Source organism: Lepidochelys olivacea (genome assembly GCF_965140295.1).
Source record: "Lepidochelys olivacea isolate rLepOli2 genome assembly, chromosome: 3".
Taxonomy (NCBI): Eukaryota; Metazoa; Chordata; order Testudines; family Cheloniidae; genus Lepidochelys; species Lepidochelys olivacea.
In genome coordinates this window covers 143,682,961-143,827,139 of record NC_140413.1, presented here as the reverse complement: position 1 = coordinate 143,827,139, position 144,179 = coordinate 143,682,961, and the positions used below count along the sequence as shown (strand labels likewise).

The 144,179-nt window shown below is 40.7% G+C and overlaps 3 protein-coding genes across 8 annotated transcripts; 1 reads left to right on the top strand and 2 right to left on the bottom strand.

The window, feature by feature from the left end:
- The first annotated feature begins 1,553 nt into the window (after window positions 1–1,553).
- On the top strand, window positions 1,554–20,730 carry QPCT (glutaminyl-peptide cyclotransferase). The gene is made up of 7 exons (XM_084624971.1): window positions 1,554–1,928; window positions 5,449–5,595; window positions 9,865–10,146; window positions 13,989–14,165; window positions 14,719–14,818; window positions 15,526–15,642; window positions 19,209–20,730. The coding sequence occupies exons 1-7, from the start codon at window positions 1,758–1,760 to the stop codon at window positions 19,352–19,354; spliced, it is 1,140 nt and encodes a 379-aa protein (XP_084481097.1). The 5' UTR covers window positions 1,554–1,757; the 3' UTR covers window positions 19,355–20,730.
- Window positions 20,731–27,757: 7,027 nt separating this feature from the next.
- On the bottom strand, window positions 27,758–69,680 carry SLC30A6 (solute carrier family 30 member 6). Of its 3 annotated transcripts, XM_084622908.1 has the most exons (14): window positions 69,581–69,680; window positions 56,436–56,522; window positions 54,653–54,737; window positions 53,575–53,617; window positions 46,291–46,356; window positions 42,941–43,021; window positions 39,538–39,573; window positions 37,209–37,303; window positions 34,409–34,457; window positions 32,484–32,603; window positions 32,043–32,145; window positions 31,591–31,638; window positions 30,842–30,910; window positions 27,758–28,819 (listed from the first exon to the last, which is right to left on the bottom strand). In XM_084622908.1, exons 1-14 carry the CDS (start codon window positions 69,581–69,583, stop codon window positions 28,322–28,324), a joined length of 1,383 nt encoding a protein of 460 aa, XP_084479034.1. In that variant the 5' UTR covers window positions 69,584–69,680; the 3' UTR covers window positions 27,758–28,321. The 3 variants fall into 3 exon arrangements, with proteins under 3 accessions (XP_084479034.1, XP_084479035.1, XP_084479036.1); XM_084622909.1 differs by lacking the exon at window positions 54,653–54,737 and having other exon boundaries at window positions 69,581–69,597; XM_084622910.1 differs by lacking the exons at window positions 53,575–53,617; window positions 54,653–54,737; window positions 56,436–56,522; window positions 69,581–69,680 and adding an exon at window positions 46,695–46,717.
- A 6,978-nt stretch (window positions 69,681–76,658) lies between these two features.
- SPAST (spastin) lies at window positions 76,659–138,830 on the bottom strand. 4 transcript variants are annotated; one of them, XM_084625215.1, is made up of 17 exons: window positions 138,152–138,829; window positions 133,255–133,341; window positions 131,309–131,392; window positions 124,973–125,068; window positions 116,704–116,891; window positions 115,523–115,656; window positions 115,072–115,165; window positions 104,664–104,738; window positions 101,705–101,776; window positions 101,036–101,111; window positions 100,284–100,375; window positions 98,321–98,400; window positions 95,956–95,998; window positions 95,129–95,208; window positions 89,740–89,810; window positions 87,606–87,646; window positions 76,659–80,335 (listed from the first exon to the last, which is right to left on the bottom strand). In XM_084625215.1, exons 1-17 carry the CDS (start codon window positions 138,567–138,569, stop codon window positions 80,213–80,215), a joined length of 1,854 nt encoding a protein of 617 aa, XP_084481341.1. In that variant the 5' UTR covers window positions 138,570–138,829; the 3' UTR covers window positions 76,659–80,212. The 4 variants fall into 4 exon arrangements, with proteins under 4 accessions (XP_084481341.1, XP_084481342.1, XP_084481343.1 ...); XM_084625216.1 differs by having other exon boundaries at window positions 133,255–133,338; XM_084625217.1 differs by lacking the exon at window positions 124,973–125,068 and having other exon boundaries at window positions 138,152–138,830.
- Window positions 138,831–144,179: the final 5,349 nt, after the last annotated feature.

The following is a 144,179-nucleotide window of genomic DNA, read 5'->3' as shown; positions in this document are numbered from 1 at the left end:
GGTGGGATAAATTTAAAGGTTTTGATTTCTGGGCTGGAATGTCTCCATATTTGATGCTGGCGGGCAGCAGGACAGCTTCCTATTTTTATCCTCTTCTGCTGTTTTCAGGGATCTTTCTTAGTTTGTATTGAATAGCCTTTGAGTACTGAATGAGCGAAAATGTGATGGGAGAGGCTTCAAACCAAGCCTCAGTGATGCAAGCAAAGTCAGGGGTTTAATTCAAAATTGGATCCAGGATGGTGATAGTTCAATTGTCAGTTGATCCTGCATTCATAATATTGGGAAAAATCCTAGAAAAATGTATAGCAGATACCAGTGCAATCCCCAAACTTAAACATTTTGAAAATAGAATTTGACTCATTAATCATAAAATCAGTGTCTCTGGCCACTTTTGACATAACAATTGATGTAGAACAGCATATATAATAATAAGTAACTTATTTGCACGTATATAGATATTTACATTTTCAAGACATTGTACAAACTGTGATACAGCATGGCCAGAGGGTAGCAGAAGAGTGGTTTTTTTGGAGCCTTCTTCCCTGTAGAGGGAAGAAAGTTTGCTATAAATTAATTAAAGCACCTGAAGCCAGTAACCTGATTAAAAAAAACCCCTGCTTCAATCAGACAAGAGGAGGAGTTGAAGCAAAGTGGATTGATGTTGGAGTAGAGAGCAGTTTGGAGGAGTTGAAGCAGAGTGAATTGGTGCTGGAGCAGAGAGCAGTTTGGAAGGAAGCAGAGGAGAGTTTGGAGAAGTGCTGTGGTGGGCTAAAACCACCAAGACCCAAGGTAAGGGGACACCTCGTTTGTGCAGAGGGAGGGCAGGAAGCCCCACAAGCTGAAGGGCAGGAGAGGGAAGTAGCCCAGGAGATGGAATCGCTAGTTCAAGTGGTTTACTGCTATCCCTACGGCCCCTGGGCTAGGACCCAGAGTAGAGGGGGGGCGTAGGTCCCTCTCTCTTTCTACTCTCCTCCTCTAGGACATGAGTGGGGCAGTTAATACCCCAGTTTGGGGTAAGAAATAGTGCCCTGAAACCCCCTGCCCCCCAACAAGAGAGAGTGTGAGACCCATCATAGTAGTGCCAGTGATTTGCCACAAAACAATCACTGAACATTGATCATCATTAACTATTTACACAATAAGGCCAAGACTTCCAGTAATAGGGGCCTGAAGCTAGGCTGCTAAGTCCTTATTAATGTACCTGAAGTACGTGGCCTGATTTTCAAAAGTGCTGATGCCAACAGGAGCTGTTTGGAACTTGGCACCTTTGAATGACACCCTGTCTGTAAAAACAAACAGCTTTTTAATCTCCACTCAGAAAGAACTTCACAAATCAGTTCACAACTCTCCTCACTTTTCCCAGTGAGAAACACAAGCCCTCAGAGCCTCATTGTAACCCTGGAGGAAAACATCAGGGAGGGAACACATGGGAGAGAATGGAGAGACCATCCTGTTGTGATCACTGCCTGAGGGTTTGGGGATTAGTCACTCTCCTGATGCTGCTGACGTGGTGCTAGGGACAGGGCTCATTTCAGAAGGGAAATGAACTGGGAAAAGCTGGGTAAAAGGGTAGATGCTGCTGAATGAATCATAGATAGTCAGGCGTCTGCTCCTGCAGCAGATCATTGGGAAGCTCCCTCCTCCCCACCCCTTCTCCAGGACTGCCCCCTTTCCCCCTCCTACCTCCAGATCCTTAGTCAGGCAGAGGGAGAAGGGGAGGGGTGGACTGCAGAAGAAGCTGCTCCAGCTACTGACTCATGCACAGGAAGAAGAGCAGTAGCAGCTGCAGAAGAGGGATGACGGGGGGAAGCAGGGGTAATAAGGCAGCAGCATCTTTCTGCCTGGCTGGGGTACTTTACCTGGCAACAGTCACCTTCTCTCAGCTGACAGATGGGAGGGAAGCCAGAGCAAACTGGACACAGGAGAAGGTGGGTCACAGTTGTATTTCTCAAACTGGTTCTTGTCTTCTCACCCCCACTTAAATGCAGTGTGGCTTTGGCGTATGTGTGTGTGGGGAGGGAGGGGAGATCAGCAGCTGAGCTGTTTAAACCAGGCCTGCCTCTCAGTCAGGAGGCTTCTGGAAGAGGAGTTCAGACAGACACTTTCATTTGATCCCTACTCCTTCCCTGTAAGAGAAGACATCGGCATGAATTGCATCTTTGTTGTGCAGCCTGTGGCTGTGATCAGGGTTCTGTCTTCAGTGTAAGAGCTGCTGTTGTGATAATACAGTGTGGGTGGATGGGCTAAGTTCTCTGAGCCACCCACAACATAGAGATCAGAGTGAATCTTAGCTTATTGTTATTTAGAGAGCACTGTCAGTGTACATAATACAGACTCAGACAGGTAAAGAGATAACATGCCCTTCATCATAATTTAATGGCTGCAGATAATTCTTTTTCTCAATGTGTTATTGTGATATGAGATTCACACTAACCTAGCATTGGCAACTCAACAAGAGAAACATTTTGCAGAGAATTGTTGAACTTGGTGGGGAAAAAAAAAAGAAAATGAGAGATTAAAATGATTCAGAGAGTATTATATGTTGGTCTGAGGAAAAGAAGGGCTCTGTTAAAATAGTAAATTCTGTCTAGCATGGAACATATAAGTAGGGGCTATAGCAGATAATGACAACAGAACTGCTGCATCATTATTTGGAAAGAAGATATTAGCATGTTTTGTTTCATCCAGTGTTTTCATCCATTTGTGTTTCTTAAAAAAAAAAAAAAATGTAAACCAATTACAATAAGAAGATTAGAATCATAGACTTTAAGGTCAGAAGGGACCATTATGATAGTCTTGTCTGACCTCCTGCACCACGCAGGCCACAGAATCTCACCCACCCACTCCTGCAACAAACTCCTAACCCATGTCTGAGCTACTGAAATCCTCAAATCGTGGTTTAAAGACTTTGAGGTGCAGAGACTCCTCCAGCAAGTGACCCATACCCCATGCTGCAGAGGAAGACAAAACCCCCCCCCAGGGCCTCTGCCAGTCTGCCCTGGAGGACAATTCCTTCCAGACCCCAAATATGGTGATCAGCTAAACCCTGAGCATGTGGGCAAGACTCACCTTTCCTGGGTGGCTGGCTGAACTCTCTGTAGTAACTCAGATCCCACCCCATCCATCACAGACCATTGGGCATATTTACCACTAATAGTCAAAGATCAATTAATTGCCACAATTAGGCTATCCCATTATACCATCCCCTCCATAAACTTATCAAGCTTAGTCTTGAAGCCAGATAGGTCTTTTGCCCCCACTGCTTCCCTTGGAAGGCTGTTCCAGAACTTCACTCCTCCGATGGTTAGAAAGCTTAGTCTAATTTCAAGTCTAAACTTCCTAACGGCCAGTTTATATTCTTTTGGTTTTTATATCCACATTGGTACTGAGCTTAAATAATTCCTCTCGCTCCCTGGTATTTATCCCTCTGATATATTTATAGAGAACAATCATATCTCCCCTCAGCCTTCTTTTAGTTAGATCTCAGGATTAATACTTACTGAGAGAGAATAATACAGCAGTAAAAATACAGGCAGACACTCAAAATATAACCGTTATTTGGCCTGATTATGAAACACAAACATGGTTTCTTCATGCAGAAGTTATTTGAGTCACATGAAATATAATAGATTGTAGAGCTTCAAGTTTAATTTAATCAAGTGTTCCAAGACTTTCAAATGGAAAAAATGTTCAAGACCCATTTTGAGTTGATTGTAAAGAATCTGAGCCCGAAGTTCATCTAGAATTGACTGTCTTCCAGTAATCTGATGTAACATCCAATGATGTACAGGGCTGCAGTCAGAATTTACCAGGGCCAGGACAAGATGGCAAGAGAGGTTCCCTTCTGTTCTATTTTTCATTAACTTCCCCTTTGTCATCTTCTCACATCCTCATTTTACCATTTGTTTTAATTATTTTACTTTAAAAAAAAAAAGTCTGTGCCCAGTAGAATTCTGTTTGGCTCATTGTTATGTATTCATATTTATCTTTCCAGATGTAACCCATAGGGGCAACACTGTAGACCACTGAGCAAATATCTAATTGAGGCTGAGTCCATGGTTACACTGGTCATTACAGAAAATGCTAAGCAGCATCAGTGCCTCTCTCCAGCTCTCTTTCTCACCACACATACTCTCCCTCTCTTTACCCCACCCACCCACTCTACTCACTCTGTCCTATCTACCAAGCGAATCCAGTTGCCATTGATTTCAGCAAAAACATCAGGCCTTCAACCCCACCCCTCATCACTGTAACCCTTCTACCAGGTGGAGTTGGCAGCAACGATAGCTGGGTTCGCTGTCTAGGGCAGTGGTTTTCAAACTGAAGTATGTGTACTCCTAGGGGTACGCAAGCTCTCATCAAAGGGTAATGGCGGACAATGCATTTTATTACACACTGTAATGGCGGACAATGCCTAGTCCTACTAAATAAAATGCAGTCTAATCATAGGTATATTATGATCCTATCTCAGATGGGGGTATGTGGTAGACTACATTATTTGGAAAGGGGTACATAGTCTAAGAAGTTTGAAAACCACTGCTCTAGGAGTTTCTCTTAGCAACAGAAAATAGAACCAGCTCAACCCCCATCCAGTCGTCTGGAAAAATGAAACACCGTGGCTGGGCACTTCTAAGAGGTAATACTTTCCCTCTCGCAAGCTCTGAATCTGTGGATAACAAAAGAAAACTTTTATTAAAAGGGGATCCAATGTTTGTTTGGGAAAACACCACAACCATAATTCAAAAGCATGTGACCACAGGCAAACACCCACCCCACAGTGTTTTGGGCAGTGTCCTTTGCCTCAGTTTCACACCATAAGGTGTGAAACTCCAACAAGCTGCTACACTCCTGTTGCTCTCTCTCTCCCTCCTCTCTCGGTCACCAGTGGCTGCCGTCCCCTGCTACGGCTGTCTCTCTGCTGCCGCCATTGCTGCTGTCTTCCATTGGTATTACGTCACATTCTGAGGTTCCATTCCAGCTCTCAGGGATACCTGCAGGTAGTGGGGAACCTCACTGCTGGTGTAGTTGCTAAGTTGCCTTTAACTGTTCCCACATAAGTGCTAAGGCTCCGCCCCTAGGCTTCCTCAGCAGTGAGGACAGCTCAAGGAATCACCAACTGGAAACAAGGACTCTTAATGGAGCTTAATCAGGTCTATCATTAAATGCTGGAGAGGGATAGATCAAATAGTGTCTAGGATGTTTCTCAAATGTGGCAAAATGATCTGCACCCTATACTGCCATTTTTAGAGTCAACTTTGAGAGAAGACCCACGCTCCTAAGGGGTTGTTGTCCTTATTACTGGCGGATGCCACAGGAAATAGGATTAGCACTCAATATATTGTTAATATAGTACAATATGTTGTTTGCATTCTATAGCATCACGTTTGTCATATTAAAGAAAACACAAACTACCTAACAGATAATAGATGCCTCTTTTTCCTTCTGCAGTACTCCCACCAACCAAGTATTTTAACTTTTGCTGGTATCCGGCAAGTTGCAGCACACACAGATGTTTCTCGAATGTGGCAAAATGATCTGCACCCTATACTGATAGAGAGATACCCAGGATCACCAGGAAATTATGCTGTGCGTCAGGTGAGACTACATCCTCTGGACACACTAAGGATATCATCTGTTGTTTGTATTCTGGTAGTGCCCTCAGTGTATGAGGCTCTGGCCACCCATGTGTAGAGACACATTTGCTGCATTCAGTAAGACCACTACCATCAGAAGACTGAGAAATGTCATCCATAAAGACACAATATCAAGGCTGACAGGCCCAAAACTTAATCTACTTTAAATTCTATTCCCTAATTTTACACAGCTCCAACAAGTATTATGTATGAAAGAAAATCAATGTTAAATATATATGTAAGTGAGAGTACTCCATGTAACCTAAAATCAGCTTAGCTGGATGTCTTTGTGCTCACACAAACATGCCATTTTTGCACAGTTGCCTTTGGAACTTCACATGAGGGGCAAGTTAAATGTCTTCCCTGAAGAGGTCTTACTGATTTTGAGGAGGAAGGGCTTACAGAGTTGCTCCAAAGATTATCTAGTGGTGGGTAGGACCATGATGCAATTTGACATTTTGCCTGCTCTGGATTACTATAGTTTATCAAGAAGCTACAGTGTTTTTAAAAGGTACATAGGACCAGGACTCAGGGCTTCCTTTGCTTGTCTTTCCACCTATTCACTGTGCCACCCAGGGCAAGTTACTTTACTTTTCCAGTTTCAATGACCACATCTGTAATGTGGGGATATCAGTTCTTTATCTCAGAGGAGTAACATGAGGCTTAATTCATTAATGCTTTTAAAGCACTTTGGGAGCCCTGGAAGAAAGGTGCTGTAGAACTTTGAAATAGAACTGTTGGCAAAATGCAGCCCTGGTATAACTCCAGTAACTTCAGGGGAGTTGCATGTATGTGCTAGAACCAGGCCTAGTCTTGGTCACTCTTCTATAACAGTCCTGGGGAACTTTAGGAAAGGAATGAAACTATAATAAAGTTATATAGAAATCGCCCTAAAAACCTATGGCATTTAAAGGGACACTGCCATCAGAAATCTAATCAGTTTCCAAAAAGTGAGTTACATGCTGCTGGTGAGAGCTGCTTTCTGCATCAGCTGGGCCATGATCTGAAGATACCATTGAAGATGACAGGAGGCTCAAAGAGAGGGACTCAGCCTTCACACACCCAGTGCCATGACTGGACAGATATTTTAATACATTAACTAGAGAGATTCAGTCTTAGCTAGGTGACATTTTGATTACAATGGCCTTACTGATAGTGAAACTACTTCTATATAAAAAGAAAAGTAGGACTTGTGGCACCTTAGAGACTAACCAATTTATTTGAGCATAAGCTTTCATGAGCTACAGCTCACTTCATCCGATGCATGCAGTGGAAAATACAGTGGGGATATTTATATACACAGAGAACATGAAACAATGGGTCTTACCATACACAGTGTAAAGAAAGTGATCAGGTAAGGTGAGCTATTACCAGCAGGAGAGAAAAAAAAAACACCTTTTGTAGTCATAATCAAGGTGGGCCATTTCCAGCAGTTGACAAGAACGTCTGAGGTACAGTGGGGGGTGGTAGTAAACATGGGGAAATAGTTTTACTTTGTGTAATGACACATCCACTCCCAGTCTCTATTCAAGCCTAGGTTAATTGTATCCAGCTTGCAAATTAATTCCAATTCAGCAGTCTCTCGTTGGAGTCTGTTTTTGAAGGATTGCCACCTTTAGGTCTGTAATCGAGTGACCAGAGAGATTGAAGTGTTCTCCGACTGGTTTTTGAATGTTATAATTCTTGATGTCTGATGTGTCCATTTAGTCTTTTACGTAGAGACTGTCCAGTTTGCCCCTCTGCCATGTACATTGGCCATTGCTGGCACATGATGGCGTATATCACATTGGTAGATGCGCAGGTGACACTTCAGAAACAAACTCCAACAAGAGACTGCTGAATTGGAATTAATTTGCAAACTGGATACCATTAACTTAGGCTTGAATAAAGACTGGGAGGGGCTGTGTCATTACACAAAGTAAAACTATTTCCCCATGTTTCTCCCCCTCCCCGCTGTTCCTCAGACGTTCTTGTCAACTGCTGGAAATGGCCCACCTTGATTATCACTACAAAAGGTTCCCCCACCCCCGCTCTCCTGCTGGTAATAGCTCACCTTACCTGATTACTCTCGTTACAGTGTGTATGGTAACACCCATTGTTTCACGTTCTGTGTATATAAATCTCCCCACTATATTTTCCACTGAATGCATCCGATGAAGTGAGCTGTAGCTCACGAAAGCTTATGCTCAAATAAATTTGTTAGTCTCTAAGATGCTACAAATCCTCCTTTTTCTTTTTGCGGATACAGACTAACACGGCTACTACTCTGAAACCTACTTTTATATAGTCCATCTTTTTAAAATCAACAAGTAGTAGTTAAACAGCACCAGGCCTAGCATGGAACCTTGACTCCCGCACCTCCTGTTAACATTTTGCCATGTTGAAAACTGACCATTTACTCCCACTCTATTTTTTGTTGCTACATTTATGTAAACAGAGTAATCTAAGCGCTAATTTGTAGCTAGTTCTGCATCGATGCAGACATAAGGGGAAAGAGCACAAGGGGTCTTTTCCCCAGCCCACCTTGTACCCCTTTCAAGGACCAGCACAACCCTTGTCCTTGCTCAACACAATTGCAAGGATCAGGAGTCTTCTACTGCTGGAGCTACTGGAGACTCTACAGTGGGTGAAGAGGGTTCAAAGGTGGCATACTGACTAGCAGAGTTGAATCTGCACATGAGGGGTATCCAAATGGCACCTGTAAATAGTCTCTGCTCTCGGGTGACCGAGTCAACCAGAACACCTCTTGGGATTCTCACCAGTGTGGAACCACTCTGTGCCCCCAACCAGCCATGCAGGCTGTGGCTTAACAGCACCACCATAGCCCATTGTGTCCAATTAATGAACTTGCCAATCTGTAGTTGGCGTGGAAAAATGAAGCTTGTTTCAATGGCAGTGAGTGTCCATAGTATCTAGTTCTGAGGTACCTAGGTGATTTACTGGCTGTCAGCCAAACTAAAGGAAAAAATAGCAGAGCAGAGTCTGAGGCATGGTAACCACATGGCATGTTCAAGTGGGGGATCTTTGCTGCTATGGGTAACAACAATGTACGAAAATATCCTTATGACAACATAGAAACACTCTCCATTGTCAGCACGGAGAGGAGAGTTTTGTTAAAACATAATAGAGCTGCAGGGAAGCTCCATTCCATTCTGTGGAAAGGTACAAATTCCACTTTAAATTCAGTCCAGGGGTCGAGATGTACAGCTAGAACTACATACTCCTATCAATCCACTGCAGAACACCCACTGATGCCAAAGGCAGGTTTGCAAACAGGACAAGGGTAAAATACTTGTTGCTGCATGAACTTTCAGAACGCTACCCAGAACAAAATGGAAACCATTCAAGGTGACACTTTTGTTATTGATTTCAGTGGGAGCAAAAATCCCATTGATCTTAATAGGAGCTGGCTCGGGCTCTTCACTGTCTGCTAGTTCCCCAGTTAGAAGCTTTTTTCCACTATTTATCTAAATAGAGAGAAATATGTCCTTGAGAGAATACTTAAGAGACCAATAAAAATAAGTTGCTTAACACAGATGGTCTTCTCAAATAAAGATGATGCAGAACCCTCTGTACTGGATCCATTTGGGGGGGATATTTTAGAGGCAATCTTTCAAGGCAGGACATTGCCTAATAGGAGTGGTCTATTATACAGATTCCATTGTTTTCATTTTTGCCCTCACATTGAATTATATTTTAGTTGTTCTCCAGTGTTCCATTCTTTGCTCAGTTTATAGAGAAGAGACTATTTAGTTGTTTCCTGTTGAACTCTTAAGCCTCGTTCAAGTCACTTGCTATTTGTAAGGCACATTTCTTGTAGAAAGCAAACAGTGTTATTGGTACTGCAGTAGCACCTAGAGGCTGCCATCACTGATCATTATGCTAGGCACTTTACAAACATATACTAAAAGATAATCCCTGCCCCAAAGAGTTTACAATCTTAGCATATAACAAGACACAACAGGAGAGAGGCCAAGCAAATGGGGTGATAGTGGAGGAAGAGAATGTAGCAGTGAAACAAAGATGGTGATTACCACAAGCAGAACTCAGTCCCATTAGCTGCCTGGTGATAGAAAATGCTTATTATAATTACAGTGGCCCTTACAGAAAAATTAAAAAGCTAATACTGTAAACTAGCTACTGATATAGTTTGTTTGCAAACGTCTGTTAGATGCTTACCAATATTAATGTGATTTTTTTTTTTTTTTTTTTTTTTTTTTTACAATTCCAGCATATCAAGCGCCGTATTCAAAGTTTGCAGGCTGGCTGGGTAGTCAAAGAAGATACGTTTCAGGGATACACGCCCTATGGATACCGAACGTTCTCCAATATCATCAGCACCCTCAATCCTTCTGCCAAGCGCCATCTGGTGCTTGCTTGCCACCATGACTCAAAATACTTCGGTCCACAGTGGGATGGCAGAGTGTTTGTGGGAGCCACTGACTCAGCTGTGCCCTGCGCTATGTTATTGGAGCTAGCACGTGCCCTAGACAGCCGGCTTCAGTCAATTAAGGTACTTGTTTCTTTTTCTCTTTTGCATGCTTCCGTGATAGCTGAGCCTTATGTGGCTTCTGTATTGTTGTTCTCAATGATCATGGACCTGATCCTCCTCCTACTGATGTTAATGGCACAACTCCCATTGATTTTAAAGGGGAGCAGAACTGGGACCCAGGTCTATTACTGCACAAGAGTTTAACTTCACATCATAAAAAAAAATGAGGAAGCATCGATAGATGCACAATGGTATCAGAGAGGTTTGAGCAGTTCCATAGCATGCTATGGAAATAATACATTTTTACTTAGTTGAAGACTGGAGACTTTTAAAAAGAATTCTAACCACAGGTATACAGAACCATGCTTTTAAAAAAGTAACCTACTAGTGTCAGCTTTCAGGATGTAGGATACACGAATAATCTCGGTTTCTAAGTCTGATACCATTAAATGAATGATTAAACAACACAAACACAATAACGCTTCATAATTACACGTGAAGGGTGAATAATTCAATATATCAAAGCTATCATCATAAATGCATGGATTTTAAGGCCCAAAGAGATTATGAACATCTAGTCCGATCTCTTCTGTAACACAGGCCATAGAATGCCATGTAGTAATTCCTGCACCAAGCCCAGTCACTCAAGAAGACATTGAGAAGGGTATGGTGTATTTCTCTCTGTAACTGCTAGGCCTTTGCTTTGTGTATACCGCACTTTTAAATCTCTAGGAAGTCTACTGTTTTCTGAGATAGGCAGCCATTTGGAGGGAGAGTGAGAGTTACAGCAGCCTGTTACAGAGGAAATACATACACCATCTTCTAATGGCAACTTCACTTCTGGCTTTTTTTTCTTGTTTTGTTTTAATCTAAGTCAATTATTCAGAATTAAGTATGGGGTGGTCTTGGATTATGGGAAGACATAATACAGGGAGTATAATATATATCAAGTTGTCTGGTGCATGTTAAGAGCGGATGTATGTTGGTACTAGGGCCAGCTGCAGTGCACAAGAAGTTTGTGGCCCTAAAAATCCAGGAGCTATACTACATATTTTTGAGTGCCTTATCTACTATTTCACACATGCAGATATAAAACACTCCTGTAATAGATATGCTTGGGTTTCATATGTAAAGTTGATCAGCTGATCCAATCTCAAAGTACAGATGATAGAGTTTGATTTTGTTGTGTTCTGATGTGAAGTATTTAAGTAATCTAAACATTGTTTTTATGGCTGCAATTGTTCCAAAAGGCTGATATTGTACCTTTTAGTGTTAGTAGCGTATTTGGGGATTTGAACATTAGGAAGTGTTCCAATATTTTTTATCACAAAACTAAGTATGTTATATTACATTATTTCCCCATGGCATATATTAATGAACTGTCATTTAAAAAAATCTTGATTTTTTTTGCATGAACTAGCACAGTTGTTTATATAAACAAATCCTGGTACCAATTTAGAGGTCTGAATCTTTAGCAAGTACTAAGTCAGTATTTAATTTCAATTTTCCATCTCAAGAAGAGGGAGTATTTTAAAGGTGGGTGAAATAATTACTTTCTACAAATGATGGCCTGTGAAATCTGTTAGCAAAGTATTTTGGGATTCATCTGATGAATACATTATCTATGACCTTTTGACTCTACTTGTGGTAGCATAATAGCCTATTATGTTCTAGGCCAAATCTATTAATATACAGTGACTTTGAGTTGTGATTTCTATCTCCATGTTCTTCCAATTTATTTATATTTACATAAAGCTTAAAATACTCTTGTTCATAGATATCTTTTTACATTATTCAGACACAGAACATTTTAAGCAGAAAAAAATCATAGCCATGGATACTAATTTTCTTAAATTAGAGTTACTTTAATTCATATTCTCCTGGTATACATATGGCGGTGATTGAGCTCTGGGTCGACTAAGAGGTCTGTCTCGCAGTGGAAAGAACAAAGAGGAGTAACTGAAATCTCTACAAAATAGCAGGTGTTTCACAGCAGAGCGGATATCAATATTGCCCTGTCTACACAAGGGAAATTTTCTAAGTTTCCCACTATTGTTTACCCTGGTTCAGCTCCAGTGGTAGCAAGGTTGGGAGCCTTAGTGCATAAAGGGCACCGCCAGCTTGTTAACTCTGTTTGGAGTAGGATTAGTGGGTACAATGGTAAAACCACCAATGGCAACTCTCTAGACTAGGGGTCCCAAAGTTACTAATATGGGTGGAACAGACCTGATATTAGTGATGGTGGAAAATTTTAGGATGTGGCCCCAGGTAGACAGCACCTGTGCTGGGAACATGTGGTGGAAGAGAAGACATTCCACATGGATAGCTCCTTTGCAGCCCTAAATACAAATGTCATCCTCTCTGCAGATGGCAGTGCCTTGATTTTTGTTGGTGGCTGAAGAGGAAGGGTCTTTGAGACACTTTTCGGAGTACCTGAGGTGTCAGGGTAATCCTCAAGCCTTCACCTGGTCTAGACCGTAAATACTGGGCTGGTTCCATGGACGTCCATGGTTCTCAGTGTTGACTGAGTTAGCCCGGAGACTCGCCTTGCCTCAAGTAGCAAGTTTCACTTCATCAGTTTTGAAACTCAATATCCTACATAACTAAAATTATTTCCTGTACAAACATCACAAAATAACCATGACAATCAGCTAGTTCAAGTTTCAGCAGAGCCCACACACAGCCCTCTTCAGTGAAATATTGAGAATTTGGTTAGACACAAGTCAATATACCTGCTTGGGTATGTTGATGCCACAGTGTTCCCTTTCCATAATGTGGCAACCAGGGTCCAGACACTCCAAAGGGAGAACAGGGGGTCAAAATCCCAAAGAGTAAGCAACGGAATCAATTGGTTGTGTACAGTGTTATTGTGTATAAAAATATGCCAAGTAAGGTATTTTATGAAAGCTTGTAACATTCTGAACTTGATGGTCTTTATGTATATAGACCGCGGCTCTGAGTCAGTGTATTTGTGTACGTGTAGAGCTGTGCTCATGATTTGTGCTGCAACATTTAGCTCCACCTCACAGCAGAGTGGTGAAGCAATCAGGCATGAGGGGGACTGCATTCCCACCCAACCCTACGAGATTAGCTCCAAGCACCTAGCATTACACAATCCCAGAAAAGACAAACACTGAGCCATTAGGATTACTGGGACAGCATTAAGACATACTGTTTGAAATTTCCCCACCCTAAATAATTAAAACACCATGCCAGGATAGCAACATAGCTTTAAGGCACCCAAAGTTACAAGACAGGCAGTGACAGAACCCTTTACTGGTCTGGGTGAGCCCCAAAATGACACACATCCTGTGCTTTGATTTTAGGGTCAGATTAAGGCTGCACGTCACCCTGCAGAAAAAGAAATGTCACTATTTTAATGACTAATAGTGCTTTGTTCCTCACTGTTTTCATGAGAACCACTACACACAAACATGACAAAAACTACAGCTCATTTTATGAGTCTGCTTGCTGAGGCAGAACTCATTAAGGATTACCACAAATGCTAATCTCAGATGATATTAAATGTTTCAACCACCTTGTTCTGTAGACCTCTCTCAAGTTATTGAATTCATCCTCATACAAGTCAGAGATGTGAAACTTCTAACCACCGACAAGAGTCCTCATAAAGGAATTGTATCAACACAGGCTGCTTTTAAGGCACATGACAGCCTTTATCGTGATACCACAGTATAGGTATGGGAGATTAAAGATGTGCGAAAGTTTGAGTAAGAGTGGTAGTCCTTTTATGTGAGTTGTTAAAAAGGAGCTACTCATAAGAAAGAGCTGCAGGATCGGACCCTATATCAATGTGTATTTCCACAGAAATTGAATATGACATTGCTTTTGACATTCTTCAACAGACCAGCTCAGCCTCCAGGCCAGATCTTTCACTTCAGTTGATTTTCTTTGATGGCGAAGAAGCCTTTGTGCGGTGGTCTCCTACAGATTCCCTCTATGGATCACGACATTTAGCTCAGAAAATGGCATCTACTCCCCATCCACCTGGTGCAACAAACACAAACCAAATACAGAGCATTGTAAGTGAAAACTCCTTTTAATTTCCAAATGAATTCCTAGTTAAATACCGTACAACTAATAAAGAACAGTGAAATCAGCCAAATTCCACCAAGGGAGAACTCCACCAGATAATAGAAGTGAGCATAGGGGGGGTTTTTGTGTTTGGTTTTTTTTTGAGAGGCCTTACTTGCTTTCTGCTTCTCCTTCCTTTGCCACTTCAGTGGAAAAAGCAGGGACAACTGGAGGCAACTTCTTATTTTTTCTGCAGGAAAAAGTGTGAGTTGCAACTGCTCACACCAAGTCTGAATCTGGCCCATTGCATTTTGCAAATCACGCTGCTTTTTTTCCCCCTGGTTAAAGGTGCTGTTGTATATTAAACCTCACTCCTGCCTCTCATTAGCTCTCTTCTCACATAGTGAGTTGATTACTGGTTCTTTGCTCAGAATTAGTGAAGAGAGAAGTAGTGAAGTCCTACTCTGTCACTTGTACTCATATTTTCAGTATGGCACATTATTTCTTTAGAAGACTTTTTTCATGAAGCTAAAAGTTTTCATTTTTGTTTTACTCCTGTAGGATCTGTTTGTGCTACTGGATTTAATTGGTGCTTCAAACCCAACCTTTCCCAATTATTTTTCAAACACTGCCCGATGGTTTAACAGACTTCAAGCAATCGGTAAGGAGGATTATCCATCAAAGTAAGGGCTCAAGCCTGAAAGCCCTCTTCAGCAGGGTCATTCCTCCCCTGGAATTCAACAGGAATTCTTCATGCAAAAGAGTTGTAGGTTCAGACTCTAAAATTGGGGTCGCCACTTCCAACCAAAGCAAGTTATTAAAATTTTTAAGGTGCTTGTTTTTGGTAAAATTGTCCTTGCTAAACTCTTTGTTTTACTAACACTTATGGCGGTTTTCCAATATTTGGAATTATGTGAACCAGGTAACAAATTGTGTTTTATGATCTGGGAATTAATTTTTTCTCATTCGTGAGACTAAAGAAATAAAAAAAAAATCTAACTTTTAGCAGGATCTTGAAAACTGCTATGAAAACTCTAGTAGATTTGTGACCACTAATGAAATGGCTCAAAGGGTAGCCTAGGAGCATGGGAGCCAAAACACATGGGTTCTAAGACTGTCACTGTGGGACCTTGGGCAGGTCACTTACACCCTTTGTGCTTGTTATCCCCATTTTACATATGGGGAAACAGCCATCTCGGGATCCTCCACTGACTGCTGCCAGGGGAACACACATAATTGTTTCCAATTTTTTTTCCACTGATGTGAAAAATATCCTATACTACATGAGAAAAGTTGTTCAGTTGACTATTATTTGAAGGATATTTTACTGTCAAGTATAACAAACTTTGTTTCAATTGTGAATTGTAGAACGAAAGTTACATGGCTTGGGTTTGCTGAAGAATCACCCTTCTGAAAGGCAGTATTTCCGGGGTAATGCTGCTCAAGGGTTGATTGAGGATGACCATATTCCATTTTTAAGAAGAGGTACTGGAATCCATTTTAAATATTTCCTAACTAGCACATGAGTTTACTGCAGTTTTAGGGGCAGATGCTTATTTTAAGCAAGTGAGTATTGTGTACAGGCCAGCATTTGCTAACTTAGCTCCTTAAATCTGAGGCTCCTAAATACATTTTCAGAGGGGCTAAGCACCACTGACCCCAAAGAAATTTCATAGCAAAAGAACACAAATCTTCCTTTTCCAAAAGCACAGCTTCTCACTATCTGAGATCAAAGGAATTTCAGTACACGCACTAGTCAGTTTGTTACAGCACAATTGAGATTAGTGAAATCTATTCTTCACCTTGGCATTCACAAGTATAAAAGGGGAACTTGGCTTAGAGATTTGATTGAACTGATATTGAGAGCCTTAGACAATCCCAGGAATTTTTTCAATGGCTTCTCCAGTATTTGTCCTCCCTACTTTAATTATGAGGCTTGTCCTGATCCCCAGCCTGCTTCTGTTGCCAATCTCCCATTCTTGTGCGTTTACTCTAACCAGCTCCAGGGCTTTGGCAAATGCAAAACTGGTGTTCAGTCCAGCCCACGCTTCCCTGAAGGTCAGATCATGCACAACTGAGTAGGGCAGTGAGCACAGTATGGCGCAGCTCATAGTTGAGGAAAGCAGGGCAGGTGCCACTGAGACATAGCCTGTTAAACACCTTTTCATGTATGAGCTATGGCAAGGATACCAAAAAGAGGCCTCAGTGAAAAGGTGGAGAAGAGCCACTACAGTCACCAGACACTACAGGTGACAAACTCCTCTAACATCATGGTTAGGAAGCAGAGAGAGGTGCATCTTAACTGTTTGCTTTTGGGAAGCTGTGCAAACAAGGGGCTGGTAGGGAACAGGATGCAGGGAAAAAAAATTAAGTGGAGAAGGAATTTAATTGTCCCTCCCCCAAAACAGTTAAGTACCACAACCACACCCACTCCTCCAATGGCTTGGTGCCTGAGGCTTTCACCTAACCAGCATTACAGAGCCATCATGCTGGGAATGCTGGTAGCTTAGGTCTGGTCTACGTTGGGGGGGGGGGAGAAGGGGGAATTGATCTAAGTTACACAACTTCAACGTAGCTGAAGTTGACGTACTTAAATCTACTCACCGCGGTGTCTTCACTGTGGTGAGCTGAAAGCTGCTGCTCCCCCATCAACACTGCCTGCGCCTCTCGCTCCAGTGGAGTACTGGAGTCGACAGGAGAGTGCTCAGCGGTCAATTTATCATGTCTAGACTAGACACGCTAAATCGACCCCCCCCCCCCCCCGGATCAAGCACTGCCCGTTGATCCTGTAATGTGGATAAGACCTTAGTGGAACAAAGGGTGCTCCATTTTACAAGGCAGTAATGGGGTAAGTAAGTCACCCTAACCAATCCTCATCAGGGAACTGGAAAATTGGTATGTAGAACAGAGCACCACTAACATTACAACAGGTTTCAGAGTAACAGCCGTGTTAGTCTGTCTTCGCAAAAAGAAAAGGAGTACTTGTGGCACCTTAGAGACTAACCAATTTATTTGAGCGTGAGCTACAGCTCACTTCATCAGATGCGTACTGTGGAAACTGTAGAAGACATTATATATACACACAGAGACCATGAAACAATACCTCCTCCCACCCACTGTCCTGCTGGTAATAGCTTATCTAAAGTGATCATCAAGTTGGGCCATTTCCAGCACAAATCCAGGTTTTCTCACCCTCCACCCCCCCCCCCCAAACTCACTCTCCTGCTGGTAATAGCCCATCCAAAGTGACCACTCTCTTCACAATGTGTATGATAATCAAGGTGGGCCATTTCCAGCACAAATCCAGGTTCTCTCACTCCCTCACCCCCCTCCAAAAACCACACACACAAACTCACTCTCCTGCTGGTAATAGATTATCTAAAGTGACAGCCCCGCAACCTGAAGCAAATACTCACCAACAACCACATACCACACAACAGAACCACTAACCTATCCTTGCAACAAAGCCCGTTGCCAACTGTGCCTACATATCTATTCAGGGGACACCATCACAGGGCCTAATAACATCAGCCACACTATCAGAGGCTCGTTCACCTGCACATCTACCACTGTGATATGTGCCAGCAATGCCCCTCTGCCATTTACATTGGTCAAACTGGACAGTCTCTACGTAAAAGAATAAATGGACACATCAGATGTCAAGAATTATAACATTCATAAACCACTCAGAGAACACTTCAATCTCTCTGGTCATGCAATCACAGACATGAAGGTCGCTATCTTACAACAAAAAACTTTCAAATCCAGACTCCAGTGAGAAACTGCTGAATTGGAATTCATTTGCAAATTGGATACTATTAATTTAGGCTTGAATAGAGACTGGGAGTGGCGAAGTCATTATGCAAGGTAGCCTATTTCCCCTTGTTTTTTCCTAAACCACCCCACCCCCCCGACGTTCTGGTTAAACTTGGATTTAAACTTGGAGAGTGGTCAGTTTGGATGAGCTATTGCCAGCAGGAGAGTAAGTTTGTGTGTGTGTGTGTATTTTGGGGGTGTGTGTGTGAGAGAGCCTGGATTTGTGCTGGAAATGGCCCACCTTGATTACCATGCACATTGTAGGGAGAGTGGTCACTTTGGATAAGCTATTACCAGCAGGAGAGTGAGTCTGTGTGTGGGGGGGGCAGAGGGTGAGAAAACCTGGATTTGTGCTGGAAATGGCCCAACTTGATGATCACTTTAGATAAGCTATTACCAGCAGGACAGTGGGGTGGGAGGAGGTATTGTTTCATGGTCTCTGTGTGTATATAATGTCTTCTGCAGTTTCCACGGTATGCATCCGATGAAGTGAGCTGTAGCTCACGAAAGCTCATGCTCAAATAAATTGGTTAGTCTCTAAGGTGCCACAAGTACTCCTTTTCTTTTTACTAACATTACGGTACAATAGGCCCATTCAGGGTTGCCCTGGGGGAAAGCTACAGTGCTACAATGCATCCTTCTCCATAGCTCTCAGGTAAGCACAGTAGGAGCATAACTGCAAGGCTGAGAGTTGCTGTGACAGTCCAACCACAACTATTGTCACAAGTATTTTTAAAAAGAGCACTGGGAAGGAAAGACTATTTTAGAAATCAGAGGGGTAGCCATGTTAGTCTGTATCCACAAAAACAATGAGGAGTTCAGTGACACCTTACAGACTAACAGAAGATTCCCTTCTCCTCGTGTCAGTATATTTATTTATGTCTGCATCTGTAACTTTTACTCCATACATCCGAAGAAGTGGGTTTTTTTTTTTACCCATGAAAGCTTATGCCCAAATAAATCTGTTAGTCTTTAAGGTGTCGCTGGACGCCTTGTTAATTTTAGGAATTGTACAGTGTAAGTGGTGAGCTTCTGTAGTCACAAGCTGGGTAAGAGGAACAGTGGAAGGAAGCTGTGGAGATACCAGTTTGTTATGGAGTCAGTGTATTGAGTAATAGTCTGACTGTAGCCCTGGATTCCAAATTGTTTAGCGGCTCCACTTGTACAGTAATGCATGCTAATTTACTCACCCAAAAGGCTTGTGTACTATCTCCAAATTCCATCCTCTCTTTCAGGAGTTCAAGTTCTTCACTTGATCCCATCTCCTTTCCCTAAGGTTTGGCACACCATGGACGACAATGAACAAAACCTCAACAAACCCACCGTTGACAACCTCAACAAAATTCTACAAGTGTTTGTGCTAGAATATCTCAATCTGTGATAGCACAGGGGCTCTGAAGCACTGCTCTGTTTTAAATACTGCTACCAGCCCCAAGCATCAAGTTCTTAATCATCTCTCACCAGGAGCTAACTGTGATGGAGAGCATTAAAGGCAAAGCATGATGTGGTGACAACTCTGGTTAGTCAGAAGTCAGCTGTCTTTAGCGGCATAGTCCAGTTAAGTCAGATAAAAATGCCTTTAAACAAGAATTGTCAGCCTGGAAAGAACCTGGTCCTCCCCATCTGACCTGAGGAGAGAGAAGGGAAACCTGAATTTTTACATGTCACTATCACTGTTTTTAGTCCAGACATTAAAACTAAACAGAATCCCAATCCTGAATTCAAATACTTCCTAGGTTAGGGTTTAGCTGCAGTTTTTATAGAGTAACTTTTAAAGTCCAAAGATGGAAATTCAGAACTCATTACCAACCATAAGTGTTCAGATTATGCCTGTTTTGAGAATGGTGTAGAGCTACCCCACCCCAGAAAGAGCTTCCAGAATTCCTGTCATGCTGAGTGAAGCACGCTTAAAACAACAGAGCTTGTGCTTAATCTCTGAGAAGCAGAGAAAGGACCATAAATATCGTCTTCTCCTGTCCTATCCTTTGTGAGGTGGTAGGTTTGTGCTCAAGGTGGGGGCACGAACTACAACTATGCCCTGCCCTTGCGCAGGCTTATAAGATAAGAGTGGATATTGGGAGGGAGGGAAGAGCAGAGTTCCTGCACATACTACGTAGAGTCAACCACAGTTTGTCCCAAAATAAATAAGCCCTTGCAGAACCCACCAGGGAGGGAGGTATTGCAGCACAAAGCAAAATCAGAACTGATCACATTTTAATTAGGTGCATTTTTTAAACTACAGGATTTTAAAAATATTTTTAAATACAATGCAAGATGTAGACTAGTGGCGCTAATGAAATAAGCATTACAGGAGGTGTAAGGGTCCAAAGAATGAGAGTCTAAACACCACACAATGAGGAACAAAAACATCCCAAGAGTGATAACAATTGTCAGGGCACTGGCCTGTATTTTAGATTTTATACAAATAAGCTTTTCTAAAGCTAAGACCAATATTTCCATAACTTCAAATTCCAATAGAAACTTTAAAGGCACTGAACATTTCTTTGCAGTGTTTGCAACCCAAAGTTGCAGCATTGTGCTATTATGAGAATCTGAAAATGACATTTTGATCTTTTATTTTCATTGTCCAAGTTGAGAGAAATGCAAAAGGTAAAAACAGCACAAGATGGATTTTAAATTATTTTCAATTTTAATCATTTAAGTCACTGTTTGTAACAGTGGCAAGAATTGGTTTTTTTTTAAATTAGATTTTTAAACTTTATATCCTTCTATAACCTGGATGCATTCTCTAAAACAGAGCACAATCAACTTCAAAGTTAGATAAACATATATTTAAGTAAATATACAATAAACGTTGTCATATTAATAAATTATTTTGAGTCTTTGCTAGTGTGTGTGTTTTACAGGTTTGGAGAGAACAATTTTAAGTTATAATCATTTGAGGTTTTAACATAAATGACGTTACGCTAAGACACCTATACAATGCCACTAGGCAGAGAAAAAGTATTAACAAAAAGGAAAGATACAGAAACTGCCATGAGTTTAAAGGCTTCTAAGTTATTAATTTTTAAAAAGTGGTTTTTCTGTGGTTTCATGCTCTGTGAGGCCTCTGAAAACAAAATGTATTGGCATTTGTAACATGTATGACATATGTGGAGTTAGATGCTATTACTAAGAAACTGCCTGAAATTATAAAATTCCTACAAGTCTATTCATTGTTTTACACAAACTCACCCATAAAAATTTACTCCTGTCTGAAGTGTGACCTACAAAATCAGTATGGAGCATTTTAGGCTCCCCACTGCTCCTGAGGAAAGTGCTACACTTTTTATCCCTTTGTCGCTAGCAGACACCACCAGCTTTATGAAGTGTCTGAGGTTTCCTCTGGAAGATAAATTTGTATTCAGTTTACTAAGGGTGACTGTATGTCCCGTTTTGGACAGGACAGTCCCTTTTTTAAGCCCTCGCCCGGCTGTCCTGACTTTTTTGGCAAAACTGGGCATTTGTCCCATTCGCTCTTGCCAACTCATCATAAGCTTGCAAGAGCAAACGGAACAAATGCCCAGTTTTACCAAAAAAAGTGTGGTATGACCCATAGCAGGGCATAGAGGAACGTGTGGTGGGGAGATGACTTGGGCAAGTGGCTTGGGCCAGGCCAACCCCACATGAGAGGGGTTGGGCAAGCAGCTCAGGCCAGCCCTGTATGGGCTGAGGGGTGAGCAGTGAAGGCCGAGGGGGATTTGTGGCTCGGGGCAGCCCCACGTGGGTCTGGAGGGTAAACGGCTCGAGCCGGCCCCATGAAGGTGGAGAGGAGCAGCTCAGGACAGCAGCGCATTGAGGTGGGGGGGGGGGCGGGGAAGTGGCTCGGGCAAGCGCCTGGTATCAGTGCCGTGCAGCAGGGAGGTACACAGGGCTCGGGCCAGCCTGGGAATAGGAAAGGGAGTCCTCAGGCTAGCCGCAGGCAGTGTCCCTTTTTCCCTTTTGAAATACATGGTCACCTTAACTTTGCTACCAGCTCCCTATTTAGGGCCTGAACTGAAAGGCACTGAGCAGACACAGATATCATTGACTTCAATGGGTTGCGATAGCTCAGCTCTGGGTGTGAGACTATTCTTGGCCATGACAAGAAGGTCCAGTGGTTCAGGAAACACTCCTTCCCTGGGCTCATAAGAGAACCAGGGACCCTCCCTAAAGAGTTTCCAGTCCCTGGGACTCATCAAAAGAGGCTTACCTGGAATGGCACAAGTCTCAGATCCAGGATGGAGGAAGGCCTCAGCAAAGGAAATGGTCCACAGTGCAACTGGAAGAGAGCAGGTGCTGGAAGGTATGAGTGACCCAGAACAATAAGAGCCTAGACGGCAGCTAAAAACCACAGACTTAGCCAGAGGAAACCCTAAATTGACTGACAAATCAAATTGGGGTGGGGTCTCATTGGTCCAATCAGACAGACGCCCAGAGAAAAAAACAACACTTGGTAAAAGAAAGTCAGGGTCACCACTTACCATTGCCTCAGAAGACAAATGGCAGGACATTGGTGGTGTGCCAATTCAGAGCACATTGGAAACAGTAAGTCTTTATAAAAAAGAAATGTCATCGGGACAACATCTCCCCTTCCCTATCTGCATGGCGAATACTGTGCCCAGGTGGGACACAGCAAGGATGAAGAACTCCAGGCCATCTGCTGATCCACAACTTGTAAAATTGCTGCTTGGACTTCCTTCTTGGATAGAGCTACCACCAGTCAGTCTCCTAAATATGACAGTTCTTGAATCTTTGGTTTCTGTAGGATGCAGTGGCTGCTACCAGAGCCTTTGTTATAACCAGCACCACACACACTTTTTCAAAGATGGAAAAGCACTAAGTATTGTTACACAAAGGATCTTTCTCTGATGACAATGTATTACTTTACTTGTATTGCAGTCAGTAATGCATAGGAGCCCCAGTTATGGACCAGAACCCCATCCTTGTAGGAACTCTATCCACAAACAAAAAAAGACTGTCCCCAAGAATTTACAATCTCTCAGATCCAGTCAGGCCATACAATTTGCTTACTTCCATTGCAGCACTCACTGCCCTGTGAGATTGCATTTGGAGCTGATTTACTGGTTAACCCAGAATCCTCTGCTAGGTGGAATTATAGAATATCAGGGTTGGAAGGGACTTCAGGAGATCATCTAGTCCAAACCCCCTGCTCAAAGCAGGATCAAACCCCAATTTTTGCTCTAGATCCCTAAATGGCCCCCTCAAGGATTGAACTCACAACCCTGGGTTTAGCAGGCCAATGCTCAAACCACTAAGCTATCCCTTCCTGCCAGCCTCCTCTGTACAACAAAATACCGTCCACACAAACCCTGGATGATATCCTGCTGGGGCACCAGCCTCATGGCCATGAACGTGAATACAATTAAAATCAGCATTTCCCATTTAATGTACACAGATACTTGCTTTTTTGTGTGATTAGATACCAAACACACTGATTGTGACCAGCTAACAGTGAAATTTAAAATACAATTAGCAAAGGCAAAAGGATGACAAAAATCTTGTATCAGAAGTGTCATATATAAAGTTATTTACAAAATATATACATTCAATTCTGTTAATAATCTACATGACTGTGAAAACTAAAAGACCATCTATTATGCGATTCAAACATCAATCGACATACAAGACAATGACAGAATTCTTTACACAAGTTATGTTTTTCTCTATTTTTAAGAATCACAATTGCCTTTAATTTGTTTCCTCACATCAAGAGATTTTAAAGATGGGAGTCAAATTGTTTTTTCTAATTTTACTCTATCCTGATTCTACACATATTATGAACATATGTACAACAGTCAGTCAGCTGAAGAGCTGTATTTCTATTAGAGCCTGTTACCTGCACGTCTGTGGTATGTGCAGTAAAGTAGCAATTCAAAAATACTTGTTAAGTGTAGTAATATTGCACAGTTCAGTAAAAATACTGAATCTCTCATAAGAAGCTGTGGATTCAATTCTCTTTTGGGGCTTTAAATCTAATGCGTCTTCAATTTAAAGTGTGGCTTCTACTAAAAGCAAGCAAACAGGTGCAATGAATACAATAGATATATTTCACAAAAATGAAAAAAAAATCAATGTAACAAGTAAAGACAATTCTTAAACGTAGCTAAAGTATTATACTGTAAAGAACAGTTTTTATGTTGCTAAAACTGCTATATTGAGGGTGATAGAACGTAGGCTTAAGAAGTACAAAGGGCCTGTTTAATATCCTCTGTACTGGGGTGAATTTTACCCTAAACGTATGCAACTTCTATTAAAAACTGCATAATGAAGGTGAGGTTACTAAACAAAGGCGATTATTGAACCAAGGGTTCTTCTAGATGAAGATATACACTACTTCAAAGTTCACTAGCACTAGCTTATGCTTGGTTTCCAGATACCATTATACTTTCTAACACTTTACTGAACTGAGTGTCTGTCATTCATTCATAGGCTAGGAAGAGTAGGTCAGGTCTACACTACACACTTACTTTGGTACAATTACATCACTCAGGAGTGTGAAAAATCCACACCCAAGTGACAGTTATGCCAACCTTAACCCCCTGTGTAGACAGTGCTATGTTGACAGGAGAGCTTCTCCCACCGACACAGCAACCTCCTCTTGCGGAGGTGGAGTTATTAAGCTGACTGAAGAGCTCTCTCCCGTCCGCTTAGAGCATCTTCACCAGAAGCGCTACAGTCATGCAACTGTGCCGATGCAAGTTTGTAGTATAGGCCTGTCCTAAGAGTTAGATCCCACCTGTAACTCATGTGAAAATGTACTCAATAGCTGTGGTTCTCAGCAGATGGGCCCCAGGCAGTCCCCACCAAAGTACTGTTCTACAGAACACTTTTTTTTTCTCCCCTGGGAAGCCCTCATCCATGTGTCTGAGTGGACTGATGCGAGTAATGGGGAGATAAAGTGAAAATGATTTCTTCGTGTGTGGAATGGCAAAACTCCACAACTAGTGAAGATTTAAGCTCCAGGGAAGTGTTTGTTTCTTAACTTAACCAGCTCTGGAAGACAAAGGCCTTTATCCTTCTGGTCAAACACATTATCTTCAGATAACATCTGATTAGATTTCAACTTGTGGGTCACCTAGATACTGACTATGGTGATTGGTGTTCTATGAATATCTAAGATGGGTGGACTAATTTGGTGAGCATGCAAGCTAGAAAAGGGAGAGCCTCTGTGCCGAGGATAGTGGGAGGGACAAGTCTGTGTATGGTGAGCTGGGTGGCAAGGATGACATGAATGGGCAACCTGTTTGTGTAGAGCTGAGAGATGAAGAAGACAATGTAGAGAACACTTGTGTCTGAGGAGTTGAATGGTGTGGAAGACAATAGGGGCAAGGGAAATAATAAAAAGCAATATTGCCAGAAGGCCCTTCCACAGGATCATCATAGCAAAGGGGAAATGGGAAGGTGAAAAGGGAGGAGCCCTTTTGGGATACACTTTTGGACCCTGGAGGAACATGGCTATATGCATATTTATTAGGGATGTCAAGCAATTAAAAAATAAATTGTGCAATTAAAAAATCAATCGTGATTAATTGCACTGTTAAATAATAAAAAACATTTAAATATTTTTGGATGTTTTCTACATTTTCAAGTACATTGATTTAAATTACGACACAGAATAAAACGTGTATAGTGCTCACTATGTATTTTTTTTATTACAAATATTTGCACTGTAAGAAATAGTATTTTTCAATTCACCTAATACAAGTTCTGTCGTGCAATCTATTTTGAAAGTTAAACTTACAGATGTAGAATTATGTACAAAAATTACATTCAAAAATAAAACAATGTAAAATTTAGAGCCAACAAGTTCACTCAGTCCTATTTCTTGTTCAGCCAATGGCTCAGACAAACAAGTTTGTTTACATTTGCAGGAGATAATGCTGCCCGCTTCTTGTTTACAGTCATCTGAAAATGAGAACAGGCCTTTGCATTGCACTCTTGCAGCCAGTGTCGTAAGATATTTACGTGCCAGATGTGCTAAAGATTCATATTCCCTTGATGTGTCAACCACCATTCCAGAGGATGTGTCCATGCTCATGATGGGTTCTGCCCGATAATAATCCAAAGCAGTGCAGACTGATGCATTTTCATTTTCATCATCTGAATCAGATACCACCAGCAGAAGGCTGATTTTCTTTTTTGGTGGTTTGGGTTCTGTAGTTTCTGCATTGGAGCATTGCTCTTTTAAGACTTCTGAAAGCATGCTTCACTCTTCCTCTCTCTCTCAGATTTTGGAAGGCGTTTCAGATTCTTAAACCTTGGGTCAAGTGTGGTTATTGGAAATCTCACATTGGTACCTTCTTTGCATTTTGTCAAATCTGCAGCAAAAGTGTTCTTAAAATGTAACAACATATGCTGAGTCATCATCTGAGACTGCTATAACACGAAACATATGGCAGAATGCGGGTAAAACAGAACAAGAGATGTACAATTCTCCCCCAAGGAATTCAGTCACAAATTTAATTAACGCTTTTTTTTAAACAAGCATCATCAGCATGGAAGCATGTCCTCTGGAATGGTGGCCAAAGCATGAAAGGGTATACGAATGTTTAGCATATCTGGCACATAAAATACCATGCAATGCCGGCTACAAAAGTGCCATGCGAAAGTCTATTCTCACTTCTGGTGAAATTGTAAATAAGAAGCAGGCAGCATTATCTCCCATAAAGGTAAGCAAACTTGTTTAGCTTAGCAATTGACTGAACAAAAGGTAGGACTGAGTGTGCTTCCAGGCTCTAAAGTTTTACATTGTTTTGTTTGTGAGTGCAGTTATGTAACAACAAAAAATCTACATTTGTAAATTGCACTTTCATGATAAAGAGATTGCATTGCAGTACTTGTATGAGGTGAATTAAAAATACTGTTTATTTTATCATTTTTACAGTGCAAATATTTGTAATAAAAATATAAAGTGAACACTGTACACTTTGTATTCTGTGTTGTAATAGAAATCAATATATTTGAAAATGTAGAAAAACATTCAAAAATATTTAATAAATTTAAATTGGTATTCTATTGTTTAACCATGCAATTAAAACTGCGATTAATCACGATTATTTTTTTAAATCACGATAATTTTTGAGTTAATCGCATGAGTTAACTGCGATTAATTGACAGCCCTAATATTTATTAGAAAAAACAGGTAAGTGTACATGAAAATTAGACACAGCCATGTTGCCAATATGGCCCTCAGTACCTAGGGTGACCAGATGTCCCGATTTTATAGGGACTGTCCCGATTTTTGGGTCTTTTTCTTAAATAGTCTCCTATTACCCCCCACCCCCTGTCCTGATTTTTCATACTTGCTGTCTGGTCACCCTATCAGTACCACAAAAGCAGAGCATCACTGCCATATACTGCGATCTCTTTTTCAGCACCATTGATATATACTATGCTTGTGAACTAGGTGTATACATGGTGAACTGTTTTCTGAAGATCTACAGGAGAAATACAAAGTCACAATGGAATGAAAGGGCACTTTCAACAATCTGAAGGATGTACTAGTGGCTTAACAAGCGTGAGCCATCCACTATGCATGCCAAAGCCATTTACCTTGTTCCTACTGTTACGGGACTGGCCATAAGTAAGAAAGAGGTGCTTCTAAAATACGGAGTTTCTAATATTTTATTTCCCAGTATACTGTCATGTAATTTTGCAATTAAATAAAAAAAATACAAATATGAGTATGGAACAGCTACAAAAAAAACAGTTGATGACCACTTTGTACCTCAATAAAATCAACAAGAAATAAAATTTTGAAATAAACGATTCCTTAATGTCAATAAGAAATTTAAAAGCCTTAGTTTTTCCTCATACTGGACAGTAAAATGTGTATTGAGAAAAAAGACTTTTCCAACAGAGGAAAATCTAACTGTGACTTTGCCAAAGATTGATCAAACAGTGATCATAATTTTTAAGAAAAAAAATAACTGAGGCAGAACAGATGAACCATTGCTGTTGCACAATCATTCAGTAAACAATTCAGAAACAATTCGCAGTTGAAAAGAATGGAGGATGCTCTGCCTTCACAATTTTGCTCTTGCATGAAACTATGTTCACGTTATACTTCAGCACATTATTGGAGGAAAAAGAAAGGTAACATTTGCATGTGAATAAATTCAGTAGCTGTAAAAACTATATGCAAGTTTCACAAGTCTGTCAAGAATTTGTTGCATCATATATATGAACATAAAAAAGTGGAAATGCTATTTAACTGTTTAATGAATATAAACAATTGATCCCAGTAATTTAAAATGGTCTAATGGTTTACAAAGGCTGGGCAATTAAAATAAAAAAAATTAAATCAATACCCTTATGTACAATAAATAACGCAAAATAGAGTTTATTATGGCTGGGGTTGACCTCGAGTGCCAGTTCCGTATCTGCTTGGGACATGTGTAAAACCAGTCCTGAATCCTTGAGTTGCTCCCATCCCCGAAATTCCAAGTCCTTGATTGAATACACTGCTGTAAGGTACAGATCCATAATTAAGGCCCAATCCATAGGGTCTTGTCTGAGTGTTTAAAAGGATAACTGGGTTCATATTTTTGCCCGGTGTGTTAAAAGAAAATTCTGGAGGTGGGCTGCTAGGTTTAGCTGGAGTGGATGTAACAGGGTTCAAATTATCAGTAGCCTTTAAAGGCGGCATTGGAATAACATGATGATCTGAAAGATTCAACATATTGTTTGCAATAGGCCCAGATGTTAAGGTCGGTCTGATCCAATCATCTTTGAAAATCTGAACAGTCAAAGTAGAGACTAGAGTATACAGTCGATTAGTCACATGAGCAAGTACCATTTGTTCATTAGCATCTCTTCGAATTCGTACATGTACTGATCCAGCCTAGAAAGTGAACCAAAACAAAAACCAACCAGGCTGTTATAAAACTTTTAGGTGGAGATCTTGATTTGCATTAAAACATTTTAGATACAAGGAGCGCTAAAGAGTATCTTATTCTGCACAAAAGTGGAGACTACTGTGAAGCGTCAGTGGAGACGACTGATCAGAGCCACACTTAAGTAATTCCATGATGAGAACAAATTTCCATGAGGCCAAAACACTGGGAATGGTGACAAGCTGAGATTCATTTCTGGGAAATTTAGATTATTAAAAGGTTATGCACTTGATGTTAAATATTGTTAACAGTGAAATGAGGCCAGCAGCTGTAACATGACAGGAGCAGGTGGAGAGAAGGAGAAGAAAGAACAGTGAAACAAACTCCAAGTTGAGAAAAGTATGTCCTTATGCTGCTGCTGAATGCAAGAGACAACACCTGTAACAGGTGAGCTTGAAGGTAAAGTAAGAACAGCAGCACTGCCATTAACAGTACATAGACTCAGAGCTCTGTGTCTGAAGTGATTACACTACAGGATATAATCTGTGTGTGGCGTGTGCCTTTCTGACCCTTACTAATATCTCCCTCTTCCATAACTTGAATAGTACTGCAGACAGCATGGGAAACAAAGTTCTGTCCCTCATTTGTCTTTTGCATCCATATCTAACAAAGAATTTGACCTACAGCAAGAGCAGTTAATGGCTGGTTTTCTTTCTGGTAGTACTAACTAGCAAGAGTGTAGGCAGATTTTGGGCAGCACTCCAATTTCCACTGCAGATTGGAAAGTGCTAAGTACAAACAGAAAAGCTGAGGTGCAAAAGTTTTGTAAAAATTTGTGGAGAATCCACTGAGTCCAACGTATTCCCACTGCATGACTTCAGTAGTTCAGTAACATCTTGTATTTCAGATAACAGAATAGGTGACTCCAGAGCCTCCCTTTCCTTATCAGCAAATTTGGGTAAGTTAACTTTGGCCAAGAAGCTCATGTTTTCAGGGTATGACATGCCAGAAGAATAAAAAGGAGAGGAAAGTTTTAAAGGACTCTTAATTCCTGGCTGTCATTGAGTACCTGATCCCCCGCTTTAGTTTCAGTAACAATTTCCTTTGTGTGTCCATTTTATATCACAGAAGAAAAAACAGCTGTTAGAAAGCTTTAATAAACTCCATATTTTCCATTTAGGATCTTATTAGGTGCTCCTCTGTAATACAGCAATTCTAGTTCTGTTTTAGGATTGCTAGAGCACATATGGTTCAGTTGAAGAGACCATATTTTCCTTTTCACTTCTCGTAGCTGAGCTTTTTCTTCCTCAGAGACAATTCATATTAACTTCCCATAAGATAAAGCCATAGGAGAATCCCATATCAATTGATTTGGCACTAATCATTGATGACATTTGGAAGAATTTTTAAAAGATCCAAAATGGCAGCTTTACTCCAAAGCTGTTGTTTAAGTCAATGATTACATCAAGAAGATTCAACTCTAACGTCCTCTGACAAGTCTGAAAACTGGTTATCAATGCATGGTTCAAAGCAAAGATTTCATGGAGGGCGCACTAAAAAAAAAATCCTACAAGGACCAAGCTATAATCTAGCCTACAGTAAGACAAGTGCGTGGCTGAGAAACATTTGAATCTGCTGCTAGTGGTATTGTTCTCTTTCTAGATATAAAGTAGTTCTACATTTATGATACTACTCTGAATTGTAATTGCATTTCTTTAACAAAAGATTGTTATGGTGGATCTGTGCCATGATGCTTCTGTATATAACCAAAAATTGTATCTTATTCAGGGTGGGGGAGAGGATTCCAAGCCTCACTCTAAGTTTTCAGAAAAGTGCTGCAATTAGTGTTTTTTTTAAAAAAAAAATCCCCTCAAGCTTTATTTAACAGGAAGGGGGAAAGCTATATTTTATGGCATCTGAATTTCCAAATCCCATTTAAAATAATAAGAGATCTCATTTAATAATTATTTAGCTAAGAGATTAAAGATGTTTCCTTTTTAAAGAATAAGACAATATGGCATAAAACATACCAAAGTACCAAAGCCCAATGTCCAGAAATGCTCATTTCTAACCTCCAAGACACCATCCAAAGTGGAAACCTAATTTAAAACACAAATATGTGGTAAATTATCATTAAAGAAAACATTTCCAGTCTTTTAGAAATGCAGATTGGTTTAGATAGCTGAGCTGTAGATGATACTGTCAATATTTCATTTTGCATTGTGGACTCTCCCTTCAACTAAATTTTCATAAGGGACTTTATTGAACATGCCACTAAACTCCTATACATATTTATATCCAATGTATTCCAACTATCTACAAATGTGTAATTTCTTCATATAGCAAGACCTGTTTCCTCCCCGACACCCAGGCTCTTTCATGAATGCTTACAATTCCTCACTTTGTTAAAATATAAACGGAAACTCCCTCTTTTATGCCTTCTTAAAACAAATTGTTGCAAACCTTTTCAGTGATAATTTATCAAAGATTGAATATATTTTAAAGAAGATCTGTACCAATTTAGGAATTTGAACCTTTCTATAAGACATATCAACTGTACTGTCTAATTTAGATTGTAAGCTTTATATTTCTTACACACACACACACACACACACACACACACACACAAAGTGAAAGTGTAGAATTTTCATTTGCAGTCAGATTTATCTTCTGTGGGAGGAACACTTGAAAGACCTGTAGGTTCTCACTATGCACGTTCAGCCTTTGTATTGGACTTCTTTGCTGTGAACCTCATATATCATGTTATACGCTAACTTACCTCTCTAATAAGTTTATCTAGCTGACCAATCACATGTGGTGGGGTTGTCTGAAAATAATCAAAAGAATGTTATAATAAAGACAAACAGATGCTAATTTGGTCCTAATCTTAAAGCTATATTAGGCTTTATTATGATCTACAGTCTGCTGCCTTTATAATTTATAGTAGTATAGTCTTTTAAATGTAATTACTTGACTGGGTAGTTTACTAAACTCACAATGCTGATAGTATTTAACAACAGAGCAACAATTCAATCGAAACTATAGGCTGCATCTGTGATTGCTATGATTCTGTGATACAAAGTTGTCTCATGTTACAAATTTCTTCAGAGTTTAATCATGTATCATTTCTTTCTTGTGAACATTTTTCATTTCCATGTTTAATGGTGGATATCATTAAACATGTACATTTTAAAAAAAGTAAAATTAAAACATTTTCTGACACTGTCTCACCTGAAGTAGTACTTTTCCACTGTAGACACTCATAGGATACATGGTACCAAAAGTCATCAAAGCAATAGCGATCGCAGAAGCTGTATCTACAGCAAAATAATTGCTGAAACAAAAAAGGGTAATTTTAAATGACATGCTTGTTTCCTAGGGTATCTGCAAGCCATATGCCTTTTCTTTTAAATGGCCACCATTGGGCGGGGGGGGGGGGGGGGAGAGAGAGAGAACATACAAAAATTCACTAAGCATGTGTTTCTGAAACACACAGCCTTTTAAAAAACAAATGTGTCTCAACAATTTTGGTTCATGTGGTAAGAAGCTGAAATTTCACGTGACATTTCAACTTCTTACCACATGACCAGTGCTTGCAAACCTAAAAGGAGATTTCCCATGAATTATATCCTAAATACTTATTTTATTTATTTCAATAATTATTATACGTACTTAATTTCAATTAACATATACGTAATGCAAAGCGCAAAAGCACCAGCAAGATCAATCAAGACAAAAGGATTCATTCGTGGAAGGAAGATGCTGCTCAACCCTGGAATGATTCCACATAGACTGCAACAAAACAGAAAAAAGCAATTGTCAGCTGGTTGTTGTGGTAAGTGCTGGAAAACTAGAATTAAAAAGCTACACCTACTACTCCAACATACAATAGATCCACTTTGAGGATCATGTAGATAGGATGATGTTGCTGACTGGATTAAAAGCCTTTTTTTCCTGCTGGAAGTTACATGATCCTCTTTGTGAGCTACAAAGATTAATTATTTTCAGGCCTAGAGCCATTTATGTCTCCTCTTCTTACTCAAAATTTGAAATCAAGTGCTTTGTGCATAGAACATTCCTATCTTTTGAATCTGAATTATATTTAAACTCTTTCCCAGTTTTAAATAAAGATTTCCAATCTCACAAGGAAAAACGGAAGACAAAATTACAGTAAAGTATACTAGAGTAATCAGTCTTTCAGAAAATGTTTCCACAAATTTAAACTGCAATCAAGTGTTATGCCCTTTTTGTTAGCAGATCTGACTGTGTGTCCTAGACCCTTGTTCCGGAAGCCCCTTTAAAAAAGATTGGAAAATGTGATTTTCAGATATTTAAAGACTGCTTTCTATGCTGTTCCCCATAATACTGGGTTGACATACAATAAATCAACCTCATTGTCTTCTCTATCTAAATCTTTTAGACATTAACCCCCTCCAATTCTCTACACAGTAGTCCTAGGGTTGCTCTTCCACGGCCCTTGTACAGTGATACCATTATTTTTCTTTACATTTGTAACTTTTTATTTATGCAATTTAGAAACTATTGACTCTTTGCCACATTCACACATTGAGATGTGACCTTCACAGTCCTGCTCCTTGCTACACAGAGTCCCTTTCATCTTGTCTCATCTAACTTGCACCATTAAGGGTTTGGTCCAATAAGGTACTATGCATGCAGGTTCAGGATGCGCTTACGTGTACTGCAGGATCAGGACCAGACTGTTTAGCTCATTGAAGGATCAAGCTCTTTATGATTTCAGTAACTTGTGCTTTTTTTGCTCCTTCTACTACACCTTCTTTCATATTGCCCATCCCACTCCTGAAATGCTTTAGGGAACAGGTAGGGTTTGCAGCATGTCTAAAGTGTTATGTAATATGGTTTAACATACTCCATTACCTTATTTTTAGATATAACTTTTTACTGTATTTGTAGTGCTGACAGCATAAAATACACACAGGGATGTGTAAGGCTCAAAATATAAACATTTTAAATATCTGGCAAAGGCTATTTGCAAATTATCTGTATTATTTGGCATTCAGTGTCCAAACATACATACTAAAAGGGTTAACAGCCAAAAAACATGACAACCAATGTTTCAGTTCTTGGAAGAGAGACCTTGTTGTGGCTCTGCAGCCAATGGGGGGGGGGGGGGGGGGGGAAATCTGTGATGCTTGGGACACAAAGAAAATAAAAGGAAAAAACCAGAGAGAGAAACAATGTGCATCTGTCTCTATGCCTGGTCTTTTTAGAGACCCCCATCTTCCTGCTGGACTAAGAGAGACGTCCCCATAAAATTCTTATGTTTAAATTAAGCATTTTGAGCTGTGAGGCAGCCCTAGCAGCTGCTAGGAAATGCAGTTCAGACTGGCTTTGCTGCAGATAGAATTATCTTCACTCATTTGAGGAATTTTACTCAGATTTGCTGAGCAAGAGAGAGAGAGAGAGCAGAAATGTTTTAATACCAAGCTTATGCCTCAGTGCCTGGTGAGAGTGCCCTATACTATGTCTATATGCAGTAAAAAAATAACTTGGCATGACATAATGACTAATATTGACTTAAGTATTAGCTATTATGAAAAAATATCATGAAGCCTTACCTTCTGCTAAGATCTGCAACATGCTCCTGAAGCCAACTCGTACTAGCAGCTTTACAAAAACACAAAGGTACTAATTATAATCATAACAATTCATCTTAAGGTGTGTTTTTAAAAAATAATGTAAGGAAGTAGTAAAATATGAGTGAATAATCCATCTTAACATTAGATCACAATGATCAGTGAGTTTCAAATATCACTTGAGAAAGGAGAACATTTTCTGGCCTGTGGTTGATTGGACACCTTTTGTCATGCAACATCTGAATTGGATTAATTTCAAGTGCAACTGCAGATTTCACTGTTTATTTTTAAAGAAAATATTTTCTTTGTTAACGTCTAAGTGAATACAAACTTGAGCTCTCTATGGGAGCACACTACTTGTAACCCCCCCCCCCCCACACACACACACACTTGTGATTTTCTGCAGACATGAGTAGTCCTATTGACATCAATGGGACTATTCATGCAAGTAGCTGCTCACCAACATGAGGAAAGGGAGCACAGTCTGGCCCTGTGACTACGTTGAAAGGAAATTTTTGTAAATACAGGCAGCTACAGCATTATCCACTCTCAAACACAACATGTGAACTAGATGTGGAGGGGAAAACCACCACCTTTTAGCCATTTAATTCAGCTCTCCTAAACAAATTGAATAAATAAATAAATAAATAAAATTAATACACCTTCCTAACTGAGGCTCAGACAGTAACATTTGTTGTATGCATACAGGCACATAGGAATTAGTACAGTGGATCAGATCAGTGCCTATATACTGCCTCCAACAGTAGCAAATACCCAATATATGCTGAAGGCCTCACACAGGGCAGCTAATCAATTCAGCAATGCTCAAATTTGGTGGCCAAAATTCCTCTCTGACCCCTACTCAGATGACAGGGTTATAACCTAAAACAATGGTCCACAAACTTTTTACCTCATACCCCCCCTTACTCTAGGGTTGCCAACCCTCCAGGATTGGCCTGGAGTCTCCAAGAATTGAAGATTGATCTTTAATTAAAGATTACATCATGTTATTAAATTTCCAGGAATACATCCAACCAAAATTGGCAACCCTAGTGTAAGGGGGGAAAGGGGGTGAAGAGGTGCAGTTACACAAGAGAAATTTAGAGTTTTTCAGTACCTTGCCTTGATCCCAGTTAATCATCTTCCACCTAGATACCCAACACCATTTGACAAAGTCTCTCGATTTTTTCCACAATCCTCCTTAGTTTTCACTAGCTTAAATGATTATCATCAGCACATTTCACCATCTCCTTGTCTACAGCTTCCTCTATATCCTCACACAGACCCTAGGAATACTCTCTCTTTGTTATAACGAAGAGCCATTTACTATGACTGTGTCTTATCACATAATTTTTTAAATTTTTGTTTAAATTCATCACAGGTTTCTGGTTCTTTGCCACATAAAATTAATTATTTTCCTTTCTAGCTCGTTGTGATGGATCTGGTCAAAAGCAAATCATGAAGGTAATGTAGAACTTTGCTAATTCTCACTTTGAAGCTAGTCTACAAAACTCAATTAATTTTCCTGAAAAATGTAGATCTCATCCCTTCTCTAAGACGACAGCTGTAATGAGTCTCAGATTAAGAAGTTCACTTTCAAAATATACAACACAAATTAAAAACAGTAATAAGCATTGACAACTCTTTACATTTATGAAGGGGACCACTACAATTAATTAATCCTCACAAAGCCCTTATAAAGTAATTATTACCACCCCCACTTTACTGACATAGAAAACGTGGTACAGAATGGTTGCGCTTCAACTTGGAAGTCAGGGTTAGAATTTTGGAGTTCCTGGCTCCCTGCTCAATTCACTCTGCTTTTCTACATTAGTGCATTACATATGAAATACTATAAATAATTTAAACTACAACTAATCAGAACAAATTATTTTGTGATGCAACAGACTTTTTAAAAAGTTATGCATTCATTCAATTTGCAAATTTCCATAATGCTCAATTAGTGAGAATGATTGTGATTTTACTATACAAAGAGTAAAAACTCCAAGGAGTAAGTTGTAAAAAGAAGGTGGTTTTTAATTAACAAAACTTTAAATATTTGTACAAGTCTGTCTGTATCCTTGTAAGATTATCCACATTAAAGTTTTACTGGTTGAATAAAAGAGCTACAACAGAAGAAGAAACTAATCTGTTTCTTAACATAGAAAGGCCACACTTGGACAGATCAATGTTCCATCTAGCCCAGTATCCTGTCTTCTGACAGTGGCCAATGCCAGAAACTTCAGAGGGGAAAAAAACAGAACAGGACAATTATCTAGTGATCCATCCCCTGCTGTCCAGTCCCAGCTTCTGGCAGTCAGAGGTTTAGGGACACCTAGACCATGGGATTGCATCCCTAACCATTTTGGCTAATAGCCTTTGATGGACCTATCCTCCATGAACTTATCTAATTTTTTTTTGAACCCAGTTATACTTTTGGCCTTCACAACATCCCTTGGCAACAAGTTCCACAGGTTGACAGAGTTGTGTGAAAAAGTGCTTCTTACATCTGTTTTAAATACATCAAAGTAGTAGCTACATCTGAAATTATACTCAATTTACCATATTGATGACAGCGTACTACTCTCTGTGCGTCCTATGGACTTTGTACATGACAAATGAGACCGCCTCGAATTCAAAACCTTTTAATTAGATATATGGAACTATTAGAAATGACATACATGGCAATTGTTTTTCTTATCTAACAAAAAATATATTTGAAGAAAACAGTTAACATTCATTGCCTTTCCTTAATTCTTGTCACAGTTCATTCAACACATACCTTCAGACACATAAGCAAAAGGTTTATTCCGAATGGAAAGCATTGTAAACAAGTTGAAAAAGAGAGCCACGAAAGTACCAACCAACAATCGCCCCCTAAAGAGAGGAAAAAAAGATTAATCTTCATTTTTCACAGTATCCACCTGTGATGTTACAAAGTTAAACTGCCATCAATGAAACACTTCTGAACATCCTCCATGATGATAAATTCCAGTTGAATATTTAAAAACCAACAGCATTCATACACAATATTGAAAAATGTTATTTGTGGTAAGATCAGGCTTAATTCAATTCTCAATTAACTATACAAGCTCAAAAGAGAAATTTTAATAAATAAAAATATTAAAATAATTAGGGCTGTCAAGCGATTTAAAAAACTAATCATGCCATTAAAATAATTAATCACAATTAACTGCTCTGTTAAATAACAGAATACCATTTATTTAAATATTTTTGGATGTTTTCTACATTTTCAAATATACTGATTTCAATTACAACACAGAATTCAAAGTGTACAGTGCCCACTTTATATTTGTTTGATTACAAATATTTGCACTGTAAAAGCCAAAAAAAATTGTATTTTTCAATTCACCTAATAATACAAATACTGTAGTGCAATCTCTATAATGACAGTTGAAATTACAAATGTAGAATTATGTACAAAAAATAATTGCATTCAAAAATAAACCAATGTAAAACTTCAGAGCCCACAAATCCACTTAGTCCTATTTCTTGTTCAGCCAATCACTCAGACAAACAAGTTTGTTTACATTTTCAGGAGATAATGCTGCTTGCTTCTTGCTCACATCACCTGAAAGTGAGAACAGGTGTTCACATCGCACTGTTGCAGCCGGTGTCACAAGATATTTACATGCCAGATGCATTAAAGATTCATATGTCCCTTCATGCTTCACCCACCATTCCAGAGGACATGCATCCATGCTGATGTCAGGTTCTGCTTGATAACAATCCAAAGCAGTGCACACTGACACATGTTCATTTTCAGCATCTGAGTCAGATGCCACCAGCAGAAGGTTGATTTTTTTTTTTTGGTGGTTAGGATTCTGTAGTTTCTGCATCGGAGTGTTGCTCTTTTAAGGCTTCTGAAAGCATTCTCCACACCTCATCCCTCTCAGATTTTGGAAGGCACTTCGGATTCTTAAACCTTGGGTCAAGTGCTGTACCTATCTCACATTGGTACCTTCTTTGCATTTTGTCAAATCTTCAGCAAAAGTGTTCTTAAAATGAACAACATGTGCTGAGTCATCATCCGGGACTACTAAAACGTGAAACATATGGCAGAATGCGGGTAAAACAGAGCCAAAGACATTCAATTCTTGCCCAAGGACTTCAGTCACAAATTTAATTAATGCATTTTTTTTTAAACGAGCGTCATCAGCATGAAATCATGTCCTGAGGAATGGTGGCCGAAGCATGAAGGGGCATACGAGTGTTTAGTATATCTGGCATGTAAATACCTTGCAATGTCAGCTACAAAAGTCCCATGCAAAGGCCTGTTCTCACTTTCTGGTGACATTGTAAATAAGAATTGGGCAGCATTATCTCCCGTAAATGTAAACAAACACGTTTGTCTTAGTGATTGGCTGAATAAAAAGTAGGACTGAGTGGACTTGTAGGCTCTAAAGTTTTGCATTGTTTTGTTTGAGTGCAGTTATGTAACAAACAAAAAATCTACTTTTATAAGTGGCACTTTAATGATAAAGAGACTGCACTACAGTAGTTGTATGAGGTGAACTGAAAAATACTATTTCTTTTGTTTATAATTTTTACAGTGCAATTATTTGTAATAAAAAATAATATAAAGTGAGCAGTGTACACTGTGTTCTATGTTGTAATTTAAATCAATATATTTGAAAATGTAGAAAAACATCCAAAAATATTGAATACATTTCAACTGGTATTCTATTGTTTAACAGTGTGATTAAAACTGCGATTAATGGCAGTTAATTTTTTTTAATCGTGATTAATTTTTGAGTTAATCGTGTGAGTTAATCGCGCGAGTTAACTGTGATTGACAGCCCTAAAAATAATTAATAGAAGCACTAAGTTACAAGGAACAAATATGTAACTGCTCTTCAACTATCTGACTATTTATGGGCTCATGTAGACTAATTTGTAATTGCACACCATAGATTGATATTTCTGTGTTCCAAACTGCGTGCGAGCCCTATGGTAATAACTTTTCAATGTACTGAAAACAGTTTAATACTAGATAAGCCAAGTCACTCTTACTTCGTACTAGATAAAGAATTAAAACAGAAGTAAACTGACAAAAAATTATAGTTTCATATATAAAAATCCAATCTTACGTGTGTATCTCAGGTTGTTCCAGAAACCGTTCTGTACTACAAGAAATAAATTGTCAATTTTAGTTGTTTTTATTAAATTATTTCCTTTATATAGTTAGTTTTTAAAATATATTTTCATTTCTGGGCACCTAAACTCACAAATAAACATAACAAGTGGGATACAGGATGCCAAATTAAATGCTTCAACAATGCTGCAAAAATGGCAAATGCTGTATTGAGATGTATGGATAAGTATGCCATTTTTATGACAACACATGAAGTAATTATTCCAATATGCTTGGCACCAAATTGAAACGGTATAATTTACCACTGGAGGAATGACAAACAAGGAAGACAGAGTAACCCTCTAAATAAAAAGGATGTTATAATGAAGACATAGATCAGTCATTCTCCTCAGTCAATGAGTAGTAACAAAGAATTAATCTTCAACTGTAGCAGAGAAAATCTGGGATAAGTATTAGAAAACACTAATATACAAGTAAGGCAAGAGAGCATACTGTCCCAGATGAGGTACAATTGCCATCACAGGAGAAACTCAAGGTTATGCTGGGCATCCGGCTACTAAGGGTAGTCTAAAAATCTAAAAATTTAATCCTGCCAAAAAGACCCAATGCTTTTTTTGCCTCTGTTTTCACTAACAAGGTCAGCTCCCAGACTGCTGCGCTGGGCATCACAAAATGCGGAAGAGATGGCCAGCCCTCTGTGGAGATAGAGGCGGTTAGGGACTATTTAGAAAAGCTGGACGTGCACAAGTCCATGGGGCCGGACGAGTTGCATCCGAGAGTGCTGAAGGAATTGGCGGCTGTGATTGCAGAGCCACTGGCCATTATCTTTGAAAACTCGTGGCGAACCGGGGAAGTCCCGGATGACTGGAAAAAGGCTAATGTAGTGCCAATCTTTAAAAAAGGGAAGAAGGAAGATCCTGGGAACTACAGGCCAGTCAGCCTCACCTCAGTCCCTGGAAAAATCATGGAGCAGGTCCTCAAAGAATCAATCCTGAAGCACTTGCATGAGAGGAAAGTGATCAGGAACAGCCAGCATGGATTCACCAAGGGAAGGTCATGCCTGACTAATCTAATCGCCTTTTATGATGAGATTACTGGTTCTGTGGATGAAGGGAAAGCAGTGGATTTATTGTTTCTTGACTTTAGCAAAGCTTTTGACACGGTCTCCCATAGTATTCTTGTCAGCAAGTTAAGGAAGTATGGGCTGGATGAATGCACTATAAGGTGGGTAGAAAGCTGGCTAAATTGTCGGGCTCAACGGGTAGTGATCAATGGCTCCATGTCTAGTTGGCAGCCGGTATCAAGTGGAGTGCCCCAAGGGTCGGTCCTGGGGCCGGTTTTATTCAATATCTTCATAAATGATCTGGAGGATGGTGTGGATTGCACTCTCAGCAAATTTGCGGATGATACTAAACTGGGAGGAGTGGTAGATACGCTGGAGGGGAGGGATAGGATACAGAAGGACCTAGACCAATTGGAAGATTGGGCCAAAAGGAATCTGATGAGGTTCAATAAGGATAAGTGCAGGGTCCTGCACTTAGGACGGAAGAACCCAATGCACAGCTACAGACTAGGGACCGAATGGCTAGGCAGAAGTTCTGCGGAAAAGGACCTAGGGGTGACAGTGGACGAGAAGCTGGATATGAGTCAGCAGTGTGCCCTTGTTGCCAAGAAGGCCAATGGCATTTTGGGATGTATAAGTAGGGGCATAGCGAGCAGATCGAGGGACGTGATCGTTCCCCTCTATTCGACATTGGTGAGGCCTCATCTGGAGTACTGTGTCCAGTTTTGGGCCCCACACTTCAAGAAGGATGTGGATAAATTGGAGAGAGTCCAGCGAAGGGCAACAAAAATGATTAGGGGACTGGAACACATGAGTTATGAGGAGAGGCTGAGGGAGCTGGGATTGTTTAGCCTGCAGAAGAGAAGAATGAGGGGGGATTTGATAGCTGCTTTCAACTACCTGAAAGGGGGTTCCAAAGAGGATGGCTCTAGACTGTTCTCAATGGTAGCAGATGACAGAACGAGGAGTAATGGTCTCAAGTTGCAGTGGGGGAGGTTTAGATTGGATATTAGGAAAAACTTTTTCACTAAGAGGGTGGTGAAACACTGGAATGCGTTACCTAGGGAGGTGGTAGAATCTCCTTCCTTAGAGGTTTTTAAGGTCAGGCTTGACAAAGCCCTGGCTGGGATGATTTAACTGGGAATTGGTCCTGCTTTGAGCAGGGGGTTGGACTAGATGACCTTCTGGGGTCCCTTCCAACCCTGATATTCTATGATTCTATGACCATTAAAGGGTCCCTCTTCAACATCAAATGAATGTGTGAAAAGGTGACAATAGTTTAAAACAAGTTTTAGTGGAGAGAAACTAAACCTGAATTGGAAATACCATCCCCATATAAAGAGGTGCTCAGCTGCCACCAATTCCACTAAAGCCAACAGGAATGTAACAGTTCTGAAAACACTCTCAACATGTAAACTCATAGGCAAGCAAATTCAGTGTTACATCTGGAGACCTTACATGGCTATGACACTGCCTCTTTATCAAAGATCAATCCATGGCACGGTGCCAATGATTCACAAGATCAGTGGCACTGTTAGGTTGTTAATACAGCTGTAGGCATTTAAAAGAAAAAACACAGTTGGTGTGCAGGCATTATAGGCGATTTACAGATGTAAAAAAATCATAATTTTTAATGGCTTCTAAAAACAGTTTTAAAGCTAAGCACTTGAAACTAAAACTATTATTTCTCTCTGATGTGCTCAACTAACTTATTAATCAAAAAATAGACTAAAATAAATTTTGTACCTGGAACTAACTGTTTGTAGGTCAAGTATCAATATGTAGAAAATTTGGATGGATTGATAAAATAGGAGCTTAAAATAAAAAAAATAAGAAATAGACAAACCCATAAATTAAACTACCACTTCTATGATAAAATTGCTTTAAGATCATAAATATGGTGCTATTTAACAGATGAACACTTGAAAATACTGAAGTTAAATAATTGCACAAAATTATGTATTTTCACCATTGCTTCATTTATCTCAGTGATCAAACTATATGAGAAGACGTACTGTCTTGCTTATTAAATCCTTAACAGAGTATCTGGAATATGCAATTAGTAGGACCATTTAAGTTTTCCTTTAATCACATTTACAGTTTTCCTGTAGTCCATGTATATAGTAATCAGTACAAATCGGCAACATAAGCTAATATAACATTACCTGTTGCTGTCAAATGATTCTGTCTTTAAGAAATCTGGAGCTTTTTCTAATGACTATCCTTCTTTTACAATACTTTAAAAATGTCTGAGTTTTACTCAAGCTGGAGTGGAGTACCTTCTCATGTTAGAACTTCAGATGTAAATCTCAACAGAAACAGTACACATTCCTACCTCTCTTTGAGTATGAAAAGAGCTCCAAGTTGTGCCAGAACTGTGGTCGCAAATACTGCTAGTACTTCAAATCTTTCAAACCTGAAATTTGAGAAATAAGTTAAGAACACTGGACAACCTATTAACAGGGTTTTCATTTTGATCTGTGGGGAGCAAGCAGACAACCTTCCACCTCTAATTCTTTCCAGTAGGGCAGATAGAAGTGAATCAGAATTTTAGGGAGGAGTAATTATTTTCAAGTTTCTTTAGGCCAACAATCCATATCAAATGGATAGTTAACTAATCAGAGGTCCACAGGAAATTCTCACTATAATCCCCACCATAGAATTAAGCAATTTACCTCTCTCTCCATCCCCATCCTAGGACTTTTTACGTTAGATTCTCAATACCTGTGTCTCCTTGATTTATGAGATACTATAGATGTTTATTTGACATTCAGTGTGCCTATGTACCACAACAATGGGCAAACTAGACATTATTGAACAAATACAGTGCAATAAATTAATGGGAATGGAGTCAAAAATTCTCACTAATTATGAAGACATTTTAGCATGCATACACACACAGATTTTTATAAATGGGAACTTTTTAGATACACAGCTAATGTACTTGCATGTATTTTTCATGGCACATGAAATAATTAGTACTGTATTATTAGTAAGGCCCTACTTGAATTGTGGGATTATCAAAAAATTGTAGCTGAATTGTGGACAAGCCATGGAAAATTGCAGAAACGTAATAAGAAAAGGAGTACTTGTGGCACCTTAGAGACTAACCAATTTATTAGAGCATAAGCTTTCGTGAGCTACAGCTCACTTCATCAGATGCATATCGTGGAAACTGCAGCAGACTTTATATATATACAGAGAATATGAACCAATATCTCCTCCCACCCCACTGTCCTGCTGGTAATAGCTTATCTAAAGTGATCATCAGGTGGGCCATTTCCAGCACAAATCCAGGTTTTCTCACCCTCCCTCCCCCCACACAAATTCACTCTCCTGCTGGTGATAGCCCATCCAAAGTGACAACTCTTTACACAATGTGCATGACAATCAAGTTGGGCTATTTCCTGCACAAATCCAGGTTTTCTCACATCCCCCCCACCCCCATACACACACAAACTCACTCTCCTGCTGGTAATAGCTCATCCAAACTGACCACTCTTCAAGTTAAAACCCAAGTTAAACCAGAACATCTGGGGGGGGGGGGGAGTAGGAAAAAACAAGAGGAAACAGGCTACCTTGCATAATGACTTAGCCACTCCAAGTCTCTATTTAAGCCTAAATTAATAGTATCCAATTTGCAAATGAATTCCAATTCAGCAGTTTCTCGCTGGAGTCTGGATTTGAAGTTTTTTTGTTTTAAGATAGCGACCTTCATGTCTGTGATTGCGTGACCAGAGAGATTGAAGTGTTCTCCGACTGGTTTATGAATGTTATAATTCTTGACATCTGATTTGTGTCCATTTATTCTTTTACGTAGAAACTGTCCAGTTTGACCAATGTACATGGCAGAGGGGCATTGCTGGCACATGATGGCATATATCACATTGGTGGATGTGCAGGTGAACGAGCCTCTGATAGTGTGGCTGATGTTATTAGGCCCTGTGATGGTGTCCCCTGAATAGATATGTGGGCACAATTGGCAACGGGCTTTGTTACAAGGATAAGTTCCTGGGTTAGTGGTTCTGTTGTGTGGTATGTGGTTGTTGGTGAGTATTTGCTTCAGGTTGCGGGGCTGTCTGTAGGCAAGGACTGGCCTGTCTCCCAAGATTTGTGAGAGTGTTGGGTCATCCTTTAGGATAGGTTGCAGATCTTAATAATGCGTTGGAGGGGTTTTAGTTGGGGGCTGAAGGTGACGGCTAGTGGCGTTCTGTTATTTTCTTTGTTAGGCCTGTCCTTTAGTAGGTAACTTCTGGGAACTCTTCTGGCTCTATCAATCTGTTTCTTTACTTCTGCAGGTGGGTATTGTAGTTGTAAGAAAGCTTGACAGAGATCTTGTAGGTGTTTGTCTCTGTCTGAGGGGTTGGAGCAAATGCGGTTGTATCGCAGAGCTTGGCTGTAGACGATGGATCGTGTGGTGTGGTCAGGGTGAAAGCTGGAGGCATGCAGGTAGGAATAGCGGTCAGTAGGTTTCCGGTATAGGGTGGTGTTTATGTGACCATTGTTTATTAGCACTGTAGTGTCCAGGAAGTGGATCTCTTGTGTGGATCCACAGGCTGAGGTTGGTGGTGGGATGGACCCATGGAAAAGAAGCCCTTGAGGAATTCCACCATGATTTCAACAATTTCCATCCCACCACCAACCTCAGCCTGGTCCAGTCCACACAAGAGATCCACTTCCTGGACACTACAGTGCTAATAAACAATCTCTCTGGTCACGCAATCACAGACATGAAGGTCGCTATCTTAAAACAAAAAAACTTCAAATCCAGACTCCAGCGAGAAACTGTTGAATTGGAATTCATTTGCAAATTGGATACTATTAATTTAGGCTTAAATAGAGACTTGGAGTGGCTAAGTCATTATGCAAGGTAGCCTGTTTCCTCTTGTTTTTTCCTACTCCCCCCCCCCCCCCAGATGTTCTGGTTTAACTTGGGTTTTAACTTGAAGAGTGGTCAGTTTGGATGAGCTATTACCAGCAGGAGAGTGAGTCTGTGTGTGTATGGGGGTGGGGGGGATGTGAGAAAACCTGGATTTGTGCAGGAAATAGCCCAACTTGATTGTCATGCACATTGTGTAAAGAGTTGTCACTTTGGATGGGCTATCACCAGCAGGAGAGTGAATTTGTGTGGGGGGAGGGAGGGTGAGAAAACCTGGATTTGTGCTGGAAATGGCCCACCTGATGATCACTTTAGATAAGCTATTACCAGCAGGACAGCGGGGTGGGAGGAGGTATTGGTTCATATTCCCTGTATATATATAAAGTCTGCTGCAGTTTCCACGATATGCATCTGATGAAGTGAGCTGTAGCTCACGAAAGCTTATGCTCTAATAAATTGGTTAGTCTCTAAGGTGCCACAAGTATTCCTTTTCTTTTTGCGAATACAGACTAACACGGCTGTTACTCAGAAACGTAATAATGGACTTTATTACTAAAAATAAAGTCCATTATTACTTTTCCACAATCTTCTGCTATCAGCAGCTGCTCAGCGGTCAGAGCAGAGGCCTGGGGTGAGAGCATGGGCTTGAGCTCCTGTTCTCAGCTCTCGGGCAGTTGGGGATCCCACTGTCAGCCCCGCACACGGCAGGGCTCCTGCTGCCAAACTGCGATAGAAACCTAACATTGCAGAATCTGCAATTTCTGCAAGATCACAAGTTAAGTAGGGCCTTAATTATTAGTGCTTACCCAAAAGAATAGGCTGGGCTGGGCTTCTTCATCATTACCCAGTAGCTTATTAGGCATGTTATCAAACTAAAATAAAAAAGGAGGAGACTGATATGAGGATAATCAACTATTACAAATTAAATATTTTATAGATTAAATGTAGCTTAACTTTCAGAATACATCCTTAATTTGAACGTTTCTGTAAGACTTCAGTTACACTTTGAACCCAGTCCGGCAATCTCTAGGCTAGCAAGGATTTCCTAGAATTTAGTGAAAGTTCTGTCTACATTTGGACTGTGGACCAAGCCGCTGATGTATGTTTTATGAGGAAAGCTAACGAGTTATAGTGGAGCTGTAGCCAATACAATCCCTTATATCAGAGGGAACCTCACGACATAAAAGATCAAAGGATGTACTGTACTTACAAGGGGCACCATCAACTTTCCCCAAAACCCAGCATCATTCAGACTACAATAAGGTTATCACAACTCCAAATGCAATATATTTTTCCACTGAAGTTCCTATAAGAAAAAGAAGCTAAAGTTTAGTCTCTTTGTGCCCTCAAAATTCTTTTGAAGGGGAACTAGAGGGCAACAGAGAAACATGCAAATAAGAGTTGATAAGCAAAGGTTTTCCATTGTTCTTTTACTGCACTGAGAACGTTCCCCCTTTAATCCATTTGTTTTACTTATATTCCTTTTTAATAAAGTTGCATGCTTTTAAATAGGGTGAAGTTAAAAAATCTTAACACTTTAGTTTGTTAAATGGAAATCATTTTAGCCTGTAAGGCCAAAGATGGTGGCATAACCTCAATGGCCTGTCTTCCTCAGGACTCAAGCATTGGTATTCCCGATTCTCTTGAGTCTAAGACCAACTGTATGATGGACAGTAGTTACTGCTACTAATGGAAAAACAATCCATTTCAGTTTGATTTACTGGAGCCAACCATGTCCAATGACTCTCATGGCACCCAATGGCTCACTGCTAAAAAGTCTGTAAAGGTGTTCAATATCCAGAAGTGCATAGTTTGACAACTGGACGTTAGATCAACAGTACACTAACTTGAAGAAAAGTTTAATTTTGAATGAGGAAAGTTAGTGCACTATTGTCATTCTATAAAATAGTGAGGAGGCAAAGTCTAACCTGCTCCAGAATCCTGAAGAAGCCAATCCTTTTACTGAGACTAAGACAAGTAAGCTATTCTAGGATTCAGATACTAATATTGCAGACACTTCAGAAATCAGTCTACATATGAGAGCCACATTATATAAAAACCATACTGCTTTGCTCTTCATATATTTTAGAAATGTTCACACACTCGTTATTTGGATTAAATTTATTAATGAAAAAATTCTACGGATTATACTATTATACAGATGTCCATTTGTTCACATATTCTATCACACGTTAGTGGTGGATCCAAGTTGTAAATTTCAGATCTGGATCCAAACTTCTCCAGTGTTCTGAGTTTTTTGATTTGTGTTTTAGTTATGACTCAATCCTCTGTTACAATATAGGAACGACCAGGAGACACCATTAAAAAAAGAAATCAAATATTGTTCCAAAGTATTGGTTTTATCACAGTATTTCCTTCTGCAGTGAGGTACTTGTACTGTATCACAGTAAAGATTTACTTTTTAACATAATGCATGACGTATTACTACCTCCATTCCCTTGCTAATCTTATAGTCTTACTGATCACTGTCTAAAGCACCATGTTAAAAGAATACATGTAATGGTTTCCACCACTTTCCTTTGAAGACTATTGTCAAGGTTCCCTCCTCACTCTGAACTCTAGGGTACAGATGTAGGGACCCGCATGAAAGACCCCCTAAGCTTATTTCTACCAGCTTAGGTTAAAACTTCCCTAAGGCACAAAGGCTTTGCCCTTGGAGGGTATGCTGCCACCACCAAGTGATTTAACAAAGAATCAGGGAAAGGACCACTTGGAGTTCCTATTCCCCCAAAATATCCCCCCAAGCCTTTACACCCCCTTTCCTGGGGAGGCTTGCGAATACTATCCTAACCAATTAGTTACAAAGTGACCACAGTCCCAAACCCCTGGATCTTAGGACAATAGAGAAATTAGTCAGGTTCTTAAAAGACGGATTTTATTTAAAAAAAAAGGTAAAAATCACCTCTGTAAAATCAGGATGGAAAATAACTTTACAGGGTAACAGATTCAAAAACACAGCAGAACTTCCTCTAGCCTTAGTTTCAAAGTTACAAAAAACAGGAATAAACCTCCCTCCAGCAAAGGAAAAATTCACAAGCAGAACAAAAGATAATCTAACATGCCTTGCCTGGCTTTTACTTACAATTTTTGTAATATGAGAGTCTTTTAGGATGGGTTATAGGAGAAGGAGTTTTCTGACCTGATGCTTCTCTGCTTCCCAAGAGAACTCACAAAATAAAGCCTTTCCCCCCTCCCAAGATTTGAAAGTATCTTCTTTCCCCATTGGTCCTTTTGGTCAGGTACCAACCAGGTTATTTGAGCTTCTTAACCCCTTACAGGTAAGGAGGAATTCTAGGCTACCCTTAGCTGTATGGTTATGACAATATTTTAAAGACAAATCTCACCACTGGGAAGGTTCTTCCTCAGTACTGGCCTAAATTTTCCATTACTATTAATTTTAACTCCTTGAACCAACCCAAATAATTTTTCTGCCTCTCTAGTGTTTACACCTTTTAGGTATTTGTAGACAGTGATCATGTCCCCACTATAGTTAGCAAAATAAACTGTTTAAGAAGAAATATTAAACTAGTAACCTCCAGTTATTAAGTTTTATTGTTTTTCCCTGAATTCCTTCCCATTTGTTTACATCTTCCTGTTACTGAAGTACCTAGAACTGAATGTAACATGCTAGGCATGGGTCTCAGAGCAATGCAAGAGGAATTACTACCTTCTTGTCCATACTGTGACGCCTCTGTATACAGCTCCAAATCAAACTGGCTTTTTTGGCTGTAACTGCTCATGCAAAGCTCATACCTAATAGGCTATCCACTACCATCCTTGGGTCTCTCTCAGTATTTTTCTACCTCTTACTGAGTAAGTGTGATTCAGATTATTTTCTCTCTGACACATTAAACTTGAATTTTTCCAAGATGAATGCTCTTTTCTGCCACATTTCTCCTCTGCAGATGCCTTTTAATTATTTTTGTTTGTAATGCTACTTGCAACACACCTCAAATTAGTACCATCTGTGAATTTACACAGCACACTTTGTACCCCTTCTTCCAGATCATTACTGAAAAAGTTAAAGACTGGACAAAGAACCTATCACATAACAGACAGACACATCTACACAATGTAATATATTGATGTTTAGCATTACTCTTTGCTCACAGAATTTCAGCCTGTTTTCATTCCTTGTAACACTGCCCATATCCAGAGCACCTGAATTTACTTCAGAAGTAAAATTTTAATTTGTTATAAGCCATCATGCAGCTCACAAATTGAAAGAGTGAGGGAGTTATTTTTGCAGCAAAAATATTGAGCATTGCTCACACTGAGCAAGAGATCAAACCCATGTAAAGAATTTGCTGAGAGATAGTTAGAAAAGTCTTCATCTCTGATATACCAATCATCTCTGATATACCAATATTCAGGGCATTCCACTTTGGTATATTCCCAAAATTTAGGAAATAATGTTCTGTGCACACTTGGCACACAATTTACAATCAATAATATTTCCAAAGTTAGTTTTCTTACAGATCAGCAGTTTCATTCCGGATGTGTATAGTACACACAGAGTTTGAAGTCTCAAAATAAAGCTGTGTTTAGTAATAACTAAAAGGGGATTTTTCTTAAAATTAACATTCAGATAACTCAAAAGTGGCCCCAACAGCTTTTCCTTAAAAAGCTTTCCATTCGGTGAAATAAATGTCTTCTGAGCTGATCCAAAAAACAAGAAATTTCAACTGAGTTAGTACAGTAATTTTATGAGAAGTAACTGACAGATTTAGATATTCAAGTGTTATCACAATAACTTGGTCAGAGACTAGAACTTATTTTAATATAAAGTCTTGACCAAGACATTTTGCCTTTCAACTGCCATTCTTGCATGCATGTTGTTGTGATTTATAAATGTTTTGCTAGCAATCAGGTAACATCCAGGATATGCATGCACCCCCTACTGATTAAGCCACATTATTTCCCTTGCTAAAACCTAAAATGGCTAACCCACAAGTTTTCTTGTAGATGTTGTGTGTTCCATATATGAAACTTTAACTTGCCAATTACATAATACTCATTGGATCAGCTTCTTATTTCTTCCAACAAGCTGCACATTTTAGATGGCTGCACCAACAAATGTCATGAACATTTGTTCAAATGTTTTCTTCATATTAGCAAAAGGTTTGTGGTTTTCTGTCTGTTCGAAAGTGGAAAAAATATAATTATAGTAAAAATTTCAATACTGTATGCTATCTGATACAAAACAGTATCTACATTAAACTTGTAATTATGCTACTTCACAAAAAGCTAAATAAAAAACAAAACCAGTTTCATAAGAAAACTGTACACAAAAGCTCTTTTTTCTATTTACCTCAGATTATAAGAAAAGTACAACTGAATTATTCTACCTAAGTTAATAGTCTTGCTCACTTCACCAAGATTCTGGGTGATTTATGTACTACTAATTCCCAATTCCTCAAATGAAACTCTCGCAGTTCAGGGTAACTGCATCTGTATTTTCTACTGCAGTGTTCCAGCAAGGGCATCTACCCACAGGGTTCCAGCTCCCCTGGCCATCACCTCCCTTGGGTGTAGGCCAGCATCTCTCTCCCTTCTGACCAGAAAGCAGTTCTTGTGGCACCTTAGAGACTAACCAATTTATTTGAGCATAAGCTTTCGTGAGCTACAGCTCACTTTATCAGATGTAACATGTAGCTCACGAAAGCTTATGCTCAAATAAATTGGTTAGTCTCTAAGGTGCCACAAGTACTCCTTTTCCTTTTGTGAATACAGACTAACATGGCTGCTACTCTGAAACCTTCTGACCAGGGTATTTCCAGGCTGCACAGTTATTCAATGTGTTATTCCCAGAGCAGAAAGATTGCCCAAGGATACCTGCTTGCTTTCTCTTCAGAGAAGTTTAGCAGGTATAATTGCTAAAGTTGTAAGTATCACACAGTTCTATCTATGAAAGCTTATTTTATTCTTAAAGTAAAAAGCATCACAGAGAAAAACATTAAAAACAATAAAAGAACCTACTAATAAGTTTACCAGAATTCTGGCAAGGTAAATCCTTCAAACCCCACCCTAGGAGAATCCTTATGATTACCAGTTCATCACTGGTTTCAGAGTAGCAGCCGTATTAGTCTGTATTCGCAAAAAGAAAAGGAGTACTTGTGGCACCTTAGAGACTAACAAATTTATTTGAGCATAAGCTTTCATGCGCTACAGCTCACTTCATCACTGTGTCAGCTCAGAATCCGCACCCAGTGCCCCAACTCTACCCTAAAGACCAGGGCCCTCTGTGGAACATGGGTCCTGTCTGTTTGCTGGATTAGGAAGAAGACCATGAGCCAATTTAAAACCAGACTATTTATCCACAAAGCCTTTCTTTGTATGTTGGTCTGTGGAGAATCCAATTTGCCTTAGTATATGTATCTCTCTCCAGGGGGTTGATAAAGAAGGAAGTACATTAGCATTCCCCTGTCCTACTAAAGAAGGTACTACATGCTTTCCAGGATGGTAGACTGAGGGAGAAAGGCGGTTCGTGTGTGATTCGAGCTGTTCCAAGGACGGACAAAACTTTAAATTATGCTCCCCATCCCTATCAGCAGGTATGGATAGTCTCTGCCTGGTGGGACAGGAATGAAGCTGCACAGAATGTAGCCTGCAGCTGCGCTCTGGGGGAGGAGATGCAGGTATCTGGGCAGGGGGGAGAAGAGAGAGACACGACCATGCAAATCCCCTCCTCCAGCACCCCCTGAAATACTCCCTTGCACTATACACAGACCCCTCTGACACCCCCAAACTGTACCCCACTCCTAACTCCCCCTCCTCCCGGCAGTGTCCTCTATTTGGGAACTTGAAATATAGTAACCCTAAGAAGCAAATAAACAAGAATTGACTAAAAGATGTGGGACAGAGTTCCCCCCCCAAGGTATGCCCAGCTGGCATGTGTGACACACCCAAATGGAAGCTTCCGACAAAAGCATAACAGAGGAACAGGAACTGGGTTGTTGTAAGGGTTTCTTTAACTCTCTACTCCTGGGAGAATCTTTTTTGTTGTCTATACTGTTCTAGACATACTTGCTGACAGGTATTTTGAAATAAATTACCAAAATAATTGAAACTGGCATGATTATATTGGGTTATTTTGACCAATAAAATATGCAGAATTTTAAAATATTGTGCACAGTATTTTTTTAATTTTTGGCACAGAATTCCCCCAGGAGTAATACAATGCCACACCAACACATACACAATTGTAGTTTTAATACAATGTACCCCAAAAGCATTATTCCTAATTCAATAAAGTTTATCTTATTTCCATAAAGTTCGTTCAGGACAATATAAGATATTGTCAGTCTGTCAGACATTTTCCAGCAGACTTCAATTTTTAGTAATCTTAGGTCATCACCAATATTTCAACATATTCTTTAAGAATGATTCAGTTTTTCTTTTAATGAACTGAATTGGTATATACTATACCCAGTGAGAAAATGAACTACAGATTTACCACCCATTCTTCAAGAATAGAGGTCAGAAATCAGTAAATACAGTCAAAGAGACTACAATGCTTACACATGCTTAATTTTACAAACACTAGCAGTCTTGTTGATGTCAATGTGTTTGTAGGATCTGGCCCTTAAAACAGAAGTAAAACTAAAAATCACTTCCCACACCCTAAAGCTAAAACAAATACATTTTACAAATGATACTTGTGGAACTGGTGGTGGTAAAATTTTCTGAGTCAATCAATTAAAGGGATACTAGTTTGGCACACAGTGTGGATTTTGTTTTCAATTTACTTTGTTATAACAATGTCAGGCAGCTGTGTACAGAAATCTAAATATAGTTGACCTTTTTAAATTGTTCTTATCAGAGCTGTGATATTAGTCACTGTTTTCTTCTAAGTTTGTGTACTATTTAACACACAATCTTATATACACAATCTAAGACATTGTTAAACCAACTACTCAGTTCTTGCCTGTATTTATGAAAAGTCATGAATAACTCTGTAGTTGGTACATAATATTTATTCATCCTACTTTTACCCTATTTCAAATTTAGTAAAAAGAATATTCTTACAAGCATTGATAAATTGTAGGATCAGATTTAAAAAAACGTACCTGAAAAGATTAAAGATTGTCAGGTAAGAATAGGCAGTTAAAGCTGTGAAAACAAAATTTTAAACACTTAACACACTTTACATTATTAGCAACGAAGAACGCTATATGTGATTTTGCCTTCAAAAATTGTGTGTCCCTCAATGTCTCTGAGACAGCTGCCTACCATTTTCTATCTTCACAAATTCTCTTTGCTGAAAATATAACTTATTTCAGAGTATGAAAATGTACATCTTAAAACCATTTTTGTATTTTTCTGTCTGTACTAACTACTCCAATATTTCATTTAATAACAAGTTGATTAACACAACACTAGCTCTGTGAAACCATGTAAAATATTGAAGTATTTAGTCACTAATGCGCATCCAATCATGAAAGTTAAGATTGGGAATTTAGACATGGAAAAGTCAGGAAATTCTCAGTTAAGGTTTCCATCCCAACCATAACAGTGCCTGTGTATGTATTACAATAAAGGGATGGGTGAACTGGTTCAGCTAAGATAGGAACTAGAGCAATGTTTTGATAATAATTTTTTCAGACTGAAATAAGATTAAAACTGCACCACATAGTGAAAATATAGGCACACATGGGAACATCTTGGGTATTGTATGCAAAACCAGGACACACATTGCAGCACAGGCTGGGGAATACAGGGCAGAATAGTCATGGATTTAGGAGAAGCCACTGCCACTACCTCACAATTGGAGGGGAAGGTCTCCACTGAAGTCAATCGGACTACTGACTTGAGAAAAGGTTTGAAGGACTAGTGCTAAGATTCTAAACTCTGCATGAAGGAAGCTCTGAGAGAAGGACTGGCAGGGAAAGCAGCCTCAGAAGCACTTGTGGGAACAGTGAGTACCTTCAAGAATTCACTGGCCACGTGCAGTTCCTAAGCCTTGCAGAAAAGGAGTTCTCCTAAACTGACTATGCAGTAGCTTTAAAATGGATAAATTATGATGTCAGTTGCACAGCCGTCTAATTCCATTATACTCAGGGCCCTGCTTGTTTATTATGCTGGCACTGCTATAAATTAAAAATCAACAACAGACAACAATTATTTAGATGCAAGAACAGAACATACCTATACTGTTAGTAGAGCTGCACCACATAAGCAGGAAACCGGTGCATATTAAATTAATTGCACCAAACAGCAAGATCTTCCAGGACTGTTAATAAGAGTAATTACATGAGTAACCCTTTGGCTTAAAAGACAAAATATGATAAAATATGCCTGGCTTGATTTTAAAAGTCTGCAATACTTCATTACACATGTAGTGTTTTTCCCCAAAAAAGGTTTATTTTGAAATAAACTATTAAATGCCCTCACCTCCCTCTGCTAACTTTATGGGCAACCTGACAACTCACTTTCAACGGCATCATGGTACATGCATCATGGAACATTAGCCTCAAAATACAATTCTACTCTGATAATTAACTATGTAAAAATGCCACCTTTTTACTTGCAGATCAGTGTAAAGTATACACCGGATGACTTAGTGATACAAATATATTATAGTTTTACTCCTATCAACTGTGGAGAAACAACAGAGCGAAGAGAGAGCTGGAAGCTATTCCTTCATGTACATTGTCTCAGAAGTTCCTTTTCACTTGTGCATCTCCTTTGTAGCCAATGGGCTGCACCAGTGTCACTTGGGGCTGAAACTGAAGACAGCAGGGCTGCACAGGTGCAAATATGGACCTAATTTAGCCTGCAGAACATTTACTCCTAGTGATGATGCATAAGAAACAACCCAGCTTGACTCTCAGATCCCAGGCTGAGTTTGCAGTTCTGGCAGTCAGTAAGAGTATTTTTACTTGTAAACGGAGTACTGCTGGTATGGATAGCAGTGGGGCGGGGGAAAACCATTCTCACTGAACGTTAATGGGATAGAGAGAGAGAGGGAGAATGGACCCTAAACTTTAAGCTTTTTTTTAAAAAAAAAAAAAGCAGTAGGGGTCGAATCCAGCACTCTTCACAGAGGCAAAACTCCTTCCCCCCACTACACTGGAAATTTTGTCTGAGGAAGGAATTCAGGATTTAGCGCCTATTTTAATTAAACAATTCAAAGCAGCCTTTCAAAATTTCACTCACCAAGAGTGTTTAATTCTGTTTCATGGCAAATCAAATATTGCATGATTTTTCATTATAATCATTCATCAAAGTAAACAGTAGGTATACAGATTTTGTGACTATGGTGGTAAATTTTTATGACAGTTTTGCAAAGCTACTTTAAAATTCCCTCTTGATGGGTTTGAATCTTATCGAGATACCATGTGCAGAACAATCCTTATTGCCCTTTTTTGTTATTTCAGGACAGAGCTCCTAGTTCAGTTCTACCCTAAAGAAATGGGAGTTGGATAGAGCTTTAACTGCCAAGTATGTTTTACCTTTCCCGTAAGGCTTTATGATCATCACATATTTGATTTAAAATTAAATGTGAGGCACTCAAAATCAATGGCAAGGGACACCACATAAATTAGGAAGTAATTAAAATTTACAATAAACTCAGTGAAAATAATGCAGGTGCAGCTAAAGTGGAGTGAAGCAGATTACTACTATTTAGGCCATCTATAAAACAATATGTACTTCACTAATTCTTAAATTGTTCTCCTACCATTCTTCAGATATATTTTCGGCCATTTTTCAAGTTCTGTGATTACTTCAACACACACTTAAGTACAAGGCCATAAACCCATATGAATTTTTAACTTAAAGTATAAATTAAAATGTCTACTTAACCTCTTTTGAAACCATAGCTAGGAAAGGGTAAAAGATTTATCTGGAAAGTTAACAATATACTAATCATTTAGGCACAATCACAATTAAATTACATTTGTAATCCATTTTTTACAAATTCACTTACCCTTCGATCAGCTGCTACCAACCTAAATTCCTGTGTTAACTTGCTAGCTATTGTTCTTTGTGATTTGCGGAATAGATGTATTGTCCCCTTTAAAAAAAAAAAAAAAGATTAGTTTTCTTCTTGTTCAAACCATTTTTATGTTCCCTTCTTATTTTTATTCCTAGGAACTACCGTCGCTCCTTTGTAATCAACTGAATATACATTGCTTATTGGTAAATGTTGACTGTCTTCATATTCCTCATCACAAAGAAGCTACATCATGGTAATAATGAGTAAGGTTAGGGAGATGCCACAATCGTCGAAGGAGCAAGCAGTAAAATCATTGAGCTCTTAACCCTTCCCCAATTTTTTCCTTATAATCTTTTCTACCTTGCTCAGCACAATGGGTTGATTTAAATAAAACGTAATTTATATACGTGGTTTTAAACATGACTTAAATCAGCACAAAGGAAATCTTGGTTTAAATCACTGATTTTATTCTTGTTTGCATTTGTGGTTTAGTTATTTTTCTAAACCATTAAAACATATTTATATGCAACCAAATATCTATATACTAAATTTGGATCTTTTTGCTAACATGGAAGATACACTATATATTTAAGAAATTATATAGCTTCACATACATTTATTCAGATTCTTAAATTTTACATTTTTATTTTGCTAGAAAATGGTGACTAACTCAAATCTTATTTACTAGAAAATGTTTTATTCTGGATTTGTGTCAAGCTGCATTTGAATGGAAATTAGAATTCAGATTCATTTTAAACTATACAAAAACAGCATTTATAATTGCTTTTAGTTAAAACTATAAGAAAAAAGAGTTTAAGTATGTTTTCCATTTAAAACTGATTTATTAAACAAAGGAATTAACTGTCATTAGTAAACTGATGGATTGTTTCTGGTCATCACAGACCACACTTCCAAAGGTCTTTAGGTGCCTAACGGGATTTTCAGAAGTCCCTAAACAGGTTAGGTGCCTATCTTGCATTGAAAATCTGGCCCTTCAAGTTATTAGAATTAGCAGATCTCATCCCTTCCCAACTGGTTTTTAATTCATAGACTGGAAGAGAAAGAGGGGGAAAAAAGCTCTCTTACTTTTTCAATTCCTAATCAATTTCTCAACTCTGAATGAACTAATCCAAATTAAGAAAATATTCTCTCAACTTGCTAGCTAAGCCCTCCCTCATTGTCTTAACCTCCACTCCAAATTTCCTACAACTGAAAATTTCAACTGATAAAAATAGAAAAGTGCTTAAAACCCATAGTTTTGCACGAATGAAAATTTACAATTGTTAAAAAACAAACCTTGATATTATCCACTGACATTATAAAAAAAAGAAAAATTCTGCCACGCCTAAGTGTAATCAATAATTTTAGGTATAGGGGCCTTCAATGGACCACGGATATGATAGGCTGCCCAAACTGAAAATCTTTTCCATTTAGAAGAATAGGTTTTCCTCGTGAAGAGCTTTCTGCCCTGTAGTCAAATGTTTTGAAGTAACAGTGAACAGTCATACCACGCAACCAGTCAACATCCAGGCTGTCAGATGCAGCAATCTCAGGTCTGGATGAAGTATTTGGTTCTATGCTATTACACCTGGACTGTATTTTTCTTGGTTCTATGCTGTTATGTCTAGACTGTCTGGAAGTGCCATCCGAAGCTGAGTAGACATTCTGAGATGATGCTAACTAGAACGGTGTCTGCTAAAAAGGAACAATCAGGATGATCAGTGTGGCTGCATCCCATCTGATTTGCCATAATGCCCTTGGTTTCAGGGGAATCTGTGGAAATGCATACATGAGCCCCTGATCCCGCGGTATGAAAAAGATATCCTGTCCTGTATTAGAATCCCAGGCGCATGACTCCATGCGGCACAAGATTTAGTGTTGATGACAAACAAGAAGTCTGTCAGTCTATAAGGTGCCACAGGACTCTTTACCGCTTTTACAAATCTGTAATGGGATTTCCTCACTGGTGAAATATTGGGGTGATAGAATTCTTCAGAAACCATTCATGGTTGCTGATGAATGGTGTGCGCTAAGATGGAGAGCTACTGGAGTAATCTTGTATTGTTGGCACTATGTATGTAACTTGATTGCCTCCTGGCATCTCCTTGCTTGTTACGTAATACTTTGCAGATGTGCTATATATAAGAATCTGCATAGTGGATGTGACATTACCCAGGGTACAATGAAAAAACAAGGAGTCCTTGTCGCACCTTTGAGACTAACAAATTTATCTGGGCATAAGCTTTTCTGGGCTAAAACCCACTTCATCAGATGCATGGAGTGGAACATACAGTAGGGAGGTATAAATACACAGCATATGAAAAGATAGGAGTTGCCTTACCAAGTGCGGGGACAGTGCTAACGAGTCAATTCAATTAAGGGGGGATTTGGCTATTCTCAACAATAGACAAGAAGGAGTGGAAATCACTTCTGTAGTGCTCATGAGGCCAATGTAATGGGTGACAAGAAGGGGAAATTAGTTTTGTAGTAACCCATCCACTCCCAGTCTTTATTCAGGCCTAATTTGATGGTGTCCAGTTTGCAAATTAATTCCAGTTCTGCAGTTTCTCGTTGGAGTCTGTTTTTGAAGTTTTTTTGGTTGAAGAAAAGGGTACAATCTAGACTGATGGACAACTATGTCCCCTCAATTCTTCAAGCTGGGATGCCTTTTACGCTGCTTCACTGTGAAAGCAACCACTCCTGGTTTGCTCTCTCAACCTCCAGCATGTAAATCACTCCCAGCGATACTGTATGAGTGCTACAGCCAGTCACTCATGAATTACACTGTAGGGCAACACCAGCAAACTCTCAGTCCCAGATTTCCCCCCAGAAATGTGCGTCTTATACTATCCAGAACCCTCCTAGACAATACAAACTTGTATAAAGTCTGTAATTTCATTAATACAAAATGATTTGCACAAATCTTGTTATCCCAAATGGAGTTTCCCAAACACTTCAATCCAAACACACTGGTTTAGATAAAACAAAACAAATTTATAAACTACAGAAAGATAGATTTTAAGAGATTACAAGCAATGAGGCATACAAGTCAGAATTGTTTAAAAGGAAATTAAAGGTAAAATGCAACTAACTTAACAAGCTAAGTGAATACCAAGCAAAGGTCTCTCTCACCACATGTTCCTGCAGTCTTAATGACTGAACCTCTTTCAGTCAGGATCTCCCCTACTCCACTAGTGCTTCCTTTGTCCTTCAGGTGATGATGATGCCAGGAGCAGAGCGCAAGGGAGAGATGATTTGTGGCTTCTGCCCTCTCGCCTTATAGCCCTTTCTTTTACACAAGAATCATCTTCAGCTGATGTTCAGCTATGTGGCCAGGAACCTTAAGCTGCTTCTTTGTCAAAATGTAGATTTCCCCCCCACACACACACCCTCTCTCCTGCCAAAGAGTAGCCACTTAAGGTGGTGGTCCACTTGATCTAGTTGACACCTGGCTGAGGCACCAGCTACCTTTTGTCTCTGGGGAACTTGTTTCTGACTGCCCTCCAGAACATGATGGGACATGTCTTCATAATTTTATACAGTAAAATATTCTATCTTTACATACAATGTTGCCACACATTTTACCAGGACAATTATGATCAGCAAATCATGAGTTTTCAAATGATACCTTACACAGTATGCTTTGTACAAAATTTAACAGTTTTGTAAAAGGGGTGAACATATGGGTACCGACTGTCATGGTGGAAAACTGTAGAACACATTGGAATGCTATGCTAACAAATCTGATCACTCAAATTCTAGAACGTTTATATGTAGAGTCATGTCCTTTTGGGACTATCTGGAGGTAGTCCAGGTGTGCACCTGTGTCTCTGATGCACCGGTGTTCAGCATCTTTATAGGAGGTGGTGTGAAGAGAGGTGCTCCCTTGTACACGTTTTTGGGGTCTGAGCACCAGTGCAATGACAGAATATGAGCTGGGACCACAACTCGCATACCTTCATTTGCAAAAAGAAAAGGAGTACATGTGGCACCTTAGAGACGAACCAATTTATTTGAGCATAAGCTTTCGTGAGCTATAGCTCACTTCATCGGATGCATTCAGCGGAAAATACAGTGAGGAGATTTATATACACACAGAACATGAAAAAATGGGTGCTATCATACACACTGTAAGGAGAGTGATCACTTAAGATGAGCTATTACCAACAGGAGAGTGGGGGGGAGAAAACCTTTTGTAGTGATAATCAAGGTGGGCCATTTCCAGCAGATAACAGGAACGTCTGAGGAGCAGTGGGGGGTGGGGGGTGGGAGGGAATAAACATGGGGAAATAGTTTTACTTTGTGTAATGACACATCCACTCCCAGTCTTTATTCAAGCCTAAGTTAATTGCATCCAGTTTGCAAATTAATTCGAATTCAGCAGTCTCTCGTTGGAGTCTGTTTTTGAAGTCTTTTTGTTGTAATATTGCGACCTTTAGGTCTGAAATCGAGTGACCAGAGAGTTTGAAGTGTTCTCCGACTGGTTTATGAATAGAGACTGGGAGTCTATGTGTCATTACACAAAGTAAAACTATTTCCCCAAGTTTATTTCCCCCCGCCCCCCTCCACCGCTCCTCGGACGTTCCTGTTAACTGCTGCAAATGGCCCACCTTGATTACAGTGTGTATGAGAACACCCACTTTTTCATGTTCTGTGTGTATATAAATCTCCTCACTGTATTTTCTGCTGAATGCATCCGATGAAGTGAGCTGTAGCTCATGAAAGCTTATGCTCAAATAAACTGGTTAGTCTCTAAGGTGCCACTAGTATTCCTTTTCTTTTTGCGAATACAGACTAACATGGCTGCTACTCTGATACCTTCATTTGATGCCTCTTGGGGGTGATACACTAATCTTAGTCAACTTTGTAATGGACGTAGGTGAAGTCTGGCTATGGGCAAGCTGATTTGTGACCTAGACATCTGAAGCAAGTTCTTACTGTAGTTGATGGATTCATTTTCATATTGGTGAGGGTTATCTGGAGAGCAAAAATCTCTCCTCAGGATGATGTGTGTTCTCCAATTTGCATTCAGTTAAGGTTCCTACTAAATCTTGTATGAGATATGGTGAATTATGAACAATTATGAGACCCAGTTGCTTGAACAGATGAAGGTCATTTCAATGCTGTAGCAACTTCCTGATGAAATCTACCTTTGATCAGCCCATCATCTAGATATAGGTAGACACAAATGCCTTGTCTCAAGTGAGCTGCCACCACAGTGAAAACTCTCAGTGCTATGGAGAGACCAAACAGTAACACCATGTACTAGTAATGATTGGGTCCTACTTTGCACCACAGACATTTTCTGTGGGCCAGAAGGATGGGAATATGCAAATGCATGTCTTGAGCAATATGAAAAGGAAGGATGGAGGCTAATGTTACTATCCTGAATCTGAGACAATGTATAAATGTGTACAGTTTTGTCAGGTCTAGAACAGGACAAAAAAACCCATTCATCTTCAGAATAAAGAAATATCAGGAGTAGAAGCCTCTTTCTTTGTACTTCAGATATAACTCCTCTAGCTTCTAGGTCATTGGTTTTCAAACTTTTTGTATTGAACAAACAACAAGCCCCTGAGTGTGAGTCCTGCCCCTTATAAATTAAAAATGGGGAAGGGGCAATTTAATTTAATTTAATGGGGGCTCAGGGCTGTCAGCCCCACAGAGCTGACGGCTCACGATCCCCATGTAACCACATTGTGAACCTCTGTGGGGTCACGACCCCCAGTTTAAGAACCCTTGTTCGAGGTGAAACAGGGAAACCACTTTTAGCTAATTCTCATGAGAACGGTCCCTAAAAATGGATTGGGAAGGGACTGGGTAAGAAGCAAGGACTGAAACTGGATGGGATATCCATGGGAGACAACTTCCAGCACCCATCTGTCAGTTGTTGCTCTAGTCCAAACCTGATGAAAGAAAGAAAACTGGCATCTGAAGACAAGGTTTGGAGATAGTTCGTCTCATGTGTGTGTTGGCTTGATCCTTGTGTCAACCAACTGCCAGGAAGCAGATGCAGAATGAACAAGAAAGGATGCTATGGGTACCCGCATGGCCCCACAGTATGCCAACACTTTTATGGCTGACTTAGAACAACGCTTCCTCAGCTCTCCTCCCCTAATGCCCCTACTCTACTTGTGCTACATTGATGACATCCTCATCATCTGGACTCATGGAAAAGCCGCCCTTGAGAAATTCCACCATGATTTCAACAATTTCCATCTCACCATCAACCTCAGCCTGGACCAGTCCACACAAGAGATCCACTTCCTGGACACTACAGTGCTAATAAGCGATGGTCACATAAACACCACCCTATAATGGAAACCTACTGACCGTTATTCCTACCTACATGCCTCCAGCTTTCACCCAGACCACCCCACATGATCCACTGTCTACAGCCAAGCTCTATGATACAATCGCATTTGCTCCAACCGCTCAGACAGAGACAAACACCTACAAGATCTCCATCAAGCATTCTTACAACTACAATACCCATCTGCGGAAGTGAAGAAACAGATTGACAGAGCCAGAAGAGTACCCAGAAGTTACCTACTACAGGACAGGCCCAAAAAGAAAATAACAGAACGCCACTAGCCATCACCTTCAGCCCCCAACTAAAACCTCTCCAACACATCATCAAGGATCTACAACCTATCCTAAAGGACGACCCATCACTCTCACAGATCTTGGGAGACAGGCCAGTCCTTGCTTACAGGCAGCCCCCCAACCTGAAGCAAATACTCACCAGCAACCACACAACAAAACCACTAGCCCAGGAACCTATCCTTGCAACAAAGCCCGTTGCCAACTGTGTCCACATATCTATTCAGGGGACACCATCATAGAGCCTAATCACATCAGCCACACTATCAGAGGCTTGTTCACTGCACATCTACCAATGTGATATATGCCATCATGTGCCAGTAATGCCCCTTTGCCATGTACATTGGTCAAACTGGACAGTCTCTACGTAAAAGAATAAAGGTACACAAATCAGACGTCAAGAATTATAACATTCAAAAACCAGTCGGAAAACACTTCAATCTCTCTGGTCACTCGATTACAGACCTAAAAATGGCAATTCTTCAACAAAAAAACTTCAAAAACAGACTGCTGAATTGGAATTAATTTGCAAATTGGATATAATTAACTTATGCTTGAATAAAGACTGGGAGTGGATGTGTCATTAGACAAAGTAAAACTATTTCCCCATGTTTATTCCCCACCGTTCCTCACACTTTCTTGTCAACTACTGGAAATGGCCCACCTTGATTATCACTACAAAAGGTTTCCCCCTCCCCCCGCTCTCCTGCTGGGAATAGCTCACCTTACCTGATCACTCGTTACAGTGGGTATGGTAACACCCATTGTTTCATGTTCTCTGTGTATATAAATCTCCCCACTGTATTTTCCACTGCATGCATCTGATGAAGTGAGCTGTAGCTCATGAAAGCTTATGCTCAAATAAATTGGTTAGTCTCTAAGGTGCCACAAGTACTCCTTTTCTTTTTGCGGATACAGACTAACATGGCTGCTACTCTGAAACAAAGGACGATGGCTTCCTTTGAAATAATCTTGGTTTAGAATTATAGAATCATAGAATATCAGGGTTGGAAGGGACCTCAGGTGGTCATCTAGTCCAACCCCCTGCTCAAAGCAGGACCAATCCCCAACTAAATCATCCCAGCCAGGGCTTTGTCAAGCCTGACCTTAAAAACCTCTAAGGCAGGAGATTCCACCACCTCCCTAGGTAATGCATTCCAGTGCTTCACCACCCTCCAAGTGAAATAGTGTTTCCCAATATCCAACCTAGACCTCCCCCCACTGCAACTTGAGACCATTACTTCTTGTTCTGTCATCTGCCACCACTGAGAACAACCTAGCTCCATCCTCTTTGGAACCCCCCTTCAGGTAGTTGAAGACTGCTATCAAATCGCGCCTCACTCTTCTCTTCTGCAGATTAAATAACCCCAGTTCCCTCAGCCTCTCCTCATAAGTCATGTGCCCCAGCCCCCTAATCATTTTTGTTGCCCTCCACTGGTCTCTCTCCAATGTGTCCACATCCCTTCTGTAGTGGGGGGGACCAAAACTGTATGCAATACTTCAGGTGTGGCCTCACCACTGCCGAATAGAGGGGAATGGAATAATCACTTCCCTTGATCTGCTGGCAATGCTCCTACTAATACAACCCAATGTGCCGCTGGCCTTCTTGGAAACAAGGGCACACTGTTGACTCCTATCCATCTTCTTGTCCACTGTAATCCCCAGGTCCTTTTCTGCAGAACTGCTGCTTAGCCAGTCGGTCCCCAGCCTGTAGTGGAGCATGAGATTCTTCCCTCCTAAGTGCAGGACTCTGCACTTGTCCTTGTTGAACCTCATGAGATTTCTTTTGGCCCAATCCTCCAATTTGTCTAGGTCACTCTTGGTAGGTGAGTACTCAGAAGACCCTTGTTAAGCGTACCTGGATGCCTTCTCTTTAGTTTGCCATTTGTATCTAAAGGACTTGCAATCTGATCCAAAGGTGCAGATGTCCAGTGAGTGAATTGTGGCCCTGGAGTCCTCTGGGGAGTAGACCACACTGAACTGTGTGCTGAATGAGTCTGTACCTGCAAAGGGCAAGTCCTCAATTGTATTCTTCATCTCCCTAGGAATGCCAGAGACCTGTAACCACAATGTTCTGTGTATGATTACCACAATGGCCATCGACCGACCTTCCATGTCGGAGGCATCCATGGCTTCACAGAGATCGCTTCATCACTAGCAAATTTAAGTAATAATGGCTTTTCAACAAGTAAGCCTTTCTTCCAAAGAGATCTAATTTCTTTGGGTCCTTGTGTTTAGGAATGACCTTGGATTGCGAAATCATTAATAAACTTAGTGTTGGGGCAGTGGAGTACATTATAATTCAAACCTCTTTTAAAGTACCTGGTATTTTTCTGTTCCTTTAGCAGTTGGAGGCAATGTTGCTGGTGCATGCCATAGGGTTTTGGCTGGTTCTAAGACGTCCTCATTTGGTAATTCATTTCTGGCAGGAGCAGAACAATGTGCTCTATCAAAAAGCTTGTGAGATTTTTCTTCAATCACTAAGGTCTCTATCTCAAGGGTATTAACTATATGAGAGAACAGCTCTGGAAGGCTTTCTAATCATCTGAAGCTGATATAGGAGCCAAAGAGACTATCTCAATGGAAGATAATGACAGGTTTTCTGGCAGGAGATGAAGAGTGCGGTTCAGGAGGCTCAAGACCTGCCTGTTCTACCTCTGCAAGCTGTTCTTGTTCCTTTCTGCCTCCAGACAGAGGCTTGGACATTGATGTAGGACAGCATGAACTTCTGCATTTTCTTGAATGGTAAGAGGGAGACAGAATCCTGGGTCCTTTTAATGGAGGTCCTGAGTATGCCCAGTAAGGTCAAGATGGAGCACTGTAGGGATGAAGCTGGTTCTGGGACTTGGCTATTGCCATGTCTGAGGCAGAAGAGTCAGGGCTCTGAAGTGAGTGCACCCTGGTTTGTAGAGAGGCCTTCTCCTGATGTGTGTGAACAAAGAGGAAAAAGTTCTCTGCTGGAATGTGAAGAGAAGCCATGTCCTAGTGATGGAGAAGACAACTAGGCTTCCTCCAAATGCAACACATCTTTAAGGCCACGTCAGCACTGTGAGGACAGAGGTACATACCAGTGCCAAATGTAGTGTCATAAGTTCAAAGTGAGGTGCCAGGGACATCATTACATCCTCTAACATTAGATCAACTGGTACTGTTAATGTTTCTTTTGTTAGTTCTGATGCCAGTAGCTGGTCACCAGCATTATCTGGCGGAGACTCTGAGGTTGATTTATACCCCTTTGGTACAAACAGGTTCAGGCAAATACCCCTGATTTTCTTGTCCTGATCATAAAGGAATGTTATACTGAGCACAGCCTGGCACATGGCTCTCACAGAGACAAAAAAGGCAACAACTATGGCCATGCATATATGGAATGAGTGTCATAGGACTGGCATGGGTGAAGCCCAAGGGCTTTCAATCAGCCATTTTAAATCAAGGAAAGGGTACAAAGTGCTGAGGCAAAATCTTATATTTATTTATTTTTGCATCAATAAAATAAAACAAACAAGAGAGGGCATTAGATGGGAATTAACTGACTATGAGAAGCAGATTCTAGTACAGATTCTAAGTAGCAGGCAGACACTGCTTGATTTGTCTCCCTGCCCTTGGCAGTAAGCGGGTACTGAGGGTCATTTGAAGATACTTTGCCCTTTATGCTCTTGCATGCAGGGGGCATGCAAGGTGCAGACATAGCCCAACAGACACTACGATTCAAACAGTCTCATCTTCCGTCCGTGACTTACAAATATAGCTAGAATAGGATACATACAGACACCTACTTGAAGGACTATTTCCCTTCTGTCACTGATTTCAATCAGAAAAACTCTGGCAAGCTGCCAAAATATCTGAACTTGAACATTTTAAAGATTTTGGCCCACCTCACTGCCAAAGAAGCAGCAGCAGCATCACCACCATACACTAGGAACGCCTGGGAGCTATTGGAACAGTAGCTAGATTGGGGAGTGGAGAAGGAGAAGACAAGCTAGGTTCCCTCTCCTTCTCCCCCTAACCCCCGCTATAGCACATGGATCCAGGGGCTCGCCCCCCTAATAGATGGGTACATGGGGAGGAACTCCTCTACAAAAAAAAAAAAAAAAATCCACACCATTCTGGGCTTCCCTCAACTACTCATCCAGATCCAGGACACGATGATAACCATCCTCCCTCAGTTTTAACTGATTTCTTTTTCTATCAGCTGGCATAGTTAGTTCTGCAGCTCAAGTGGCAGAAGTCAGTGCTTCAACACTGAAAGCTGAGGATTCAAGCCCAATTGATGATGCATGATGAGGGAGTTAGAGCTGTACATTAGAGAATTTATCATCATCTTCCTTTAAAAAAAGCCTATAGTCACATACACAAAACTACATTAAAACAATGCTACTCAGATTTCAAAGTCGAGCACTGAAAAGTTAGGCAATGCCAAATTCTCTATTACCCATACAACCCTAACTTACCTCCTTTATCTATATGCATTATGATCATTTAATTAAAAACTGTCACATTTTTCTTTTCCATAGGACTCCTGCCTCATTCAGTGCAGGACAGGGATACACAAGAGGGTGGAATTCAGGCTGTATAGGCAACTGTGATAGTGTTTCCTAACTCTTGAGTGCTCGACATTGAATCTAAACAACACACTTTTTAATGTTTGACATTATATACTTAATAAATGCTTGGAGTGTGAAACGTAACTGTGGCAAGAAACAGATTCAGTGGAAAGTTATCCAGCTGCAGAATAAACAGCCCTACTTACAAGCAAGACTACATTTTAGTCACAGGTATTTTTAGTAAAAGTCACAGACAGGTCACAGGCAGTAAACAAAAATTCACAGCCCATGACCTGTCCATGACTTTTACTATATACCCCTGACTAAAACTGGGGGGGGAGGGGGGGAACGCACACACAACCCGGGACCCTTGATGGGAACAGGCAGGGACAGCAGGCTCCCTAGCTGGCTCCACACCTCCCCGCCAGCAGCAGAGTCTGGATGTTGGAGGGGGTTGGGACACGCAACAGGGTGAGGAGGGCTCTGAGCAGCGCTTACCTGGGGGGCATCCCAGAAGCAGCAACAGCCCCCTTGCTCAGCTGCTAGGCACAGGCAGCGTGCAGAGCAGCCTGACCATGCCTCCATCTAGCATCTGAGCGAGGGGGATGTCACAACTTCCAGGGAGCCCCCCAAGTAAGTGCCACCCAGAGCCCACCTCACCCCATCATGTGCCCCAACCTCCTCCCATACCCAAACTCTGCTGCGGGGGGGGTGGGGAGGGGGAGAAGAACAGGACACAGGACACATGCAGTGGCCAATCCGTGACAAACCCGCAGCATTATTTATAAGTCCCTGACAAACCATTAACACTGGACCACAGCAGGGGCCTAGGCAGTCTCCACCTCCAACCATGCCCCACCCCTGCACCGCCTCTCTTCCCCACCAGCCACACTCCTTCCATAGGTTTCAGAGTAACAGCCGTGTTAGTCTGTATTCGCAAAAAGAAAAGGAGTACTTGTGGCACCTTAGAGACTAACCGATTTATTTGAGCATAAGCTTTCGTGAGCTACAGCTCACTTCATCGGATGAAGTAGCTCACGAAAGCTTATGCTCAAATAAACTGGTTAGTCTCTAAGGTGCCACAAGTACTCCTACTCCTTCCATATGCTCCTTTCTTTGCCACCCCCTCTTCCAGTAATGCACCAGGGCTGGCTTTGCCCTGCCGCAGCAGGCCACCCACTGATGGCTTCCAGTGCATGCAGGCAGTGCCAGTACTAGCCCACTGGAGGCTCTAAGCAGGAATATTTGGGGGAGACCCTCCACGCACAACAATAATTATCCCTTATTATAGGGAGTCCCTTGAGCTGCTTGGCGCCCTAAGCAACTGCTTAGTCTGCTTATGTTTAGCACCAGCTTCACATGCAGAGCTCCTGGTTCATTCAGTGAGACAAGCCTGGTCTTCACCTAAAACTTAGGGCAACTTAGTTACACCGCTCGGGGCTGTGAACAGTGTCCCCCCTTCCCTGCCTGTAACAAGTGCCTACACCACAGCTGTGCCAGGCAGCGCAGATCCCCCTCAGGCGGCAGCAGGACAGCTGGTACCTGCCCTTTTCACGGCCCCCGCGGCACAGCCAAGAGCAGGTACCAGTGTCGCAGCTGCCGGCGGCGGGGCGGGCACTGAGGGGCTCGGAGGTTCGCGGGCCGGGGGAGCCACCAGGCCCTGAGCGCCGGCGGAGCGGGGTAGGCAGCTCTCAGCGTGCACGCTCCAGCGGCCCGGCCCACAGCAGCCTCCCAGCGCCGCTCGCCAGAAGCCACGTCCCCCAGGCCAGGCCAGGCCAGGCCAGGCCAGGCAAGGCCGAGCGGGACCGGCGGACGCGGGCAGGAGCTCATGCGAGGCCGAGGCGGTTTGAGCCTGGAGCCTGGGGAGCGCCAGCCCCGCGCGGCCGGACGCCCGAGCGCGCAGGCACCGAGACCCGGGCCCGGGGCAATGGCAGCTCGGGGGCCACAGCAACGCGCTGCTGCTGCTCCCCCTCACCGGGGGCAACTCACCATGTTACTCCCCCGCCCAGCACCGGAACAGGCGGCTCCTACGCTCCCTGGGGTCGGAAGAGGCAGATCTACCAGTTGCCATGGTGAAAAAAGGGGGAGGAGCAATGTCACTTTTTTTTTCCTTGGGGACGCCGGAAGTGACGCCAATACGTCAGGCGGGACGGAGCGGCGGGCTCAACAGATGAGAGAGTAAATGCGCATGTGTGGTTCACGAGGCCGTGGTCTCCTAACAGGGCGCGAGGACGGCGGCGTGGGCGCGTCGGGCGAGCAGCTGACGCCAACGACGACACTGCTCCTCCCCCAGCCGTGAAGGAAGAGCCCGGACCAATCAGCTCGCTCGCAGGGGGTGGCGTGCGGAGCGGGACAGTGGCTGCCCGGAGCGGGTGTTGCGGGCCTGGGCCAGCTGTTCTCAACCCGCAGCGGCCCAGCTCCGCTGTGTGCTCAAGGCCGGCCGCGTGCCTAGCGTCCGCCGGGTTCCCAGCTGCGCGGGGCTGGGCTGCCGCGCCGGGTTGGGGCCTGGAGCAGCCAGACCCGCGAGCTCCGGGCCAACTGGCCCGCCCTGCTTGGCGGGCTCCGGGGCTGCTGGCCGGCCGCCCCGCGCAGCGAGGGTTGCTGGCCCCGCGGCCCGGGTAACGCATTGTGAGCGGCCTGTGCGGGCCCACAGTGTGTAAGCAGGTTCCTGCTTGTGCGTGCAGCCCTGCGCTGCTACGGCAAAGCAACGGCACCGGGCGCAGCACGGGGAAAGAGCCTCTGTGATGATGCTGATGAGCTGGACTGGCCCAGCACACAGCAGTCCTGGGTGTCCGAGCAAAGGGTTTTGCTGGTGTACCGGCCCCGCTCCATGAAGCACAACTATGGCTAGGGCCCTGCCCATTTCACAGCTGTGAAAAACGTGCCATGGACGTGTCACAGATTTCATGGTCCTTTTACCCTGCGTCTATACGGATTTCAAAGGGATGGCCAGTGTTTCTTGAAATGGGGAGCGTGACCCAAGAGCATCAGTTAAAAGCCAGGAAGCAAAGAGTAGGAATAAATGGATCGTTTTCACAACGGCTTGAGTTAAATAGCTGTGTCCCCCATGGATCTGTACGGGACTCTGCTGTTCAACATATTCATAAATGGTCTGGGAAAAGGGTAAATAATGAGGTGGCAAAATTTGCAGACAGCTACAAAATTATTCAAGATAATTAAGTACAAATAAGAGTGTGAAGAGTTTACAAAGGGTTCACAAAAGTCTGGGTGACAAAATGGGCTTGGGGGAAGAGGAGGGGCAGGACTATGGAAGAGGTGAGGCTTGGGGGGCCTCCCACTTTTAGGAAGAATCCATTGCCCCGATGTAAAGGTGAGAAAACATAATCCTAACTATGCACACAAATCCGTGGGGTCTAAATTAGCTGTTACCACTCAAAAAAAGAAATCTTGGAGTCATTGTGGTTAGTTATCTGAAAACAGTTGCTCAATGTGCACCAGCAGTCAAAAAAGCTAACATTGTTAGGAACCATTAGGAAAGGGATAGATAACACAAAAAAATATGCCACTATATACATCCATTATATGGCCACACCTTGAATACCGCTTGCAGTTTTGGTTGCCCTATCTCAAAAGGATAGATTAGAATTGGAAAAAGTACAGAGAAGGACAACAAAAATGATTAGGGGTATAGAATAGCTTCCGTATGAGGAGAGATTAAAAAGACTGGAACTTTTCAGTTTGGAAAAGAGATGATTATGAAAAGATGTATTAGAGGTCTATAAAACCATTAATGGTGTGGAGAAAGTGAATAAGGAAGTGTGATTTACTCCTTCCCATAACACAAGAACCAGGGATCACCCAATTAAATTAATAGGCAGCAGGTTTAAAACAAACAAAAGGAAGGACTATTTCACACAACAGACAGTCAACCTGTGAAACTCATTGCCAGGAATGTTGTGAAGGCTAAAACTATAACTGGGTTCAAAAAATAATTAGATAAATTCATGGAGTACAGGATGGTCAGGGATGTAACCCCCTGATCTGGGTGTTCTAAGCCTCTAACTGCCAAAGGCTGGAATAATTGCCCTGTTCTGTTCATTCCTTCTGAAGCCTCTGGCATCGGCTGCTGTTGGAAGACAGGATACTAAGCTAGATGGACCATTGGTCTGACCCTGTATGGCCATTCTTATGTTACCTCAGACAGGTGATTTTAACGGAAAAAATATCTTTATTTTGTGCCAGACCCAAGTCCTTCTAGATCTTAAGTGACTAATAATTAGATGGGCAGAGACATCATCGCAGATGTTTACTTAAGCTCTAGGGCAGTGGTTCTCAAACTTTTCTTCATGGACCACTTGAACATTGCTGAGGGTCTCAGTGGATCACTTAATGATCTTTCTGAATGTTGTTTGTACCATTAGCTAACTATTGTAAAGCACTTCAGATAAAAGTGCTATATTAAAAAACCTTAATAATAAAAATTCTACAAATAAAAGCACACCACTCATATTTTAATATCAGTAGTCTTACCTTTTTAATGCGATGGATGTGCCCTTTCTGCCCTTCTGCAGCAGCCCCTGGGCTGGGGCTGGGAAGTAGGGGGGTCTCTCCCTCTCTCCCCTGCCTCAGCAGTCCCCGAGCTGGGGCTGGGAAGGTTAGGGTTCTCTCCCTCTCTTCCCCCACCGCAGCAGTCCCTGAGCTGAGGCTGGGAAGGAGGGTCGTCTCTCCCTAGCAGCCACAGCCCTGGAGCTGGGAAAAGTGGCCTCTTTCTTTGGCTGCTACAGCTCTGGATGTCCCAAATTCCCCCCCCACCCTCTCTTCTCACCCCATTGCCCCTTCCCACCTACCTCCTATTCCCCCCAAGGCCTCCACCTCACCTTACATGTGCATCTTCTCCAGGGTCCAGGCACCTAATTAGTGGAGCAACACCTGCACGGCTCCAGTAATTAGGTGGGTGGCCGCCCAAGCATGCACTGTAGAGGGAACTATCCGCGGACCACCTGAATGGAGCTCGTGGACCACTGGTGGTCCGCAGACCACAGTTTGAGAACCTCTGATCTAGGAGATGGGTGTAGCACACCATAGAAGTATTTTTTTCCATTGAACTCTCCTTTATGCTTATCTAAACAGGAAAAGAACTGTACAGCATTTTAGGGAAGGCAGTTCAGCCGCTGGCTCTAGCTGCGTCTCCCTTCTCCAGTCAACAGTGCAAGTCAGAAAGGAAGGAAGAAGAAAGGATAAACAGCACAGATGACAGTTATCCATGTCTATGCTTATTGTGGTTTCTGCTCATCATTTAGTTGAGTTTTGTTTCATATCCAGGGTGTTACTCTCCTGCAAAACTGAGGCTGTTAATCTTGACGTGCCTCATGGCATTTTAAGGATCTGCAGAAGGTAAGTATTGGCTTCCTCATGTATAAGAATTAATTTCAGCTCACTGATGATTACTAACAAACTCCCAAGGACAGGGGGAGGTAGGTCAGTGGTTTGAGCCTGCTAAACCCAGGTTGTGAGTTCAATCCTTGAGGGGGCCATTTAGGGATCTGGGGCAAAAATTGGGGATTGGGTCCTACTTTGACCAGGGGGTTGGACTAGATGACCTCCTGAGGTCCCTTCCAACCCTGATATTCTATGATTCTATGACAAGCAAGACATTTGGGAAAACTTGGTGCCTCATACAGATGGCCGGGATGAGATCTGGAAATACAAAAAAATATTGGTGGCAGAAGGAAGATGTTGTAGCTAAGACACATAACTAGCAGAGACCAGCTTTGAGATTTTCAAAAGCATCTGCCATGTTTATTACAGAGGTGCCCAAGAATGGGGCCCCGTTGTGCTAGGCACTGTACAGACACAGAGTAAATGGCCCCTGCCCTAATGAGCTTACAATCTAAATAGATGTGTGAGGGAGAGGATTTGGAGCAACCAACCAGTCAGGAAAGGGCTGAGGAAGCCGCATCAAAACTGTAGAAAATTCTTTGAATATCCAAATGTCCTTTCTTTGGTTGTTTCTGTTCCTACCTGGCTGTCTCCTCTCTGCAGTTTTCCCCCCAGGGCGCATGGCCAGGGAAAGGGAGGCAGCACATATGGGCTAGTGCCCCCAGACTGTGTGGGGAAGGGTCAGGAAGATGAGGAGGGGAGGTTCCCTTGCACTGTTCTTGAAAGAGCAATAGAATAGTTTATGAGCACAACAAAGGGTGCAATATGTTCACAGGAAATATTTCTAGAATAAATTCTTTGGGGGCAGTGCCACTACCAGGAGCACAAGCCCCACTGAAAGTCAATAAGACTTGTGCTCATAAATCACTTGGAAACTTCTGAAAATCCCAGCCCTTGATTCTAGTCTTAGCTCCACCACAGCCCTTTTATGACACCTTGAACAACTCACTTCAGCTAAATTCCAGCTCCTAGCCAGACTAACTAAGCAGGAGCTGAGGGAAGGAAGCTCTTCTGAGCCATGGAGTAGCTTCAAAACTGTTTTTCACAGCCTACACCAGGCTAACAATTGTAGACCCTTCCCACTACCCACAAACAGGGAGAGGAATAAGACAAGACTATCTGTGCACATAATTGTTTGATCTGGACCTGAACCCCATCTCATGCAAAATAGGGTCCTTTTCCATAACAAAATTCCATGTGTGTGCATGCACAAATCTCCCCATGCAAACCCCCTTTCTGCACCAGAACTGCACTGATTCTGCTGCCAGCAGTCTCTACTCAGATTGGGTTTTGACCTTACTCATCAGTGAAATGGAGTTATTTGCCTCTCTACTAGAGGTAAAAATTGACAAGTTTTTAAAGCACATGGAGATACGCATAATGATATTAGTGAACATATAAAATGTCATGCTTGTGTTTTCTAGCAAACTTGAGAACTGTTTTCCTATCATCATACTTTTAACAATTTCTCCATAATGTGTCTATACCTGCTGGCTCAGACCATCCTTGTAGGAGCAAAAGATTCCTGTCCTAGTGAATTCTTCATCACTTTAGATAAGATCATGATATTAGAGCTCTAGTCTTCACAGACCCCAATGAGGCAAATGTTAGAAATTACACTGTGCTGTTCCTGGGCATTTGCAATTTATGGTACTGGTTAAATTTATTCAAGCTCTCCCTCCTACCCTGCATAAGACATGCCCTACGCTCCCTAGCCTGGAAACATAGGAATTGATACCCCCCAAGCAGATCTGTGGTCCACTTCATCCACTATTTTGTCTCCAACCATGGCCAGATGCAAGTGTTTTAGAGGAAGGTATAAAGTCCCAGTAATGGACAATTATGCAATAAAGCTAGCCAAAATGTCTTTCTAATCCAGGTTGTTGATTGACAAAGATGAATATTCCTTACACTTCAGTCCTCTTGAAAAACATTTTGCTACTGTTTCTGGATCACTGCATTAGCTTGACTTATTCGTTCTTCATTTCTCCTATCAAACAACCAAGCTGACTGGGATAACACAAGGCAGGAGATGGCCGGTGGTGATGCTCCTGTTTCCATGATGCTTGGCCAAGTCTTTGGGTTATTTTAAAACTATTTCAGTCCAATGATCTCATTGTCTCCTATCTAATACAGAGCTACAAGATTCCATGGCTGAGGTTTTAGCAGTCCAAGCATATGCTATAGGACACTTTACCAAGACGTACCAATGGAAATGAGACTGAGAAGGGGGGTGGGGGTGGATTGTTAACTCAGAGCACAATAGCAGGCTAACCTCACTCAAATGTATATTCACCATTTTAAACAAGGGCAAGTCGCCCAAAATATCCCAGTCCCACACACTATGCTTTATTTTGGAGCATTACCATAAATTATCTTATCAAGTGAACTTGTGTGAAATAGGTCTTGCTGCATTTACTGTGTCTTAAGGTAGGTTAACTGTGCACACAATGTACACAACAGCTCACGGCATCACTTTGTTTTAATGAATAATTTTAATGTGGAGAACGAACAAAAATATTTTTATCTGGTAATTCCCTGGGCAGAGAAAGCAAGCAGGGCTCCCATGCTCTGCCAGTATATGGCACAGATGAAAGTTTTATTACAGAGCATGGTAGATGTTTAGCAGCGATTTAGAAACAGCTGGTGGTGCCAGGTTTTTTTGTTGTTGTTCCTTCTCCAAAAGGCAAAATCCATGCAAACTTGACTATCACAGACCACCTTCACACTCCAAATCTCCCCCTTGCGTGGGTATTTGGCTCTTCAGCTACTGCAAACTTGGCACTCTGCACTGAGTTCTCAGTACTGCTCATGGGAGAAACAGCACAAACTAACCTGATCCCAAAAAAGAATCAAACCCACTTTTAAAATGATGTTCTGATGTAAACTATATCTTCTGAACCAAAGCCAGAACGTCTAAGGACTTGTTTGGGCATGGCTTTGGATTAATTCATAAATCCATAGCTGATGCCTAACATATAACCCTCATAGCCCATATTTATTTTAAAATATTTCCTTGATATTCAACAGCTTAGGACCCCAATTAGTGGACCATTTAGAATAAAATTCTATCAGTGGCCAGAAAGGTGTCTCAGTATAAAAATAATAATAATAATAACCCTGAAGACCTTAAAGCCTAAACGCACACTTGATGTCAGGAAGAGCCAGCGTAAACACTGAGGGAGGGTGGGAGGTGCAGGGAAAGACAGGGAATAACATAAGATTGATCACTCAAAGCTACTGACAGACAATTAGCTGTTATGATAAATATAAAAAAAGTGACATGGAGCTGTTGGCCAGATTCCATAGATGAGGTGAGTTTAAAAAAGCATGAATGGAGAAGACCTCCTCCCCCAATATTACAATGTCAGAATGACTTGCCCAAGGTCAGACACTATGAAGTCACTGGAAGGAAGTGTCATGAAGTTAAATTCCCAGGCTTCTGCTCTAAGCCCTAGATCACACATTCTCCTAGCTTCACAAAATAACCAATTTCCCCAACTTTCACTATCTTCGTTTTTGTAAGTCTGGTCACTCAAAAAATATGGAGAGAGAATTTTATCTAAGCAGGAGTCAGCTGAGCAGCTTTAGCAGCGCTGAGCCATGTTTTCCTTGCATTTTCAGAGCTGTTGGCTCAGCCCACTGGGATTAAACAGTCACTCAAATCACAGTTTCCACTTTTTTATTTGTAATTTAGCATGATTTTGAGGTAATCACACATTCAATTTCAGCACATTATTTAATTAGGAAATAGCACTTAGGTTTACATTAGCTTTTTAAATGAGTCATGTCCCACAGAAACTAAATATATGAGGTATATACACGTTCCCCCTCAGCTTCCCCCCTGCCCCCCAAGTGATCTGGTATTACATCAGAAAATCTTAAACGCCATAGCTATTTAATAAGCTTTGGATTTATCAGAGGCTCTTCGTTTTGGACATTTTATGTAACAAAACTGACAGAGAAACGGTAAAAACAAGACAAATTGCAACATTTTATTGTAGGGCAACCAACACTGTGAAACTAAAGCTATGTGACTGCTCACCATGCTTTTATACATACATTTTTCCTTTATCAATAAAAGGACATAGCTTAATACTCCATAGCAACGTTTATAACATTTCAGAATCCAAACATTCACAAAAGGACACTCTTGAATACAAGTCTCTCAGAGCAAAAATACAAGTAACCTCACTCCAGTTTGAGTCATCAGGTAAATTTGCTGCAAACGATTATTTTTTTTGTCTGCACCTTTGGTTTTTGTAACTCTGGGTTATGAAAAGTGGCCTCTTGCCATCACTCAACTTTTTACTCACGTGGAGGACCAAAATCTGAAACACTCCACTATATCTGAGGTCCTCTGTTAGGTGAAGGACTAAATTAAAAAAAGGATTCCTCCCACTAGTCATCAAAAAATGACTGGCTTTCTGTAGTATCTTGACCTGGAGTGACAGAAGCCAGTTTTTTAAACTCAAACTCTGTGTGCAGAACCTGGATGGAGCCACTGGGCAAGCAAGAAGGAATGGCTGACTTGAAGATAAGGCAGACCCATTCTCCTATTCAGACCCATTCCCAGGACTCCAGTCTGCTCACAAGGCATACCTGTAGTGAGAGAAGTCCGCAAGAATGTGCTACAGTACCGGGCTGCACTTTTTGCCTGGTCTCTTCCAGTTCTGTGCTCTGAGAAAATGCAGTGCCTAATTGCTTGAGAAAAGGTGTAAAAGGGGTCAGTGACCTGTCTGGCTGTACAGCAGAGATTAAGGAACTAATCCTCTTCCCCTCTGATGCATATGCATGTTTAAAGTTTCTCTATGATCCTACCTAATAATGCTTCATCATCCAGGTGTTTTCCATTAACCGGTGATCCTTACACTTCAGGTGGAACATTATACTGCTAATGAGCACTTATTTAAATTTGACACTACTAATAAAACATGAAGGAATGGACTAAGAAAAATTTAGATTGGTTAGCAGAAAAAAGAAAAAAGACTATAAAGATATCTACAATAAAAACTATTTACCTAAAGTAGTAATTATTGCACCATAAGGTGCTTGAGACAAGATTACACAATTTCATGGAAAGAGAAATGAGGGGTCTTAAGAGGTCTGACTAGTTAACCAAGAGGTATTAACCAAGAAGTACTATCCAATTTTAGTGATGAAACCTATGACTGAATTACCCAGCAGTGCAAAGCAAGTGCTTCAAAATTCTAAGGCCCAAAGTGGTTAAAAAAGTCTCTTTAGAAAGCGGAGGCATTGAAATCCTATAATGCTACTGGCAGTGGCTACCTTTCCAAGCAGTCCTGAGAGGTGGATCAGGGGACCAGAACTCACATACCTTAATTATGTATGACACCACATAGTTGAGAAACTTTGCACTCTTGAAGTTTTCTAATCAAACTGGTTATACTCTTTAAAAGGCATTTCAGTGTAACAGTGCCTCTATTTCTTATCACCTCCTATTGCCTTATTTGATTTTTGTAATATTAAGCCATCTCTGCAGTTCTTCAAACATGAATAGAACAATCGTGTTTACGTCTCTGAACAGCTGACAGTTTCTGCTGTTATATACTTCCCAATATTGTGCAATGGATAAAAGAGGGCTCTGTTGTAGAATTGTAAGCACCCGAGTTCTACATCAGCTAGTTCCTTTTATAGCTAAAACTATAAGATCAACTGTCCTCAGTGTTTTGACTGCTCCATTCCTGAAGCAGTAAGAAAAGTATTTTAATGACAATCTTAATAGAAAACTCAAGTTTCCAATTTCCGAAGAAAAACTACAAACAAGCTGTATAAACAGATTTCTTAAACAATTACTGACAGTAAAAATCCATGCACTATTATTGTAGCAAAATCTTCACAAGTGTGGGGTGGTTTTCTTTGTTTTTAATTACTGAAGAAAAAAATATGTTTTTCAAAGCTGTCACAGGATGCCTTCCTACAGACGTTTTCTCATGATGTTTTAAGCATAGTTTAGCTCCACAGTAGTGTTTGTAAACAAAAATGTTGCCCATATGCAGTACAGGCCAAATATGCATTTCCCTTTACTACAGTAGTTAAAGACCATGATTTAAGTGTTTCTATTTACTACAGTAGGTCATTTATTTAATAAAAATTCAGGTGTTTATTTTAAAGAATGTATTTTACTTTTTAAAAAAGATCAGTTGAGTTTATTTTAGATTTTAGTATACAAACCAAAGCACATGAAAGGTATAAAAATGTCAGTGTGTGCTATGTATTAAATATCTAGCCACTTATTTTAATGCTCTGCAGATTAAAAAAAGCAAGGACCAGAATGGAAACTTAACTAAAAGTTTAGTTATTGTAAACAGAAATGAATACAGAGTAGAAACACTAGTTCTAAAACTTCACAATTTGACAGAATCATTTATTCTCTCCAAAATCAGTTGGGTTTCAAGTAGAAGTTAACACACCATAAGAATAAACCAACATTCTACAGTGGAAGCTTTACAAATGAATTAAAGAAAAATACTGCTGGCAAAAATGGCTTAGTATAGCAATTCTATAATGTAATAATTGTTAATTTCAACTGGTTTGATAGGATTTTTGCTGTTCTGCTACCAAAGGTCTTTTTTAAAAAACTGTTCTGTGAACTGTATGGCCACACTATAACCAGACAAAAGACAAGGTAGTAGCAGACCAGCTGCTTTCCATTTGGATACTTTTTTTTTTTTTTTAAATAATGCTAATTCCCAATGCTGTTCTTCCTGTTGCAGAGGGAAATGGTTTATTTGGCACAATATGGATAAAAATATTAAAAACTGAAACAAAAATTTACGAAGTTCCAGTTAGAAGTTAGTAGTTACCAGGAAGAGAGCAGGAAAAGTAAATGTCATGAGACAAATTTAAAAAAACAAGCAAGGGTATAAATCTTTCAACAGTCAATACAATTGGACCTTATATCGCCAACAAAATACACAGATTAATGTTCATACCATGATTAGATTGCTAGAAGTCTTACCCCAGGTCTTATTGTGCTTTAACTTACATGCCCTGTGAGTAAATCCTGACTAAAAAGGCACGGAGGCCTTAATCAACTTTTCACATTGTATAATTTTTCTTTTTCAATCAATCAATCTCAAGTTGCCAGTGCAGATATTTAAAGATCTGTGAAGTCCTGTAAACTCTGGCTGCATTCCCGGTCTGTATCAATTGCTCATTGCAGGCAGCACTGTCTCCTCACTTTTACACAGCAGTTCTTCAAACTGTAGTATCACCAAAGTCCTTGTTCCAGCGAATATATGCATCCAGGGTTTGAGGGCTCAAACTGCGCTTTATCTTCTTCAAAGACTCGGTGAAATCTGACAATCTGATATTCCTCATCTAGACAAAAAATGAAAGGCATTTTAAGACCATGAATGTGTTCATGTGTCATGTGCTTACTCAATAAATGAAGACTTTGGACTTGACTTTCAGAGCAATACAATATAAATGAGTGCTAAATATTGGGTTTGTGTAACCAAGATAGAGTTAGATTACAGTGAGAAACACAGGTAATACAGCGATGAGCTGCCAAAATCTTAACAACTGGTTCCCTATAAAAAGTTCTGATTTAAGGGCTATACCCCAGTATGTATTTTTTGTACCAACATGTTTACCATATGTCCCTATTTTCCCGGGAGGAATTTTAAAAATTCCTCCTGGACGGCGATTTAAGAACCAAAAAGCCGGACATGCCAGGGAAAATACGGATGTATGTTAACCCTGCCTAAAGTTCTTTTTTAAAAAGATGGGCCTGAACTAGAAATGAGCTCCGTTTCACACGTGTGGGTCCCCGCCACTCCCTGGGGTGTGCTAGGGTGTCCAGGTGTCCCGATTTTATAGGGACAGTCCAGATTTTGAGGTCTTTTTCTTATATAGGCTCCTATTATCCCCCACCCCGTCCTGATTTTTCACACTTGCTGTCTGGTCACCCTAGGGTGTGCACATGTGTGGGTCCCAGCTGCTCCCTGCCCCCCTCATTGAAGCAGGTGTGCAGGGTTACTGTCCTGGGAACTGCAGGGCACCAGTGGACGTGGGGCCAGCTGCAGACAGGGGCGTGGGGAGCTGGCTAGAGGCCAGGAGGTGCGGGGGTGGCTGGCTGCAGGCAGGCCAGGGGGCTGGCTGCAGGCAGGCCAGGGGGCTGGCTGCAGGCGCGGCAGGGAGGGGGTGCATGCGGCAGGGAGGGGGTGCATGCGGCAGGGAGGGGGTGCAGGGGTGGCTGGAGACGGGCTGGCTGTGGGCAGGGTGGTGGGTGCTCACAGGGAGGGCGGCTCGGAGCAGCCCAAGCAGCAGGATGCAGCCCAGGCCCAGCAGAGCAGCCAGGGACCCACCAGGCAGCAGCGGGAGCCCTAGGGCCAGGGGAGCAGTAGCAGCAACAGGACTCATGCCCAGGGCCAGGCAGCAGTTCACATGGCTCCTGCACCGCAGTGCCCCCGGTGGCCAGAGGCCATCAAAGCCTCAGCACCCCCTGCAGGGAAGCGGGTTAACAACCAGTTCTAAAACTGCTTCAAAATTCAACAACCGGTTCGCCCGAACTGGTGTGAACTGGCTCCAGCTCACCACAGAGGTAATACACTATACAAAAATCTGTTTTAAGTCTCTTGTGATCTAGAATGGCCAAAGTGAAATATTATTTTCTATTCCACTAGGTGGTGCTAGCCAATGCATGTGAGGGGCCTTGGTCCAATCAGAGTAGTTCATGGTGTTTTTTCCACAGATAACAGGATTAAAATGTCATATAATTCAGTGGGGGTTTTGTTGTGTAATGTCCCCAGTCCACAGAGGGGACTTACTCTACAAAATTATATTAGGACATAACTTCAGAACATTGCTCTAAGGCAGGGGTTCCCAACCTTGGTTCGCGGCTTAATCATAGAATCATAGAATATCAGGATTGGAAGGGACCTCAGGAGGTCATCTAGTCCAACCCCCTGCTCAAAGCAGGGCCAATCCCCAATTACTTGTTCAGAGTAAGCCCCTGGTGGGCCGTGAGATGCTTTGTTTACTTGAGTGTCCAGAGGTACGGCTGCTCGCAGCTCCCAGTGGCTGCTTCCCGCAGCTCCCATTGGCCAGGTACAGCGAACTGCAGCCACTGGGAGCTGTGAGCGGCTGTACCTGTGGACGCTCAGGTAAACAAAACGTCTCATGGCCCGCCAGGGGCTTACCCTGTACAAGCCACAAATCAAGTTTGGGAAACCCTGCTCTAAGGAGTCAAAAGAACAGTCAGGCTATAAAGAATTATGTGCTAAGAACTGGGAGGCAGAAGTTTATTAAAGGAAGGGTAAAATAGTGTAGGCAAATTTCCAGATTGCCAAACAAACAAAACAGTTTCTACATCTTTCACAGCTTGGGAGACTGAAAAGCTGTCCAAGTCTGTGAGCCTAGTAAACAAATCACTAAGACTTTGTTCTAAACTGCAGGGCAGTTTAGATTACACAAACTAAAAGGCTCCTAGTTCATATTAGCATACTCCTCTTCAAAAAGGGCTGAGTTTAGTTTGCATCTGCAGCATCCACTTGGGAAAGTTACAGTGCAGCGCTTTGGTCATACCACTATTCACACCCACAGTAGGCCTTCGGGGCAGCACAGACAAACCCTACATGAATACACACATTACAATCTCAAAAGCTCCACATTTCTTTGGGCCTAGTGTTTGCTGGTGCAGCCACATGTGTCACAGTGACAAGAGACAAAGAGAAATACCATGGGGAGAGGGGCTGCAGCAGATTTCTTTTTTTAATGTAAGCAGTGTCAGGATGAGCTCCACCCTGACATCTGGTGGTGAGGTGTGGCAAGTTGTGGAAAAGAACTTCAGGGGCCGATCTCATTTGCATAGGCACACCCACCATGCCTAGAATGAGACCATAGCTGCCCAAATGGTCACTTTGGCTGCTGTGGGATCCCCAGTGTCTCTGTTATTGGGGCAGGAAGAATAAATTGTTATTACCCTGATTATGGGAACTGTGCTTGGAACTGTATGTGGCCTTTTGTTATGATGGAGGGATTCACCATCATCTAAGTAGCACTCGCTAGGCAAGGGTCATGGGTTCCAAAACTGTGTGAATGGAGAGAGGCTGGGGACAAGTATTAATACTTGGTGGCATGGGCCCCTTGGTGAGGGCCTTACATGCTGATTGCACTTCCTCCTCTCTCCACTGTGGAATATCAGAGCTAATTTTGATTTCATTAGAAGTCTAGTTATAGGCTGCTGAGCTCACTTTGGGCTGACAGTGTACCAGCACTGGGGCTCCCCTACTATAAGCTGAATTCACCTAAGAGCTGAAATCACTGAGTGTTGTGTTAAGTAGTGGGGGAGCCTGAAGATATATTGTGGAGCAGTTTGCGGGACGGCTGGTGAAGCAGTTCGACGCGGAGCAGTGTGTGGATGGCAGGAGCTGCTTGTGGGCCATGGAGCTGAGCGAAGGAGTTTGTGGGGCGGCTGGCGGAGCGGAGCGCAGCTGAGCGAAGGAGTTTGTGGGGCGGCTGGCGGAGCGGAGCGCAGCTGAGCGAAGGAGTTCGTGGGGCGGCTGGCGGAGTGCAGCTGCGCGAAGGAGTTTTGTGGAGCAGCTGGCGAAGCGGAGCGCCGCTATGGAGCTATGGGGCGGTCAGCTTCAGATCACGTAAGGTGCCTCTTACCCCTGTCCCATTTCCACCCAGGTTGGGAGGTAAAGCTCCGCCGATAAACTTTCGAACTCTGGGGCTGCCCTGACCAGGGACAGAGACTTTTGGGGCATTGGACTTTTGGGACTTTGGGTGATTTGGGGTTGCTGGACTCAAGAACCAAAGGGAAAAGGGCATGCCCCAATTTGCCTGGGGTGGGGTTGTTTTTGCTCATGGGTTGTGTTATGAATCCTGTTGGTGGTGTTTCCCCAACATAATGCCACATTGTTTCTCTCTGTTATTAAAAGACTTTTGCTACACTCAGACTATGTGCTTGCGAGAGGGGAAGTATTGCCTCTTGGAGGCGCCCAGCGGGGGTGGTATATATTTGTCCCAGGTCACTGGGTGGGGGCTCGAGCCGGTTTGCATTGTGTTATTGGAATGGAACCCCTAGATATTGAACCCGGCCCTTGTTGCTGCCAACTCTGACAGGCAGAAGGGTTACATTAAATATACAGTCAAATCCTATGACAAGGCATTCAGCTTGGTGTAGAACAAATCCACGATCCAAGAATGGCTGGCTGAGTACTATTAATAAGTAGAGTACATACAAATGCATCACATCTATATGGGCCCCCTATGATTGCTTCTTCTGCTTACCCTGTCAGAGGTAAGTCTTTAGAGACATGGGCAGAGATCACCTTACAAATACAACACGATTGTGGGAGTCCCCTATGTCTCAGGGTGACCCACATCTCTTACATGGGCTTCATCTCTTTACAAAAGTTTGGACAACAAGGCTGTGGGATGTTGCACTCCATGTGTTTTATGGAAATGTGCTTATGAGTGTGAATATGATGTAAGTGGAATATGCTTTATGCAAAAGGTCTCTTGCAAGGTATAACAAAGGTTATAACCTACTCAATATATTCCTCCTATTTGTATGCATGCATCATTCTTGTATCTGAAGCTAGAAATATGAAGTATAACTGAGGTCCTATTGTAATTATGCAAAGTGTGGGCCATTAATGGTTTAGAATCTTGATGGCTCCCATTGACTAGGACAATTGGTTGTAAATGGTTTATTTACCTGCAAGCCTTCCTGTGTACCTGTGGGCCAGCCCAGGAAGAATGGAGACTAGGGGTCTTATAGGTTTCAGAGTAACAGCCCTGTTAGTCTGTATTCACAAAAAGAAAAGGAGTACTAGTGGCACCTTAGAGACCAACCAATTTATTTCAGCATAAGCTTTCGTGAGCTACCGCTCACTTTATCGGACATGCTCAAATACATTTGTTAGTCTCTAAGGTGCCACTAGTACTCCTTTTCTTTTTAGGGGTCTTACAGTGACATCTGACCATGTCACATGATACTGGAATACCTCTTAATCCTTGTACTTTTCCACTGATGAGACGGGGTGGGGACAAGCACAGACAAAAGATTCCCACCTTGTGCCAAAGCTATAAAAAGGGGCGGAGCAGGACAAAAGGGGCTGCCAATCATGAGAAAACCCCTGCTTACCACCTGAGATGTCTGCCAGAACTAACAAGGACTGTACCAGGGGAAAGGACTGGGCCCAAACTAGGAAGGAGTCTAGTCTGTAAAATAAGTGTATTGAAACATCTCTGAGGGTGAGATATTACCTGTAATCAGTTTCTTAATGAATTAGGCTTAGACTTGCGTGTTTTTGCTTTATTTTGCTTGGTGACTTACTTTGTTCTGTCTGTTATTACTTGAAACCACTTAAATCCTACTTTTTATACCTAATAAAATCACTTTTGTTCATTAATAAACCCAGAGTAAGTGATTAATACCTGGGGGAGAAAACAGTTGTGCATCTCTCTATCAGTGTTAGAGAGGGCGTACAATTTATGAATTTACCCTGCATAAGCTTTATACACAGAGTAAAATGGATTTATTTGGGGTTCAGGCTCCCAGAAAGGCTGAACAATGGACATTGGGAAAGTCCCTGTTAATTGAGAACAATTGTTAATTGAGGGCTGAGTGAATCTCAGTTTCAGTGAACTGCAGAGAGGTGTGGCACAACCTCTGGGTCTATGCTGGAGCTGACTGGAGTGTCTAACTCAGCAAGACAGGAGTGGAGAGGCACCTGTTCTGGCAGGAGGGTTGTTCTCAGTGGTATCTCAGCTCACTGAGTGACAGTCTCAAGGGGAGTCTCTGTGACCGAACCCATCACAGGCTGCATCTCTGAACAAATAAGCAGCCACGAAATAAAACTTCTCCCTGCTCCTCTCCTGCAATATGTATGGGGCATGCACATACTGGGGCAGGTTTCAGAGTAACAGCCGTGTTAGTCTGTATTGGCAAAAAGAAAAGGAGTACTTGTGGCACCTTAGAGACTAACCAATTTATTTGAGCATAAGCTTTCGTGAGCTAGCTTATGCTCAAATAAATTGGTTAATACTGGGGCAGAAGAGCTTGCAGATTCCTCAGCCTATCTAACTCCTCTGCCACTTGGAGGTTGGTGTTCAAAGTCTTCCCCTTTGTCGCTCTGCCTTTGCTCCACATTTTTCAGGAGGAAGTTCCAGACTACGCGCTTTGATTTGTTCAGCATTTTTTTGAATGTACTTTTTTGAGATTCAGTATGAAGGTTTTTCTAAACATCAGTATAGTTACTAGGTTATGACATATCACTTAAGCTGCTGGTTTGGCAGTACCTCCCTGTGATGGACATGGAAATCCTATGTAACTTAAGAATACTGAGATGCACTAATTTTGTGAATATCATATCAAGTGGTCCATATATGCACACTTCCTCATGATAAACACACTAATCAGGTGCACCAGTAATTCTGTATCTGTGTGCTATGAACCCCCACTAAATCAACAGGTTTTATTATTTGTATTATTGTAGTTGTGGACCAGGACCCCATTGTGCTAGGCACTACAAACACAGGGGGGAGGGGGAGAGGGACAGAGAGCGGAGAGTGTGTGTGTGTGTGTGTGTGTGTGTGTGTGCGCGTGTGTGTTCCTGCCCTAAAGAGCTTACAGTTCAGACTACAGTTTGCATCTTTTGTTGGGAAAACTAACCTGTTTATAAAATAAAATGACAGGATTCTTTTCAGCTACTATGAATGATTTAAACCCAAAGTTAAGTTTCAGTATACCACCATCTGCTGGTGGGCACTGTAGAGTCTATGAAGTTTGACCCAAGTCAAATCTCACCTGCATTCTCTCCAGATGCACAAGCTACATAGAGTGGTAATCTACTGCACTAAGTATTTTCTGAAAAAAGTCTTAGTCTTCCCACCCTTATCGCTAATATGGGCCAAAGTGTGCCCACACTTGTGTACATCCCATCCAGTCCTACCAAAGTTCTGGGGTATAAGTTAGCACAGAATTTGACACTACCTCAATTACTGTTCTTACACTTATTCTCAGCATAGATCTTATGAATTTTTTTACCACACCTGCCAAAAACACACACATTCGTATTTATATTTCAAAATAGCTTCTTAAAAAAAAAATCACTACAATTCAGCATTTCGTATTGGCAAATAGAATTTTGTTAGAAATAACTGATAAAGTTAGTTTTCCAGATCTGAAGTAGCTGCTATGCATAAGCTTAAAAGTTTGTCTCTCTCACCCACAGAAGTTGGTCCAATCAAACCTTGTCTCTCTAATATGCTGGGACCAATACTGCATACATAAAGTTATCACAGTCATTGTAGCTTTTCAGTGTGCGTCTGGGGGAAGCCTCACGTTCCATGCTACCAATATTTTTAAAGAGACCTTTTCACTTAACTCAATCAAGGAAAAATGTTAAAAAATTAGGCAACAATATTTTTACAATAATTTAGAAACATGTATCAGAAGGGTAGCCATGTTAGTCTGTATCCACAAAAACAACCAGGAGTCTGGTGGCACCTTCAAATAAATCTGTTAGTCTTTAAGGTGCCACCGGACTCCTGGTTGTTTCTTTAAAAGAAAAAAAAAAAAAACAACATCTGTATATGTTCCACCCAGAAAGGAAGTCATGTTATAGCAGCTTACCTCACTGGCAGACATATTCTTTACCTGTTCTGGTTTTAGTTCTGTTAAATAAAAAAAAATAAGAGCAATGAGTTTCACAAGAAAAACATCAAAACATTGTACGTTCAATTCTACTCTGAAAAGTGATTAAAAATGGCACCTTGCAACTCAACATGCCTGCTCCTTGTATCTTCCAAGTGATATCTGCTTGCTTTAAGTGAGTAAAATTTGTGTTGCTTTTCACTACTCTTAGTCTTACACAGCCAACACAGCTGAGCATGTGAAAGGATTACCTCTTTGTGCAATCAGATTTATTAAGTTCAAGTCGGTTAAATGAGTTTGCACAAGTTTAAAAGCAATGATTCTATAGGTGTATTTAAATAATGACCCCACTGACAATAGGTTGCACAGCACAGTATAACTGAGAGCATTCGTTTGCCCTGCAGAAGTTTTACTACCAGTAGGGTATGAGAAGAGTTGTAGTTTGTAGGGCTGGCATTTAGAAAGAACATTTTTTTTCACTTCACGTTTTAGATGGAAGCCAGAAAGGAGGAGGAGGACGTGGAGAGGGAAAAGACATCCAACCCCACAGTGTAGTTTTTATGGGCTCTTCTCAGAGAAGTACATTCTAAATATGAAGACTTTTACATTGCAGACAAAATGTACATTTTAGTGCACCAATCAGTTGCAAGTGTAAGCACATAATGTTTCCAACTTGCTGGAGGAATATAACTTATGATGGCTCTTATGAGACAGCCACTTTTAATACAATACCGCTCCCCAATTTTCATGCAGTGTAGTACACCTGTGATTCCCAAAGTCACAGAATCAGACTATCAGGGTTGAGAAGGGACCTCAGGAGGTCATCTAGAGGAACCTCCTGCTCAAAGCAGGACCAATCCCCAGTTTTTGGCCCAGATCCCTAAATGGCCCCCTCAAGGATTGAACTCACAACCCTAGGTTTAGCAGGCCAATGCTCAAACCACTGAGCTATCCTTCTCCTCACCCCGACTCATAACAGCCCATTAAAAGTAGCTACTGAAGGGAAAGTAGACAGAAAGAAGAGCTACTTGTCAGCAACTGGAGTTCAGAATATTTACAGATCCACACTCTAGAATTTGTGCGCTGTACGTCAAATCCATGAATCACTTCAAAACAGCTTACTATTGGGGGACCTGTGGCACCTCAACCCACGTAAAGTCAGGTTACAGAAGGACTACATCCTCCAGTTGCCCTCAGTTCTTTTTTGCCTGCCTGAAAGACTCCAAAGTGGAGAGGAGGGTGGGACAGCGTGGCAGAGGCACACAGAAGCAATATATTTGGAAACTCCAGTTACCGTTAAGGAGTCATCTCTTCTTCATAAAATTGTCTCTGCTGATCCCCTATGTAGAAGATTAGCTAACAGTAGCAATACCTAGAAGGACTGCGTAGTTGAACAATGACTGAAGGACTGCCTTTCTGACACAAGCATCCAATTTGGCTCCTGCATTGAGAGTGAGTGAGTAGTGCTAAACAACAAAGTGTTGTTTTAACTAAAAATTTCAAAGAGAGGAATGTCAAAGGCAGGACACTGAGGCAGCCACAACCCAACTTGATTGGGCTCATGTAATTCCATCATTCAACCTCAAATGGTCTTAACAGCTAAAAGCCAATTTTCATACATTCAGACAATCCCTGAATCAAGACAAATTCCCCCATGGCATCTCTTCCTGAAGACTACAAACAACCAATATGATTTGAACAGTTTTTTCACATTCAATTTAAGAAGCAGGTGAAGAATGTTCTCTAATACAGACACCTGTAAGGGATATGGTCTAGTTAAGACGGAACTGACACTAACTTGGGAAGCACATCATTCCATGAGTGGAAGCATGGCAAACTGAAATGGTTCCGTCACCTGTTAATATCAAATGGTTCTTTTCATGACACTTGGAAACGCACTAAAAAGCAATGCGTGACAGTCTCCACTTTACCATGCACAGCAACACAAGACCCAGGATGTCATGGATCTATTCTGATTAATTTTGGAGATTTGAGAGAGAGATGGACAAATGATTAGGAAGACACAGCAACAGTATCTTTAATTTCCTGAAGAGGCTTTAAAAAAAAAAAAAAAAAAAAAAAGAGGTACTATAGAAAAAGTCACACCACTTACCTCGAATAGGGCCCAGTGCCGCATCCTTTGCTAATGCAGTTAAGTCACTTCCTGAGTATCCATCTGTCATTCTTTGTAAAGGGGGAGAGGGGAGGGATAGAAAAACTTCCAATGATCTGCATCTTTATACATGGATATTACCAAAGACTGAAATAGTATTTCCCTCAGATTAAATGATAAACTACGCACCATAATTAGTAAATTATATAAATGTTACTTCAAACACATTTCTCAACTGAAAATACTTTATCCATTAAAGTTTAATATCAGTATTAAATGTAAGTAGCATTTAGCAATCAAAGTCTAGCAACTGGGATCTATTGCTGAACGCCATTTTAACACACACACTTTTTCTTTAAACAACCTACTAGATTGTCAGCACTTTCTTCTCTCAAATACTTGCCTAGGACTGTCCAGATATAGCTGTTGTGGCTTCTTCATATCACAATGACTAAATTCTAATGACAAATATTTTATGCCGTGCTTCTAGCCCATGACTAGTTTCTTTGGTGATCCAGTCTACAGTAGAACCTCAGGAGTTACGAACACCAGAGTTACAAACTGACTGGTCAACCACATTTGGAACCGTAAGTACACAATCGGGCAGCAGCAGAGACACAAAAACACAAAACAACACACGAAAATACAGTACTGTGTTAAACGTAAATTACTAAAAAATTAAGGGGAGGTTTTAAAAAAAAGATTTGACAAGGCAACAAAACAGTTTCTGTGCTTGTTTCATTTAAAATTAAGATTGTTAAAAGCAGCATTTTTCTTCTGCATAGTAAAGTTTTAAAGCTGTATTAAGTCAATGTTCAATTGTAAACTTTTGAAAGAACCACCATAACATTTTGTTCAGAGTTACAAATATTTCAGAGTTATGAACAACCTCCATTCCCGAGGTGTTCATAGCTGAGGTTCTACTGTACTTTGGGGACTGCTGCAGGAATCTCACCCAGACTAAGCTTGAAAAACATGGTGAGAACTGAAAGGAATCTCTGCATTTTTTTTAAAAAATGCACAGTTCCTATTTTGTGGCATGTTGTTGGGACACTTCACACATTGCAAGAAGTTTTCCCTTAAAACTTACAACCTTTTGTTGATACTGCAGCCAGATAAGTGAAAGTGTGTATATATGTATATTATAGAAAAATCATATTTTCAAACAAAATCACCAAATACTATCTGCCTATTTTATGTTTTTTTTATACTGCTGCCCATTATGGTAGTATCTGAATGCTTTCTAATAGGCTTCATGGCATGTCCGACATTCTTCCTTTTGGGGAGAAAAAACACTGGGTAGGGTTTTTGCTTTTGTTTTATTTTTATTAATTTCCTTTTTCAGTTGGTAGGGGCGTCATGTGTAGAAAGGCATCAGCATTGAGTGCTTCATTCTTAGGGTGATAAGGCTTTTTCTGAGAGGAAGGTTTTGCAGCATTTCCTAAAAACAATCTTACTCTGGGGTCACCTGATGTCCTCTGGAAGTTTGTTCCACAGCTGAATCCTTTACATCAATAATGCTTTATCACAAGCACTTACAGGCTTTGTAACCTGAATTCTGCCAGAGAAGTGCAGCTGTCACTGTGGTTTATGGATTGAATTTGGTCTGTAATTTAGCTCAACACTGATCCAATAACTGCTTTGAAAATGAGGACCAAAGCCGTAAACTGGCATCACAAGCTAACCAGGAAACAGTGGAGGGACTTCAGTTGAGGCTTCATGTGCTCACAGCAGCCTAAGCCACAAAGAAGGTGGGCAGTCCTATTCTGGACCAGCTGGAGCCTATGGACGGTCTTCACAATCAGATTCATAATGAGCTACCATAATCCAGCCTGGAGGTAACAAATGCATGGATTACTGTGTGCTGGTCCTTTTCTGGGAGGAAGAAACATTTCCTAATAAGATGGAGATGAAAAGAGGTAGCAATGCTATCCTGTCATCCAAGCTTAGTCAGGCAAACAAACTTGAGGCTTTGCACCACTGTGATGAATAGGGGTCATATGCCTTCAAAGCACAATGGGAGACAATGTTCAGGATAACTTTTCAAAAGCTTTTTCCCTTTTTGACCAGCATCATTTTAGTCTTGCCTGTGTTCATCTTAAGCCAGTTGCTCTTCATTCAAAAGCAGATTTCTTGTCAGTGTTCTGACATTTTAGTAATGGCAGTGGGTGCATCAATTGAAAAGGAGATCTATAGATGCGTGTAATTGGAATGCTGTTGGCAGCTGAGGCCATGGCAACTCAATCTCTCCCAATGGTCTTACAGAGATGCTGGAGAGAAGGAGGGAGAATATGGATACCTCTGTGACCCTGCACATGGGGGCCTTTGGAGAGGATAAGCAATTACCCAATTACCACTCCAAGTTCTGCTGGAGAGTCTCCAGTCAGTCTCCAGTCAGGGCTGGAAGAGCTGTACTTCAGGCTTTAGCATCATTCTCCAATTTAACCATTCAAGTGCTTCAAAAGTTGCCGAAGTCATCAGTGAAAGAGAGGGAACCCAGAACTGGTATTTCCAATGTGAAAATCAATATTATATACTGAAAAGGAGCAGTAAAAAATAGAAACACTTTTTTGCTGTACCGCCCCACCTTTCAAAGGCAGCCATTAGAAATTGTCAAAAGGCACAATAATGGCCCGTTAAAGGAGCTAGTTCATCCAATTTTCTGGAGGCACTGCACCCAATTACAATTTCTGTTTGTGGGTTGAAGAAGGTTTAGTAGAATTATAAAGGACTAAAGTGTAGGATAAATCCCAGTCACTTGCCAACCAAGGAAATGTGGCAAGTCACTCAAGTGAACAAAGTCGATAGTAGGGAATGGGATAGCACAAAGAATTTTTCAAAAAGTTGTGCTTAGTGATGTTTGTATGTTTGCACATAGACTCTACAGTCACAGAACTTAACTTACAACCCCATTTTTTACTTCAATTAGATACTAGTTCATCTGACATGGCTGAAGATAGTTTTCTGCAAGTGTGAATTAAGATGACAATAAATGCAACTTCATTGTGCTGCAAATTTAGGCGATGTTGCAGTTATAAAATGGCTGATGCACACTAGACCTGCTGAACATATGTGCATGTACCCCTCATGCACACACAAAAACGAAAGACTCAGACTAAAGTTACATTATTTAAATTCTTGATGCTCTGCACCTCACTCAGTTTTCCTCCTCCATGATCTACCAAGTAGATTCTTTAGTATCTCAGAAGGAGAGACGGTCTTTTCCCTTACATTAAGGAACATTTCTTATTTTCCTCTCCCTTCTCTACCTCCTGAATAGCATTCATAATGGGGTACCTAACCTCCAGAGGATGAGCACGTAGTAATATTGTGCGATCCATAAGAATTTTCACAATGGAAAGCACAAGTAACTTTTAGGTATTTTTCAATGCAAAATTTAAAATCTCAAAAACAGCAAAAAATATTGGAAAAGCTCTACACTTATGAGATCCTTGCTATTCTATGCTTAAAATTTCAGTATTGCCAACCCCAAAAATGCACAAGTCAGGAAAAAGCAAAACAAAAACCAATGAGATTTGTTTTCAACCTGAAATGCACAAAAAATTTAGAGCAGGTGCTCTCTTTAGTCAGCTGGGAAAGATGGGGCTCGCCTAGAGGTTGGGTGGGAAGGAGCTTGCCTTTGTTTCCTGTCTCCCTGCCCCAGGCACAGTGCTGATCAGCATGTTTCAACAGCAGATCTAGGTGGCGAGAAAACAGTTTGAACAGTACTCTTAAACAGCCTGACCGGGTGGCGGTGGGGTGGGAAATAGTGTTTTTCATAACTTCCAAAATGTGTGCAATTCATTCTCAATACGTTACACTTAGAAAGGGACATAAAAGGTTCTATGAATATATTGGGAACAAAAGAAAGATGAAGAAAGGTGTAGGTCCTCTATTTATCAGGGAAGAAGAGCTAATAATGGACAAGGTTCAAGAAAGCGGAAGTGTTAAACACCTATTTTGCATCAGTCTTCACTAAAAAGGTAAATTGTGACCAGTTGTTTAATATCAGTTAATGTTAACAAAGGGGAAGGAACACAGGCCAAAATAAGGAAGGTTACAGAATATTTAGATAAGTTAGATGTATTGAAATCAGCAAGACCTGATGAAATTCATCCTACTTAAAGAACTAGCTGAACCAGTCTTGGAACTAACAGCTATTATCTCTGAACTCCAGGAGAATGGGTGGAGAAGGGCAAATGTAGTACTTATCTTCAAAAAGGGGAACAAAGAGGATATGGGGACAAAGTAGGCTTGGAAGGATTAAATTTTTATTGGTAAATATTGGTGGGGTCTCACTTGGGGTCTGTTCTGGGTCCTTACTATTTAATATTTTCAATGATGATGATGAGTGAAAAATACGCTTATAAAATTTGCAGATGACAGCAAGATGGGAGGGGTTGTATGCAGTTTGGGGGACAGATTAGACTTCAAGGGGACTGATAAATTGGAGCGCTGGTCTGAAATCAACAAGATGAAATTCAATAGAGACAAGTGGAAAGTACTTCATTTAGGAAGAAAAATTAAATGCACAACTACAAAATGGGGAAAGACTGGCTAAGTGATAGTACTGCTGAAAAGGATCTGCGGGTTATAATGGAACAAACTGAATACAAGACAACGATGTGATGAAGTGGTGGAAAAGGCTCATATCATTCTGAGGTGTATTAACAGGAGCATCGAATACATGGGAGGTAATCGTCCTGCTCTACTCAGCACTGGTGAGGCCTCATCTGGAATACTGTGTCCAGTGATGCCACATTTTGAGAAAGAAGTGGATCAAATGGAGAGTGTGTCCAGAGAAGTGCAACAAAAATGATCAAACTTTAGAAAACCCGACCTATGAGGCAAGGTTAAAAAACTGGCATATACAGTCTTGAGAAAAGACTGAGGGGAAGAACAGAACAGTCAGCAAAAATGTTAGAGCTATTATAAAGAGGATGGTGATCAACTGTTCTCCACATTCACCAAAGGTAGAACAAGAAATAACCTGCTTAATATGTGGCAAGGGAGATTTACGTTAGATATGAGGAAAAACTTTCTAAATAGAAGGATAGATAAGCATGGGAACAGGCTTCCAAGGGAAGTTGTGAAATCCTCATCATTGGAGGTTTTTAAGAACAGGTTAGACAAACATGTCAGGGATGGTCTAGGTCTAGCTATACTTGGTCTTGCCTCAGCACAGAGGGCTGGACTAGATTATGATCTCTTGATGTCCCTTCCAGTCCTACATTTCTAGGATTTTAAGTACAGGCAAGGTTACAATTTCAATGTCCCTGATAACTAGCATTAGTTCTAAATGTAACAGAGCAGTTTATATGAATGCTGTGGACCAGCAATATTGTTAGCAGACCAGCAATATTGTTAGCAGAACTATCCAAGTACTTACCTAGCTAGCTGTGCAAGCTCTTTTTGGGTCAATGGACTTCCTTGCTTGCTTAAAAGATTTTTTAGTAAAATCAATCTTGTCTGAAAAGAAGCATTTATCAGTTGTAAGTTCACATACAAAAACTTATCTATTAGAAGATACAAAACAAAAATATATGGCATGTTTCTGTGAATTCAGAAGCCTATATGTATGATATTTGTAGTACTTTTGACTATGATGTACATGTCAATACTTTCTTTTAAGGGGTCATATGGATTTAGTATTCATGAAATTGAGGGTCCCATTGGTTCCAGCCAGGCACTGTACAATCACGACAACTAAACTACAATCTTGATCAGACACACTTCTGCTGCTGCTGCTAAAATAGCAAACAGTGCTAATAGGTTTTTTTTGTTTTAGTGTTGAAGAACTGCTAAAATTAGGCCACACAATTTTTTAAACTTTTGCATGAAATAATTTCATGTCAAACCAAACATACCGGCTGTTGCAGTATTCTAGGCATATCAAAACATGTCCTTGTCTGTTTAATCAGCACACTGCCTATACAACAGCAAGCTACCCAGAAGGAGAGAGCAGTTACTAGCAGATTTGATTCTACTAAGTACATCAAAATGTAATAACAAATATTCGCCGGAGTGGTATAAACTTACCATACTAGCCAAAGTGAATTAGTGGACACCACTAAGTCACAAAATTCAGTAATTTGCAATAAATCTACCAATCATTAGGGCAAATTAAAAAGGTTCTATAATATATTTTTTTGTTTTTCCTATAAAACAGGATTTTAAGAACTCTAAGAAAGAAATGCACACAAGCCATACACTTACCTCTTCATTTGGTAAAGATACATACACGCGTTTGGTGAATCGTCTGCAAAAAAAAAGAAAAAAAAGTAACATTTTAATACTTCAGAAGAACTAGCTGGTAAAAGCTGACATTTAATAAAAATACATATTTTATGCCCATGCCACCAACACTAATTTTTTTTGCTATCTATGGTAATTAACTAAAGAAAACTTAGATAGGGAATAGCAAATTTGAAATCCTTGCCCTTGACTGAGGCAGTCCAGGATGTAGCTAGATAAGAAGCAAAAAGAACGTCTGGCATCAGAGAAAGGTATATAAATATTATAACTATATCAAGTTAAAAAAAAAAACACACAATCCTGGCACTAAAATAATTTATCTCCTCACAAGGGTAGGTGCAATAAAGCAAGGCCTAGTTGGGTCTTGTGGAAGCTATTCCCATGAGGATGGCACCTGGAGAATAAGGGGAGTTTTTGAGACACCTTCCATGATGTTGTAATATGCAGACAGTTGTACTTGAGATTTGTAACTTTTGCGTTATGTCCATTTTCTAAATAATGGAAACTTTACATAGCCTGAACCCCACCACACTATTTAATACTCTATTTATCTAGAAGCTTATTCTGGTGCAGGAAGGTGCGGTTTGCACTATCCAGATTGAATTTTGCCGACTGTATTTTACCACCAGTGAAAAAAATCTCTCCTTCAGTATGGTATATGCATATTCCCACTCGCAGGAGACTAACAAGTAGTACAGCCGCTTAGGAAGGTGGGCGGAGGGCCAAATTGAGTGTGGGGTGATAAAGGTCTGAATAAAACTCCAGGTAGTAGCCCTGCAGATTTTAAAGGTACAAACATGCCATTGGTGCTACCTTAGCCCTGATGAAACTCTTACGGGAAGAAGGAATGATTTGCTTGTAGCTTTTAATATGTTCATGGATAACGTCTCCCTACAAAGATTCCAATGACTTTGCAATACTTCAGATCAGACTCTCCAGCCCAAGCTGGTAACATCTATCCCTACAACCATCAGTGACAGAATGAATAGAACATCCTTTTTAACGTATTCTCATATTGTCCACTATTGCAGAATCTTTGGAGTCTTTGAAAATGTTGAGGAATGTAATTCATTTTCAGAGTAATTTGTAGGGAGCCAGTGAAGTCAAATCCGCATTTCTCAGCATAGCATGAGAGAGGTGTAAGTGGGAGATGCCATGCTACAAAGCAGAGGTTCTCAAACTGTGGTCCACAGACCACCAGTGGTCTGCGAGCTCCAATCAGGTGGTCCACGGATAGTTCCCTCTAAGGTGCGTGCCTAGGCGGCAGCACACAAGAGCATGAAGGGCCACCCACCTAATTAGTGGAGCCGCGCAGGCATGCTCCACTAATTAGGTGCCTGGACCCTAGAGAAGATGCACATGTAAGGTGAGGTGGTGGACTTGGGGGGGGAATACGGGGTAGGTGGAAGGGGGCAATGGGGTGAGAAGTGGGGGTGCGGGGGAATTTGGGATGTGCAGGGCTGTGGCGGCCAGAGAAAGAGATTACTTTCCCCATCTCCAGGGCTGTGGCTGCTGGGGAGAGACGGCCCTCCTTCCCAGCCTCAGCTCTACGGCAGGGGAGAGACCCCCCCACCTCCTTCCCAGTCCCAGTTCGGGGGCTGCCACAGTGGGGGAGAGAGGGCACATCCATTGCATTAGAAAGATAAGACTACTGATATTAAAATATGAGTTGTGTGCTTTTATTTGTAGAACAAAAAAATGTTTATTATTAAGGTTTTGGGGTTTGTTTTTTTTTTAATATAGTGCTTTTATCCAAAGTGCTTTACAATAGTTAGCTAATGGTACAAACAACATTTGGAAAGATCATTAAGTGGTCCGCCAAGACCCTCAACAATTTTCAAGTGGTCCGTGAAAAGAAAAGTTTGAGAACCACTGTTATAAAGGATTCTTAAGAATCTGAAACGAGGCCTCCAAGGTCCTACAGCTATTGAGGATACCATGCCTCCAAATGTCCAAAAGAGAAATTCAGTGCTGCTTCTATGAAGAAGGGTCTATAGAAGAGACTTTCTGCTCAGTTTATCCTTAGGCCCAAAGAATGGAACAGATGAGTGACATGAAAGGATCTGAAAGCGTACCGGTTTAAGACCATTCCAAGCTGATGGCACTAAAGGCACAACTCACTCAAAAGGGAATGCTGAGGCACTTCTTTAAAATAAGCATTCAGTATTTTGTTAATATTTACCACCAACAACTCTAGCAAATTTCAGTCCAATACAATTTGAAAAGTGCAAGATACTTAACTGTGAAACTTGTATTTCATAACAGAAACTAATTTAAGTGCAACTGTGTCCTTGAATATATATTAAAAGGGGCATAATTTAGGTACCTGAGAACAGCATCATCCAGCTCCTGTGGCCTATTAGTTGCCCCCATTACAAGTATTCTGTCCTCTCCAGAAGACTGTACCTATAATGTTGTAAAGCAAGAGTAACGTAAATTGAAAACTTAGAAACAATGCAGTAAACTGTAAAAAGACTGAAGTACACTGATTGGATGTTGATACTAAATGCTTATGTTTGTGTGTGTGTTGGCTTTATGTTATCCACAGAATTTTCTGCCTAGTTTGCGGTTTAAAAAAAACAAAACAAAACAAAACAAAAACAAACTGATATATTTAAACTCCATCTCAGTTTTCCATAGCAGCATCTGGTGTCCAAAATAAGTGCCATAACTAGGACTGGCAATTAGAACATATAGTCTTGGAGAATTTTGATATTGTGAGTGCTGTAAGTTAAAAAGTAAACAGGCTTACTTTACTATCTTTACTGTTTTAAACAAAGTCAAATTTTACTGCCACTCAGAGCAGCGAAACTACACTGAAACGTATAGAGGAGAGGAAAATTGAAATGTAGGTCTAAAACTCAGGAACTTCTATAATAGATCAGACCAATGATCAATCTAATCTAGTATCCTGACTGACAGTGGCCAGTGCCAAATATTTCAAAGTAGATAATTATGCAATAGCCTACCCACAGAGAAAGTTTCTCCTAAGTCCCTCAGTTATGAGGTTGATTTATGACGAAGCATGAAGGTTCATATCCCTTCCATATTTTTTTTTTTAAATCTACCTAACTAGGGATGTTTCAATTATCCATATGGCTGTCTGGTTCCCTTTTAGAATCCTGTGAAGCTCTTGGCCTCAATAATATCTGATGGCAATGAATTCCACAAGAACATTATGTGAAAGAGTACTTCCTTTTATAAGTTTCAAATTTGCTACCTTTTAATTTTGTTTAATATTTCTTATTTTTGTATTATAAAAGGATAAATGGGAGAACTCTATCTTCTCCGTACCATTAATCACCTTACATACCTCTAAACTAAAAAGTGTCCAAAACTTTTCCAGCCATATTTATATGGAAGTTTTTCCATGCCTTTAATAATTTTCACTGTCTCTGAACCACGCTGTTTCTGCTATGTTGTTGAGACAGAGGATTACAATTTAACTCACATTCCACTGCAGGGTTTGCCATTATTTATATCAATGGCATTCTAATTTTTATTGGTTTTCCATCTCAATGACAATTTGTCTCAGTGTAAGGAATGAAACCAACATTCCTTATGTGTGCTGCATTTTTCAGTAGAAGCTATAATCTTGGTTTGTTTGCAGTTTTCCATAATCCAAATTAATATTTACTATAATGTATAATACCCAGAAAACAAGCCTCCTTATAACAGTTTCATAGTTGCATATATCAAAAATCTAAATTAATGATTAGCCAGAAGCCTCCTTTTTCCTCCAAGTCCCACATTTCCAAAAGCTCAGACTCCATTAGGAGGGAAAGACACACCCCTGAACAGCAAAAAGGCAATAGTTATATAATCCTTTTTCACCATGACTATTTCTAGAGATGCACGCTATGTAAGTGGGGTGTAGGCTGAACGTTGAACCTGAATGTCTCCTCCAACGGCTTAAACTCTCATCAACCCACAACAGTAGTGCTGGGTTCTTCCTCCTGCCCAAGAAATGAATTCCTTCCCTCATAGCTTCTCTGCCGATACTCCCACCACTTACCCATCTTCTCTTCCCCAGCCATGCAATACTAGAGTCCACCCACAGCTCCTCCCCAGGTGTCTATCACCATCCTCCCTGCTCAAAGACTGAACTCTCCATGGTGCTCCAGTTCTTTACTGGGAAAAAGGTAGAAGTATTTTTATTGCTGTTCAAGGAAATAAAGGAGAGGATATTTAACTGGTGGAGCTTAACCCCATTAGCATAACATTAGCAGCTTTCATTGGCCCCCCATCATTGTATTAAGTAACAACAATACTGTAATACTGATACTTACGCCATCAAATTCTATTAAAAATTCTGTTTTTAGACGCCTACTAGCATCATGTTCACCTTCTCTTCTTTCGCATAAAAGGCTATCAACTTCATCTAAAAAGAAAAAAGTCTTAGTTTTAAAGTTTCAGCCAGTGAGATAGCTAAACATCAAGGTTTTAATTCAACTATTATTTTGCTAGTGTGGGGCTCCAATAAGAGGTCTTATCTTTATTCTTCATGAGGCAGACAAACTTTGGCAAAGTTAAAAAAATATTTGTACAGGTGTTAAAAGTGCAAGGCCCAGTGGCATCAGTAAAGTATCACTGATTTGACATCATCTGACAGAACAGGAATTTTGTATGCATTCTGTCATCTGTGGGTAATAAACCCCAAGTTTTCAAATAGGATGAGAAAATAAATGCAAAATATTGTCATAGCTCTGTACTGCAGGTAATATATAAAAATGCACTAAAATAGAATCTTTGCATCCAAGGTTATCATAGGACAATTCTTTTGTTAGTTAGTTAAGCTTTTCCTAGATTACTGCAACTAGGGCAGAATGGGGAACACGCTCAAGTGAAACATGCTCCCCAAATGAAATACCAATTAAGGAGCAAGTAATCACTGATGCAGAGAGATCCCCTATCTTGTTATGTCTTGCATTATTACTGGGACAAGTGAGCCTCAAATATAGAGAGCACTTTAGTTTAAAAAGATTTTATTTTGCAAAAAATATATATACAGATCTTACTAACCAAACATTAAAGGTCTTACCTATAAAAATTATAGACGGCTGAAGTTCTCTGGCTACTGCAAAAAGAGCACGCACCAGTTTCTCTCCCTCACCTACCTAAACAGGTCAAGTATTTTTCAAAACAAATATTACAAAAAAGTCAATAAGCAACTGTTCACAAACACAAGCTTTGCATGAACCATTCCCATACCATGGATAAGCAAACCACTAGTTCAGCACTAAGTGGTGAAACACCCTGCCTTTTTCCACACAAAAAAATATGAAAACTTCACTAATGATTCTGGCTGGAAATATTAAAGGAGCATAAGGGAGTTAAGTGCCTAAATCACAATGAAATTCAAAGCAAGTTGGGCTCTCTTGAAAATCACAGCTTTTATACTTAAATAAAAATATTTCCACAGGAGTGCAGGAGTTTGCTCAATAATGAAGAGTCAATTTCTGAAACTGCTATTTTGTGTTTGTTAGTATCAAATACACTTTTCAGTATAATGCATCATCTAGTGTGCGGACGTGTGGAGGATTTTGGCTTAACGAGGCTAGTGGATGGAGGCAGCACCCTCCCATGGCACAGGATATCCCCCTCATAGTCATCAAAAATATCAATGTTTTAGCCCTACAAGTCTGTCAGATAGTCAAGAGCCTAATGTATTAGCATTAAGAAACCAAAACCATTAGCAACTATTACTTACATATTTTGAAGTTAGGCTTGCAGCACTTATGTTAAAGAAGGTTGCATTTGATTCTGCAGCAACTGCTTTGGCCTGAAAAACAGTGAATCTCTTATTAACGGTAGGCAAGTTTAGGATTTAGAATAAACTTAACAAGACAATAAGTATAGTGTATGAAGAAAAATAGAATATGATGTAACAGAACTTTAGCTAAATCTGGATCTTGTATAAGATATAAAAATCAGTATGCCTCATGAACAATTTGTGAATCTCTGCTAAGTCAGTTAAGTAGGCATAACTACTACTAGAGGGAAACTTGAGAGTTTAGGTCATTCAGATATCAGTTGCTCAAACTGGTACTACTCCTAGAGAATTAGGATGGTCTTTGCCCAGTTTCTTCAAGAAGTTATAACATAAAACTTTAACCAGATGATTCAGTAACTAAAACCAAACTAGTGCATATACTTTAAGGCAGTGGTCTCCAACCTTTTAAGCACAAGATCACTTTTCCAATTTAAGTGCAACCCAAGATCTATCTCAAAGAAAATGTAGTAATCACACAAACCCAAACACCCTTACCCCGCCCCATCCCATACCCGAGGCCCTGCACTGCTCACCATCACCCCAGAAGCTCTGGGCTGGGGCAGAGGGGTTAGGAGTGTGGGAGGGGCTCCAGGCTGATCATGGGGCAGGGGATTCGTGTGCAGGAGGGGGTTTGGGCTCTATGAGGTAGTTTGGGTGTAGGAGAGGGCTCAGGACTGGGGCAAGAGGTTGGGGTGCAGGAAGGGATGTGGGGGGCTGGCTCCGGGAGGGGCTCAAGGCTTGGGCAGCAAATTTTGATGCAGGGTGTGGGCTCTGTGAGGAGGCTGGGGCATGGGGTTGAGGTGCAGGAGGGTGTGTGGGGTGCAGGCTCTGGGAGGGGGTTGGGATGTGGGAGGTTCAGGGATGGAGTGCTGGTTGGGGTTCAGGGCTGGGGCAGGGGTTCGGGCTCCAGCTGGGTGTCATTTAATTCAGGCGGCTTCCAGGCAGCAGGGCTAAGGCAGGCTCCCTGCCTGCCCTGGTCCCACACTGCTCCCAGAAGCGGTCGGCATGTCCAACAGCAGCTCCTAGGTGTGTGTGGGGGGGGGGGAGGGAGGGAAGAAAGGGAGCGGGGCAAGGGGTCTCTGCACACTGCCCTCATCTACAGGCACTGCCCCCACAGCTCCCATTGGCCAGGAATGGAGAACCGCAGCTAAAGGGAGCTGCGGGGACAGTGCCTGCAGGCAAGGGCAACACGCAGAGACCCCTTGCCCCTCCCCACCAGGAGCAGCGTGGAGCCAGGGCAGGCAGGGAGCCTGCCTTAGCTCCGCTCCACAGCCACACCGTTAGTGGCCAATCTCATGGTTCGGCTGTAGAAGGGTTGGCAACCCTAGACTGAGATCGACTATCAGAAGCTCCACAATTGACCAGTTGATCGCAATCTACCGGTTGGTGACCACTGCACTAAGGTATACACCACTGAGTCCGACTTAAAAGAATTTTGTCGTGACAGTTTCTGAAATGCCTAGATGCACAAGCTGATGCACTACAAGCATGCATCAACCCTTGTGTCCTGAATGAACTACAAGTCACTCTACTCGACAGAATAGGAAGAAACTTCAGTCAGGCAAAGTTGTCATCTATGGAGTTTGCGTTTCTCTGAAGCATCTACACGGACCACTTTTAGATAGGTGCTAGTTGTACAAGTGGTCTAATCCACCATTGCAATTCACATCCACTGTACTTAGAAAATATACTAAAAAAAGAGTGCAATTGTCATGACTGTACTTGTTAAAAGTGTAAAGGCTAAATCAAGTTAGATGCCAATATTTAATATATTTAATTTTTAACTCATTTGCAATATTAGTTGGATGATTAGTTTCACTAATTTAGTTTAATAATATTATTTTTCTCTCACCTATGTAGCAAGAGAGGCAATCTTCAGAGGAAAACTGGGAAGGGGAGAAAAGCCACTTCTCAGTGGAAGTTCACAGTAAGGGAAGGAGTGGGGGGGGAGGGGACTTTCCTCCCTTTCTATCAGTTGTATTCTAATCATACTGGAATAAAAGGAAGATTTATGACCAGGAAACTGGAGTATTACACCTGATCAGTACAGAGCCAGTCTCTGTATGTTTTACTCCATGGAATGCATCAGTCAAATATTGAGTTAGTGGTTGAGAATTCATTTTTATATATAGTTTTAAAATTTAGTTCAGTGGCCAATTGAATATTATGCTTAGCAGACTGCCTCATTCTTATGCATACAAAAATATTACCTACTGCATTCATTTTAAAAAGTGAATTTAGGATCTTAAGATGAAAGTTATATATTTTAATCTTTATTTTAAAATGTATTTTATTTTTATACTAAAATTATGTTCTATGTTTATAACAGAGTAGAGTTTTTTTTTAAACAGATTATATAAAATTAAATAATTATGTGCGATATCTCATGGTAGAAAGTTTTAATAGGTATAATCCAGTAGGACAGCATTGCTTCTAAGTAGTCGCCATTTAAATCAACCTTTCACTTGTGTAACAGTGTTAAATTACAGTGAAACATCAGAAAATTCAGAAGTAAAGGTTCCACATTTGTTAGCTCAGCCACATTGCATATGCAGAGAGTATACAGTTTATGTCAGACAATAATAGCCACCAAATACATTTCCTAATCTCATTCACTGCATTCAGCCCCTGCATTGAATGAGGTAAGTCATTCAGTACACAAATTCTCACTTTCTTCAGTGAAAGGAATTGCTTAGAAAGAAATTAGTTACTTGTAAACAGAAGCCATCTACTAAATAAAAATATAGAACTGTTACTAAATAGCACTGGATCACAACAGCACAATTTAGGAGATCCCTGTGGAGGATTTCTCAATTTCATAGACAAGAAAAGCAAAAATTCCTGAGAACAGTTTATATCTAGAGTTCCACCAAATAAGACACAGTAATTTTCTCACCAGCATAGTCTTCCCATTTCCTGGTGGGCCAAACAGCAATAATCCACGTGGAGGAGCTCTAAGTCCTGTAAATAACTGAGAGAGATACTGCATTAGAGTAAACGCTTTGGCAGGGTTATAAATATTGCAACTAAGCATGAGATTCTATAAAAAAAAATCAGTAGTTTTCTAGAATATAGCTTTTTAGTTCCTTAAAACTAGAGCTCCATTTTCCATAATGAAACATACTGTACTCAGTACAATATTTCAGGGCTCACTACAATCCTGAAGATACCATAAAGACAGCCTATCTTAAAAGGTAGAGACTTCATGGTGAATACCACAAAAATTACAAAAAGGTATTGAAAAAGTTAAGCCAAAGTACAATTGTGCTTTGGAAATATAAAAACAAAAATGTAGAAATAGTGACAGCAGAAAAGACATTCACAGCATTGCTAAAAACGAATTGAAGCAAAAATAATGTTTTAGTGCAAATATGAAATTTAAAGAAATGAAAGGGAGGAATTGGCAAAAGTGTACAATTATGCAACCAGGACCTATATTGCATACAACATGTTCCAGTTCTTAAGACTCTCCCACAGTAAGGTTATCTAGAAAGTCTGAACACCAAAATAATCTGAAAGCACTATGTTCTGTTGCAGCCTTAAAGTTATGGCCCTACCAAAATCATGGCCCTGAAAAATGAGACACGGACCATGAAATCTGGTCTCCCCCTTGAAATCTGGTCCAGGGTGAAAGTAATTTAAAAGGATTTACCGGTACGCCGGAGTCCTGAGCTGGGGCAGAGCCTCAACCAGAATAGGCAGGGCCTTTAAAGATTTAAAGGCCCCAGGGCTCTGGCTGCAGCTGGGCGCCTGGTGCCTCTAAATCACCCCTGGAGCTCCCAGCTGCACAGGCAGCTGGGAGCCCCAGGGCTCAGGGGCAATTTAAAGGACCCGTGGCTCCAGCCACTGCTACTGCAGCGGTGCTCTGGGCCCTTTAGGGCACCGCCCGAGCCCCACTACCAGAGTCCCGGGGTAGTGGCTGCAGGGCTCAGGCAGCGCTTTAAAGGGCCCAAGGCTCCGGCCGCAGCAGGGAGCCCTGTGCCTTTTAAATCACCAACCTGGGGAAGCCGGACCGTACAAGCTTACTTTCACCTCTGAATCTGGCTATGGTAGTGGGATTGTGGTATTGCCACCCTTATTTCTGCAATGCCTTAAGAGCTGGGTGGCCAGAGAACAGCTGTTACTGGCCAGGCACCCAGCTCTGAAAGCAGCTCCTCTGTCAGAAGCAGCGCAGAAATGAGGGTGGCATGGTATGGGCGTGTGTGTGTGGGGTCATTTTGGGGGGGGGGGGGGAGGGACAGAGCCAGACTTATGAGTGGGCGACCTGGGCAACCACCCAGAGTGCTGTGGTCTGGGGGTGGGGGGGCAGGGCACAATACCATGGTCACCCCCCCAACACACCCACACACACAGAGCCAAGGCCCCTTTAACTCCTGAGTGGTGGGCCTGGAGCTGGTGGGGGCAGGCCAAGGCTGGGGGCACCTTGGCCAGGGGCTCCTACCGTGCACCAGACTCCAGCTGCTAGTCTTGGGCAGGTTGGGGAGGGACAGGACTTTCTCTTCCCCTGAACAGGCTGCTCCTGGGGCCGGGTCACACCCACCCCTGGGAACCTCCCCTGACTGCAGGAAGCTCCATGGCTGCTGGCTGGGAAACCAGCTCTGAAGGCAGTGCTGCTACCAGTAAGCAGTCTAGAAGTAAGGGTGGCAATACCGTGACCCCCTAAAATAGCTCTGCAACCTCACCCACCCCAACCTCCTTTTGGGTTGGGACCCCCATGGTTACAACACCATGAAATTTCAGATTTAAGTATCTGAAACTGTGAAATTTAAGTTTTTTAAAATCCTATGACCCTGAATTTGCTAGGGTCCTATTTAAAATCCTTCCAGTGAAACAAAGTACCAATTTAGAGATTCAATGATTATTGAAATTCCTATAAATTTGTATTGACCCTTAAAACTAAGAACAACTTCCCTAATTTACACTGACTAAGTTATTTTGCCTCTGGTTAAGGAGAAAAGTACATACTTTGAATTTCTTGTGCTATATTCAAGCTTGCAGAAATTAGTAGTTTTAAACACGGTTAACCAGTATTCTCTGGTTGAGTTTAAGCCAGGCATAGTTAGAGATTCTGTGGTGCTGGGGGAGCTGTAGCCTACAGCCTATGAGGTACTGCCATCCTCCCCAACATGGTTCAAGAGTGGGAGGCAGGGATGTAAAGTTGGGCCTACTGACTGGGATATTAACACCTCCAGAGGGAGGGTGAGATGCTGGTTTCTCAAATGAGCATTTAAAAAGAAAGTTTCAAGGTCTTGGTTGTGTGTAGATGGGTTAGAGTGAAGCAAGTGAGTGGACAGAAAGAGGAAATTTGTATATGAAGTCATGGATGAAAACAAAGAAGGGACTGGTATTGGAGAAGCAAAGGATAAGACTAAAATCTTGTCTAGACAGTGCCAGAAAAGCACGCCACAGGGGCATAATTTGTAAAGTGCGTTACCATGCTGTGCTCTAAACAGTGGTGAAAGTAACTTAAAGGACTTACCGGTACTCCAGAGTTCTGTGAAGGGGAAGGGGCCTCAACCAGAAGGGGTGTGGCCTCAACTGGAAGAGGCGGGACCTTTAGAGCCCCAGGCCCTTTAAATTGAGATTAAAGGGCCCCAGGCTCCAGCTGCGGTAGTGGAGGCTGGGGGCCCCGGGCCCTTTAAATCACTGCCAGAGCTACCAGCTGCAGAGGCAGCTGGGAGCCCCAGGGCTCAGGGTCCATTTAAAGGGCCTGGGGCTCCCAGCTGCTGCTACCGCAGCAGAGCCCCAGGCCCTTTAAATTGCCGATGGTGCCCCGGGGGACCCAGGTGCTGCCACGACTGTGGGGATCTGGCCGCTGCTACCGCTCCGGGCCCTTTAAATTGCCGCCAGAGCCCCGCTGCCGGAGCCGGCCAAGATTTAAGGGGCCCGCGGCAGTAGCGGCGGCCAGAGCCCCAGGCCCTTTAAATCGCTGTCCGACCCCTGCTGCCGAAGCCCTGAGTAGCGGTGTTGGGGCTCCGGTGGTGATTTAAAGGGCCAGGGGCTCCCAGCCACTGCTACCACAGCAGAGCCCTAGGCCCTTTAAAATTGCCGCTGGAGCCCCAGGGATCCCGGCCACCTCCGCCACCTGGGGGCTCCAGCAGCAATTTAAAGGGCCCAGGGCTCCAGCTGCTGCAGGGAGCCCCAGGCCCTTTAAATTGCCACCTGGGGAAGCCGGTCCAGTATGGTGTACTGGCTTACTTTCGCCTCTGGCTCTAAGTGCCCTGTGAAGACCCTGCTAGGTACCTAGTTTGTGTTTACATTTACATCAATGAAAACTAGTTACTGTTCAGAACACACCAGCATGGTCTACATGGGGCAGTTGGAGCACAACATGTTAGAATGCTCTGCATATGACACCCCTCTGAAGCCCTTTGCTATGCTATAGACAAGCCCCAACAGAATAAGGAAGTGGAGGGGAGGACAAAATGGGAAAGAGTTCAAGAAACAGAGGGATAAGCAAGAGGTCAGGCAACCCAAGAATAGGAGACTAGAAAAAACTGGAAAACAGAGCAAAGAAAAAAAGGTTAAGAAAGATCCTAACAGAAATAGTCATTGGTCACAAACATGAAAAACTACCTCAGGCTACATTTACACTGAATTTCAGGAAATTCCCCCACTATAGATCTATCAGCAGCTCTTCCTCTGGTGGGAGTGCTAGTGTAGATGAACTGCAGGTATTTTACCAGCATATTTAAACCGTCTCCTCAAAATAAAAAAAATGCTAGCAGCCAGCCAAAAATGCTTACCATTTCCTCTGTCGCTAGCACTGGTAAAGTTGTACCTATGTTACAAATAGTGTGTGTGTGTGGGGTGGGGATGGTGATTCTCAGTGTAGACAGGGCAACAGCAACATGGAGAAGCAAAGGAGAGGTAGAGAAGGACTTAAACTATTTAATATAACAAAAAAGAAAGTTGGGGGGGGGTCAGTGGTATTATTTCTTAACATTACTTTGAAGACAACCATTTAATTCAGAAAACACACAAAACCTTAAGCACACTGAGCTTCCTCTCCTGAACAAGCTGTGCTGAACAACTCGCTATTAGCATTTTGTACCAACAACCATTACAGCTCTTTTCTCACCTGCCACCCCTATTAAAAATTAGTTCAGTAGATGGGTCTACAGTTCCTGTACTTGCAAATCAAACCCAGTTCACTCCCATTTTCAGCATGTATTTTTTAAATAAGAAGACAGGAAAAAAATCAAATATGATCTGAATAATCTTGTCATCTAAAACAGATTATAAATCAAAACAAGAGAGATACTACCCATTGTGGGAAAGCGCAGACAAAACCTTAGATAACAATCAGACAAAGAACAAATGCTGCCAGAAACATGCCAGAAACATCCTCAGTGTCCGTTAGACATAGAATTGAAAGATATTTGCAAGAATCTGAAACCTTGCCAACATGAAAGTCACCAAAATTAATCATTTCCCTTCTAAAGTCAACAAAATATAGAACTAGTAAAAACACACGGACTATTTCTTTAAACACAAATAATGACCACCAATGTTTTAATAAAAATCATTCTGTTCTATATTTGAAATACGAGGTCTGCATTTCGCACTTTGAAGGAGACATACGAATCAGTGCATCCTCCCCATTTCATTTGAGCGGAAAGCAAAACTGTAGCTCATGGGAAGCCACTATTTAAGTTCTCCCCCCAAAAAATGTAGCCAAGATCCTCCACTAAAGGAAGGGAAAGTGAGGCTCTGCTACTCCAAAATGTAAAAAAACCAAACAGAGAAAAAAGATTTACAGAAATAAAGAAACTAGAGAGAGCCTCACATCACAGCAGTAGTAGTATAGGGTCCAATCATTATTTTATTTTCGCAATAAGGGTTGTTCCTTCATGCCCAACCCAGATTGCAGAATGGAGTCTGCTGGGGCTGGAGTAACATCCCAGCGCATGCCACAGTGATAGCTCTCCTTCGTTAGGGAGGCAGCCATTGGTTAGTTTCCAGTACAGTAGAATCTCAAAGTTACAAACACCTTGGGAATGGAAGCTGTTTATAACTGTGAAATGTTCGTAACTCCGAACAAAGTGTTATGGTGGTTCTTTCAAAAGTTTACAACTGAACATTGACTTAATACAGCTTTGAAACTTTACTATGTGGAAGAAAAATACTGCTTTCAACCATCTTAATTTAAATGAAACAAATGCAGAGTTTCCTTACCTTGTCAAATTTTTTTTTTTTTAAAACCTCCCCTTAATTTTTTTTAGTAATTATAAGACAGTACTGTACTGTATTTGCTTTTTGTTGTTGTCTCTGCTGCTGCCTGATTGTGTATTTCTGGTTCCAAACAAGGTGTTTAGTCCACCATTCAGTTTGTAACTCTTGTATTTGTAACTCTGAGGTTCTAATGTACTTCATTCAAGTGCTGAGACTGGCCAGCAGTGTCCACCAGTGTCCACCAGTAATGAACAGCAGCAGATGGAAGTGGCCTTTTTTGAGACACTCTTCACTGCTAAAAACCTAGCACTACACCACTGCTGCTCTGAATTTCTGGCATTGGCGTAGGCCTCTGGTATTGGCGTAGGCCGGGAGTGTCTAACAAACTCCTTACTGGGGCTATTACCTCAGTCAAGCCTCACAGAAAGACAGGACTGGCAGGCACAGAAAATATTAGGATGCTCCAATATGAACACAAAGTGGAAGGAGAGATATTCTGTTAACAGCTAAGGCGACTGTGGCCTTAACCCTATTTTTCACTGCTACCAGAACAAATTGTTTGATGGAGACATCTGAAAGTTTAGGGAACCTGCAGCTACATGGCCAAAGAGTTCTTGTCGGCTCCTGCCATTAAAAATTCACCTTTTAGAATGACTGCAGATAATCTGTTCAATTTCTTATAAAACGCCAAAGAAAATCCTAAAGTCCATTCCAAGGCCTGCTAGCATTAAGAACCACCAATTAACTAACCTATTTCATAGACCCTTACTCTCACTCTCTTCTTCACAAGATCTAATTTACCCTCCAAAGACAGCTCTAGAAACTCAATCGTTTGCTTGAAATTGCTGTCTTTGTAACAAAATGGCCTCAGATTGGAGCCTATCTTTTGAAAGACAATGAACAAAGACTTCAAGCACGTACATATGGGTGAGTGCCAAATGGAGAGTGCCAAAAACTGTAAATGCCTGGCTGACTCCTCAGTGAATATGGAACCTTCCACTATCCCAGTTCTGCTTTTTAGCCCAATGGCTGCTGCTAGAGAGGGAATGGCTTGAGCCCTCCTCTCCCTACAGCTCTTCTAGTAAAGGTATGTCTTCAGTGCAGAGTTAACTCAGGAAACTGGCACTCAGGTTAGCCTGGCCCAGGTTTGAGCAGCTAAACTGCAATGCCTTATCTGGAGTTACTGTGTCTTCACTGGTGCTATACTTACCCAAGTATGATGCTAAGACTTTTGGAAGCAAAGCCCATCATTGTTTGTGCTGCAGTAAGCTAGACTGCTCTTTCACAGTGACATACTTGTAGGAGGACTTGTCTGTCCTTCTGGGCACTAAGGGGTAAGTAACAGGACAACAACCAGTACTCAGATGATTTATTCTGCATCCTCACAGCAAAACCGGAGAGTTACTATCCTGAGTAAAAAACAACACATGAGCTCTAGTTTCTACCCTCAGCCAGGCCCGCTAGCCTGGATTTAAAAGTACCAAACTTAAGTGAGAGGCTAGTGTGTGTGTGAATGGGAGGGGATTGGGGTAATGCCTAAGTTAACTCTAGTGAAGACAGAGGATGAAGCTGCAGCTACAACATACACAGGTTGGGAAAAGTTTTGAACCCCAAGTCCAAGTCATTTGAAGTCCTATGAAGTTCTCCCCTCCATGCCCTCAAAATAGTCACAAAAATTAAAGCACTGAACACATTCCACCTTTTCACCTCTGCCAGGGTACACAACCCCATTCACCCTTGAATACTATAGGCCACTGCTGGACGCTCCCAGGCCAGCTATCCACAAATCTGTACCATTTGGACTGATCCCCCTCCATCCTAGATTTCTGTTTGTAGCTTCTGAGGGTTTTTTGCTGTCACAATGTTCAAGAAATTCTTTAAAATGGATACCTTAATTAACCCGTTGCAACCTATCAATATGCATTCCAAAAGCTACATCATAGTTATATGATGCTAGCATCAAAGCTATAGTTTGCTACATCATCTAACACTTCGACACAAATAGGAATACAATCAAAATGGGGGGGGGGAAAGAGGGGTGAGAAGCTTTCTACCTCTACTTAATCTGCCATCTACCATCCCTTTCTAAAAAGGAGTCCGTTTCACAAGAAATTTCCAACCATTTTTAGTCCACATCATTCTTCTCTGCCTGGTCTCAGTCTTCAGTTTATCAATAAAGAACATTCAGTTCTTTTGTCCTTCAAGTGTGATTATTCCAATCATTTGCATTTTTAATTTGAGCTATTCATTGATTTGCTTTCCAACTGTGATTTTGGTTGAATTATGTATATTTCATCTGCAGAAACATGTAGCACCAATCTACCAAATGCATGGGCCAATTTTTTTTTTTTTTAAATGCTAGTCCTAATTTATATTCTAATGCATCAAGTGTGATCTTAACTAGTGTGAATTCCTCCCTCAAAGATCAGCAACAATTTACTTGGTCTGTTCTCCTTTTCCATTACCTTCATATACTGACCTCCCCTACCCACTGCAGCCTCTATTTCCCCTCAACTTTGACCACTCTGAATCCTGTGCCAGTATACTAGACAGTGTCACTTACAACAAAACATTTTCACACATGGAATTCAAGCTTTCCTAACTCTGTTATTCCTGCATGTCCCTCCAGCTACCATTACAGCCTCATCTCCCTTATTTGCCTCTTCTCTCCACATTCCGCCCAATCACTGTTCAGCTCCTTCCTCTTGCTTTGCTTCCCACTCATGCCAGTATTTTTCACCCATTTAATCCATCTGCTATAAAAACTACATCCCATCCTCCAGTACCAGATCAGCCAACTTTCCATTCCCCCCCCAGTGAGCACAACTTGCAGCTATTCCTCCCTACACCGATCACCAGCATTCCATCTTTGCAGAGCAAATTTTATCTCATTAGTGGACCTCATACCCACTTATTTCATCTCATCTTGCCTCCTCATTTTAGTTTCCAATGTTACTTCTCTTACACAACTTTATACTTCGCAAAAATGACCCAACTCTGTTCATAAACATCACTAACAGGCAAACATGCCCCCAACATTCCCAACCCTTCCCCAGCAACCATTGTCAACTACAGCCCCACTTCTAGTTTACCCCTCAGCAAAACAATGGAGAAAAACAGTGGAGCAAAACATTTGTATCTTCAACCATTTCACTGTTTGCAGCATCTTTGATTTGTTTCTATCTGGCTTCTGCCTGATCCATAGCAATGAAGTCCTCTTTAGGGAGATCAAGGAGTCCTGAGCTCAAACTATGACTCCCTCATATTATTTATCCTCTAACTTCAATGCAATATTTGATACGGTTGATGGCCTGATCCTCTTCGAATGCCTCAAGCCCCCATGCTGCACTGGTGTATCTAGCCACTGCTTGACTGTCACGGCTGTGTAGTCTGCCTTGGAAGCTAGACCACTTTTGTGTCCTGCAAGATATAACTCTTTGCACAGTTCAGATGCAACTACCACCAATTGTAATGATGTACAGTGCTTTTCAGTCTTTCATTAACACTTTCTTATTCATCCTGAACAGAACACTTTGTTCCACATAAATGCTTTCAAGATATCAGTCATCCTACTTTTCAAGTAAAACACTCAACTGTGTATCTAGCTGATTCCTCTTCATGCACCTTCACCTTTGCTCTTTCTTTGCAGAGATACTGTCAGGCAGTTGAGGTCCAAAATTCATTTTTAAACAATGTTTACTTTTACATTTATGAATGCTTACAATATTTTGCTTGAATTTAAACATTCCATGGTAGTTTTCATATCTCCAATATTGTAGTATCATGATGCTACAAGAATAAGTCAAACCAGTGGCTCTCAGCCAAGGGTATGCATACCCCTGGGGGTACCCAGAGGTCTTCTAGGGGTACATCAACTCATCTAGATATCTGTCTAGTTTTACAACAGGCTACATAAAAAGCACTAGAGAAGTTAGTGCAAACTAAAATTTCATACGGACACTGCTCTATATACACTATACACTGAAATCTAAGTACAATATTTATAGTCCAATTGATTTATTTTATAATTATATGGTAAAATGAGAAAGGAAGCAATTTTTCAGTAACAGTGTCCTGTGACACTTCTGTCTATTTTAGTTATCCAAGCGGAGTGAAATGCAAAAAATCCCAGCATAAGTTGCAAAAACTAGATCAGATTTTAATCTAAGTTTATATTTATAGGAGCTTGGATACCATCACTGATAGGCACCTGAGATTATTAGAACCAGTCATTTAAAAATCTGAACTGCTAGCATACTCCACGTAAAGTGTGTACAGATTAGTTATAAAACTTAAAATATACCAAATGGTGTATACTTAAGTCTATCTCAATGCCAGCCTTGACTCCAACCTTACCTATACATGCCTGCTCAAACACTAAACAAATCTAATTTCTATCTTTCCCAATATACAGACTGCATCTGCCCCAGTTGATACAATACTGAACTGATCGTTTAACTCCTTGATAACTACATCTCCATGTAGCCTCCTAAGTCACTCATATACATAAAACAGTCTGTTAAAAAAAGCTTTCAGTTTACCCATACATACAGTATTACCGTACCACCAATCTAAGATTTTCACTCACTCTTCATCAGTTCATGTCATACCTTAAATTTACCTCTGATCTCATTTTTTCCTTCACTTACCACATCTGTACACAGTTAGCCCTTTGCTATTGCCACATTGCATTAGTTCTGAAATAGCCTGCTCCCTTGCTAACTTCTCATCATTTTTTCAAACTCCAACTATTTCTAGGCTGGTGTTTATTATTACCAACCCTTCATTCTTGCATTTTCAGGACATTTCATACCACTGCACTACCACTGGTGGTATAAACTGTGAAAGAGCTAGCATAGACAGGGCTACAGGGGTACTGTTTATCATTCACCTCTCCTCACAGCACATCTAGACAGTCATAAAGTCTCTGAAGATCTGCGGAAGTGCTGTAAGAGATTCCACTGCATTAACTCTTCACCTCATTGTAGCATTTCATTATGACTGCTGTATTGCAAAATGTGTATATACAGTTTTATAAAATTACTGGCGTCTGTACAATGACATCACTAACATATTTCTTAGATGCTGGAGGTAAGTGACAACAGGATAAAAATTACTCAGTTGCTTACCTCAGGTCTAAGGGAGGGAAGGATAACAATTTCTTGCAGTGCTTGTTTAGCCAGCTCTTGCCCAGCGATATCGTCAAATTTGACAGCTGGCCCACTAACAAAGAAATGGAATATCAATTAGCCTAACAATGGGATAATTTTTTTTTCTTTTTAACTGCAGCTGACTGATTTCATGCATTTAACCATTTTTAAGGAACCAATTTGAAGCTAATTCATTCTACTGCACATTTTGCTATCTGTAAGCTCTTATTCATTCTTGAGACTAGTTAGCTCACTGTCAACATGAAAATAAAATTTCAAAAAAGATAGTAGTTCTATCTAACTCAGGGAATTTACTAACTGGTTTTCATTCCTTCCCGAAGAAGAAAAGTGACTAGTTTTTCATTCAAAATACAATCCCAAGAGAGTTACTTGACTTCTGAATACAAATAAATTTTTGTGTTTGACTTACTTGTCAACAACTTCATTCAGAATTAGATTAGCAAGATTACTATCAACATTTCTAAATATCTTCAAGTCTTTCTTTTTTCGAGCAGCAGTTGTAGGAGTAGAAGGCTTGTTTGTTCGGCTATTTTTTGAAGTAGCCTTAAGACAAGACACAAAATCAGTTCACACTTCTGAAACATTTTTTTAAAGGCATACTGTAATAAAATTGTTTGTGTGTCACAATTTCAGTTGTAAAACTTAGCATGTTAAAAAGTGCCAGACATTTTGACATAGGTGTCATGAGCCAGCCAAATGTATCCACTACGGTAGAGCTTCTGAACTTGCAGCTGTTATTTTTTCTAAAATTAAAGTTAAATACTAATTTTTAGAAAATAGGGATTAATAAATATTCTATTTGGATTCACCTTCCGTAAGAATACGGACATTCTTCCCAACATGTATTCAAGAAGACCATAAACAACCAATAGTTTGGAGAGTCCCAAACTTTTACTAGTCTGTCAAGACCGACCCTCGTAATGCTTTGGCAATGGTTCCCCTTGCCTCTCCCCTCACAGCATGCCAGCACAAAAGTCACCATCAGATTTCTAATCCGGTTTTCTCTCTCTTGTCCTTTTCTTCCTGTTCTCTAATCTTTGTTTTCCTTTCTAATTGTTTCATTTAGTTTTACTGGCATAGACCTTTTACTACTGTACTTCAAGTGCAGTCTATGTAATTGGCCTTCTTTAAGCATGATCACCAGGGCTAAGAAACAAGATATATTTGTACATGCATGGTTTATGGGGAACAGGAAGGAGAAAAAAGAAGGAGTCTAGGGCTCTTGAATAAAACTTCCAGGTATCTTTTAGCTCTAGTGGGTAATAAGTTTTAAGATACCATTTGAGTACAAAGAAATCCCTTTTAATTCAATTAAAAACATTCTTGGCTTAAAGATAAAGTATGATTTGGATTTTTTTGTGGGTTTTTTTTTATTTAATTAGTTTTGGAACTGAGACCAAGCCCAAAAAATTTCAGACCAAAAATTTTGTTTTTGAAGTATCATAAGCAACTGAACATGTGCATTTAGTATTCTCATCCTAAACTGCAATATTGCTAATGTGAGGTTAGGCTACATTTAGTAAAACTAGAGCTTGGCATGGTTTTGTAGTAAGTGCCCAACAACTGGTGGAGTTTTCATCTCTAGCATACCTTGTGTGTTGAAGTTGCAGGATTGGCTCCCTGTCTAGATACAGAGAAAGTGGATATCCCACTATAGCTAGGGGTTCTATGATGACCAGAAAGGCCTGTGGATCCCGTTTTTGCAACAGTCTTTGAACGAGGAAGGGAGTTACTCGTGTGCGTTAATGGATCCTTCTTTTTTGGAACAGCTCCACATTCTACAAACGAAAAAGGAAAGCCAATGTTGTCATGACAGCATATTAAACGAGGCAAGATGTTAATGAAATTGTTTATACATATCACAATCTCAGTTATAAAACTTAGCATGTTAAAAAGTTAAAAAATTCTACCTGAAGTCAAAGTTATTCTAACTTGCTGACAGAGATCATTTCACTTTTTTTTTGTAAGTAGTATAAAAGCTTAATCCTTTAAGATGCCATAAAAACACTGTTGCTTTTTGCTTGAAGTTTAACCCTTAATTTTAAAAGGTTATTTTGAAATTTATGCTAGTCCTAAAATAAAAGTTTTCCGCAAATATTTGATAAACAATATCCCTCTTCCACTATCTCAAGGGAATATTACAGGGAGGATACTGATCATAAGGATTCAAACATATCAGGAGTACAAAATTGCTGTAATAACCAAAATTGCCTAGTCTTAAATTGCCAAGTCCAAAGCATCCCTCTCCCTAAGAAAAGTAATACCCACAGCATTGTGCTTAAGAAGTTAAAAGTAATTTACTAAGCACATTGAACATATAGTGTAGTTTAATTCTATTATTTAGAATGTCATTTTCATTTCCTGCTAAAAATATTAAGGTAGTTGAGATTTATAAAAACTTCCAAACCATAAACAAGTTGGAATCTCTGAAGGGCCAAGAGTGAAGAAATTCAGAGTTTAGTTTTCTCATATAATGAACAGCTTTAAGGCAGCCTCCATGCCTATCATACTCCTAATAGTGATACAGTCCATCTTAAAAAACTAGTGAGTACAAATAATGCAGTACATCCGATACTTCCTTGCTCTGGCTTTCCTCCATAGGTAAGTAAGAAGGTCTCAGTTTTTGTCACTGATACAGTCATCTGCGGCCAGTACATACAGAGATGCTAAGAGGTTTATATGGCTTGTATCTCTGGGGTCAATAAAGTACGTACACTGGGGTAGCTAGTCTGTACACTTAAATTGTACGGGGGGGAATGAGGTTCTCAGGCTCAGAATTGGTGAATGTTGGATGCCAAGATACAGCATCTATGGTTCTGTAACACGTAACTGGACTAGAGGAGGGTTGGATTTATGGTCAGTGCACAGCATTAGTTTCCACATCAGTATATACAGTGAGGGAAGGCAAAACTGGGTTTTGTAGCCTGCAATGGAAGTGCAGATGAGGCTACGTGACACAGGATTACTAAAGAAAGACTGCTTTCTGTACAGGTAGAGAGGATAAGACATTAAAAAAAAAAGAGTTAAGAAAAGGTTGGTTGCTGAACTTCATCTACAAGTTTACCAATTTTCAAATATTTTTATTTGGTTTATTTTTAACTTTTAAACATTGTAATGTTTTGTTTAAACATGTACATTTTCAACCTCAACAAAGACCCTGAAAAATCCTAGGGTCTTTACCATAGTGGTTAGCCAAGTCTTTTGAACTGGAGGTATTTGGTTCAGGCATTTGTAAGCTGGAGATGTGTTAAGCTTCCAAAAAATGTCTAACCCAGAATTAAGTTGCTAAATGCATGAACTATGGGAGGACATGCTTGCATAATTGGCAAGTTTCTTGAGCCAAAACTCTTTGGCTTAAAAGTTCACAAACTCCGTAGGCTATGGTTACAAAGTTATAAACTCAGAGCCTTAACTTGAAAAAGTATGAACTCCTGAATTGGCACTGAAGTCTGAGTATTCGTGAACTGATTATTTGTAGCACGTTACTCCAAAATTAGCTACCCAACATTCTAAAAAACACTATACTATGCTATGCTATATTACAGTAAGGGAAAAAAACCAAATCTGATTTGTTGTTTAAGATAACTCATTTGAGGTACATTAAAAAATAACCATTAGAAGTCTTCTAAAAGCGAAGCCTATTTTCCTCCAAATTCTTCACTCAAACACCTTACCCAATGATCAGTCTTTCCAAAAAGAAAAACTTCTCCCCAACCAAAAGATCAGATTGTCACAATTTTAAGTAGAAATGTAACAAAGGCAGATGAGGTGGATTCAGGCAGAGGGAATGGGGCATAAAAATTGGAACTATCACTCAATCTACTTTTGTCTCCAGAAAACCACAAGCTCCTCAGGTTCACATTTTTTATACAGTAACTTTCATGCCACCATCCAGGACATTAAAAGGTCCAAAAGTAATCTTCTGCACCTATTAATTGCACATTTTCAACCCAGCATTAAAGTAGCTAGCCAGCTTGAATAAGAAGAGCCATGCAGTTGTAGCAGCACAGGTTCCAGGATGCCAGGTATCTGCTTCAGTGCCTAGCCCATGCCACCAGTTTCACTACTATTGTTATTCAATCTGACTTGATCAAAGCTACCTGCTGCGGACATGGCTCTCACTGCAGTGTAGATATTCCCGAAGCGTGAACATATCACAAATTTCAACACAAATTTGGGAGAAAGGGACTGCCTAAAAACTCAGGAGTATACAAAAAAGCAATTTGTTTAGATCTCATGATTTAAGCCAATTTCCAATGAATTTTTGATTCTTGGGGTTGGCAATACTGGGATATGTATCTTTTGCAGAAGAGTACTTCAGTTTCTTGTATTTACCTCTATAAAATATCACATTCTAAACAGATACATTTTGCTGTATACTTGTGAATATTCCTAAAGTCACAAGCAGTTTTTAAAAAGAAACTAATGTAAGGCTGATTTTTGCTCTGTGGTCAAAAGTGATACTTTGCAACCCAAAAATCTACATGGATATACTGTGTCACATCATCTTTTCAGGATGATAGACTTAAAGAAGTCTCAGCATCTAGAGATGCCTTGGCAAGGTTGAATGGGTGTATAAAGTTTTTATATCTAAATTTCAAGAATGAGACACCAGATAGCCTGGCTTCAATTTGGAATTTGAATCACCTGTGTAATATACTGGCCTGGTTAACCCAATTCAGTAATTATGCCAATGATAAAGTCTCCACTCTGCTTTGTTTCTGTATATCCTGTGTTTTTACTACTTGTTTGTACCTCATACAGCCCTAACACTGAAAATTTAAGTTGTAACAATCAGGGTATAAAGGCCTTTTGCAGTCTGTAATATATATCCATGCAGCCCATCCACCCCCAGCCTGAATAAGCAGACAGCCAAATTTTGGTCTAAGGATTGCCAAAGAAGCAGTTGCTTTCACCACAATGGAGAACAAAGGTCCCAGATTCCAAACTACACTGTATGAGGAAGCAGTCTGAATACGATATAAGCTTTTTATACACTCTGCCAATGAAACATGCAGTTGAATTACCAAGCTTGACAATACTAAAAACTGGAGAACAAAAGTAGTATTGGATTAAAAAGACTGTTCCAATGTTCACTTTAAATGCGTTATTCAGCTTTCCTATTAAAAAAGGTAATTCGCTCATTTCAAAAAAGAGCACGACCAACTTTTGCGCTTTTGAAAGTTGGTTAAAAGATAGTTCTTGAAAGGCATGTTTATGCTTGAAAAGTTTTTTACTAATGTCAAACCACAGGAAAAAAGTTTTAGTCAGATTTAAGATCCGTGTCAGCAGTTGCACTAGAATTGCAAACAAAATCATGACTGTGCAATCTATTTCCATTTTTAAAAAAAGGAATTAACAATTGTTTACATTTATGTTTTGATCCACCCATCACACTGGTATCTGGGCACCAAATACAAGACTATCAAATCACTCATAATTATTAGTTCCTTATTCTCTTGGAAGAGCTTTCACTGAATAGTCACACTCATAATATTCCCATTCAGTAAATCCATGCTCAGATATTTCAGTAACATCCATTTAAATTAAAGGACAAATGCAGGAACTGCTTAATTCCCTGAACTTCTCTTTCAGTTAAAAATCTACTAAGGCCTGGTTTAGATGTAAAAGTTTTGCCAGCATAGCTATGTTGGTGTGAATTTCTCCCCAACTGAAGAAGCTATGCCAGCAAAAGCCCTAGTTTTGCCTGTACTGGCCCCCTGCCAAAAGTCTTTTTTTTTTTATTGCTTACTCAGTTTGGGGAACTAGTTTAAGCTATACCAGTAAAAGGTGCCTCTCCAGTAGGTGGCTTGCCAATATATCTTATCTGTATACCTATACTGGCAAACCTTTTCAAGCGTAAGCTAAAACCGAAACGCTGAATACCCAAACTGTGGTATTGTATCACAAACACTGTACTAACATAGAGCTGTACAGTATTTTATCCAATTGTTCTTGATGTACTCAATGTTTAAGTGAATTTCAGCAGAGTTTGAGACCCAGGAGAAGGGCAAAGTAAGTACATTAAGAGTACTGCAATATTCCAATTAATTGCTACTGAAGCATATATCACGTAAGGATTAATATTAAAATAAAACTACGAAGACTTGTTAGACTTGTGCCTGCCCTTGCTAGAAGTTACAAAGTCACCTCTACTGCCTCCGTTTTTTATTACAAAGTGCATCTATCACAATGGAACAATTTGGGTAGGTTTGTTAGAATCTAGTCTAAAAACAAGAACAGGAGGTACATTAAGTAACTTATTCTCCAGAAGTAAGTTTTGTCACAAGACTACTCACTTCTACATTCTAGAGAGCTCCACAGATGCATCTATAAAGGACTAGCTGCACAAATAAGAGACAAGACATCAGTATCACAATAGTAAATAGTTTTATAAAAATCCAAGGGACCAAATTTTCAAAATGAAAAATAGAGACGTCTGAATATACATTGGGGGTATTTGGCCTGGGAGGTGAGGGTCAGAAACAGGTTCTGCCACAGAGTTTAAAGACTGAATCAGAAGAATAATGCTTTGAAAGAAAAACCTTGATGATACAGGCCCACCAAAGAATAGCCATGAGAAATGCAGACAGCTATTTAGACAGAAAATGGGCCTTGGAAAGTGTTTGGCTTTGACCCACTCTAACAGCGGCAACTGAAAAAAAGCCAGATGTTCTAAAGTCAAAGCACTTTTTAATTAACATTACACTTATGTTCTTGTTGTAACGGAAGGGCACGTGCGAGAAGGATGTTGGCAGGATGATTAACTGACTAACGCAGAACTAAAGACAGGAGATTTACAAAGAATGCAAGACAAGACTATAAGCACCACCTTATCCTTACCAACAGAACTTGAAAAATTTACCAGACATCTAGATAGATACAAAGACAAGGGTGGTGTCCCCTCCAGCAAGGTCAAGAAGCAACAACCTAATGAAAAGCCCAGATACCAGGAAGCAGCAGCACGTTTGGATACCTCTCTCTCACTCTGTCTCATTCTATATCCTATTTGGGCATTCTGTATTTCAGATCAGCCTGTGGGTAGTAGAGGTCTGATAAATTTGAAGCTTCCCTCTTGCTGTAGAGGGAGAAGTAACTTTATCTTTGTCCCTTCCTACAGCCTCCTAGCTGCTGCCAGGAGTTTGGGGGGAGACAGGAGAGGGAGAAGAGAAAATGCATCCATTACTTTACCCTACCTACCCTAATCTGTTAGTCCAGGTCTTGTTACCTGGAGAGGCATTCCGTTATCTACCTCTGCCACTGTTCATATAATGTTCTGAAATACAGAAGAGAGAGTGACTCAGTTACCCTTCACTACTTCAGGAATTTCTTTACAAAAGACTCTGAAGAAGTGGGGAGTGTGAATCTGTACGAATAATCTACTAATCCCAAAATTTGAAGTGTAGCTTTTCCCTTAACAGTGTTTTTTCTTTAAGTGTAAGTACCCAGCAAGGACATAGTTTACCAGTTCAAATCTGTAGCAAAATACTCCATTTTCAGTAGCCTTGGGTGGAAAAATATCCACTGATTTTAATTAAACCTTGTTGTTCACAGTACGAGTTATTTGAGTAGCTGGTGAATGTGAGAGAGATGTATATAAACAGAAATAAGAGAAAGGAAGATCCAATGGCTAGGGGGTACTATCCCGGGACTGGGGTGACTTAGGTTCAAGCTTCTGTTCCACCACAGACTTCCTATGTGCCACCTTAGGAAAGTCACATTCCCTGTGGCTCAGTTTCCATTTGTAAAATGGAGATATGGTACTTCCATACCTCACAAGAATGTTGAGAGGATAACTACATTGAAGGTTGGGAGGCAATAATACTAGAGCAATGGAGGTCATGTAAGTACCTTAGATAACAGTTTCTGAAAGTCAAAGAATGGAATGAACATTTCATTTCTATTAAAATGCCTTATTATAATAAGAGTTTTTAGACTGTGGAACTGTTATTTTTCTTCATAGAGGCTTTAAGCCCAGCGTGGAAAGCCAGTGCAATTCCGCTGTCCTCCACAACTTTCAATTTATGGTAGTACCCATGATGAGAGAAAAATGTACTTGTTTTTAAAATAAGATGACCCTATTGCAGAAGAAGCAGACTCCTTCTGTTTGACTCCTGCCTTGAAGGACAGGAGAGAACTTTTACTTATGTGGGGAACCTTTGAAAAGAAGCAAGTGAGTGCTAGAATTGTTTCTTGCCAAAATTAAAGACTGCCTAGTTAAACCTTTTCCTGGGCTATCTACATTAGAAAACTAGTGTGAAGAACTGAGCAAAAAAGCACACAGAAGTGGAGCACTTGAAAGAGAAAGCAGCCTATATTTTGTCAAAGGTTGGGTTGTGTGTATGTATTTAAAAACTTGGAGCCATCTGGATGCAGACAACCAAAGTATGAAATGGCCCCATAAAACTATCAGTTCTTAAGCTTGATTTAGTTATGAAGCTTTGCTTAAATGTCAACTTAAAATAAAAAGGCAGACTTCTAAAAAACCCATCATCATGCCAAACAAAACCAATCTAAAAGAAAAATTCCAGAAGACAATATATTTGTTTTAATTATTTTGTATGTCTGAACATGTGTAATTAGTTTAATTGTTTCCTCGTTTGCTTTTGTATCTTATGAAGCCAAAAGGGGAAAATTCTATCGATACAAAAAAGGTGGCCATATAGTAAGAATAATAATTTGGGCATTCAAAGGCAAGTGAATTGCTGAAAGCTACTTTTTTTAAACTCAACTGACTAGATTTCAAGTTGACAGTCACTTTAAGGACTGATTGCATACTATTCTAAAATTGCTGTGTTCTGCGTTCTGTAGCTGAGTTTTGTTAATTCAATTGGTGTTTAACCTTATTTTACTTAACATGATTAGTCTGCACTGCATGTGTATGAATAAATTGGGCTTATAGTTCTGATTACATCATATTGTTGGCTTTAAACATCCTTTTAATTCTTAACAGTTTATGAAATTCAGGAAACTTTTTGCTTCATGTGTTTAGCACTTGAACTAGAAATACACTTTGTGACAATTTAGCATTCTTGGTACCTTCACTTGGGAGAAAAAAGGAAAAAACCTTCTCTAACTGAAAACTTAGTTAAAAATTAAAAATGGCAAGTGTTGCTGTTTGGTTTTTTATTTTAAGAGCAGAAAATATAAAATCTATTAAAAAGCACAAACTGACACTTAGGTATCGATCTGAACTCACATTAGGTTGCTTTAACGGTCCTATATTAAAAACAAAAATCAAAGAAAGGCTTTTTCCAAGAACATCTTATGCCGACTATGACTACAATAAATTACTTCTAATAGGAAATGCCAGAAATCAAGAGCTAACATTTAAACTTTAAAGTATGATCACAGTAACCTCCTTTAAATACATAGCAACAAGAAAAGGGTTTTTGGAATCCTGTCTTTTGGGCTTGTCTACACAAACATTTAGTTTATGGCAAGCTGGTTTGTGACTCTACCCTGCACTAGCCTGCAGTGGACTAACTGTCTGCTTGGATCCTGCTGACGTGCATTAACAGTTCATTAATGCACTTTGATCTACTCCTCTTTGAAAGGGAGCTAGATCAAAGCACATTAAGGTAAACCCTTTTGGATCCTAACTTTTTGAAAACCCTGAAAAGGAGCAACAAAGAAGGAGAGCTGTTTTGAGAGAGAACCGAATACTGCAATATAACAAACAGCATTAACAAAGAGCTTTATGAGGATGGAATGTATTTCTACAAAACCTTTAAAACAGAAACATACAAATTTTAACAAATTAATATGGGGCCAGGAAATTCAGGGTATTTTCCTTGCAACGTACCAGAAACTGACAGACATCCCCTGATTAATTCAGTGCTGGTGAAACCAAACCCACCTGACTGGAGATGTCCATTGCGGCATGCCACGTTAGTACTGTCATTATAGACCTCCATTTGCGGCTTGGGAATTTGCAAAACTGCCTGCAGCTTCTCTATGCAACAAACAGAGGGGGGAAAAGGACAAAACAAACAAATAAAAAACAAAAAATGAACCAATGAAATTAATGTATGCTGATCACATAGAAATGACAACGTCAGCTTCCATATACTTGATGTAAGGGTCAAAGATAAAAGGGATATTTCTATTTATGCTAACGACTTTGTGAACCTAAAAAAAAAATCTGTCTATGAAGTACAAATCTATGAAAGCAGTTTTAAACTGGCAGTCAATTTTTGAATTAGTTAAAAGTAACCATTAAAAAAAAAATCACTAACATTACAGGATTTTTTGCCAAAGGCACTGCACAGGATTTATTATCTTGACTCCATTTGACAAAGTGGGATTTGTAGGAAATTCCGTTCCTGGAAGTCTTCCGTTAGGAGCTTGTGTTGACCATTTGAAAGTACTCTTTCACATAAGAAGTGGCTCACCGAAACAGGTATGTAAGCTAGTCCACATTTTACACTTAATGTGTCTGTAATAAACAAAACTTGTTTGACAGTTTTTAGTACCCAAATGAGGGAGGTGACTTCAGGATTTCAAAATGGGAATTGAAGTTTGTAGAGTTCTCGCTTCTTAGGCAGTTGCATGTAATTTAAAAAAAAAAAAAAAAAAATCTGTGAAACACCCTTGTTTCTGACCAAGTCAAAAGTGTTACTTCATGAAACACATTCAGATGTTACTGAAAATAATTTAAGATTAAGGGGAAGGAACTTTGCCACAAAAAAGGATGGCACAACATAACTAAACTATTAAAAGTGAATAAAACAAATAAGTCAATATATATTACTTTGACAGGAGCCTTCCCTCAACTCCACAAGTTAAAAAAATATTTATATATATTCTTGATAATGCATCACTAAGTCATTCCATGGTTCACCTTTCTTCACTGCAATAGATACAAACTTTTGATCCTTGCTGTTAAGGCCCTTCACAACTTTGCCCCTCCCTACTTATCTATTTTCCCAGTTCTCCTACTCTGTTGATATAGCCAGTCTCAATCACCCATGTTAGCTTTCCCCAGAAATACATTTGTGCTCAGTTACCATGGTGATGAGCAAATTATTAAAACCCAGATAAAATAGAAAAATGTAATATGACTCCATCTTTATACATGCAATACCTTCCCTGAACCAATCTGAAAAGCCACTAACCTTCATGTCTCTTTAAAAATAAATTAAAAAATAAAAGCAAGCCACCCCTACCACAATGCCTAAAAGAAACTGTCAACCGACAGTTAGGTGTAGTGCCAGAAGGGACTGCTAATTTTTAAACTTATTTCGCCTATATAAACAATTATTACTGTTTCCCAACTCCTTCCAGTTGTTTGCTACCCACTTGTTCCATTTTGCCTTAAGGCCTGTCTATACTGGGAAAAAGCCATGTGTCAGAACACACAATTAGAACTTTAGACACAACTTTTCCCTTTGTATGGACATGGGCAGTCATTTTTAAAAGACATATTACTGGCAGGGGGATCCACTAATTTAAAGTAAGTGCATGTATATATATTACCTGCGTGTACACAATATATACACATAGTTTAAGATTCCTCATTTAACACCCCATAATAGGATACAGCCCCCCCTTTTTTGGGGAGGGTGTGTGGGTGGGGGTACAAACAGAAAGTAGCCACTTTCATTTGGGCTAATATTTAAGGTATGGTTTAAGATCCCTCTTCTCCTAGGGCCTCCTCACGCCAAGCTCTCTCAAATATTAGTTGGTCTATACCAGCTGATCCCTAGACTTCTACCAGGCAGACAGAGGACCTGATCCTAAGCTTTTTGTTGTAGCTTCCAGAATTTGACACAAAGTTATTAACAAAAAGATTTCCCAAATGACAACAGAAAAGAAATTCACAGCACTAGAGAAAGTGAAAGTAAAGTATACTATTCTCTGCCACTTAACGTACATGAAATAACAGTGCAAGTACTGTACTGCAGTTCTTCTCTTCCTTTAGAGTCAATATAGTTATGGAATCCCTTAAAAACCATACATTTCCACTAGATAAATGAGAGAACTCTTCTCCCTCCTGCCACCCCCCAGAAATTAATAGCTTTCTTCCTGGGAGATTTCCCCTTCCCATTTAAGTGTTCACTCCCAAGCAAAGGAGTTAAAAAGCACTTGATAGAAGAATCTCTCTCCGATGTATTATTCTGATAAAGCTTCTTAAAATTCAACAAAAACAGCAGTTTACTTTTTCCTTGTGACCAGCTTTCATTGTACATCAAGTTTATTAATTAAACTCTTTGCTCATCCTGTCAGATACAGTAAACGGCTTCTAATCTCTTCTCATTTTGGTAACACAGCTCTGACTCCTATGAAAGTAAAATTTGCTCTCTATGTATGTATCAGCCATGCAATTTCTTCAGTTTCGTAATTCTTGAAGCTCTGTTTTTGTACATTTCCTATCTATGAACAAATATATTAAGCATAAATAAAAAAGCTGTACAGAAGAAGCAAGTAGCCAATGCCATCACAAAACAGGGAAGCATTTGTTTCACACAGTAGGGAATGACTAAATCACTGAACTTTTGTGCCTGAACTTGGCCAGGGTCTCTGCTAACGGGGGTGTTGGTGGGAAGACAAGCAATCTTTCTGCAGTGAATGGAGACAACACCCCTTGCCGGTGCAGGTGTCTTCCTGATATCACACACCACCAATATCTTGTTGGTCAGAGCTGGGATGAGTAGGATCCTACAGCATTTCCCCTAGAGAAAGATCTGATCCACCACCTCCTAATTCAGAGACAGTTCTTGCAGTCAAAGCAGTCAGTCTCCAATGTTATCATTCCTGCAAGGTAGGGGACATCAAGCAATGTCTTATGTGACACTGCCCAATTCCAAACCTACACAGTTTCCCAAAACAGAAAAATCTCTCCTGTGCCTCTGCTTATACAGAATACAATGGTCTGATTGTCAACTGAATTAGGATCATCATTTGGGATGCCAGGTTTATGAAGATCTTCAAAGCCTTCAGGTCTACTTTTCCTCCTGAATAATTGTGCATTGCTAGCCATTCCTAGACACAAAGTTCCCTGACTCCTTATCACATGTAAATTGCAGCCATGTATCCCAACCCAAAATACAATAATCTGTAAACTCAGCATCTAGCCTAACCAGATATCCTAGACAGCCATTACAGTGATAAACGCAGCTAAAAAGAGACATTCTCCATTAGCTCCAGTTTCCAAGTAGACTGAAGGTGCCACCTCTTAAATAGAGTGCCCAAAAGTAATCGAATCTCAAAACAAAGGCATGGATCACAGTGGCACAGCCCACATCCAGAATAAATGGTCTCAGCCTGCTGGCCAAACATGTGAAAAAAGGCTATAACAGTCAATGCTTCTAATATGATTGTTTAAACAGCAGATAGGGATGCAACAGTATCTAGAGACATAAACCCAAACAACAAATGTTGGACACACTCTTAAAAGGGACAGATGTAATCGGTGTCATTATCTGGTTATTTTCCTTATACTACCAACATCACTTCCATCACATCTGAATGGAGTTTCAGCCAGGTAGCTCTCATCTGTGTCTATCTCTACCATAGACAGAGTAAAGCATCTTTTGTCTCACTGGGTCAGACAAAAGATTTAAAAGTAGGTGTGATTTTGAAGGGACTATTTTTTATTTATTTATTTATTTTTAAGAATTTGGGAAATTCTAAAAGACTACTATTCTACTGTGGAAAAAACATATAGTCCCAGATCTTGCAACTGGATCTCTGCAGGCAGACCCTCAAGCAAGCATAGAGTTCCACTGTCTTTAATGGGTCTCCTCATCGATTCAAGGGTCTGTCAGAACTGATCTAATTGCAGGAATGGGGGCCTAAGATCATAAAGTGAAGCCCTCATGACAGTTGCACATGCAACCTTATTTAAGGCCCCTTGTGCATCTGCATTACAGTATACATTTGAATTACATTATCACATATTTCCACACTAATGTTGCCTTATTAAGTATGCAGGATGAATGACAGAAGTGACCAAAGCAAGGGTGCAACATTTTAAATTTAAAACAGAAGTGAAGGGTAACAAAAACAGTATAACTGATGTCACCCAATGATATAATTGCTTCACATTAAAAGTCTTTAACTTATATAGACTTTAATTCTATCTTTAATTTTAAAATATTTTAGGCATGATTCTGATCTTCACCACTAAGGGACAGCTCCCCATCCAAATTTTTCCCTCAGTTACACTGGTATAACTCTGGAGCAGGTGCTCAACTACAGCGATGGGGAAGGCATAAGAACCTATAGAGAATAAAGTAAAGCAACAACTTCAGTAGATTTGCATGGATATCACTTCAAAGATTTGAACTAGACTGAAATAAGAATTTACAGGACACCTGCCTCATTTGTTATTTACCACTGCCACATTCACCTTTCAGCCTGCACCCAGAATGAGGCAAAGAACGTGTAATTAAAGATTACAATAAAACAAATAAAGTTGCAAACTTAAGATTTCATGTACTCCCTCAATGTCATTCCCTGACTTTTGAGTGCTTAACTTTTGCAGCCTTCATCTTCTAACATCTCCTTTTGCAGGAATACGTTTAAGGGCACACATGGCCAATATTCAACTCAGTTTGCTAACCTATGCAAACTACCCTAACTGGGACATGTCAGGAGCAGGCATTGCACATACAAAACGTATACCGTCAACTAAGAAGAAACAGAGTTGATTTTGATTTTTTTGAAGCCTATTGTTACTTGTTACATCTAAGATGACTATAAATGAAATCAAATTTTAAAATATTTGTTTACTTTACACAGCTGAATGCACAGCATACATTTAGTTTCACGGTTTTCACTGCTCAACTACATCACTGTAGGCGACAGCTCCTGTGTGGGCTTTCCCCTAGCCTCTGCAAGAGAGTATTTAATATTGATGAGCTGCTGCTGTTTTGAGCCAAGAATGTGCACCGATCCAAGCAGCAACAGGAAACAGGAGTGGCTAGGGAGATAGCAGCTGGGGAAGGAATCTACTTATTCTCTCTCCAGATCCCTGCACAGAACCAGGGGTAATGAGAGGACAGGGAAAGAGACAGTCAGTCACTTTGTTCCCTGCTATAATCACTACATCAAGCCAGAGAGCAATGGAAGCCAAGAGAAGTGAGGGACATTCATGCCTCTGACTCTTCTTCAGGCTCCAAGAAGAAGTCTGGTTGTAATTTGAGGCAAGCATCCTATGCTGAAGGTGAAAGTAAGGAGGCCTGGGCAGAGAATCAGGTGGGAGGGTGTCAGGCTCAAACACATTTCGCGGTGCTGCTTTCCAGAATGGTCATCTTCCACTACTGCAAAAACTCTCAGAAAAACAAATTGCCAGTAGAATAGAAAAAGTAGTATTTTTTAATATTTAAGAGCACTTTCAGGACATGCTATTTAAAGGATGCTCTACGAGATTTTTATATATATATATATATATTCAAAATGAGTCAGTCAAGATTATACAACAACATTTTACTGCCAATCACAGGTGTCATTTTTATTGTTTTTGTAGAGTGTTCACATCCATCACAATGAGTTTCATAACATTTATAAGAGCTCAGACTTTACCATATGTTGCTCCTGAAATGAAATGGTCTTAACTTAAGCAATTAAAGTAGAAGATGATGATCAAATGAAAGTCAGAGGTTAAAGTTTTTAAATTGTTTAATCTTATTTATAAGACTGAATGACTTCAGTTATAGTACATACCGGGAATCAGATTGTTAATGTAATGACCATATTAATAATACAGAACTGGTTTAAATTGTAGTGAGCGCTTCCTGCAGAACAAAGAGTACACCTATAAGTTTCATCCAGCAGAAATCCAGTACGTTAAGACAGTGTTATTCAACCAGTGGGCTGCAATCCCCAGAAAGTAATGAAAGGCAATTGGAGGGTTGAAAGGTGTTGAGAAATTATAATTCTAAAGCAAAGCAAATAAAATGTCCAAGGTAACTCCAGGATGATCAAAAACCTTCTAAGGCTGTGAAGTCAAATCTACTAGTTGCATTATATGGTATTTGTATAGTAATTGTAAGGCGCTCATTAATTTTTTTAACTTCAAATAAGGATCACCAACCTGAAAAGACTGAGAAACACCACACTACACTACTATGAATTTAAAAAAAAACCAAAACAATGATTTTTGCTCTTCATTTTAAATAATGAAATATATTAAGTTAATGCATTGTCATTATGTATGCCAACTTCCCAAATTATGAATAGCAACTGGTACCTAGAAGCTGCAAACGATCCTTTGCCATAGCCAAATTTGTCATCATTTTAGACTGCAGACGTCGAGCTCGTTCACACTGATCACCTTGAGAAGAAAGAATCAATATAGGAATATGTCAAGTTAATGTTTACAAGTGCTAAAATAATTCCTTCACTAAAACTGACATCTAACCTTTCCCTCTCCCCTCTGGTAAGGGAGGAGAGGGAAATAAAATGTAAACGTTAGTCAAAGATCTTAAGTTAAAGAAAACAACGCTATACAAAACTGGCTCTGTTTGCTTCACAAAGCCGCACGTACAAAGCTGAAGACTCGAGTGTTGCAGTGCATGTCTATGACACCACAGACCAAGCTGTGCTGCCCTTTAGTTTGTGAAGGTTGTATGCAACAATGAGGGACACAAAGTGAAAAAAGGTAAAGAAACAAAAAAAGGTAGAAGAGTAACCAAAGAGGCAGGTATAATTTAAAGTGATTCACTTTGGCAAAACTGACAAATTTAAACTGAATTAACTGTGTCCCTTCACATTTCAAAACCTCAGTAATGGAGTTACAAACATTACTATGGCCACTTCCTTAAAATAGAGCTCTCACAGTTTAAAAGATTCTCTAACTTCTTAAAGAGAACACAGCTCTGCCGGAGGCTGATAGTGAAGGGGAGTACTGTATTGTTAACTAAAATCTGTTTTACTGGGCAGGTACAGGAAATGTCTTCTGAGGTTGTTTCTCTCAAATAGTTGCTGCAAGAATGGGCAAGTTTTTAAAAAATTACTAAGTGAGCAGAAAAGCATGGGAACTCTCTTAATGACCTCTTTGATACATTGCATATAATCTGAAGAAATATTTCTGCCGATTTATCCTATATGACTTCAACAAAAGAACTAAGGGTCAACCAATGAAATTAAAAGGCAACAGGTTTAAAACAAAGAAAAGCAAGTACTTCTTCACACAATGCACAGTCAACCTGTGAAATCTGTTGCCATGGGATATCGTGAAGTATAACTGGGTTCAAAACAGAATTAGATATCCTCCATGAATTTAAATCCTTCAATGGCTATTAGCCAAGATGATTATGGATGTAACCCTATGCTCTGGTGTCCCTAAACCTCTAACTGCCAGAGGACAGGATTGGACCTCTTGAAATTATCCTGTTCTGTTCATTCCCTCTGAAGTATCTGGCATTGGCCACTGTCAAAGACAGTATATTGAGCTAGATGGACCATTGATCTGACCCATTAGGGCTGTTCTTATGTTCATTCACCATATCTGAAAACTGACGCAGTTTTTCTTGGTCGTATGGCTTTACCTGAAAAATGTATTTTTAAGTCTCTCAAACATAATACCACCTACCCCTCTGCAAACTGTGTTGATTTATATTCACAGTGTAAAACTCTATAGCAATGAAAACACAAATCCGCAGACCGCAACTTAAATGGATCAAGTTGGAATTTATGCTACAGGAATGCCCATTTATTAACTTTAAGAACATTTTGGTATTATGTTTTAGATAGACATTTTCATGAGCCAAAATTGCTTTGGCTTTTGAACAATCTTAATATATTTATTTCATAAAGCAAAACAAGAAAGATTAACATAGGAAAGATTTGCAAATACAATGGTGTAAAACATTAAGGCATTAGAAAGCTAGAACAGAAATATTTGAGCAGCAGGTTAATCTTAAAACCCAAGTGGCAATTGGTTTTTAAATATATGCTTTTCCTATACGAAGAAAATAAATAGGGATAATTACCTATCTGTGTACCTACACTGGAGAGAATGTCTGCTGCATTAGGAAACATTCTGCATGTGCTTTTCCACTATACTGTTCAAACCAACCACTTACTTGAAGAATGAAATATGGTGCTTAACTCTCCCATTTTCCTGAGAAAAACGCCAGGAAGTGATATTCATCACTAAGGTATAAACTTTACACACACAAAAAATTGGCTTACCTTGACCAATAACTAAGACAGCTATTCCTTTCTCCAGTTCTTCAATTCCTTTCTTATACCATTCAACAGCTTGTTCCTTTTGTCCTGCTTAAAATGGAAATTGGTCCCTTACTTTCTGTAGAAAATTATAATTAAAGGAATGTTTCTACAAGATATGCAAGATGGGTAATGTGCAGGGTTTAATTACAAATGCGGGGAAAAACTACACATTTGAGCAAAGTACTGTTGTATAAACATTTTTAAAGGGACAACGTCACATCTAGTCAATTTCAAAGACTGAGTTAATTGTTTTAGGTGCTAAACCTGCCTTTTTAGCACTAGTCTCAATCACTTTTGCTTGTTTTCGTACGTTTTTCCTCCTAATAGTTGAAAGCTCCAGAAGGAGAAAATGGACTAGCCACGCATATTCACAGGAGCAACAGTGGGATTGTGACACAGAATGCTGTCAAGTCACAAAGCAATCGCACTGGAAAACCCCTCTTTCCTAATCTTCCATTTACATATAATGTTCATAGGGTAACTACCATTAATAGGTATAAACTTTCAGAAAGAAAAAAGTGACAAAATCAACATATTAAAGTGATGGACAAAGTATAAAGACACTTGAGTCCCAAATTATATTGTAGTGAACCCTACAGGGCATGGCATTTTTTAAAACTGGCTTCAAAGCAGCCACTTTCTGCATAGCCCTCCTTTTAGAAATCTCTTGAACCAATGAAAAACAGTAAATTTGTACACCGGGCTCTCTTTCCTAACAACCCAGGTTCAAGACAAGAGAAAAATGAGTGCAACGAACAACCTCTTTGGTTACTCTGTCATACCATAAAACCACTACCTATATCACAAATGTCAGCCTTTTCAAGAAGCACTAATCATTGGGATAACATCAGGGCAGGAGGGGAGAAGAGAGGACTGCGGTGACTGAACATTGCCATTTAGGGAAGCTTAGACGGCTACCAAAAACATGCCTGGATTTAACATACGCTACCTGATACTGTCGGTGTAAAATTTACTGAAATACCAAAAAATGCAGATTCGTTTTAAAGCTCTACTCTCTAACTCTCTCCTCTTGTATGTTTTCTGTATTCAAAGAGACATTCCATGACCTATTTAACCACATAATGCAAATTAGGAATATGTCCTATATAGCACAAGTTTTATTTAAAAAGCTTAACAATCAAGTATTAGTTTCAAGTATTGTTATCCTGTATCTGCTGTCACAAACTGTACTGTTATCTCCAGAAAAAAGTCAGGGTAAAGGGAGGAAAGATTTTGTGAAACCTTAAATGTAAGTAAGCAAAGCAGCATATATTCTCCAAGTGCTCATTTCGAAACAACAGTGAGGGTCTTGCACTGGAACCTTTTGTCCCACATCTGTTATCTAGCATTTGGTATGGCAACAGTCAATATAGCATCTAAGTATTGTCCCTACGACCCAGTTGAAAGCTTTGTACTTCACGTGCTCTGGCTACTTAGCGTACATATTTTAAATCTCCCTTCCCACCATCTTCTTCCTTTTGAGTAGTCAGAAATCTCACTCTCTCCCTCCATCTCCAGCTTCCTGACTGTTAAGGGCAGCTGTGCTTCTCCAACAATGGGGGTCTCTACTACCTTACCCCTCCTTTAGCCTCCTTTTCTCAAGATAGCTCCTGTGTCTGTCTCTGCTACTAGTTATAACTGTCCCAAATGAAACTTGAGAAGATCTGTGTCTGCTTCACTACTGACCACAAGATTCTGAAGAGAAGTTGTGAAACTGCCCAGATATTTTGTTAATTTCACTCTGCTTCTGTCTGGGAATGTTTTGGCATTGACACAAACAACTGAACTATCTGCTGGCCAACTAAGACACCACTACATAGGTCCAGATTCTGACTATCCCTGTAATTATAAAAAGTCATTTTATTTAAAAAAATAATAAAAAATAAAAACCAGATTCTACAGAATTTAGTGACTCACCTGTCCCTGACTCCACACAGTTCCCTAAAGGGGAAATGGATTTTTCAAACCATTGCCACAGTAGTTGCAAGCTACAAGACAAGCCAATTACAGTGTGTCTAAAAGTTTAGAAGTGAAAAAACTTAACTAGGTATCATTATAACTACTTAATGTTAATTCAGTGTATATCTTTTCAAAATAAAATGGGCACAAATTAACAGGACAGTGTCTAGAAATCTTAACTGACCCACAAACTATGCGTAACAAAAATCGCTTCACATACGAAGTTGTACAAAATGCACCCAAAAAAGAGTAAAAACAGATTCAGCACACGTTAATAAGTAAATCCCTTTATGTCCATAAGATTAATGGATGCTTCCATGTAACTAATAGATCCAAATGTTAAAGTGTGGTTCCTTTTTTGGGAAAATGGATGTAATAGTGTCACCTTTGTATTTGACAGATCTGCTCCTAGAAAGTCATCTGTTCATATTAGCTGTAGTTTGTTTTTTTAAACTACTATTCACCATGCACCGATAACACAACTATAAAATCTTAGAAGTGCAGGAGTAATATTTTAAAATGCAACCTCATGAAAAGAGCAAGACCTGAAGGCTTTATGCTGCTCAATTGACTGCAAAGACTTTGATAAAGAGGTTTGAGAATCACAATACTAAATTGAGCAAAGTTATAAAGAAAAGCACTACCATTACTCCCTGGACACCAGAAACTCGGAAAGGCATCTAAAATTGAAATAAAAAAAGGCTATGATCATACTGGTCTACAGGAAGTTCTGAAAGATCTACTGATCCCACAAGTATTTGTATTGGTCTCCTGAAGTGTTTCTAGTCTACACAGGTTGTAAGTTACGGGACTCAGAGAAAGATGGCACTTACTACATTTTCTCCAGCATTTGTGCTGTTATTTAAAAGTAAACCTAAAGTAAACCTTTAACTGTAAGTGGTTCTCTCTCCCAGCATAATCGGAGTGGCTGCTTGTGTAGTTCCATGCCGCTTAGGACAAACTAACTATACAACATGCCAATTAAAAGAGGGGACATCAGAGATGGGATGTTTGGAGGAAGGGGAAAATCAAACTTAAGAAACAAGTTAGTTCTTATATTTTTTCGCCTTAAATGTTAAGGCTATAATTCCATAACAGTGTTCTGAAAAAAGCAAGTACTAGTTATTATAAGCCATTACAGGTGCTTGACTGAACTGGAGATTTATCTACCCTTAAGTACATTGTAATCACCACCTTTACTACCATTAACGTTTTTAACCAACTTCAGTTCTAAGTTTTCTTTGAACCCTCACAAGTCCTATGTCACACAAACATCTTTTTATATTAATAAGGCTGCATGCAGTCTCTTTCTGAGCCCACTACTGCCTTCTCAAGTTATTGCACCAGACCAAAGTAAGTCTGTCCCTTTCATGACCTACCAAGCATGCAGTCTGTATAAAGTCTCTATTTTGATTTTAAAGGGGGAAACAATTTTTACTTCCTGCTATGCAGAATCATAGTTTCATTAAGTCTTCACATCTTAAAATCATGCTGGATGTTTCCAGGGGAATTTAAAGCCCAGTACAGTACCCATGCCTTAGAGGACTCCCCTTTGAACACTGGCAGGGTTGTACTGCTGCAGACAGACAGATGGTCTAAGTCAAATACACTGGCCATAGGTATTGTTTGTTTTTAAATCTAAACAAAACAATAGTTTTCCTCAACCTTGTATTTGATTTTAAATTACTTGTTTCACAGAGTTCTATAAGTTACTGGGCAAAAGTAAGATAATTATATGACTCAGCAACAATTTTAAAGGAAAATGCAATGTTTAATTGCTAAGGTACAAATTATAAAAAATTTATCTGATATTTGGCAGCTTGTATATCAAACTTGAGTAGAGATTTTCTTAAATATGTATACAATTTGCAAACTAACAGTATGCTATAAAGATGTTGCCAGACCCTGAAATACATTGCCGGTCCTGATAATATAATTGTGTAGGCATGAATAATGTGACAGTTTAGTTCTGAACATGAATACCCCATAAATTTCCCCCCAAAAAATCTGTACCTATGAATTAAAATTAAAGCAAACAATTTAAAGACTGAACTTCAAATACTTTTTTGGGGCCAAAAAAAAGCCAACAAAAACCCTACTTGTGCCACATATATTAGAAACTAGATCACCTACTGCATCTGCCAACTGTTGTGGTGCTGAAAACAAAAGGGAAGAGGCAGAAAGTGGGGTGAAGGCTAAAATTCTATATATTAAAGCTATTTTACACGTTGATGCCTCCTTAACATGAAGTTCAATCTCCTACAGAACACTTAATTTAAATGCACAGTATCTAGATTTTTAAAAACAATTACAACAGCTCTCTACTCTTGCTACGCACCTAGCCTGAAATCCTGGTACCACCGAGCCAAGATTTCACCACTAAGCTTTAGCTGTTTTAATAGGTTTTTTACCTGTTTCTAGCTCATCCTTCTCTCATGGGAAATGCTCAGCAGGTTTCTGAAGTTTGCTGGCCACAAATTACTGCACATCTCTGCCACCAGGCTAGAAATTTTACTTGCCATTCTCCACGACTGAACCATTTCTGCACAGGTATCTTCCCTCCACGCCGCCCCTCTCTGGTCTCTATCTGTATCCTCAGCCGCTGTCACACCATCTGTCAGCAGCACCTTCCCGCGGCAGAGACGCCTCAGGGATGTTCAGCTCATGTGCCACACAGACAGGACGCAGCTGGAGCCAAGGATGCGGGGGGCGCATGACACCCGGACATGGGGGAAGAACAGACGCCCCCTCATTCAAGGGACTCACCGCTAGAGACCCCCCTGGATCCACTCAGGCCTCGCTCCCTCCCTCCCCCAGGATACCACCCGCCCCCCCTGGAGGCTCGTCCCCACTCCAGGCACCATCCTCGCCCCACCGCAGGCTCCCCGCAAGCCCTCACCTCTCTCCTCTTCATCGATGCGCAGCGCCACGGAGATGCACTCGAAGGCTCGCTTGTGGCAGGCTCGCACCGTCTCGGGCGCCCCGCCGGGCTCGGGCGCGTCGCCGGCCCCGGCCCTGCCCTTGGCGGCCATGAGGGCGCCCCGGGAGAGGCGCTCGCAGAGCCAGGCGAAGAGCAGCCCGAGCTGGAAGGCGACGAAGCGGAGCAGCGCGAAGGCGGCGAAGAGCGGGTAGGAGAAGTAATAGAGGTTCCGCTTATGGGGAGACGCCGCGGCCGCCCCCGCCGCCGCCTGCTGCTGCTGTTGCTGCAGGGGGGGAGCCGGCCCGGCCGGGGCGGAGGGGCAGGCCCTGGGGGCTTGGGGCGGGGAGCTGGAGGCGGCTGAGCCCTTCTTCTTCCCTCTGCCGCCCGGAGAATTCATTCACCGCCGTCGCCATAACCCGCTGCCAGCGACTGACAACAACCGGCCATGGCGGCAGCTACGCCCCTTTTAGCCAGCCCCGGCTACGAGGGCTGTGCGGAAAGTGCGCACAAGCCCTTCCTGAATACAGGGACGCGTAGCCGCCGCCGCCCCTAGCGTACGGTTATTGTTGACAAGCAGCTGTGAGAGGCAGGCAGCGAGGCGACAATGGGAGGTGTGGTTGGCGCAGCGGCTGGGCATGGAGACTACATATCCCAACATGCCGCGAGGCACTGGTTGCATAGCATGCCGGGTACTGTAGTCCCTGTTGGTGGCTTTTTTCGAGCGTTCAGGGAATCCGCTGCGGGCGCGTTGCATTTTGGGACATTTAGTCTTTTCGTTCCGCATTGCATTTCGGGAGCTGGTGCGTCGCAAGGCGGGTCAGTTGCCGGTCTCGCTGTGGAGTGTTGCATGCCGGGAAATAAGAGGTGCCCCTCCCTGTGCCCTGCTGGGACTTGTAGTACGCGGGGGCTGCGTTGCTCTCTCGGACGAGCAGGCGCTAGGAGCCGCGTGCTGGGTGGTGTCGGTCATGCCGCTCCCAGCCAGCGGTCCTCGCGCCTTCCAGCTGGAGCCTCCGGCTGAGCCCCTGCAGCCCCTCCTCCGCCCTCAGTGGGTGCCCCCTGCAACCCACCCAGTCAGCGGGGTACCGCAAAAAGTGGGTTTTACGGTCTGGTGCCTACACCTGGGGCAGCACAAAAGGCGCCTGGCAACAGGGAATGCACAGCAGGACTGATGTTCCTGAACCAGAAGAGCGAGTCCCTGGCTATGGTAACCTCTCTCACGCCCCTCTACAAACCCTTTATGTTTCGAATAAAGGGCAAGTTGGAAATTATAGGAGAAAGTTTATTTTTAAGGGCACATCCCCAAGGTTTTATTTATGACACACACTCGTCTCTAAGTAACGCATTTTATTACAGTGTGCAATCCCTTTGCATGGTTTTTGGTGCATACGAGATAATATTTATTGATTAATTTGACATGTAATGTGAAACAGGCACCAAATGAAGGACAAGTGGCCACGCTACATATGACATTCTAACATATTCCCTCTCAACCTGCTTTGGGACAGATCTGGGACACAGTACAGGGGAAAAAATCTTGAAATGAAGAACACTAGAAAATCTATTGGGTAGTAGCAGGATGGTAAAATAGGGAAGGGTCAATTTTATGCAACCTCACCTTCTTAACATTAAAGAGCTATAACAAATTCATAAAATAACATCAATCCAATATTAAAAGTTATATATTTAAAACATGGAAATGTTAAGGTTAAGACTCCCATAACATTAATTTGCTCACATTGCATATATTGTCTGTTAAAGCATACATTTAAACAATTTAACTAGTCATTAGAAATTAAGTACAGTCTTGTTTCAGAGTAGCAGCCGTATTAGTCTGTATCCGCAAAAAAAAAAAAAAGGAGTACTTTTGGCACCTTAGAGACTAACAAATTTATTTGAGCAAAAGCTTTTGTGAGCTACAGCTCACTTCATCGGATGCATCCAATGAAGTGAGCAGTAGCTCATGAAAGCTTATGCTCAAATAAATTTGTTAGTCTCTAAGGTGCCAAAAGTACTCCTTTTTTTAGTAGTGTTGGTTATCTAAGTGTAAAAGGAGAAATTGACTACATTTGGATAAGCAAGTGTTCAGATAACCAAAGAAATTTTCTGTGTGAACAACAGGCTTTGAGACATCCAACCTCATTTCAGATAAAAAGAGGCGTGGATAATCAAGGTTCATCTGCATTATGTGTGTGCAACACAGCTGTCAAAATGTACCTTAATATTTGTATTTTCTCAGAGTTTTCTTTTTAAAAAGAAGTAAATTTAATTTTGCATTAACCTATTATTTGCAGTTAGTTTCCTGTTGTATTTTTTGAAAGAAAAGTCCTTAACTTCCTTCACCCCACTGATGCCTATCAGTCGTCTCCCTTTCTCTCGTCTGGACACCTCCTTCCCAACCGGCACATTCTGTCTCCTGGGCCCGTACACGTCCCCTTCTTGCTGAGCTGTTCCTCATATAAAACGTCATAATAGCATGAAGAGAGGCTCCCTTTAGTTCTTTCTCCATACTAGGATCCAGACAAGCTAAGGGGAAAGAGACTCAATAAGATCTGAGGTGCTCAGATACTATTATGGTAATAAAGATGGTATCAGAACAGAATTGCCAGAGATCCTGTAGTCCTGCACTTTCCCCAGTGGAGCACTTCAATAGTTCCTTCCTCCCAGTGATGAACATGGAACAGCATAACTTCCCCCCCCCCACACTATACAATTAATTGTCAGGTAGGGAAGGAGTCAGTCAGTGGCTACAGCTCTACTGGATAACCTACCAGGACCATAGCTGCCGACCCCATAGGTGCTCCGCTTAGCACCCACTGACAGCCAAGCTCTCCCCACAGTGCCTCCCACCCTGTGGCGGCCCACTGATCAACTCCTCCCCTTCCCTCCCAGCACCTCCTGCACACTGCAGAACAGCGGCATGCAGGAGGCACTGGGAGGGAGGGAGAGGGAAGAGCAGGGATGGGGCATGCTCGGGAGAGGGAGTGGGAAGAGGCAGGGCAGGGGTGGGGCCTTGAGGGAAGGCCTGGGAGTGGGGATGGGAGTGGAGTAGGGGCAGGCCTGGGGTTGAGTGGGGCTGAGCACCCCTCAGGTAGAAAGGAAGTTGGTGCCTATAACCAGGACAATTGAGTGAAGGCAAGAAAAATCAAGCTCCTGGAATAGTCTCTTTAGTCTTGCTCATTGTGAGTGAGTGGGACTCTTTTGGCATGCAGTTAATTTTACAGTAGTGTTTAAAATCTCTCCCTGGTGAGGTGAAGGGTATTTTTAATCACACATTCCATTTCCCACATTCAAACTATTTCAGCTCCTGGCCTTCTCCTGGTGCCTGTTTGGGCCTTGCAGTGAAAATGAGGAGTTCTCCCCATCCCCGAAAACATCATTTAGCATGCAAGACTTTGTTAGGATCATTTAAGATCTTATCATGGCATCTTAATGAATTATTTTTGTAATTCTTTAAAACAGTTTCCTTCCACCCCGCCCCCGTTTATCAACAAGACTAAACAGGTTTTACAGGCCTTAAACATGGGTTTTGAACACTGTTCTAAAACATCTAGGGTTCAACTAACTATCCTGCAAACAAGCTGCCAAACTGTTTTAGAAAACCATTCAGTGGGAGTCATGTTTACATCATATTTTATTATGGGATATCAACTCAGTCTCTTTTCTCCCTTATTACTTAGGAAATGGATAAGTCTTCACTCATCCTTTACACAATCTCCTCTATGCATCTCCTTCAGGTGCTGCTTTGCGCATTTCAGGTGATAAAACACATTTCTTGGTACCCGATCTATGTATCGGAGATGCTTTTACTAATACCCATTTTTAAATGCACCAAAGGCGCAAGTCACCTCCAAATGATGTCAATATTAATGCAGTGCGACCAAGAACAGGCACTCATGGTCCAGTTCTACAAACGCTTACTAAAGAGCATAATGCTTACTACTGTGGATACTCTCTTGGAATTCACAATAGTAAGTACTCCACTCAACAGTAAGTATTTGCAGGATCAGGCCTTAAGTTCCTTACAGTTTGAGAATTATTTGGAGAAAATACAGGGATGTTTCAAAGCTACTGAAATGTAATAGACTTGAGATAATTTGAAATTAACCAAGTGGAAACATGATGAATAATTTAGTTAAAAAAATAGGAACAGTTGGAACCTTGCTAATTGAACTCTTTTGTGACCCATAAAGCAGTCAACATATAATACCTATAAATCATATCACATTACACTAAAATCATGTTTTGATTATTTAGATTAGCAGGCTGTATAGAATTACTACTTTTTTTTCTTAAAATCTCATCATTAGAAATGTATAATAGCTAGTAGGTTATCTAGTCCATCCTCCTGCCATTGTAGGATTCCGCTTCTAGAGTATATTCTCAAGTGCTTTGTCTAGTCAAATTTTAATTGACTTAAATAATGGAGCTTCTAACACTTCTCTTGGAAGATACTTACACAATTTAATTCCTACATGTCAACTTTAAAGACAAAAAGTCAGTATGATATGTAGCAGTGTCAAGGTTCCTCCCCCACTCTGAGCTCTAGGGTACAGATGTGGGGACCTGCATAAAAACCTCCTAAGCTTACTTTCACCAGCTTAGGTTAAAACTTCCCCAAGGTACAAATTAATTTTATCCTTTGTCCCTGGATCTCCACTGCCACCACCAAACTCTAACGGGGTTTACTGGGAAACATTGTCTGGACACATCTTTCCCCCCAAAATCCTCCCAACCCTTGCACCCCACTTCCTGGGAAAGGTTTGGTAAAAAAGGTTTGGTAAAAATCCTCACCAATTTGCATAGGTGACCACAGACCCAAACCCTTGGATCTGAGAACAATGAAAAAGCATTCAGTTTTCTTACAAGAAGACTTTTAATAGAAGTAAAAAAATCCCCTCTGTAAAATCAGGATGGTAGATACCTTACAGGGTAATTAGATTCAAAACATAGAGAATCCCTCTAGGCAAAACCTTAAGTTACAAAAAAGACACACAGACAGGAATAGTCATTCTATTCAGCACAGTTCCTTTCTCAGCCATTTAAAGAAATCATAATCTAACACATACCTAGCTAGATTACTTACTAAAAGTTCTAAGACTCTATTCCTGTTCTGTCCCCAGCAAAAGCAGCATACAGACAGACACAGACCCTTTGTTTCTCTCCCTCCTCCCAGCTTTTGAAAGTATCTTGTCTCCTCATTGGTCATTTTGGTCAGGTGCCAGCGAGGTTACCTTTAGCTTCTTAATCCTTTACAGGGGAGAGGATTTTTCCTCTGGCCAGGAGGGATTTTAAAGGGGTTTACCCTTCCCTTTATATTTATGACAAGCAGCTACGTGAGGAGGGTGTGGGTAGGGGATTAATCAGGACCATTTTCAGATTTTTCGCCATTTCTTCCTGTTACCAACCCCCTAGGCCATACATTCCTTCTTTTTAAAAAATGTTACTGTTTTGCGGAGTAACAAAAATCACGGTTATTTAAAAATGAATAAAATATCATAAACTATTCATAAGATATTTTAAATTTGGTAAATGCTTCCCACTGATCCCCCACAACTTGCTGGTAGTGGGACAGCTGGGTTCTTTGCTACACCATAAGGTAGGTAGTAAGAAATCTTTACTCCCCTTCCCAGAAAGGGCAAATGAGTCAAATATTGCAGAGTGGGATTTCTCATCATGGCCATAAGTATGGTGCTTCACTTGAAATTTCAATGCAAGCCAAGTAGTTTATCTTGCAGATGATTAAGACTTTCCACTAGTGCCACATTCCATTAGCTCGTGTCACCTACAGAATGTAGGTGAGCTTAGAGGCCTGTTATTAGATGTCAGCATTAGAAAAATTTTCATTATACTCCATTCGCAATTACCTTACAAAATTATTCTTCCATCATCCCTTTAAATATTAGATAGTTGTCATACTGGCCTTTCATTATCATTTAGCCTAGCAACCATATTTATTTATATTATATCTTCCCTATTGAGGTAGTCCCTCTATCATTTTTATTACTGT

Bases quoted from the DNA above. Each gene is read 5' to 3' on its own strand.
- QPCT (XM_084624971.1), top strand. From the start codon at position 1,758: ATGCACAGGAAGAAGAGCAGTAGCAGCTGCAGAAGAGGGATGACGGGG. The intron at 10,147-13,988 runs GTACTTGTTTCT...ATTCTTCAACAG, and splicing joins GCCGGCTTCAGTCAATTAAG to ACCAGCTCAGCCTCCAGGCC. The intron at 14,819-15,525 runs GTAAGGAGGATT...TGTGAATTGTAG, and splicing joins TAACAGACTTCAAGCAATCG to AACGAAAGTTACATGGCTTG.
- SLC30A6 (XM_084622908.1), bottom strand. The intron at 53,618-54,652 runs GTATGTTCTGTT...TTGTTTTCACAG, and splicing joins CAGCTCTACTAACAGTATAG to CTTTAACTGCCTATTCTTAC. The intron at 30,911-31,590 runs GTAAGTTAGCGT...GTTTTAAATTAG, and splicing joins TAGATAAACTTATTAGAGAG to GTTTCCACTTTGGATGGTGT.
- SPAST (XM_084625215.1), bottom strand. From the start codon at position 138,569: ATGAATTCTCCGGGCGGCAGAGGGAAGAAGAAGGGCTCAGCCGCCTCC. The intron at 101,777-104,663 runs GTGAGAAAATTA...ACTGTTTTTCAG, and splicing joins GAAATGGGAAGACTATGCTG to GCCAAAGCAGTTGCTGCAGA. The intron at 100,376-101,035 runs GTAAGACCTTTA...TTTTCTTTTTAG, and splicing joins GCCGTCTATAATTTTTATAG to ATGAAGTTGATAGCCTTTTA.